Source organism: Pelodiscus sinensis, chromosome 1 (assembly GCF_052426305.1).
Source record: "Pelodiscus sinensis isolate ZL-2025 chromosome 1, ASM5242630v1, whole genome shotgun sequence".
Taxonomy (NCBI): Eukaryota; Metazoa; Chordata; order Testudines; family Trionychidae; genus Pelodiscus; species Pelodiscus sinensis.
Genome location: NC_143052.1, coordinates 136561695 through 136683590, shown reverse-complemented (window position 1 = coordinate 136683590; position 121896 = coordinate 136561695). Strand labels below are relative to the sequence as shown.

General features: G+C 49.1%; 1 protein-coding gene across 1 annotated transcript; it reads left to right on the top strand.

Annotated features, from left to right (window-relative positions):
* The first annotated feature begins 15378 nt into the window (after positions 1–15378).
* LOC102459099 (ovostatin-like) lies at positions 15379–83877 on the top strand. Its single transcript, XM_089771778.1, has 36 exons — positions 15379–15531; positions 18536–18719; positions 19943–20099; positions 23466–23518; positions 25529–25549; positions 32824–32992; positions 34266–34350; positions 38271–38385; positions 42474–42588; positions 42862–42971; positions 43579–43737; positions 45048–45272; positions 45843–45900; positions 48427–48572; positions 48956–49105; positions 51620–51790; positions 54288–54414; positions 57350–57434; positions 61488–61716; positions 62604–62730; positions 64583–64686; positions 66163–66214; positions 67133–67216; positions 68231–68407; positions 68745–68826; positions 69719–69875; positions 70340–70414; positions 73151–73316; positions 73816–74036; positions 75067–75282; positions 75421–75545; positions 75824–75914; positions 79395–79463; positions 80042–80144; positions 83255–83330; positions 83781–83877. The coding sequence occupies exons 1-36, from the start codon at positions 15461–15463 to the stop codon at positions 83830–83832; spliced, it is 4407 nt and encodes a 1468-aa protein (XP_089627904.1). The 5' UTR covers positions 15379–15460; the 3' UTR covers positions 83833–83877.
* The last annotated feature ends 38019 nt before the right edge of the window (positions 83878–121896 follow it).

Sequence of the window (121896 nt, the reverse complement as noted above, 5' to 3'; positions counted from 1 at the left end):
TTGAGGAACCCCTAGGGAAAATTTGTCGAGCAAAAAAAGCCACGGCATACACACACACACTCAGAAACCCCCAGTCTGGTATATGAAGCTGAAAAAGTAGACTTCAAATAAGTAAGGATAATAATAATGAACAAATACTAAATAAGGTTATGAGATCAACATTTAGTTTAATTGCACATATTTAAAAACAAAAGTCACATTTTGTACATCTTTAATGTGTACAAAAAATAAAGTTAAAAAACTAATATGAATTATATTGGCAGTTTTAAATGTGAAGAGTGGTTTTTCTCCTTTTCTTGGCAAATTTTTTTATATTTTGTTTAATACTAAAAAGTTGGATTTGCATATCTGGCGCTGCATTCAGTCAATTTCTGTATTTTGTTTTTGTTACAGCATAATTTGAGAACCCAGTTTCACACAGGTATATGCTGGTGAATGTTAACTGATGAATTGCATGTCTTGATAAAGCTGAATATTCTTGACATAAACCACCTCAAAATGTAATCAGAGAAACTTCTTTAAATTTTTGTACTAATTGGCCGTCTGAAATTATTTCTATTAGGTTTTCATAATCTTGCATAGAAAAACTGAATGGCTTTCCTGTTATACTTAATGGATTTCAAATCCAGTTATTTTTGTCATTTATGGTTGGAAAATACTTCATGATGTTTGTGTATAAATCTCAAAGATGGTCTGCAATGTCCTGGCCAGGAAGAAGAGTACAGGAAAAAGCTTGGGGCAGAGTTATCTGGCCAGGAGGGAGTCTTGGGGCAGGATGCCTGACCAGAAGGGAGGGTACAAGAGGGCACTTGGTGCAGGGTGTCAGAGAAAGCTGGGAATGCGGGCTCTTGGCAGGGGGAGGTGAGTGAGGGGAATATGGGCCTGGGGTCTGGGCACGAGGGGGGACGCTTACCTGGCTTGGAACCCTGCTACAGCAGGGAAAGCCTCCAGGCAGCATGCTCTTGTTCGTGGGGGAGGGGAGATGGAAGGAGCTCAGTCCCCCCCCCCCCCTCCGCCCATGCAGCAGGGAACCCAGTGCAGCTGCAGCACCAGGTCTTGCTTCCCACTGACAGGGCGGGAGGAAAGGGGGATAGTAGAAACCCCGACTTTCCCCACCAGATCAAACACTGCCACTTCCCCAGCAGGCTGAGGAAGGTCACAGGGGGGAGAGAGCAACAGCACATGGGGGGCAGCAGAGCCCAAGCACACCCCGGGGTTAGTGGGGGCAGCAGAGCCCGAGCCAGGTTCCGCGCAGGCAGCAGTTTTAAAACACCACGGTCCGAGAGCAGCTCCTTGGCTCCGGCCACCCCTCCAACTCCCAGCAGAGGTGGCTGCTGTAAAAGCAGCTGCCTGCACACGAGGAGGAGGAGGAGGAGGAGGCTGCAAGGCACCAGGAGAGGGCAGTCTTGCAGGGTAAGGAGGGGCCGCACCATGCGCAAGGGTGGGGCAGCCGCAGTGGGTGGTGGAGCGGCCAAAGCCGCATGCCCCCAGAAGCCTGTCCTCACCAGCAAAGCCCCAAATGGGAGCTGCCTATAGATTCTGCAGGGGGCAGGGGAGCAGAATTTTTTCGCAGAACCCCAGGGTTCTGTGGAACACCATTTGGGAAACACTGCTACATTGCATAGTTGTTGTATTTCTTGAATCATACTTTCTCCACCATACTTGATCATCTCTTCCATGATCTTATCATCTCCAGGGCTCTTGTTCTTTAGATGCTTCACTGCTCTTTCTACTTCTTCCTTCAAAATATTGGTCTCGCTCTCGATGCTTGGTAGTGATATCTCTTTCAGTTCTTCAGTCAGTCTCTCTGAGACTCTCAGGTCCAACTGTGCTTTGTACAGATCGGTACAATATCTCGTCCATTGCTTCACAACCTTCTCCTTGTTCATGAAGGGATATCGGTGCATGGGATGAGAATTAATAACTTGAGGTTCACAGATGACATAGTTATCATCGAGGAAGATGAAGAGAAGCTAGCAAGAACAGTGCAGATGCTAAATGAGGAAGGGAAGCGGTATGGACTGATTATGAATATCGATAAAACAAAGACAATGGTTTTCAGAGATAAGGAAATAGGAAGGAAGATAAGTGTAGATGGGATTGAACTACAAAACGTAGAGAGGTTCACGTATCTGGGGAGCAAAATGACATATGATCTAGACTGCAAGAAGGAAATGGTGACTAGAATAGCGAAAGCAAGTGTGAGTTTGAAGGCGATGGATAAGATCTGGAAAAGCAAAGCGATTAGCTTAGGAAAGAAGCTGAGCATCTTGAAAACGTGTATTCAGCAATATGTTGTATAGATGTAAGACATGGGTGATAATGAAAGATTCGAAGAGAAGGATATTGATGTTTGAGAGGAGTTGTTATAGAAAGATCCTGAGAATAGGATGGATGCAGAAGGTCACCAACAAGGAATTATATAGGAAGATACAATCAAAAGAGAACCTACTGCAGAAGGTTATACAACAGGGCTGTGTCTCCTCTGGGCCACTTATTCCGGAAAAACAGCCGCTTTTCCTGAATAAGCTGCGAGCTGTCTACACTGGCCGCTTGCTTTTCCAGAAAAGCAATGACGATCTACTGTAAAATTGTCAGTGTTTTTCCAGAAAAACTATGCTGCTCCCGTTCGGGCAAAAATCCTTTTCCAGAAAAACTGTTCCAGAAAAGGGCCAGTGTAGACAGCACAGTAGTCTTTTCCGCAAAAAAAGCCCAGATCGCGAAAGTGACGATCGGGGCTTTTTTCCGGAAAAGCGCGTCTACATTGGCCACGGACGCTTTTCTGGAAAAAGTGCTTTTCCGGAAAAGCATCCTGCCAATGTAGACACGCTTTTTCTGGAATTACTTATATCGGAAAACTGTTCCGTTTTAAGCATTTCCGGAAAAGGGTGCGAGTGTAGACATAGCCCAGAAGTTACAGCAATTCGGGCATATCTGCAGAATGAATGATAAGTGAAAAGTCAAGACTTTGGTATTTGGTATAATGGATGATCCAAATAGGAGAGGCAGACCCCACAGAGAATGGGTAGATGATACCGTAGATTGGTGCAGAGCTAGTCTATAGAAATTAAGCCACTCCGCACTGGACAGGGAAAGATGAAAGGAAATAGTGAGAGAGGTATCGGACACCAACAGGTGTTCAGCCCATGGTTGTTGGGCTCAACATGGAGGGAATCCTCAAAGAATCCATTTTGAAGCCTTTGGAAAAGGGGAAAGTGATCGGCAATAGTCAACATGGATTCACAAAGGACAAGTCATGCCTGACCAATGTGATTAGTGTCTATGATGAGGTAACTGGCTCTGTGGACATGGGGAAGTCAGTGGATGTGATGTATCTTGACTTTTGCAAAGCTTTTGATACGGTCTCCCACAATATTCTTGCCAGCAAGTTAAGGGAATATGGACTGGATAAATGGACTGTAAGATGGATGAAAGCTGGCTAGAATGTCTGGCCTAATGGATAGTGATCAACAGCTCGATATCAGGTTGGTGGTCAGTTTCTAGTGGAGTGTCCCAAGGATGGGTTCTAGGACCAGTTTTGTTCAACATCTTTATTAATGACCTGGATGAGGGAATGGATTGCATCCTCAGCAAGTTTGCAGATGACACTAAGGGTATGTCTACACTACAAAGTTAATTTGAACTAACAGCCATTAGTTCGAATTAACTTTAATAGGCGCTACACATACAAACCGCTAGTTCAAAGTTAATTCGCACTAGCGGAGCACTTAATTCGAACTAGGTAAACCTCATTCTACGAGGACCTTGCCTAGTTCAAATTAAGTAGTTCGAATTAAGGGCTCTGTAGCCACTTAATTCGAACTAGTGGGATGCTAGCCCTCCACAGCTTGACCTGGTGGCCACTCTGGGCACCACCAGGGAAACTCGTCTGCCCCCCTCCTGGCCCCGGAGCCCTTAAAGGGGCACGGTCTGGCTACGGTGTTTGTGCCAGGTGCAAGCCTGCCAGCACCCAGCCAGCAGACCCTGCACCTGGCACGGCACTAGCCAGCCACCCGCTGCCACCCAGCCCTCCGCCTCTTCCCGGGACCAGGCTGGCGGCTCCCAGGAGCCTGCCTGGGGCCGCAAGAGGCAGGCGCCCGCCTGGTCTAGTGCGGAGACCGTGGACCTCATCGAGGTTTGGGGGGAAGCCTCCAACGTCCACGACCTCCACACTAGGCACAGGAAAGTGTCCGTCTAGGGCAGGATAGCTGCCAGTCTGGCCATCCAGGAGCAGGTTTGCATGAAAATCAAGGTGGTCGAGTGAGACCCTGAGCCCTGAGCTTAGAACATAAAAACGTAAGAATGGCCGTATTGGGTCAGACCAAAGGTCCATCTAGCCCAGTAGCCTGTCTGCCGACAGCGGCCAACACTAGGTACTCTGGAGGGGATGGACCGAAGACAATGACCAAGCCATTTGTCTCATGCCATCCATCTCCAGCCTTCTACAAACAGAGGCCAGGGACACCATTTCTACCCCCTGGCTAATACCACTCCATGGATCCAACCTCCATGAATTTATCTAACTTCTCTTTAAACTCTGTTATAGTTCTAGCCTTCACAGCCTCCTGCGGCAAGGAGTTCCACAGGTTGACTATTTGCTTTGTGAAGAAGAACTTTCTGTGATTAGTTTGAAGCCTGCTACCCATTCATTTAATTTGGTGTCCTCTAGTCCTTCTATTATGGGAACTAATGAAGAACTTTTCTTTATGCATCCTCTCCACACCCCTCATGCTTTTATAGACCTCTATCATATCCCCCCTCAGTCTCCTCTTTTCTAAGCTGAAAAGTCCCAGTCTCTTTAGCCTCTCTTCATATGGGACCTGTTCCAAACCCCTGATCATTTTAGTTGCCCTCCCCTCTCCCACCCTCTCTCTTCCCCTCTCCCACCTCCTTTTTCAGTCTCCCCAGAGGTTAACCCCCCCTCCAGTTTTGTTCAATAAAGAGAGTTTCTATTTTTGAACACACGTGTCCTTTATTTTGTACATCAGGAAGGGGGGCTTGGGAGGGGTAAGTGGAAGGAGGTGAGGGAGGAATGGGGTACGAGCCCCCAATGGGGAGGACTGGGGTGGCTCTGCGGGCTCCTCGCGGTGGAAGCTCTCCTGCAGCCCCCCGTTTGACCTCCCCAGATGGCAGCCTGTGGCAAGTGCAGCCGGGCTGATGGCCAAGTGCTGTGATGTGCCGTGTGTGGGCACTCAGGGCACTCCAAGTCAGGACTGCTTTGCTGTCCCTCATCGACGTAGACAAGCAAGCGGGGAACCCTGAGAACTGTCTTTCTGGGGTGGAGGTCGGGTCCCTTTAAGCACAGCCCTCGGCTAGCCTGAGGCAGCAATTCCACATTAAGTCCTAACCTGATGCCCTGCCGGCACTGCTTCCAGCCAGCCTTAAGTTCGGATCAGGGTCCACTCAATGTGGACATGCTAGTGCAAATTAGGTTAGTTCGAATTAACTAATTCGAATTGTTAGTTCGAATTAGTGCTGTAGTGTAGACATACCCTAAGGGTGTGTCTAGACTACACGGTTTTGTAGACAAAAAAATACTTTTGTTGATAAAACTATACCTGTGTCTACACATAAAGTCAACAGAACTCAGCAGTTTGTCGATGGCTGTAAACCTTATTCTATGAGGAATAACGCCTTTTGTCGACAGAGTTCTGTTAACAGAAGGCGTTATTGCATCTACACTGTCCTTTGGCTTGCTTTGTTGCTTTGTTGACAGAACTGGATGTAGTCTAGACACTCTTTGTTGACAGAAGCTGTGTCGACAATATCTGTCGACAAAACTTCTGTCAACAAAAGCCTGGAGTCTAGACATACCCTAAGAGAGGGGGAGAGGTAGATATGCTGGAGGGCAGGGATAGGGTCCATAGAGACCTAGACAGATTAGAGGATTGGACCAAAATAAATCTGATGAGGTTCTACAAGGACAAGTGCAGAGTCCTTCACTTAGGATGGAAGAATCCCAAGCATTGTTACAGGCGGGTGACCGAATGGCTAAGTAGCAGTTCTGCAGAAAAGGACCTGGGGATTACAGTGGACGAGAAGCTGGAAGGTGAATGGCATATTAGGTTGCATTAGAAGGAATATTGCCAGCAGATCTAGAAAAGTGATTGTTCCCCTTTAATCAGCTCTGTTGAGGCCATATCTGGACTATTGTGTCCAGTTCTGGGACCCCCACTATAGAAAGCATGTGGATACATTGGAGAGGGTCCAGTGGAGGGCAACCAAAATGATTAGGGGGCTGGAGCACATGTTCTAAGGGGAGAGACTGAGGGATTTGGGCTTATCTGCAGAAGAGAAGAGTCACGTGGGATTTGATTGTAGCCTTCAACTTCCTGAAGGGAGGTTCCATTGAGGATGGAGAGAGGCTGTTCTCAGTAGTGACAGGTGGCAGAACAAGGAGCAATGGTCTCAAGTTGTGGTGGGAGAGGTCCAGGTTGGATATTAGGAAAAAACTATTTCACTAGGAGGGTAGTGAAACATTGGAATGGGTTAACTAGGGAAGTGGTGGAGTCTCCATCCCTAGAGGTGTTTAAGTCTCGGCTTGACAAAGCCCTGGCCGGGTTGATTTAGTTGGGATTGGTCCTGCCTAGAGCAGGGGGCTGGGCTCGATGACCTTCTGAGGTCTCTTCCAGCTGTATGGTTCTATGATTCTATGTAGTGGAATCTCCATCCCCAGAGGTTTTTAAGTCCTGGCTTGACAGAGCCCTGCCTGGGATGATTTAGTTGGGGTTGGTCCTGCCTTGGGCAGGGGACTGGACTCGATGACTCCTGAGGTCTCTTCCAGCCCTAGGATTCTATGAGTTTATACTTTAACACCAGGCATGCTAGACCCATGCTTCCCATACCTGTGCAGGTACAATGGCAATGCATTAGAGCAAGATTTCTTGCCTGGACAGTGTGACGGGGCAGCCCCTCCCCACCCCCCGAGCCACGCCGAACAGGCGATGCTCGCTATCCGGGGGGGGGGGGCGGCCCGAGGTTGCGCGGCTTGCACACAAGCCGTGCCGGGGCCTGAAACGCTGGCAGCCCGGCCGGCTCGCAGCCGCGGGGGGGCAAGAAGGAGGGGGCTAGTGTGGGAGGAGTTCCCCCGCCCTGACAAGCCCCGCCGGCAGCCAACCGGCGGCAGGAGCGGGTAGCTATGGTCCCGCCCTGAACCCGGACGCAGGAAGGCGCGTCCCCGGCGGGACGCTTAAAAGGAAAACATTGCCGCCATGACGGTGGGGGGGAAGCGGGCTAGGAGGAGGGGCCAGCAACCCTGGTAGGGAGGCAGAGTCGGGCGACACCCCCGGGGCGGGGGCACAGTCCAAACCCGGACCACAGGCCCGCAGCCCTACCGTGGTGGGGGTTGCGACAGGGTCGGCAGTCTGTCGGCCAGGCACCAGGTAAAACCCCCCCGAGCGGAGGATGCCGGGGGTGGGGAAAGGAAGCAGCCCAGGGCAGAGCCCTCCTGGGCTGGTGGGCTGATGAGTTACGGCAGGAGCCCCGTCAGCCGGACCGGAGCAAGAGAGTTCCGTGTCCTTAGGGCCCTGGGCTGGGGCCCGTGAGTGAGGGCGGGCCCGGGCCCCCCTTTCCCCCACCCCCTGGCTGGGGGACCATAACGGCGTCGAGAAAAAGGGTAAAGCGCCGAAAAGTCCGGCGGAGAACCGGAGGTACTGACCAGAGACCGGGGTACACCGGGGTACACATGGTGGAGAATGTGGTCACTGTGAAGTGGGATCCCCACCCCTGGTAAGGAGGGGTGAATGCTCCCAAAGGGGAGTAGACTTACGAATATTTTTCTCGGTAGAAGCCGAAAACAAGGGGGCGCCGAGAGTTTCGGCGCCTCCAGGAAAAGGACCGTGAGATTGATCCCGCTCAGGTGTTGGAGTGGATGAAGGAAGCACAAAGGGAGAGCCAGCAGAAGCAGAACGTGCTGATCCAGCAGTGGTCCACACAACACCAAGAACAACAAAGACAATTGATAAAGGAGCTGGCCGAGCAATTTAGGGAGCAAGTCTGGCTGTTGGTTCCCCTGAGGCTGGGCACGACCACCCAGGAGGACGACCTAGAGGAGGACGCCGTGGCTGTACCACGCCCGAGTATTCGGCTGACGAAAATGGGGGCCACCAATGATCCGGAGGCCTATTTGACAACGTTCGAGTGGGTGGCCACCGCCGCTAGATGGCCGGAGACCCACTGGGCCACCATTTTAGCTCCTTATCTTACGGGACAGGCCCAGCTAGCGTACCGGAGTTTGAGCGACAGAGACGCGCTACACTACTATAAGCTGAAGGAAGCTATTTTGGACCAGATGGGTATTACCCCCGAAACGTATCGACAAAAGTTTAGGGGTGAACATTACACCCCAGGGACCCGGCTCAGGGTCATAGCTCAGCGATTTAGAGAGGCCGCGTGGAGATGGCTGGACCCCGAACAATGCACCGGGCAGCAAGTGGCCGAGCTGGTGGTCCTCGAGCAATTCATCAATATACTGCCTAGTGGGGGCGCCCGCTGGGTACGATGACACCACCCTTCCACGTTGAGCGAAGCGGTTGAATTAATGAACGACTATGAAGCCGCTGAGGGGTGGGAAAGAGGCCACAGGATGGAAAGGCCACCGCCGCCCCGGAGAGCGGAACCGGGGAGAACTAAGGGGAGCCCCGAGAGGAGCGACAGATGGGGGGCCGGAAGAGGTATAGCACGACGACCATTGGCACCAGCGTGGTTTCTCCCGCCCAAGGAAGGACTCCGAGAAACGGGCGGCCCTTGCCCGAGGCCGGGGCGAACACCCCGAAACCCGCCGCGCCCAGGGGGCCATGCTTTCGGTGCGGGCAGGAAGGACACCTCATCAAAGACTGCCCCTTTATGGACTGCTCTTACGCCCAGGCGTTAGCGGGGGATGGGCCACCCGCCGAGGAAGGTAGGATAATGCGCGTGGTCATGATCGGGGACAAACTGGTGACCGCCCTCTTGGACTTGGGTTGTAGCCAGACTATAGTGCGGGCTGACCTGGTCCATCCAAGAGGTCCACGGGGCCCCCCCCCGTGCAGGTGCAGTGTGTGCACGGGGACATACACCAATATTCCACTGTGTGGGTTCAGATCTGCGATGGTAATCAAGGCAGCTGATGTTACGTGGTCTTAGCACCCCAGCTAGCCTATCCGGCCTTGCTGGGCCACAACTGGACCGGCTTCCGCAGGGCGGTGGGAGAATGGCAAGCTAGCGGGGCCCCGGCGGAGGTGGGCGACCAACTGGGGGCCTTCGGGGAACCACCAGGGGGCGAAGCCCCTACCAACCCTCGGGCTGACGGCCCAGACACAGAGACCATGAACTCCCTCGAGCTCAACGACGGTGACTTCCTCCAGGAACAACGGGAAGACCCCACGTTACGCCATGCTTGGGCCACGGTGCAAGAGGAGACCGAGGAGGAAGGGGCAACAGCGGAAGGACTGGTGGTCCCGTGCTTTGAGGTACACGCTGACCACTTATATAGGGTAGATGAAGGGGGGGGGAGCAGACACCCTGGCGACAACTTCTCGTACCCCGTCGGTACCGACACCACCTTTTGGAGGTGGCCCACGCCAACCCTTCTGTGGGTCACCTGGGACAGGAAAAAACAGTAAAGCGACTATTACAACGCTTTTACTGGCCTGGGGTATATCGCGAGGTATGAGACTTTTGCGAGTCATGCCCTGAATGCCAGAAGGCGGGACCCCGGAATGTGCCAAAGGACCCCCTGGTACCTTTCCCGATAATAGACGTGCCCTTTGAACGGATAGCTATGGATATCGTAGGGCCCCTAGACAAGTCAAGGACGGGCCATCAATACATATTGGTTGTCCTGGACTATGCCACGAGGTACCCGGAGGCCGTGCCCCTCCGAAACACGAACGCCTCCATCCTGGCGACGGAACTGATGAAGTTGTTCAGCCGCGTCGGACTGCCCAAGGAGATATTGACCGACCAAGGTACCAATTTTACATCTCGACTAATGGCGGAATTATGCCGCCTGTTCCAAATTAAAAGTATACGGACTTCAGTGTACCATCCCCAGACCGATGGTCTGGTTGAACATTTTAATCGGACACTGAAGGGCATGTTACGGAGATTTACAGAACAGGACCCTAGAGACTGGGACACTGTTACCCGCGTTATTGTTCACGGTACGGGAAACCCCCCAAGTATCCACAGGGTTCTCGCCCTTCGAATTATTGTATGGACGGCAACCGAGGGGTATTCTCGATGTAATCAAGGAAAGGTGGGAGGACCAAGAGACCCGGGTACGGGGGATGGTACAATATATCCTAAACTTGAGGCAAAAGTTGCGGACCCTGGCAGAGGTGGCTAGGAACAACTTAGGAAGTGCTCAGGAAACCCAGGCCCTATATTATAACCGGGGAGCCCGCCTCAGAGTTTTCGAGCCAGGGCAGCGGGTCCTGCTATTACTCCCGACCCCGGGTTCAAAACTGGTAGCTAGGTGGCAGGGGCCCTTTGAAGTGGTGAAGCGCATCGGGGAGGTCGATTACGAGGTCAAGTTAATGGGAAGGTCGGGCGGTACCAAGGTATACCATGTGAATTTATTAAAGGCCTGGAAATAACGGGAGGCATTGTTTATAAACCCCCTCCCCCCGGACCCTGAGCTGGGCCCAGGAGAGGAGGGCCAGGCCACCCCCGGTCTCTTGCAGATGGGAGCCGACCTCACCCCCAAACAACAGGCGGACCTGGAGAACTTGCTGAGCCACTTCCCAGATGTGATGACGGACAAGCCAGGTCACACCTCCCTGGCCCACCACCACATCGAAACCGAGGCACAAAAGAAGATACGAGACCCGGTTTGTCCCCTGCCCCGAAAGATGTGGGATCCGGTGAAGGACGAGTTGCAGAAGATGATCCAATTGGGTGTGGTGGAAGAGTCGTACAGCGAGTGGCGTAGTCCTATAGTTCTAGTGCCAAAACCTGACGGATCGATGAGGTTCTGCATAGATTTCCGCAAAGTGAACGCTCTGTCCCGATTTGACGCTTACCCCATGCCTCGGGTGGACGAGCTGCTGGACCGGCTGGGAGGCGCACACTATCTTTCCACCCTCGATTTGACCCGTGGCTACTGGCAGGTCCCCTTGTCACCAACGTCTCGGGAGAAAACGGCCTTCTCAACCCCCTTCGGGCTGTACCATTTTATTCGGATGCCCTTCGGACTTAATGGAGCGGCAGCCACCTTTCAGCGGCTTATGGACAGGGTGCTAAAAACCCATGACCAATACGCCGCGGCATACATCGACGACATAGTCGTATACAGTAAGTCCTGGACCGAGCACCTGCGCCACGTTAAGGCCATATTGCAGGAACTCCGCCAAGCCGGCCTAACGGCAAACCCTAGGAAGTGCCACTTTGGCGAGAAGGAAGTCTCCTATTTAGGCTATACCGTCGGCCGTGGCCAGTTACGACCCTTGGTGGAGAAGGTGGAGGCGCTATGCACGTATCAGCCCCCCCGGACCAAGAGGCAGGTTCGTCAGTTTTTGGGGCTGGCTGGCTATTACCGCCATTTTGTCCCCAATTTTGCGGCAATAGTGGCACCCCTGACAGATCTTACACAGGCCGCCCTTCCCCAAAAAGTACGATGGTCCCCAGAATGCGAAGAGGTCTTCCATAGGTTAAAAGATTGCCTAAACCGAGCCCCAGTGTTAGAACAGCCCAACTTCGACCATCCCTTCACCCTCTATACGGATGCCTCGGAAAGTGAATAGGGGCAGTGCTGTCACAAGGGGAGGGCGCAAACGAACACCCCATCGTATACATCAGCCGTAAGCTGTTCACGCGGGAGCGTAAGTACACAACGATCGAAAAAGAGGCCCTGGTGGTAAAATGGGCGATTGACCTATTGAGGTACTATCTTTTAGGTAACCGTTTCCGGGTGGTGACGGACCACGCACCCCTGCGGTGGCTACAAACTATGAAGGACATGAACGCCCGCGTGATGCGTTGGTACTTGACCTTGCAACCCTACGCGTTCGAGGTAGCCCACAGGGCCGGCAACCTACATCAAAACGCAGACTTCTTTTCAAGATGACATGAAGACGAGGAGGACACAGAACCAGGAGTGGTGACTAATTTGAAAAGGGGTGTGTGTGACGGGGCCGCCCCCCGAGCCACGCCGAACAGGCGATGCTCGCTATCGGGGGGAGGAGGGGGGCGGCCCGAGGTTGCGTGGCTGGCACGCAAGCCGCGCCGGGGCCTGAAACGCTGGCAGCCCGGCCGGCTCGCAGCCACGGGGGGGCAGGAAAAGAGGGGGCTAGTGTGGGAGGAGTTCCCCCGCCCTGACAAACCCCGCCGGCAGCCAACCGGCGGCAGGAGCGGGTAGCTATGGTCCCGCCCCGAACCCGGACGCAGGAAGGCGCGTCCCCGGCGGGACGCTTAAAAGGAAAACATTGCCGCCATGACGGGGGGGGGGGGAAGCGGGCTAGGAGGAGGGGCCAGCAGCCCTGGTAGGGAGGCAGAGTCGGGCGACACCCCCGGGGCGGGGGCACAGTCCAAACCCGGACCACAGGCCCGCAGCCCTACCGTGGTGGAGGTTGCGACAGGGTCGGCAGTCTGTCGGCCAGGCACCAGGTAAACCCCCCCCGAGCGGAGGACGCCGGGGGTGGGGAAAGGAAGCAGCCCAGGGCAGAGCCCTCCTGGGCTGGTGGGCTGATGAGTTACGGCAGGAGCCCCGTCAGCCGGACCGGAGCAAGAGAGTTCCGTGTCCTTAGGGCCCTGGGCTGGGGCCCATGAGTGAGGGCGGGCCCGGGCCCCCCTTTCCCCCACCCCCTGGCTGGGGGACCATAATGGCATCGAGAAAAAGGGTAAAGTGCCGAAAAGTGCAGTGGAGAACCGGAGGTACTGACCAGAGACAGACAGACATCAGAGGGGTACAGACAGACATCAGAGAGCAGAGTGGGCTTGCATCTTGCCACCTTTCAGACACAGTTCATTCTCTGTACAGAACCTTTCTTCAGTCATGGTCTGTACCATCTCCCCTAGAGGGCACATCAGCAGTACACACAGTCCCCGGGTTACGTACAAGATCGGGACTGTAGGTTTGTTCTTAAGTTGAATCTGTATGTAAGTCGAACTGGCGTCCAGATTCAGCCGCAACTGAAACTGACCAGCGGCTGACTACAGGAAGCCCGAGGCAGAGTTGCTCTGCCCTGGGCTTCCTGGAATCAGCCGCTGATCAGTTTCAACAGCGGCTGAATCTGGACACCTGGGACAGAACAGCTGGGGCGCTGCTGGGTAGGTCCCCGCAGCGCTGCACCTCAGCGCTGCTGGGACCAACCCGGCAGCACCGCAGCAGCTCTACCCCAGGTGTCCCCAAGTCAGCTGCTGCTGAAACTGATCAGCGGCTGATTCCAGGAAGCCCGGGGCAGAGCAACTCTGCCTCGGGCTTCCTGTAGTCAGCTGCTGGTCAGTTTCAGCAGCGGCTGAATCAGGACGCCTGGGGCAGAGCAGCTGGGGTGCTGCCGGGTTGGTCCAGTAGCGCTGAGGAGTGGCGCTGCGGGACCAACCCGGCAGCACCCAGCTGCTCTACCCCAGGCGTCCGCGAAAAAAGCCTGGTCTGCTGGGGGGGTGCACTAGCTGCGCCCCCCCCCGCCCCAGCAGACCAGGGAGACGCGGGCAGTGGGACCGCCGAGACGTGCCGCGGTCCTGCCCACATCCTCCACGGCTTTCCACGTCTCCCTGATGTGCTGGGTGGGGGCCCCCAGCACACCAGGGAGACACGGAGCAAAGCCTCGGAGGACGCGGGCAGCGGGACAGCCCAGACGTGCCGTGGTCCCACTGCCCACGTCCTCCGCAGCTTTGCTCCGTGTCTCCTTGGTTTGCTGGGGGGGCCCCCCCCCAGCAGACCAGGGAGACGCGGGCAGCAGGACCGCCGAGACGCGCCGCGGTCCCGCCCACATCCTCCACAGCTTTGCTCTGCGTCTCCCTGGTCTGCTGGGGGGGCAGCAGACCAGGGAGACGCGGAGCAAAGCCACGGAGGACGCGGGCAGTGGGACCACGTCGCGTCTGGGCTGTCCCGCCGCCTGCATCCTCCACGTCTTTGCTCCGTGTCCCGCTGGTCTGCTGGCCCCGCCCCCAGGAGACCAGGGAGACACGGAGCAGCTTTTCTCACCCCGAAGGACACGGGCGGCGGGACTGCAGCGCGTCTGGGTGGTCCTGCCTCCCGCATCCTTCGGGGCGAGTAAAGCCCCGTTCGTAACTGCGGATCCGACATAAGTCGGATCCGCGTAACTCGGGGACTGCCTGTACTCAGCAGCACGGCAATCTCCAAGAATGTTCCTACTTAGGAAACTGGTGCAGTGTGATCGGGGGAAAAAGTTTGTCCCTTTTTAGACAAACAATCCTATTCTTGCTCATCTGTGTGTCTTCCAGATATTGTGGTGATGGAAACATTGAGAAAATGTTCCAACAGATAAAAACAAGCTTCGTGAATGGATTGAAGCCAAGAACAGAAATTAAAAATGTGCATAGCTGTTCCCCACTATTCAACACTATGCCACAACCCGTTCCGGCTTCCAGTTTATTTCTGGGTGAAGCTGAATGTGTTGATTTCTTTTAATTTACAAAGCCCTCATTGCTTTGTATCTTGGCTACCTCAGAAACCGTATCTTTCCCCAAATGATACCCTGGCAGTTGCTGTGAGCTGAGGAGCTTGAGCAAAGAGCCTCCATTCTGCTTAGCTATAAATTAGAAGGGGCTGTCAGTAGGGCATGTTCCCTCCAGGGATCCTTTGCTGTAGATCTTATTCCCCCTTCTTCTGAGAGTGCCAAGATGTGCTGAATATTACAGCTGGTTGGCAAATGGAAATTCTGTTCTGTGGAATTCTAATATTTTGAAGTTTGTTTTTGTTCTGAATTGAAATGAAAAGATCAGAGTTAGTTATTTCTTGAAGAAGGGACATTCTGAAAATTTTCTGTTTGGAAATATTGAAATGCCTTTGTTTGAAAACATCAAGTCATATTGCTTCAAAATGCCAAAATATTCTAATATAAATTATACATAATATATGTAAAATCAACATTTTATTTTACTAGCAAATCTGTTCTGTGATTTTCTTTGGATTGTACCTGATGAGCACACAAGGACTTGAGCAATGATAAGTGTTAACAAGCTATAGCATCTTTTCAGCTGATGACAAGTTCTATCACAGAGAAAATCAGAGAGGCAAGCATAAGTGAACCATCAAGATCAGGAAGTGGCTTGGCTGGTAAAAATGAATTCACTGGCAACACTGGAACTTCCCTAAACTACAGTTATGAAGCAACACCTGAAAGGGTGTGAAGAAAATAAGCTAGAGGGAAATTAATCTATGTGAATTTTATTTCTTTGTCTTTTCATTGGAATATGAGTGAGGAGGAGGAGACAGTCATGAGCATTTAAAAGCCAGAACCTATGCACTCTCCCTGGGAGAGGCTCCACCTTAAACTTTCTCTCTTCATCTCTGTGGATGATGATGTGGTCAAAGGTTTTTCTGAGTTGTCTTGTCTTTCACTTGATTGCTGCAGAGTCTCATGGGCCGTAAGCAATCACATATTATTTGCTTTTATTATCTAATATCTCATTACTGTTCTATTATTTCTGTTGTTCTGGGGGCTTTGTGGTATGATTTGCCAGGACATTTGTCTCTGGAGATTTAGGTTCAAATGGCAGTTGAAGAGGTGGCTGAATGTGGGCGATGTTTCAGTGTGGAATGAATCTTGTTTTCACAAAACTAGTATGAAATCTGATTTGTTTAGCAGGAATCCCAGACTGTAATAACGGGGGCAGCAGCAGAGACCTAGGACTACATAAGCAAACTGTACTGGTGGGCGGGAGAGTGTGCACTGGCACAGCTGGGGCAGTGGTGGGACTAGGCTAGTAGGAGGCCATGTAGAGGCCTCTCAGAGCTGTGCTGGAGACTGGTGGTATAATTTTTGATTATTTAGCTTTATAACAGTGCTCAGGGTTTTATAGAAATTGAAGACTTGGGGTAAAATTTCAAAATCACCTCAGTGACTTAGGACCCAGGGGTCCTGGGTACTTAGGAGCACAGCACCCTATGAAAGTTCATGGGACTATGTCACTTAGGCATCTTTGAAAATGTTACTCCTGGTCTGTTCTCTGAGGATTGCACAGTCTACACCAGGCAAGCCCAGGTAAAGATGAAAACAAGGAAAGACGTGGGAGGGAAGGGCAGGGCCAGGATTACAAAAAAATGTGAAGTGATTCATTTTAGGTTGCATGTCCAGTTTCTCGGTTTTGTCTTTTATTTTAACAAAAGAACCAGGAGAGCAGAAAGAAGGCTAGCAGCCTAACCAGACACAGCAGGGCCTTGAAGGGCTGGAGCAGCATTTCCCAAACTATGGGCTGCAGCCCGATACTGGGCCACAGGAAAAAAGTACCGGGCCACAGCATGGTTGCCGGGGTGTTCCAGGCTCCCAGAGTGCCTGTGTGGCGCCGGGTCCCCCAAGCCCTTGGCCGGCCTGGGCGGAGTCTGCAGCTGGATCTTCTGGCTCCAGTCAGAGGCGTAGCTAAGGGGGAGGAGAGGAAGGAGGAGGGGAGAGCCGGCCATCAGAAGCAGCACTGGACAGGGGAATCGGGGTGGGCCAGGGATATTGGGGGAGGGGCAGCGGGCGGAAGCAGAGCTGGGCAGGGAGCTGGCCGGGGGAGATTGGGAGGAGGTGCAGGGTAGAAGTGGCCGCTGGAAGCAGGGCTGGACATGGGCAGCGGGACTGGCAAGGGAGAAGCGGGGGAGAACTGGCTGTCCGGGAGGGAAAGTGGGGCTGGCTGGAGGCACAGCGGGGGGAGCAAATCGGCCAGAGGGGATTGGGACTGGCCCGACTATATGCGGATCTCAGGGCGCTGCCCTGCCCCCCCTCCCGCAAAGCACAAGTGACCCCCCCCCCACACCCGCTTGAGTAGTTGCGAACTGTCTGGCTAGTAGACACACTCATGCAACCAGAGCACATTTACCAGCCAGGCAGTTCGAAACTACAAACTGATACATCTAGTAATAATACAACTTACCTACGGAGAAAATACCAGACATGTTATATGTCTAGTATTTTCTCAGTTTGTTTTTTATATGTTTTTTTTGGGGGGCTGCAAAAAACAGTATGAAAAAAAAGGGTTTCAACTAAAGTAAAAAGTTTGGGAAACCCTGGTCTAACCAGCTTTCTGTCTGTCTTACACTCCATTTATCCAATCCATATTCCTTACCTTGCTGGCAAGAATATTGTGGGTGACCATATCAAAAGCTTTGCTAAAGCTGGCACTGGGGGCTTTGGGAGGACCAGAAACAACTTACTTGAATATTCATAATTTGATTAACGAATATGCAAATATACAAATGAATGTTACCAGTCCTCCAAAAGGTCGTGTATGGATTTACTGGTCCCCGTGTCAAAAAGTTTGGGAACCCCTGGGCTAGAGTGAGGTCACAGGGAGAGGGAAGCTGTGCCAACCACTAGAGAACTGAGAGACTTTTTTTTTTTAAGGCACAGTGGCAGAAGGAGATAAAGGAAGCAACAAAGTGAGAGGGGTGGGGAAAGGACAGAGTGTGACAAAATGCAGTGCTGAGCTGGGTGCTCTTTCCTCCTGGAATAGCCAAGCATTGCATGCCAAAACTGAAGTGCATTTCCTGCATATTATGGCCAATACATTGAAACATGGCAGTTCCTTTCTCAATAGAAATATGTCCAGAGCTACCTCCACAGTTAGCACTAACTGGTACTTTTGCTGATAATCTTAGGGAATAAATTTATATTTTACTAAGCCACAGAAACAGCTCTCTATCATGGGAGGCACTGATGCTAAGGCACTAGATAAGGATATGGGTTCATTTCCTTGCTCTGCCAGAAACAGAGTGACTTTAAGGCCATTAGCTTCTCCGTGGTAACAGCTATTCCTTCCCTCACAGCGTGTGAAGATATAAACCCAGCAGAGTGCATTGCACCATAGGTTGAAATAGCAGCTTGAGCTATGCAAATTGCATGTCTTATTTCAGTGTTATTTCAAAATAGCTCATTTCGAAATGTGATGCTGTCTAAACAACTCTTATTTCAAATTAAATTGCTATTCTGAAACATCCCTTAATTTCTGTGGAATGAGATTTACAGGGACGTCAGAATAGCGAGCCCGTTATATTTTGAAATAAGACGGGGAATAGCTATTTCGGGATACCTCTTGTATCCTGAAATAGCGCTGCAGTGTAGATGTAGCCTTAGAGAACATAAGGTGCACATACACACTGGAGAGAGGGCCAGATAAGTATGCTTAATATCCCCCCAGCTAATCTTTGAACTTCAAGTTAGAAGCTGGATGGGGGGAGGGCAGGAACAATCTAATAGTGGAATAGCTTGAGGGAAAATATCTTGTGCTCACTTAGGGCCTGATCCAAACCTCATTACATGGGGAGTCTTCCCGCTGTTTTCAAAAGCTTTGGATCAGAATTCTCAATAACCACGAGTTTTCCTCCAAATGAATGTTGCTGTGGATTGTCTCCTTTCTGCTGACTGACCTGGCTGGCTTTGTTTGTCTGTAGTCAGTATGTCCTCATGGTGCCTTCAGTGCTGCAGAGCCTGTCTCCGCAGAGCCTGTGTGTGCAGCTCTACAACCTCAGTGAGCCAGTGTCCCTGAAAGTTGCCTTGCAGTATCAAGCCATCAGCACCACGCTGCTGGAGACACACGTGAAAGAGAAGAATTACTTCCAGTGCAGCGAATTCCAGGTAACATGTTCATATTTTAGTTCAATCAAAGAGAAACAAAGTTGGATGCATCCTTCCTATGGTCCAAACTGATCCCACTCTTGAAGCTGAAGGAGAGAAAGGCTCAAGCAGAATGAGGGTGGGGAATGAAAAGGAAGCTGGGGTTGTAAATTCCCCCTTGAGGAGACATATCCACGCTAGTCCTGAGTGGGCGAATACACTAAAAATGGCAGTGTAGCTGCAACAGCACAAGGGGCAGAAGGGTATAGCAGCCCAGAGCACAATCTGGTCTGAACTTTCAGGAACTACTTGGGTGTCCAGTCCCTTCTGCCATGACTGAAGCTAAACTGCAAGGGGACATGGAGCAAGAGGTGTAATTAGCAGCTCTGATAAACACTCACGCACACACACACACACATACACACATACACACATACACACACACATATACACAGCTTTGATGGAGTTAGCACACTAAAACTAGCAGTGAGGCAGCAGTGGTATGAGAAACGTTTGGACCGAGTACAATGCCAGTTGAGATTCCAGGTTTGGGGCAGCTAGTCCTGCCCACTGCTTGTACAGCTACAGTTACACTATTTTTATTACAGCAGCCCTAGTGTGTGTCTGTTTGCTGGAGCTGGAAATTACACCTCAACAGCAGTGTAGACATACTCTTAGGCTGTGTCTACACTGGCAAGTTATTCCGGAAAATCAGCCGCTTTTCCGGAAAAACTTGCCAGCTGTCTACACTGGCCGCTTGAATTTCCGGAAAAGCACTGACGATCTAATGTAAAATCATCAGTGCTTTTCTGGAAAAACTATGCTGCTCCTGTTCGGGCAAAAATCTTTTTCCGGAAAACTGTTCCGGAAAAGGGCCAGTGTAGACAGCACAGTAGTGTTTTCCGCAAAAAAGCTCCGATCGCGAAAATGAGGATCGGGACTTTTTTGTGGAAAAGCGCGTCTAGATTGGCCACGGACGCTTTTCCGGAAAAAGTGCTTTTCTGGAAAAGCGTCCTGCAAATCTAGACGTGCTTTTCTGAAAATGCTTTTAACGGAAAACTTTTCCGTTAAAAGCATTTCCGGAAAATCATGCCAGTGTAGACGTAGCCTTAGAGATTGTCTGACAGTAAAACAGTCTCTCATGATACCCTGTCCCCCCAAACTCACCATGACCCTTGCTTGGGAACCAATCACATGGACACACTAAAAGACTTTCTGTCTTTGCGGGGTTTGCTTCTTTCCAGGTTTCTCTCGCTACCTCTGACCCTTTGGCTTTCATCAATTTCTCTGCCGAAGGCAACACAGTCCATCTGTCAGAGAGAAGATTGGTGGCGATTCAGAACCTAGACAATGTGGTCCTCATCCAGACAGACAAACCTATCTACAAGCCGGCACAAACAGGTCAGTGGGGAGTATGAGTTACTTACTGACCTGGGAGTGTGGCTGACAGGTGGCAGGGGAGCTAGGGTGGAGTCTCTGTGCTAAGAAGAAGAACTAGAACAGGATATCCATAATCAGTTCCTGAGGGTCTCAGGGTATGTCTACACTACCCCGCTAGTTCGAACTAGCGGGGTAATGTATGCATACCGCACTTGCTAATGAAGCCCGGGATTTGAATTTCCCGGGCTTCATTAGCATAAGCGGGGAGCCGCCATTTTTAAATCCCCGCTGCTTCGAACCCCGTGTAGCGCGGCTACACGTGGCTCGAACTAGGTAGTTCGGACTAGGGTGCCTATTCCGAACTACCGGTACACCTCGTTTCACGAGGAGTAACGGTAGTTCGGAATAGGCACCCTAGTCCGAACTACCTAGTTCGAGCCCCGTGTAGCCGCGCTACACGGGGTTCGAAGCAGCGGGGATTTAAAAATGGCGACTCCCCGCTTATGCTAATGAAGCCCGGGAAATTCAAATCCCGAGCTTCATTAGCAAGTGCGGTATGCATACATTACCCCGCTAGTTCGAACTAGCGGGGTAGTGTAGACATACCCTCAGAGTGTAGCCCCATATAGGGACCATCAAAAGTGGAGAAAGTAACTCATGCATAGACTTTTAATGCATAAAAAGCTTTATATTTATATGTTCCCAATTAAATTAGTTTCCTCTGAGAGATGTGACGTTGTGGATCCACAGAAATCCATCTCTTAAGGAGTATCAAGCCCTTTTGTTGTTTATGCTTCTCTGAGCCTGAGATTCTGATCCAGTTATCATTTCTACACTAGTTAGCATAGTAATATCTAGGTGCTGTAATAAATATAGGACACAAAATAAATATAGAATAAGGACAGTGAGATGTGTCCAGAAGAGAGAATCAATTCTCTCTCTTACTCTGTGGTTTCCACCACTGATCTCCCAGTTGGGTTTTCTTCTACTCTTTTCCTTTGGGAAATGCTCTGGTGAAGAGGTATGTTTTGGAGCATGGCCTAAAGACAGCAAGCAGTGAGAGATGGGTTCCTCTATTTCTATTTTTTAGAGTATTCCAAAACTTTGCTGCTGTTAGAGAGAAAGGATTGTCTAGTAGTTAGAGTGTTAGTCCTGGATTTGGGAGATGCTGGTTCAACTCCTTGCTCTGCAACAGACCCCTTAGTTGACCTTGGGCAAATCACTCAGCCTGTCCGGGCCTCAGTTCCCATCTGTGTATGGATGACAGCACTATTCTATCTCCCAGGGGTGTTGTAAGGATCAATACATTAATGATTGTAAGATGCTCTAATACTATAGTGGCTGGGGCCATGTACTTTCCTAAGATAGATAGAAAACGGACCTGCTGGTCCTTGTAGGTTTCTTCCTGAGCAGTTTTCATTGTAATGAGATATTTTCAGATGCTTCATATTTTCTGACAATAACTTTGGGGCAGGAATCCGTGGTGTGTCTTAACACAAGCAGCATTTATTCTTAATGTTCCTAATAAAAATATTCTGCTATATTTGAAATGCTCTTGTCACTGGAGGATGGTGCCTCCTCCTGACTATTCTGGGGATTAGCTCTGCACAGATGACACCCCTTCCTGCAACTGCAAAACTCCTTCCCCTTTCTCTCCATCTGCAGCCTCTCTCTCACTCCCATTTCAGGAACAGCTGCTGTCTCCTTGGGACCTGGCCCTCCCTGTCCATAGTACCAAAATTTCTTTATCCGCAGGCTCAGGCAGTTTCCATATTTTCTATCCAGCCAGTGCCTCTTCCCTTGAGCCTGCCCTCTGCTATGGGTTCTACATCAGGGATCCTTTAATCAGCAGTTCAGGTCTGTTCCTTCCCCTCCGCCAGCTCCATTGGACCTCGCTGACTCTTTCCTTGAGCCTTTTGTTTTTGTCTGGCTTCTACCTCCTTTGGGTTTGCCATCCTCCCAACTCCTGCCTCTCAAGGGCTAACTTTAGGCTACCTCCCTCTGTAGCCTTCAGACACACCTTCCTTACCTCCTTTCTCACAGGGGATGAGTGCAGCTTGCTTCCCAGCAGGCCTCTTCTGCCATCAACTCCCAGGCTTCATAGAAGCCCTGTCTGTTTCCTCACCTGTGAGCTTCCTCTTAATTAGCTCCCTCCACACAGCCTGATTCTCTGTCCTTCACAGCCAAATTGGCTGATTGAGCCTGTGTGGACAGTGCACCCCATCACGCTAACGTGCAGTTAATATTTGCTTTTGTGTAAATGAAGGGGTCATCGTTGTTGCTACATCTGACAATAAAATACAGAACAAATAAAATAATGCATGATAAACAGTTTGTATAGTCCGCCAATTGGTTTAGGGTATGTCTAGACTGTAGAGTTTTTCCTGGATACCTCTGGTATCCCGGAAAAGCTCTGCCACGTCCAAAGAATGCATCCACTTTAAAAAAAAAATGTCAGAAAAGCAGTCGTGTTTTGTCAGCATCCCTGTAAACCTCGTTTTACAAGGAAGAAGGGATATTCTAAAAGAGGCTTTTTTTCCTGATATTTGACCCTGTGTAGATGGGCCAAATGTCAGAAAAGCCTACCACATACCACAAATTGCATTTCTTTTTCTGGTTTATCTTTGTAGTCTAGACATAGCCTTAGGATGGAAGAAAGTCTATTATTCTCTCTTCTTCCAAACTTTCAAATTTAGGATTATTTTATTTGTAGATTTATCTTTCCACTGCTTGAAGATTTAAGTTCAGGAAGCACAAGCAATATGTGGGGAAAATCACCCTGGTAAAATGGAGCAGGAGCTCAGAGATTAATATGATCATGTCTGTGTACTTCTTAGATATATTTGACCACAGCTGATTCATGTGGGAAATAGTTGATAGTAGTTTTTTACCAGTTAGGCTGTGTCTAGACTCCAAAGAAAAGTGGGGAAAAGATACGCAATTTGTGAACCACAATTTTTGTATCTTTTTCTGCTTTTCTTCTGAAAGAGGTTTTTCCAACATTTGGACCGTCTACACTGGGCCAAATGTCAGAAAAAAAGCCTCATTTGGAACATCCCTTCTTCCTCATAGAACGAGGTTTATAGGGATGCCAAAAACATGCGTCTGCTTTTCTGAATTTTTTTCGGAAAACCAGTCACGTTCCTTGGATGCGGCAGAGCTTTTCCAGTATCCCGGAAAAATTCTGCAGTCTAGATGTACCTTTAGAAAGATAGTCATATGCTTTTTTGCTTCCAGAATAACTCACCTTCTCGTTAACACTTCAAATTTACCTTCAGTGACGCATCCGAAGAAGCTTAGTTTCAAAACATCTATTAGAAAATGATATTCTGCTGCTAAAGTTATTCTGTTTATTTTTTCTCTTCTGACCATCACTTTTCTTTTCAGTGAAGGTCCGAGTTGTCTGTTTGGATAATGATTTCAAACCTGTTCAGGAGACGGTGAGTGTGATGGGGAATCAATATTTTTTAAGACCCTGTTCTAGATTCACTTAGCTCTTGTCTTCACTCCATGGAAGACTGTCACTGCTACCATCAATCTTCCAGAGTTGGATTTATCAATTCTAGTTAAGGCTAGAGGGTGCCCCTGCCAGCGGCTGGTACTCCTGCTCTTGCAAGGAGCAAGGGAAGCCAATAGGTTAATTGGCTCCCCCTCACCTCCAATTGTGGGGACGGCACCACGCTTGGCATAAGATAAGTCCACTCCAGCTACTTATTCTACATAGCTGGAGTTGCATATCGTAAGCCAAGCTTCTGAGTCTAGTGTAGATCTGGCCTTAATCAATCACTATCTGTCCTTTATATAGTGAAATTGTGCTCAGTAGATCTCCGGATGTCTCTAAAGTGAAGACGCTCCTTGGATTCACTTTAGGGATGTTAAATATCGGTTAATTGAATAGTCAATAACCTCATAAATGCTTATCAGTTAGTCGATTATTCTACAGTCCCTAGGGGCAAGGCTGGCAGCCAGTGCACTGTGGCCTCAGCCCCGAGAAGACCCCTGCCACTATCAGAGGCAGCAGCGCAGGGTTCCAGGTGGAAACTGGTCCACAAGGGAGCCAGTTTAAAAACCAGCTCTCTTTGTGGACTGCCTGATGCCCTGTGCTGCTGTCTGTGATAAAAAGGCACCAATGCAGGGTGGCAGCAACCCCAGTCTAGGGGGTGGTCCTAGCTCCCGGACCCAGCATGCGCCAGAACTGAGCTGGGCTACCTGTCCGCCTGGCTTGTAATACACTAAATGCAGAGCCACAACGGGGGGTAGGTCCCAGATCCATCGCAAGCCAAGACTGAGCTGGGCTGCTGGCCAGCCTGCTAAAAAATGTACTGGCAAGTGGTGGTGAGGGGGTGGAATGTGTGTAGTCTATAGCATTAACTGATAAGCTTTTCCTTATCGGTTAATCGATTACACTTTTACACCCCTAATTCACATCACTGGTCACTGCCCCACCTTTATATAGGTGAAAGGGGCTGGGATTTCCCTAGACCAGTGGTCTCCAATTGTTTTAAGCACGAGATCACTTTTTGAATTTAAGTGCAATCGAGGCTCTACCTCAAACCCAAATTCTCTTGCCCCTCCTGATTTGTGCCCTTTCTCTGAGGCCCCGCCCCTGCTCACTCCATCCTCCATCCCTCCCTTTCATCAGGCAGGGACAGAGGGCTGGGGCACAGGCTCTGGTCTTGAGTGAAGTGATTTGGAGTGTGGCTTCAGGGTAAGATTCTGTGAGGGAGTTGGGTCTAGCAAGGGCTCAGGCAGATGACTGGGTTGCAGGAAGGAGTTTATGACTGGGCCAGGGTTCAGGATGCAGTCTTTAGCTGGACACTGCTTCCCTCAGGTGGCTCCTGGTTGGTGGTGCAGGGGGGTAAGGTAGCTCACCTCTGCCCTGGCCCTGCACCACTCCCAAAAGCAGCCAGCAAATTATCTCCACCCCAAGCCCTGTTGTGCTCCTCTCCATTCTGTGGAGATAGAATACAGGGTGGGAGAGGGGGCACCCTGACATCAGCACCCCCCTTTCCCTCCCCTGCTCTGCACAGCAAGCAGGAGGCTCCTGAGGGTGGGTGGAGGCAGCTCCAAGGCAAAGGGCAGGAGGTTCACAACAGCAGGGGGAGGGGCAGCTGAAGTGCTGGTACTTGACAGCCTCTTGGCCAAACCAGTCAGGATCCCCTGGCAGAGGCTCCAAGATCTACTGGTAGATCCCGAAGGACTGTTTGGTGACCACTGCCCTAGGAACTGATCTGTCATCTCCCTAGTCTCCACATCAAGAGATTTTTTTGATTGTCATCTTCACAGACAATTGATATCAGGATTGTTCTTATCGTAAGACTTAAACCAAACCTTGTGTCCCCAGAAAAGGAGCAGCTACCATCTTGCCTTACCACCCAGTATAATTCAGTGTAATTCAGTAACTAATTTCCTTCAGCTCTGATCTGCTTTTTGCCCTTTCTCTTTTTCAGTATCCCCTGATCATCCTTCAGGTAAGATATGCATGATACTGTACCGTATGGCTTATTTCTAGACAGAGTTCTTTCAGGCTATGTCTGCGCTACAGGGTTTTATTGGAGAAAGGTACACAAATTGCATTCCACGATTTGCATACCTTTTTCTGATAGCTTGGTTGGAAGTGTTTTTTCTGAAATTTGACTGTCTACATTGGGCCAAATTTAGGAAAAATCTCCTCTTTCAGAAGAACCCTTCTTCCTCATGGGAGGAGGAAGAAAGGGCTTCCGAAAGATCATGTCAGCTCTTCCACCAAAAAAAAAAAAAAAAAAGAAAGAAAGAGACACACATTTCCTGGACATAGCGGAGTTTTTCTGGATACCTCTGGTAGCCCAGAAAAACCCCATAGTCTAGACATAGCCTCATTTTCCAGAATCAGAGGCTGTGTCTACACTGGCACCCTTTTCCGTAAAAGGGATGCTAATGAGACACTTCGGAATTGCAAATTCCACGGGGGATTTAAATATGAAAGTAGGAATAAGGGATCTTCCAGAAAAGGGCTTATTTTCCGCAAGATCCTGTCTAGACTGTCACTTTTCTCCGGCAAAACCCCGAGCCGGAAAAAAGCGGCAGCTATGTTCATGCAAATGCCGCGGGGGATATTTAAATCCCCCGTGGAATTTGCAATTCCGAAGTGTCTCATTAGCATCCCTTTTACAGAAAAGGGTGCCAGTGTAGACACAGCCAGAATGTTTACTTGACAAATTGTCACCCTAAGAATGTATTCTTCTCATGATCCCAGTGCAGTTGGAACAAGGGCAGAATATGTTTAGAATGAGTGACAGGCACTATGCATTGGAGTAAATTGTCAATAAAGGGTTCCAGGAAGGGAAGAAAAACCTTCATCGCTGCGTTAGTACTATCATGGCATGATGCTACCTGAATAAGCTAGGTTCCTCTCTGATTTTCTTATATACAAGAACATCTGTTTAGAATCAAAGACAGAAGAAAGGTTTTTCATTTATATGATGGTGCATGAGCTTCCTCGCTGTTTAGGGGAAGAGCTGTGGTTATAGGAGATGACTGAGACTCAGAAAATTTAGATTCTTTGCCCCCTCCTCCTGCCACAGACTATGTGTAATGTTGGACTGAACACCAGTGGCTCTGTTCTCCCATCTGTTCTCCCATCTTTTTGACTGACAGACCAGCAGACCAGGAAGACGGGAAGCAAAGCCTCTGAGGACGCCGGCAGCGGGACAGCCGCGGCGCGTCTGGGCTGTCCGCTGCCCGCGTGCTCCGCGGCTTTCCTCCACGTCTCCCCAGACCAGGGAGACGGGGAGCAAAGCCACAGAGCACGTGGGCAGCGGACAGCCCAGATGCGCCGGCTGTCCCGCTGCCGGTGTGTTCCGTGGCTTTGCTCCCCATCTCCCTGGTCTGCTGGAGACCAACAGACCAGGGAGACGGGAAGCAAAGCAGAGCAAAGCCGCGGAGCACGTGGGCAGCGGACAGCCCAGATGCGCCACAGCTGTCCCGCTGCCGGCGTGCTCCGCGGCTTTGCTCTGCTTTGCTACCTGTTTCCCTGGTCTGTTGGTCTCCAACAGCTGGAGCTTCTGGGCTGTCCCGCTGCCCCCGTGCTCCGCGGCTTTGCTCCGGACGCCTGTGGTACAGCAGCTGGGGCGCTACCGGTTGGTCCCGTAGCGCCGCTCTGGGCGCTACTGGACCAACCCGGCAGCACCCCAGCTGCTCTGCCCCAGGAGTCCTGATTCAGCCACTGCTGGTCAGTTTCAGCAGTGGCTGAATCAGGACGCCTGGGGCAGAGCAGCTTGGGCAATCCAGCAGCACCCAAGCTGCTCTGCCCCAGGCATCCCCAAGTCAGCCGCTGCTGAAACTGACCAGCGCTGACTACAGGAAGCCCGAGGCAGAGTTGCTCTGCCCCAGGCTTCCTGGAATCAGTCGCTGATCAGTTTCAGCAGCAGCTGACTTGGGGACACCTGGGGTTCTTAAGTTGAATCTGTATGTAAGAACTGGCGTCCAGATTCAGCCTGTTGAAACTGATCAGCAGCTGATTCCAGGAAGCCCGGGATAGAGCAACTCTGCCTCGGGCTTCCTGTAGTCAGCCGCTGGTCACTTTCAGCAGCGGCTGAATCTGGATGCCAGTTCCGACTTACATACAGATTCAACTTAAGAACAAACCTACAGTCCCTATCTTGCACGTAACCCGGGGACTGCCTGTATAAAACTAGAGCAAATGAAATTAACCATGAAATTAACATGGCACACATTAAATGGATTAAAAACTGGCCAACTGATAGGTCTCAAAATCTAATTGTAAATAAGGAACCAACATCTAGCAGGGATGATTCCAAAGACATGGACGGCAGCATTACATCATCATTCATAACACTTGCAAATGACCCAAAATTTGGGAGGGTGGTAAATAATGAAGAAGACAGATCACTGAATCAGAAAAATCTGGATCACTTGATAAACTGGGCACAAGCAAACAGTGTGTGTTTTAATACAGCTAACTGTAAATAGGGTCAAAGAATGTGGGCCCTATTTATAGGACGGGAAACTATTCTGGGAAGCAGTGACTCTGATGAAAATGTGGGGACTATGATGAATAATGAGTTTCCAGTGTGACATTGTAACTATGCATAAATAGGGAATCTTGAACAAGAGCAGAGAGATTATTTTGTCTCTGTATTTGTCACTGGTATGACTGCTGTTAGAATACTGTGTCCAGTTCTGGTACTCACAAATCAAAAAGAAGATCAGTAACTGAAAGAAGTGCAGAGAAGGGGCATCTGGCATGATTAGAGGATTAAAAATCCTGCCTTTTAGTGTTAGATTCAAGAAGCTCAACTATTTAACTTTTAACAAAGAGAAGGTTCAGAGATTAAAGTCTAAGTATCTACATAGGGCATGCCTACACATCAGGATAAAAGTCGAATTAAGCTACGTGACTTCAGCTATGTCAATTGCATAGTTGAAGTCAAAATAGCTTAATTCAACTTCGGTGCTGTTTACACAGCAGTAAGTTGAAGGAAGAGTATTCTTACTCTGACTTCTCTTACTTCTTATGAAATTAGGGTTACCATGAGTTGGGGTAAAAGGTCCTCCAGCTCGACATTATTTCAAAATAATAGCTTGCTGTATCGATGTGCATTTTGTTATTTAGAAATAATATCCCTTATTCTGAAATAATGCTGCTGCATAGACATACCCATAGGGAACAAAATACTTTATAATGAGCTTTTCAGTCTATCAGACAGAGGTATGACAGGATCCAGTGACTTGAAGCTGAAGCTGGATAAATCAGACTGTAAATAAGGTGTGTCTTTTAAGTGCATGAATAATTCAATGTTTGGTCAAATTAGCAAGAATCATGATAGGTTCTCCATCACTGGCAATTTTAAAATCAGGATGGTAATTTGTTCTAAAAAATCTGCTTTGGAAATAATTTTGGGGGCATTTCTATGGCCTGTGTTGCATAGGTCAAACTAGGGGGTCCCTTCCAGCCTTGGAATCTGGAAAGGTAAGAAATGCAAAGGAAGGCAGGGAGAAAAGTGGAAGGGCCTGGAAGAAGATAATAAAACATTCATAGAATCCTAGGGTGAGACCTCAGGAGTCATCAAGTCCAGCCCCCGATCCCATAGGCAGGACCAATCCCAACTAAATCATCCCAGCCAGAGCTTTGTCAAGCCAAGACTTAAAAACCTCTGGGGATGGAGATTCCACCACCTCCCTAGGGAACCCATCCCAGTGCTTCATCACCCTCCTAGGAAAATAGTTTTTCCTAATATCCAACCTAGACCTCTCCTACTGTAACTTGAGACCATCGCTCCTTGTTCTGCCATTTGTCATCATTGAGAACAGCTTCTGTCCATCCTCTTTGAAACTCCCCCTCTTTCCTGTAGTAAAAGGCTGCTATCAAATCCCTCCTCACTCTTCTCTTCTGCAAACTAAATAAGCTCAAATCCCTCAGCCTTTCCTCATAGGTCATGTGCTCCAGCCCCCTAATCATTTTGATTGCCCTCCGCTGGACCCTCTCCAGTGTGTACACATTCTGGGTATGTCTACACTACAAAGTTAGTTCGAACTAACTTTCATAGGCACTACACTAGCACTCCGTTAGTTCGAATTTAATTCGAACTAACGGAGCGCTTAGTTCGAACTAGGTATTCCTCATTCCACGAGGATTAAGCCTAGTTCGAATTTACTAGTTCGAATTAAGGGGTGTGTAGCCCCATAATTCGAACTAGTGGGAGGCTAGCCCTCCCCAGGTTTCCCAGGTGGCCACTCTGGCCAACACCAGGGAAACTCATCTGCCCCCCTCCCGGCCCTGGACCCCTTAAAGGGTCATGGGCTGGCTACGGTGCCCGTGCCAGGTGCAAGCCTGCCAGCATCCAGCCAGCAGACCCTGCACCTGGCACGGATCGAGCCACCCACCCGATGCCCCCCATCCCTCCCCCTCTTCCCAGGACCAGGCTGGCGGCTCCCGGGAGCTTGCCCAGGACTGCAAGAGGCAGGCACCCGCCTGGGCTAGTGCGGACATCGTGGACCTCATCCACGATCTCCGCACTAGGCACAGGAAAGTGGCCATCTAGGGCAGGAGAGCTGCCAGCCTGGCCACTCAGGAGCAGGTGTGCATGAAAATCAAGGGGGTCCACTGAGACCCCCGACCCTGAGCCCTGAGCTTACAATGGCCGTCCTGGGTCAGACAAAAGGTCCATCTAGTCCAGTAGCCTGTCTGCCGACAGCGGCCAACCCTAGGGACCCTGGAGGGGATGGACCGAAGACAGTGACCAAGCCATTTATCTCGTGTCATCCCTCTCCAGCCTTCCACAAACCTTGGGCAGGGACACCACTCCTACCCCCTGGCTAATACCACTCCATGGACCCAACCTCCATGACTTGGTCTCACTTCCCTTTAAACTCTGTTCTAGTTGTAGCCTTCACAGCCTCCTGCAGCAATGAGTTCCACAGGTTGACTCTTTGCTTTGTGAAGAACAACTTTCTGTTACTAGTTTGAAGCCTGCTACCCATTCCTTTCCTTTGGTGTCCTCTAGTCCTTCTTTATGGGAACTAATGAAGAACTTTTCTGTATGCACCGTCTCCACCCAACTCCTGCTTTTAGAGACCTCTATCCTGTCCCCCCTCAGTCTCCTCTTTCTTAAGCTGAGAAGTCCCAGTCTCTTTAGCCTCTCTTCATATGGGACCTGTTCCAAACCCCTCATCATTTTAGTTGCCCTCCCCTCTCCCAGCCTCTCTCTTCCCCTCTCCCACCTCCTTTTCCCAGTCTCCCCCAGTTTTGTTCAATAAAGACAGATTCCATTTTTGAACACATTTGTCCTTTATTTTGCACATCAAGAAAAGGGGCTAGGGAAGGGTAAGTGGAAGGAGGTGAGGGAGGCATGGGGTACGCGCCCCCGATGGGGAGGACTGGGGTGGCTCTGCGGGCTTTTGGGGTGGAACCTCTCCTGCAGCCCCCCGATTACTCCCTCTGCCCAGATGGCAGCCTGCGGCAAGTGCAGCTGGTCTGATGGCCGAGTGCTGTGATGTGCCCAGTGTGGGTAGTCTGGGCACTCCAAGCCAGGACTGCTTTGCAAGCAGGGCACCCCTGAGAACTGTCTGTCCGGGGTGGGGGTCGGGACCCTTTAAACGCAGCCCTCGGCTAGCCTGAGACAGCATCTCCATGCTCTAAGTCCTCCTCTGATGCCCTGCCGGCACTGCTTCCGGCCATCCTTAAGCCTGGTTCAGGGTCCACTTAATGTGGACATGCTAGTTCGAATTAGCAAAACGCTAATTCGAACTAGTTTTTTAGTCTAGATCCGTTAGTTCAAATTAGCTTAGTTCGAATTAACTAATTCGAACTAAGTTAGTTCGAATTAACGTTGTAGTGTAGATGTACCCTCTTTCTGTAGTGGGGGGCCCAGAGCTGGACACAGTACTCCAGATGTGGCCTCACCAGAGCCAAATAAAGGGGAATAATCATTTCTCTAGATCTGCTGGCAATGCTCCTCCTAATGCAACCTAATATGCCATTTGCCTTCTTGGCTACAAGGGCACACTGTTGACTCATATCCAGCTTTTCATCTACTGTAATCCCCAGCTCCTTTTCTGCCAAACTGCTAATTTGCTAATTGATACCCAGCCTGTAACAATGCTTGGGATTCTTCTGTCGCAAGTGCAGGATTCTATTCTTGTCCTTGTTGAACCTCATCAGATTTCTTGTGGCCCAATCCTCTAATCTACCTAGGTCACAGTGGACCCTATCCCTGCCCTCCAGCATATCTACCTCTCCCACTAGCCTAGTGTCATCTGTAAACTTGCTGAGGGTGCAATCCATCTCCTCAGCCAGGTCACTAATAAAGATGTTGAAAAAAAACTGGCCCTAGAACTGATCCTTGGGGCACTCAGCTTGAAGCTGACTTCCACCCAGACATTAAGCTGTTGATCACTACCTGTTGGGCCCAACAATCTAGCCAGCTTTTTGTCCATCTTATAGTCCATTTATCCAATCCATGCTTCCTTAACTTTCTGGCCAGAATATGGTGGGAGATCGCATCAAAAGCTTTGCTACTGTCAAGGTATATCACTTCCACTCCTTTCCCCAGATCCACAGATCACCATCATAGAAGGTAATCAGATTGGTCAGAGATGACTTGTCCTTGGTGAATCCATGTTTACTGTTCCCGTTCACTTTCCTCTCTTCTAAGTGCTTCAAAATGGATTCCTTGGGGATCCTCTCTCTAATTTTTCTGGGGACTGAAGTAAGGCTGACTGGTCTATAGTTCCTTGCAGGGGCAGATGATGATTTTGTGGGGCCCAGGGCAGCACAATTTCGCATGGCCCCCCTTTGACACGGCGCATGCGCAGTGGCGCCCTGTGCATGCGCGGGGCTTCTTGAAGTGCGGGGCCCGGGACGGCTGCCCCTCTCGCCCTGCCCTATATCTGCCCCTGGTTCCTTGGATTGTCTTTTTCCCCTTTTTAAAGATGGCCACTACATTTGCCTTTTTCCAGCCATCTGGGACCTCTCCTGATCTCCACAAGTTTTCAAAGATAATGGCCAATGGCTCTGCAGTGACATTTACCAACTCTCTCAATACCTTTGAATGCATAAAATCCGGTCCCACGGATCTGTGTATGTTTAGCTTTTCTAAACAGTTCTTAACCTGTTCTTTGTTCACCGAAGATGCCAACCTCCTTCTCATACTGTGTTGCCTAGTGCAGCAGTCTGGGAGCTGAGCTTGTCTGTGAAGAGAGAGGCAAAAAAAAACATTCATATTTCTCTCTCCACACTCACTAGGATCCCCAGAACAACCGGATTTTTCAGTGGCTGAATAAAAAATCTAAGCATGGCATTGTCAGTCTCTCATTCTCATTAATCCAAGAGCCAATGCTGGGGAGTTATCAAATCATCGCTGAGAGGAATTCAGGTGACAAAACGTATCATTGGTTCTCTGTGGAAGAATATGGTAAGCACCTGCAGTGGCTCTCATCTGCACCTTTTATATGGCCAAGATTCATAGCCAAGAGCCAGAGTCTGTGATGAGCTGTTTGTCAAAGACAGGCATGAGGCAGAGCAGACCTTAAGCACTGTAGGATACCTTTTTTCTTATTGAACTCACTGGTTAAGAAAGCTAAGGCAAGGAATGGAGGCAGGGAGGAGAGACTGAGGCAATGGAGGAGATGGATTAGTGGTGGCCAGCCTGCTAGATACTGAGGTATATGGCCTAGTGATCAGGGCAGAAGACCAGGAATTGGAAGTCTGGGGGTTTTCTTCTGGCTTTGTCACTAAGTTGCTGTGTAACTTTGGTCAAGTCATGTCACCTCTTTTTGCCTCAGTTTCTCCAGTTATACAGTAGGAAATAAAATTAAGTTTAACCTCATATGACTGTGTGAGGTAGGTGTTGCATGCAAGGCATATAATGCACTCTAGAAGTCTAAAGCTATTTCATTGGTTATATTAAGTTAGAATTATTATTTAATAGACTGATAGCTGGTGGCAATGAGTAAGCAGTGTGGAAGGATCCTGTATACAGATAGAACAATAAAAGCCATCAGTGCCCAGTGATCTCTCGGTGTCTGTAATTTTGCATGTGGAACAACTCCTTTGATTTCTTTTCTTACAAATTTGCCATCCCTCATCTTGTCACTAGTACTTTCCCTGGCAGGATGTCTGCTGTGAGCTTGTTGGGCAGAGCTTTGATAATCCCAAGCTTCCTATGGTAGAAGGGAGAGCTCCTTTTCTACCCCTACTGGGGTGTCCAGTTCTCTTGGGACACTATGCTCTTCAGTTTCCAAATGGAGCAGCATGGGCTAGTGGATTAGCACTACCCTGAAAACATCTTCTTTTTATTCCCAGGTCTGCCACTGTCTTGATAGGTGACTTTGGGCAGTCATTAAAAAAAAAATCGTGCTGTTCCTCAGTTTCCCCACCAGTCAAATGAAGTTAGTGAGTGACACTTATCATCTGTTAAATGCTTTGAGATCTACAGATAAATATGCTATATTAGTATTATAATAAAAGTGATAATACAGCTCCTTGTAAAGAAGAATTTCTCCTAGTATTAAATCTAAAAGCATCAACCCCATTTTGCCTGCCTGTATTCCTTCAAATAATTCCTCTACTTTGGTGCTAATGCCCCTCAAATACTGGTGTAGTTAGGTTTCCCTATTTCTTCTCCCCTTCCCCCACCCACAGCCCTAAGATGTCACTTAGCAATTACATTTACCTTTCATTTTCAGTGATGCCAAAGTTTGAAGTGAAGCTAAAAGTACCAAAGAGCGTCTCTTTCTTGGATCAAGAACTCAAAGTGAATGTTTGTGCTGTGTAAGTAGCTGGCAGGAAAGAGTGTAAATTGAGACATGTAGTATAGTCTGGGAATTCTATCCTGACTCTAGTCATGATTCATTGCAAGACACTTACCCTCATCTCACTTTCACTCACTGTAGCATGATATTAATAACTAGCCAATAGCCCATCATAAGACGGGATTTTCGGGTCTCTCCTCCACGTCTCTCTCTCTCTCCTCCTCCTCCTGCCTCCCCCCTCTGTCTATCTCAGCTCTCCTCCCTCTCTCTCCATTTCTCTCTTTCTTTTCTCCTCTCCCTCCTGCCTCTCACTTGGGGGAATGCGGAGCCCAAACAGCCATTTGGGTTCCTCGCTCCCCGTGCTGCATGGGGTGTTCAGAACCCAAATGGTCACTTGTGCCACATGCTACCGTGCAGCGGCCCGGCTGAGCGGCGCAGAAGTCAGCCGAGCGCCACTGTGGGAGGTGAAGGGGGGTGGGGCGGTGACGTCCATGGCCAGGAGGCGGGGCCTGGAGCCACTGTCACACCGCACGTCACCTCCCCGTCACCTCCTTCGCCTCCCGCCACGGCACTCGGCTGACTTCTGTGCCGCTCAGCCAGGCTGCTGTGGGGGAGCCAGTGGAGGAAGCAGCCGTTTGGGGTCCCCCGCAGCAGCCCGGCTGAGCGGCACAGAAGTCAGCCGAACACCATGGCGGGAGGCAAAGGATGTGATTCAGTCAACAGGGCCACCCAGAGTCAACAGCCAGCATTTCAGCGTTACAGAGTCACAGACATTGGGCTAGTATATATATGATATTCATCTGCATTGTGCAGCTAAGGTTGTGAGTGTTAACGTTTGCACAGTCTGAAGACACCCAGGCACTGGCTTTGATCATTACAGAGACCTATAGGAGGGGAGAGAAAGCAAAGAAAGCAGGAAGGAGAGGTATGTAAGTCAGTACATTAGCATGCCTCACATTAAGGTTCGCTGTCATGGATTCATAAGATCAGTGCTACCCCTCAATTTCTTTGAAGAGTCTTGGAAAAATCCCTTTGGTGTGCTCACTCTTCCTTTGGGAGAGGCCCTGCAGCCTCACCACATCTGAGACTCAGCCTCGGGGCTCCAGCACTCCTGCCTAATACCATGAGCGCTGCCCAGCGAGGCCGAGACAGTCATCTATCTGATTTGTACACATCAGTGTGCAATGCATCTCAGCAAGCACTGCAATGACACCAGGCAGCCTTTCCAAAACAGCATGGCTGTGTCTAGACTGGCCAGTTTTTCCGTAAAATCAGCCGCTTTTCTGGAAAAACTTGCCAGCTGTCTACACTGGCCACTTGAATTTCCGCAAAAGCACTGACTTCCTACTGTAATAAATCAGTGCTTCTTGTGGAAATGCTATGCTGCTCCCGTTCGAGCAAAAGTCCCTTTTGCGCAAAGCTTTTGTGCAAAAGGGCCAGTGTAGACAGCTCAGATTTGTTTTCCGCAAAAAAGCCCCGATTGCGAAAATGGCGATCGGGGCTCTTTTGCGGAAAAGCGTGTTTAGATTGCCATGAGTGCTTTTCCGCAAAAAGTGCTTTTGTGGAAAAGCGTTCGTGCCAATCTAGACGCTCTGTTCCGAAAATGCTTTTAATGGAAAACTTTTCAGTTAAAAGCATTTCCGGAAAATTATGCCAGTCTAGACGTGGCCCATAAGTTTTATGGATCAGCGTATCGGAAGTCCTTAGGTTGGTACAGAGGAATGAAGGGTAAGGTGGTGTGTACACTACAGACCTTATAGCAGCACAGTTGGACTGATGGAGCTACACTGGGGCTGCTATAGGAGATCTTGCTCTATGCCTATAGGAGAGCGCTCTTGCGCAGCATAAGCAAAGCACCCCCAACAAGCAGCAGTGGCTGCATAGGCAGAAGAGTATCTCCCACTGGTACAGCACTATCCACACGGGTGCTTATCTCAGGCTACATCTGCACTGCACAGCTATCTCAAAATAAGCTATTCTGGAATAGTTATTCTGAAACAGCTTATTTTGAAATAGCACAGCTACACTGCAGGGAAGGCTCAAAATTAATCTGAGGCAGGCTTCCCTAAGGTAGACATGCGATCTCGATGTAGAGCCCCAGGAGGCACTGGGGAGGAATAACTTAGAATGGCCCTGTTGAGGGGCTATTTTGAAATAGTGGAGGTGGGGTGCATCTACACAGCTCCTATTCTGAAATAGCTATTTTGGAATAGGTGTTATTCTTCATAGAATTAGGTTTGCAGAAAACAGAATGCAAGCCTCCCATTATTTTGAAATTATTTCTAAATAACATTATTGTTGTGTGGACATTCACATAGTTATTATGGAATAATGGGTATTATTACAAAATAACTTTGCTGTGTAGATGCATCCCCAGGCTTTGTCTACACTGCGGGGTTTTGGCACAAGAAGCTTTTTGCAGAAGAGTTCTTGCACAAAAATTGTTTGCGCAAAAACATGTCCAGACCTCAAAGCGCATCACAAAAGGAATGTGCTTTTGCGCAAGAGAGCGCTCACACTGCATGAACACTCTTGCGCAAGAAAGTTCTGATTGCCATACACAGAATGGTCATCAGAGCACCTGTGCTTTTTCAGATAGGCTCTTTTTGCACAAGAAACCTCTGCAGAGCCTCCATTCGTGCCTTTTTTACGCAAGAGCTTTAGCGCGAAAAGGAGTTATACCTCGTAAAAGGAGGTTTACCTACACCACAAAAAGCCCTCTGTTTTGCCATTTTATTGTAAATTTTCTAGCACAAAAATGCACTTGAAGTGTGGACACTCCACGGCTTTTTGTGCAAAAGCCTTGTAGTGTAGACATAGCCTCAGTGAAACATGTCAGTTATGGGTGTGTTTATTTTACCAACGAAAGTGCTAGTGTAGACATAGCCTAAGGCATAATCCCTCGGGCCAGAACTGCAATTAGCTGGCCAAGCTGCTGTGAAATCTATTTTTTATTCTGATTCTGGCTCTCTGTGTCTTAGTCAGACTTTGTCTATGCTAGCGATTGAGTAACAAAGCTTTTGTCATCCCCCCCACCACACACAATGACAAAGTACTAGTGTAAACAGTGTTTTATCCCACAAAGCAAACACTGGACATAGGGGCTACATCTACATTGGCCCCTTCTCCGGAAGAGGCATATTAATTTCCAACTTCAGAATAGGGAAATCCGCGGGGGATTTAAATATCCCCCACGGGATTTAAATAAACATGGCCGCCGCTTTTTTTCCGGCTTGGGAAAAAGCCGGAAAAAAGCGTCTAGACTGGCACGATCCTCTGGAATAAAGCCCTTTTCCGGAGGATCTCTTATTCCTCTTCCGGAGAAGGGGCAATGTAGATGTAGCCAGGGAATGGAAGGTTTTTGTCCCCATGAGTGTGGATAAACATGGCTTACACTGTCTGACTTTTAGTGACATGCCTGTATCCACACAGCCCTGTTGCTAAAAGCCATGTAGTGTAGACACACCTCATCAGTCGCAGGTGGGCGCAGCACAGCCTCTCCCCAAAATCAGCTCTTTATTCCCTGCTTTTCACCTCTCCGTCCTTTGCACTACCAGAACTGATAATGCATTAGCCCCCACAGGACAGCAATGACATGGACAGGAGGAAACTGGCAGACATGGGATTAATAAAAAGGTATTAGAGGAAATTCCCATGTAATCACATCATGCAATGACCAGGGAGAAGTGTCATGCAATCCTGTATAATAGTGCCTACTGGACACCTTCATGGGACACACGCTGTGTAAGGCAGTAATGGCATTTCCATGAGAGGCAGGGAATGGGGAGGGACAGATGTCTGAAGCTGAGTTCAGCAGAAGTAGCCTTATCTGGATTTTAGGTGGCTTCTAGTCCAAAATATGGTTCAGCCTATGCTGGTTTCCTGACAGCCCTGGCAACGGGGGCTGCGAACTGATTCATTTTTGCACTTCTCCTCTAGCTACACCTATGGCCAGCCTGTGCAAGGGAGAGTCCAGCTCACTGTGTGCAGAAAGCACTATTACGACCGGTGTAACGAAAGCCCCAAAGGAATCTGTGAAGCTGTTACTGGGGAGGTAGGACACATGCTGGCACAGCTGGCTCTTTTCTTCTAAATGGCATCGCCTAGGACTTTACATGGCGTTTGGAGGCTTTATTGGCTGCATTTCCTATTTCTTGGGGTGGGGCTAGAGACACTGCCAGAAACAGGCAATAGCTCATGGCCATGGTTGGAGGCCTTTGGATGGGAAGGATTTTTTAATACACTGTTGATTAATTTGGCCCTGTGACGGACCGGGCTGTGTCTGAGGGCGTCCACTCAGGGCGAATTGCTCAAATCCAGGGCTCCTTACAGCCCCCTGACTGGTGACCTTTCCAAACTGGCCACAAACCGGTCCCACAGAGCACTTCAGCAGCCTGCCTGAAGCCTCCCGAGCAAAACCCTTCCGACATCCCAGCAATATCCATGCCCCAGATGGCCCCGGGCCTCATACACAGGTGGGGGGTCCTAGCACCCAATCCCACCTACTCCGAACAAATTCTGTCTGGTTCCAAGAAACCAGCCACAGATCCCTGGTCAATTGACCCTCTGGACCTTACCCACAAATCACGCTGGGCCAATCCTTTAGAATCTAAAACTAAAGGTTTATTATCGCAAGAAAGAAAAGCATGAGAGTAAGGTTATTAAAGTACAGTTTGTTACATGCACCGAATCTCCCCGTCCTCGATGCAGGCTCTAGCAGAGATGTTACAGCTGCTGGTTTAAAAGTTCTTGTTGCACATCCTAGGGTCAGGATGGGTTCACAGGTCTTCCGGGCTCTTCGATCCCTGCAGTGCTGCCTCTGGGATGAAGTGCTGAGCTGAGAACCAAAATGGCATCGACCACATGGCCTCTTTATACTCCTTCCTGGCCTCTTCTTGTATGCAGCAGGTCACCTGGTCAGAGGCCAATCTCTATGTTCCCTGCTGGCTGCTCTCAGGTGACAGCCCCCATTCTTTGGGTGTGTCCTTGGCCCATTGAGAGCCATTGTTCCACAGGCTCGGCCCTGCCCAATGCTTAACCACATGCAGGGAAATCTTCAGTGTCCATACAAGTACATGCTAATAATTGCACACACAGACATTATACAAACACATGAACAGCGTACATAGGATTATCAGATAATAAGCTTCTATTCAATACCTCACATGGCCCCCTCCTATACCATTTTTGGGGCCAACACCCCCACCTATGGGTGCATCAGTGATCTGGCTGCTCCCCTCAAGATCCAGCAACGTGACAGAGGCCAACAGATGGCAAATGGGGAAACAGATTGGATACTGTGGTGCAAAGATTAAACAATCAGCAGACCCCTACGGGAAGTCTGATCAGCAAGGGATTCTTTCCTACAGGGAGAACCCCTCCTAGTCCCACTGTACCACTCAAAGATCCTAAATATGCATCTGGAGACACTGTGGTAATCAAACACCCCAGTTTGGGACTCGTGACCTCTCCAAACAGGCCACAAACCAGTCCCACAGAGCGCTTCAGCAACCTGCCTGAAGCCTCCCGAGCAAAACCCCTCCGACACCCCAGCAATATCCGTGCCCCAGATGGCCCCGGTCCCGTACACAGGTGGGGGGGTCCTAGCACCCAAACCCACCTACCCAGAACAAGTTCTGTCCGGTTCCAAGAACCAGCCACAGATGCCTGGTCAATTTACCCTCTGGATCTTACCCACAAATCACGCTGGGCCAATCCTTTAGCATCTAACAACTAAAGGTTTATTAACATAAGAAAGAAAAGCATGAGAGTAAGGTTATTAAAGTACAGTACGTTACATGCACCGAATCTCCCAGTTCTCGATGCAGGCTCTAGCAGAGATGTTGCAGCTGCTGGTTTAAAAGTTCTTATTGCACATCCTAAGATCAGGATGGGTTCACAGGTCTTCCGGGCTCTTCGACCCCTGCAATGCTGCCTCTGGGATGAAGTGCTGAGCTGAGAACAAAATGGCATCGACCACATGGCCTCTTTATACCTCCTTCCTGGCCTCTTCTGGTATGCAGCAGGTCACCTGGTCCTCAGCCTCTCTGTGTTCCCTGCTGGCTGCTCTCAGGTGACAGCCCCCATTCTTTGGGTGTGTCCTTGGCCCATTGAGAGCCATTGTTCACAGGGCCTTGGTAATTAGCATGTCCACAGGCTCGGCCCTGCCCAGTGCTTAACCACATGCAGGGAAATCTTCAGTGTCCATACAAGTACATGCTAATAATTGCACACACAGACATTATACAAACACATGAACAGCGTACATAGGATTATTAGATAATAAGCTTCTATTCAATACCTCACATGGCCCCCTTCTATACTCTTTTTGGGGCCAACACCCCTACCTATGGGTGCATCAGTGATCTGGCTGCTCCCCTCAAGATCCAGCAACGTGACAGGCCCATTATATATGGGAACCACAGAGAGGTGGGCTAGACTGCAAGTGGAGTGACTGTGCAGACAAATCCAATGACTGGTTTCATGTGCAGCCTCAGATGTTATAGGCTGTTTTATTGAGTGAGGACCAAGACACTGGGCTACAGCTACACTGCGGCACTGTTTTGAGATACTTCCGCTATCCTGAAATAGCGATTCTGCATTTTTGAAGCAAGCCCGTTATTTTGAAATATAATGAGCTCGCTATTCTGACATCTCTGTAAACCTCGTTCCATGAGCACCATACAGGGAATACAGCTTATTTCCTAATTTGATGCTATTTCAAAATTAACTGAAATTGCATAGCTTATTTTGAGCCAAGGCTGCAGGGTAGACATACCCTATGGCTACATCTAAACTGCCCCCTTTTGTGCAAGAAAATATGCAAATTAGGTGAAGTGGTGAATATCACTACACCTCATTACTGAGTCACCATTTTGTGCAAGGGGCTTTTGCGCAAAAAGGAGTCATCTACACAGTTCCTTTTTGTGCAAAAAACCACTCCTGTACAAGAGCCATTCTTCCTGGAAAAAACAGCAGAATGGCTCTTGCACAAAAGCCACTTGAGCTAAAATGGCATTAAGTATGCAAATGAGGCACAGCGATATTCAATGCTTCGCCTCATCTGCATATTTTCTTGATGAACAGTATGTGTTTTTCTTTAGCAAAGAGTATACATTTACAGCAACCTACCCTAGGAATGGGAGTGCAAGCAGCTGAATTGTGTTTTATCAGATTTAACACCAAAACTGTTAGCCTGTTAACTCAAAGAGAAATAATTCCACTTCAGGGAAGAGGGTAGGACAAAAGCAGTCACCTCTTCTCTTGGATCAGGTGTGGCCAACCTGAGCCTGAAGGAGCCACCATTTGGACATTGCCAAAGAGCTACAGTACTTCCCATCAGGTGCCTCCTCTCCATTCTCCAGCATCTATTGCCCATCAGCAACCCCACCCATCAGTGCCTCCTCTTCCTTCTTCGCACCGCCTGCCCACTGCAATCTGCTGTTTCATGGCACTCAGGAGGCTCTGCAGGGGCGGGAAGGAGTGAGGGTGCAATACACTTGGAGGAGGAGGCAGAGCCAGGATTTGAGCACTGGAAAGTTGGCACCTGAAGCTGCAGCCCTGGAGTTGGTGCCTGAGCAAGGAGCTGCATATTAACTTCAGAAGAGCTACAGGTTGGCCACCCCTGTCTTAGATCAACAGAGCCTTGTTGCTCTTGTTTATGTATGGAAGGCATTTAGCAAAGGCCACAAAAATTGGCCTTATGCCTTTTTGTTTTTTGTCTTATGAACGTTATATTTGTGAGGACGGCCAACAGAGTGAGATTTTTTGCCCTTTTTCCCAAAAGCATTTATTCTGCATCTTCTTTCTCTTTTTTTTTTTAACTTTAGAAATTCAGTTTTTCTGCCCTTGAAGATTCCATCAAGGAAGAGAGAACTACTAACATTGTGTCTTTACCTGAGCTCAGGGAATGGGGGAGGGAAGGAGGGTTTCCGGGCGGAAGGCAGTGGCACAGGAGTGATGGTGCTGAAGGGCTGGCTTGCTATGAAGCAACGGGGAAGCACTAAGGCAGGTGGAGGAGCGAGAGCAGAAGTGCTAAGGTCTGCAGAGCCTCACGGAGGAGGCCAAAGAGCAGCTGCCTGACCATTCAGAGACCTGGGCTCTTTCCTGTCATGCTGACTGGGTTGTCCCTTCACTTTTCAGCTGGGGACAGATGGCTGCATAACTAACATCATCAGCACCAAAACATTCAAGCTTTATCACGCCAGGATGTTTGGGTACCTTGAAGTGGAGGCGACTCTCACAGAGGCTGGAACAGGTAACGCTGCTGGGAAGGGAGACTGGAATATGGCTGGGGTAGCGGCAGGGGTTGCAGGCTGCCTTTGGGATGCCACTGGGAGAGCTGGTTCTATTGAATGGGAATCGCTGATGTCCCAGCATGAGACTCACTTCACCATCAAGTGAATGACGTTCTAAGAGTAGGTGTCCTGTCCAGGTGCTGGGTCTGCATCTGATCATTCAGGGCAGTTTCCTTGCAGCCATATCTCGCCCCAGCTCTGATTCCTGTCTCTTCTCCTTCTCCCTCCTTCAGGGGTGCAGATCACAGGCACGGACTACATTTCCATCTACCAGGCAAGGGAGTCACTGTGGTTTAAGAACGTGGACACCTACTACAAGAGGGGAATCCCTTTCTATGGAGAGGTAGGACAGCAAAGAGAGAATGTGCTAGGCAAAGTCTGGCATCACAGAAGTGACCCCTATTCCCCCTGGGAACCTGTCACTGGGAGGGGATCTGTGCAGACAAAATGACACGAGCCTTTTGGGGGCCAGAGAAGAAAGTATTTATACTGGGCAGGAAGGGTTCCAAGTCGCCTGAGCAGTGCAGGTTTCACAGATCAGCAGCCTGCAAAGGCCCTTCCTGGCCGGCCCAGGGAACAAGAGCCTGAGGTGAGGATTTGAATTTTGTTTCCCACTTGGTAGCATTTAACATTTTGGGGGCTGTGAACTGACCATCACTGGAGAGTCATGGGGCGGGGGGGCTTCCCTGAGAATAGTTTATACCTGATCCTGTATATAAACTCTTCCTTCTCCCCTCCACAGCAGGGCTATTCCTCCTTTGTCGCCCCGGGAAGCTCCACAGGGAATTTTCCCTTCCTGTGCTTCAGAGAAACAATACAAAATACCTTGGGCATGTATTTCAAATACACTTCACTGTTTGGTGACAACACCTGCTCTCTTCCCTGTAGCCTGCACCCAATAAATGGGGCCTTACCTGTCATGAACTCCCTGGGCATCTTTATTTGTTCAGATTCAGATGGAAAAAGAGGATGGCGTCCCTGCTGCCAATGAGACCATCAGGCTAACGCTCAACGAGACGTATGTGGCTAACTATATCACAAACGAGAATGGCACTGCTTGGTTTTCCATCGACACCTCCAAGCTCTTTGAGGCCAGTTTTACGTTGCGAGTAAGTAACTGAGAGAACTACAGGGAAAGGCTCCATTCCCCACAGGGTCATTCACTCATGGGAGGAGGGAGATCCAAGCTGGTATTCACATGGGAAATATTGTTCTGGTGAGTCCAGTGTGTGGGGAAGTGGCTAGTCTCTCCAGGGACACCTGCCTCCATGGGAAGAATACCAGAGGAGAAGGAAGGGAAAACTGTTTTTAGACGAACTCAGTGGGCTCGTTTTCATTTGGTTTCCCAATATGGATCCCTCAGCAACCGTGGACGTGTTCCTCTCAAAGGATGACACGAGGACAACATTCATCAGAGAAGATGATAATCAACTCACTTTCATATGGTGGTTTCAGCTGTCTGGCTCCCGCATTGTGTATCCATCTTCTAATTGTTTCCTTTCCCTGGGCACAGAGCTCTGCCGTCACTGGGATGAAATACCCCTCAGTGCCTGCTGCCCACCCACCCAGCTCCAATCTTTCCAGCTTGTTTTGCAGTTTGGTATTGGCCCTGCCTATGTGGTTGGTGCCTCCCTTGATTTTGTTGTTATCCCAATTTGATCCTGAGTCAAGTTGCAACAAAGAAACTAAAATGCAAAGTGGCCGTGCAGGAGACAGAGGTTATTGCTAGATTTCACTGTCACAAATACCTCTGGATACTGCAAGAGCAGCTGGCTAGCAGGTGGCGTGCATGCTGAGAGTGACACACTGCATCACTAAGACGTGGTGGGGCTCAAGCAACCCCAGTTCCTTCCTGCCTTCTCAGTGCAGAACCTGCCCCCTGCCTCTTCGTCTTGCTCTGTCCAACCTGGGTGCACTGATCTCCAAACGAACTGTGGTGTTACTGTGGCCCCTCTCCCTCCCTACGGGACTGCCCTAGACACACATCCCTAGGTACACACTCCTTTACTTTGCCCCAGCACGGGGAGAAGAGAGGTAGCAGCAAAGCCAGTCTATCTGGAACTGGTGCCATGATAGCTCTACAGAGTCCCCTAACAGCACATGCAGTGGTTGCCAGCCCTACAAGTGTAGCTAGTGACCTGCCTGCCCGTGCACACTGGAGAGACCTGCATAAGGTTAGCCTAGTTCGGCATGCGGCCTAGCTGGGCTGGACTTGCTGTGTGGGAATGTGCACACATGCTCATACTCCAAATACTGGTTGTGCTTTTAGACTGAGTAGCCCCTAAAGCCCATTCCCATTGCTTTACACAGTGTCTCTGAGCAACAGCTGCCAATGAACATTTCTGCCCCAGGTGCCTTTTGATGCTTTAATTCCTCTTCATAAAATCTTCTGTTTGCTTTTTCCTTTGTTCCGTGCCAGGCCACATATGCCATAGATGACTGTCGAGACCTTGGCCTGATGGATCCTTACACACCCGAGACCTCCCACTACGTCCGGCGCTTCTACTCCCGCACAAATAGCTTTGTGAAGCTTCAGCAGGTCCCAGAGGTGCTGAGCTGTGGCCAGGAGAGGAGGATCACGGTGCAGTACGTTTTGAATAAAGAGGGATACGGGGATGCCAGCCATGTGAACTTCTACTACCTGGTAAATGTTGGGTGCCTGCTCTGCTTCCTTATAAGCCTCTTTACCATTAGCCAAGGATGATTATAGATCAAGTCAGAAATCTGTAACCTGCCCCAGGCAGGGGGAAAAATCAGAATGGATCCATTGTCTTGTCAATGGGTTCCAGCAGGGCTCTGCCCATTTACTTCTGGAATGAATTAAACACTGATCTTATGTCAAGGCACTAAGAGAATGAGGGAGTGAAGAGCAGAAAATAACCACTAGAGGGACTCTTCCCCAGTCCCTAGTGCACAGGGCAGGGCTGAGGGGCACTGGCAGGGCTATGTGGGGAGCCCAGAGCTGGAATAGCAGAAAGAGAAGAGTTGCAGGGTAGGACTGGGGGCCTTGCTAGAGCTGTGTGTGAGGAATGGGGGGAAACTAGCATAGGATCTGCCTACAGTTATGTCTGACTCCTATGAGACTATCCATCCTTTGTTTTAGTGAGCCCCAAATTTCACGATACTGATCATTAATGAAAAGTAGATATGTACTAGCCCATTGAGACAGTTTGGACTTTACTGATCCAGCCTTTTGGTATCTCTTTGTGCCCAGGTAATGGCTAAAGGCAAAATTGTTCTCAACGGCCAACAGGAAGTCAGCATCAGCGGTGGTGAGTCTGAGATGTCAGGGTTGGAAAACAAAGATGTGAACACCAAAGAATATACATATTGAGTAAAATGGGCTAAAAATGGAGTACAGCAGTTGGTCGGAATCTGTTTCCATAAGATGTTAGGGTATGTCTACACTACCCCGCTAGTTCGAACTAGCGGGGTAGTGTAGACATACCCTTAGTTACTAGGCCTATCTCCCACATAAGTCACAAATCATGTGGTCCATCCTTTGGCATCAAAGCCAGATTAATCCCATTGTTCCTAAACTGAATGATTATCTGGGAGTGCCACAAAATGTCAATTTCTTTTTTCCTTCTCTTTGATTTCTCTTCAACGGGAATTTACAAAGTGTTCACTAGGACTCTTCACCATTCATAATCTGAAAGGTGTGAATGATCATCTAAGTCCCATGGTATGGTTTCTGATCCCGGATTGGAGATTGATCTGTCTCTTGTCAACATTAAGGCTGTGTTTACATTGGCACCCCTTTTCCGGAAAGGGGTGCCAATGTAGACGTAGCCTAAGTGTGTGCATGTTTTAAAAAATAAGAACGGCCATACTGGATCAGACCAAAGGTCCATCTAGCCCAGTATCCTGTCTGCCAGCAGTAGCCAATACCAGATGCCCCTGAGGGAGGGATCACAACAGGTAATCATCACATGACCCTCCCCTGTCTCCCATTTCCAGACAAACAGAGGCTAGGGACACCATTCCTACCCATCCTGACTAATAGCCATTGATGGACCTGACCTTCATGAATTTATGTGCCTTTTCTTTGAACCCTTTTGAAGTCCTAGCCTTCATCTCATCCTCTGGCAAGGAGTTTCACAAATTGACTGTGCTCCAAGTGAAGAAAAACTTCCTGTTGTTTGTTTTAAACCTGCTGCCTATTAATTTCATTTGGTGACCCCTAGTTCTTATATTGTGGGAATAAGTAAATAACTTCCTTAGTCACTTTTTCCACACCAGTCATGACTTCGTAGACTTCTTTCATATTTTCCCCTTCCCTCCAACCCCATCTTCTCTTTTCTAAGATGAAAAGTCCACGTCTTTTTAATGTCTTTTCATATGGGACCCATTGTAAACCCCTAATTATTTTTGTTGTCTTTTTTGAGCCTTTTCCAGTTCCAATATCTACTTTTTGAGATGAGGCGACCACATCTGTACGCAGTATTCAGGACGTGGGCATACCATGGTTTTATATAGAGGCAATAAGATATTTTCTGTCTTATTCTCTATCCCTTTTTCAATGATTCCTAACATTCTGTTTGCTTTTTTGATTGCCACCGCACACTGAGGCTATGTCTTGATTACAGGCTTCTTGCGCAAGAAGCTTTTTTCAGAAGAGATCTTCCAAAAATACTTCTTGTGAAAGAGAGCGTCCACACTGCAAAAGCGCATTGAAAAAGTGATGCACTTTTCCAGAAGATAGCATCCAGGCAGTCTGAACACTATCTCGCATGTAAGCAGTGATTGCTATGGAGAGAATGGCTACCAGGGCACATGTGCTTTTTCCTCTTCTCTTTTTCCCTCTTCTTCCGAAAAACTCCCTCTTCCCCATCCACACACGCCTTTTTGTGAAAGAGCTCTTCCACAAAAAGGCTTCTTCCTTGTAGAATGAGGATTACCAATTGTGCAAAAACCCTTCTGGTCTTTTGATTTCCTGTTGAAAAGACGTGCTTTCAGTGTAGACGTAACTTAAGCTTTGTCAGAAAAACAGCTATTTTTCCCACAAAACTCTGTAGTCTAGACATAGTCTGGGTGGATGTTTTCAGATAATTATCCACGATGACTCCAAGATCTGTCCCTTGAGTAGTTGTAGCCAAATTAGTCCCCATCATATTGTATGTATAGTTGGGATTATTTTTTCCTATGTGCTTTACATCACGTTTATCCACATTACATTTCATTTGCCATTTTGTTGCACAATCACTTAGTTTGGTGAGATCTTTTTGAAACTCCTCAGTCTGCTTTTTTTTCCCTGGTGTAACAGAAACACCTGTGTTGTGTGTTTCTCACCCCATTTCATCCTCCAGGTGCTGGAGTAATACATTAGTCCAGTGCAAATAAGACTATTTCCTTTTCATGACCATTGTAGCCAGCTACCATATCTCAGCTAAGGAACTTCTCCTAGAGGTAGAGTCTTGGTCTGCTGGGAGCTGAAGGTCCTGAGTTCAGTCTCTGTGGACAGTATTCTCATTCCTAGGGTGCACCAGACTTAGCACCCCCCCCCCACACACATTTTCCCACTCAGAAGTGAAGCTAAGAGAATTCCTATCTGACTGCAGCTCAGCTATCATCCTGCAAGGTGCCTGCTGCTCAGCATCTTCATGCTGGCAGCTGGTATTTCCCTTACAGAAGCTGTTTGAAGGCTGCTGAGAGCTGGGTCTCCCGACAGCCAGCCGTCTTGTTTTAAAGAGCTTTTAGCCTCCATGCAAAAAATGTCCGTTCATCCTCTAACACCCTGATTCCTGCTGTCTCTTCTCTTGGCTTTTCTTACTGCTGGCTCCATGTTCCTCCTGCAGCTCCCTATGACACGTTCTTCATCCCACTGACTGCCAGTGAGAAGCTGGCTCCCACTGCCCAGATACTGGTCTACACTGTGCACCCTGGGGGCGAGCTGGTGGCTGACAGCACCAGGCTCCAGATTGAGAAGTGCTTCAAGAATAAGGTGAGAGCTCCGCTGTCTCGTGAAGGCCCAGCCCAGTCACCACAGGCTTAGGGCCCGGAGAAGACAGGACTCCAGCCCTGCACTCGGGCTCCAGAAAGAAAAGAAAGTGCAAACGTATCTGGGAGACTGAACAAGTGAATGCTGAGGACTCACATGGGAAGCAGGGGAGGCTTGTGTGAGGGACATGGATAGATGTCAGGCACAGCAAGGGCTGCCCATAAAGTAGGGGGAGAGAGGAGCAGGGATGCTTTGCAGGGCCCTAGAAGAAGGACTCTGGGAGATTGTGTTTGATGGAGAGGCCTGCTCATCAGCTCTTCAGGAGCTTAACATTTACACGTTAATGTGATTTTCTGGAGGGGCTTCATTTCTCTGCTCAATTCCAGGTCCAGCTGCAGCTCTCTGAGACGCAAGGGCTCCCAGCCTCTAACGTCAGCCTACATCTTGCGGCTGCTGCCAACTCCTACTGTGCCTTGCGGGCCGTGGATCAGAGCGTGTTGCTTCTGAGACCCGAGCAAGAGCTGTCTGCTGACTCTGTAAGCCTTGCTGCAAACCTTCTCTTCTCTTTACCCACAGCTGTGCAGAATATTGTGCTTCCCCAGGGTGTGGGGTGGGGGGATTGTAGCTTAGCATGGCAGGGAAGTGCCAAGAAACAATTCTGAGATCAGCTTCATCACTGTGCTTCCAAAGAGCCTTTATTCAGCAACTGCACACTGGTATGATAGGATGTAGCTTGGGCCACGTACTTCCAGGAACAGAGAGAAATCTTCACTTGTACTGTAACTTATTACAACATTTTTATTACTGTTTTGCAACTTGTGACCGTCTCCTCTCAGTTCATAGGTAGTCTGTTGGCTGCAGGAGTGAACTTCTAACCCCGAGGTTCTATTCTTGCCATTGGACTGTGGGCTGACTTTCAGCAAGTCTCAGTGCCTCTGTCATGTCATCTGTGTAATGGGCACAATGACATTCATTTCCCTTTAAGTGCTTTGAAATCTAGGATACGTCTAGACTATGGGGGGGGGGGTGGATTTCGGGATACCACCAGTATTCAAAAAAAAAAAAAAAAAAAAACTCTGCCACATCCAAGGAACACATCTGCTCTTCCACTTTTTTTTTGCGGAAGAACAGACACGCTGTTTCGGAAGCCCTGTCTTCCTCATTCCATGAGAAAGAAGGGATCTTCCAAAAGAGGTTTTTTTTCTGACATTTGCCCAGTGTAAAAGGCCAAATGTCAGAAAAGCCTCTCCCAACAAAAGAATCTGAAAAAGGTACGCACAAAATGCAAAGCACATTTAGAATACCATTTTCCAGCAAAAACTTGAAGTTTAGACATAGCGCTACTGATGAAAAGCACAGTAGAAGAGGGAGGTGTTCCTCTTTTTATGTGGTAATACCTGAAATCTACTTCACTAGGGTCATTTCATGCAATTAACATTGGTATTGTCTAGGGAAGTAAGTAATTGTGTAAGAATGGCATCTTTTTTCTCAAGTGGGCTTGTTTGTTGAGCCTGATCCATAGCAATCACTTGAACCTTTCAGTTAATGTCAGGGGCCTTTGAATCGGGCTCCTTGTGTAGAAATGTTCAGGTTTATATCTAGTCACTTTAATAAGAAAAACATGTTTGCTGAGTTTTGCTCCCATGCACCCTGCAGTACCAGCACAGCTCACAATGAAGGTGATGGAGTCAATTCCTTCTTGAACATCACCAAGGGTGCATCTACACTGCACCCAGAGATTGAAATAAGCTACGCAAATTGCATAACTTATTTCGCGTCAATTTTGAAATAGTTTATTTCAAAATTTGGTACTGTCTACACAGCACTTTTAGGCTAAGTCTAAAATACACCCCTCTGTCAGCAGTGGGATGTAAATTAGACATTTCAAAAATGTAAATGAAGTGGGGAATTAACTATTCCGCACTTCATTTGCATAATCACGTCACAGCACTGTTTCAAACAGCGTCATTTTGAAACTGACACTTCTGTTTAAACACTTTTTTTTTTTACAACAGGGCATTTTTTCAAAAGATCCTGTACTCTGAAGTACAGGATCTTTCAAAAAATCACCCTGTTGTCGAAAAAAACGTGTCTAAACCACAGTTTCACTTTCAAAACAGCGCTTGTTCAAAACAGTGCCACGATGCACTTATGCAAATGAAGCGCAGGATATTTAATTTCTTGCTTCATTTGCACTTTCAAAACATCTAATTTACATCACTCTGCCAACAGAGGGGTGCAGTTTAGACAAAGCCTTATTTTGAAAACACCTGCTAGTCCATAAGATCCCCTGCTCCTCATGCAATGAGGTTTTCAGGAGCATCGGAATAGCAAGCCCATTATATTTCAAAATAATGGGTGCGCTCAAAAGAGGCAGAATAGCTATTTGGGGATACTAGAGGTATCCTGACATAGTGCTGCAGTGTAGATGTCACCCGACAGAATTGTTTGCTGAGTTCCAACCAGTCAGAGCAGTGCAAAACTACCACAAGCAATGGGCCTGCACAGATGTCACCAAAGGCCTGCACTGTCTGTATTACTGGAGAGGATGTTCAAGAAAGAGAGAATCCATCTTGATGTTCAGATCCCAGAGAATGTGTGGTGCTGGCAATCTGAGAAAAGAATCTGGAATTTGTTGGGAAACCATAAACAGAGCCCGGGCTACCATTTTTATAGAGTCACTTTTCAGAGACCCCTACCATAACAGAGGTGGTTTTCTCATCAAGTTGGAGCAAATTAGCACTGTGCACATGAAAGCAGAGAGTTGCATAAGCAGGGTGGTTTCTCCTTCACTGTGTTTCCTCTCTTACAGTTTTCCAAAGTCACTGTTAGTCCACCCTGTGTTCAGAGGCTGAGCATGTGAGTCTAACTCAATCTGAAGTGTCCCAGGATAGTTTTCTTACTGAGCTGAGGCACTTCTTCTATCTTTCTTAAAAGAAAAGTATCCAGTGTGGAGTTTGCTCATGCCCAGTAACTGCCAGTGGTGACACAGGAATTTACCCTTTTGAGACATTTTCTTGTGCTCACCAGATTTCATCCTCTCCCACCAGGTGTACAACCTGCTCCGTGTATATGACTATTATGGCTATTACTACAACGGGTACAACCTGGAAGATGGCTACATAGAGCCGTGCATCCCAGTCAAAGAAACCTTTTTCAATGGCTTATACTACGTGCCTGTGAGTGTTGCTTGTGACAGGGACGTCTATGAGGTTTTCAGGGTACGTATTCTGAATGTTCCCCTAATATTATTGCTATTGTATTGGCTCCAGAAAAGGCAAAGCTGGGGGGGTGAGGAAATGAAGGCGTAGAAGAACATGTCTCTGATCTTAAAGCCTTGCTCAGGCAATGTCTCTCCACTCTAGGGGGAAGGTGGATTCACTGGGAAAGTTTGTCATGTCTCAAGGGGTCCCCCAGTCTGCCCTTGTGGTGACTGTTGTTTAGATGGTTTCCTGAATTATGCTCAGTTATACTTATTGTGGTTGAGTCCACAGCAGGGTAGGGCATTTTCTAAAGAAGACACACTCACTGGCTATGTCTAGACTACACCTCTGTCGACAGAGAGATGTAGATTAGGCACATTGAAATTGCTCATGAAGTGGGGATTTAAATATCCTGCACTTCAATAGCATAAACATGGCCGCCACTTTTTCTCAAAACTGAGCTTTTTCAACCTCCCCCCCAAAAAACGGCAGTCTAGATGCAGATCTGTCAAAAAATAAACCCTTTTTCGAAAGATCCTGTAAACCCCTTTTTTTGAGGAAAACAGGATCTTTCAAAAAAGGGTTTATTTTTTGACAGATCCACATCTAGACTGCTGTTTTTTTTTTTTTTTTTTTAAAAAAGCTCCATTTCAAAAAAGCTGCAGCCATGTGTATGCTAATGAAGCATGGGATATTTAAATCCCCACTTCATTAGCGATTTCAACATGCCTAATCTATATCTCTCTGTTGACAGAGAGGGGTAGTCTAGACACAGCCTCTTTATGTCTAGACTACATGCCTCTGCCAACCAAAACATGTATATTAGACATACCGACATAGTCAATGAAGTGGGGATTTATGCACAAGGCATAAGCGATCAGTCAGCAAAGGCTTTCTTGCCTTGACTGCTGCTTCGTGCCAACAAACAGCTGAACGGGCACAATGTGGTGGCCATTTTTATTCTAATGAAAGGGGGATATTTAAATTCCCACTTCATTAACTATGTCAGTATGTCTAATATACATGCCTCAGTGGCAGAGGCATGTAGTCTAGACATACCCTAGGAAATGGAAAAGATTCAGATGAGACGGGCAACAAAAATGATCAATGGTATGGAACAGCTTCTGTCTGAGGAGAGAGTAAAAAGATTATGGCTTTTCAGTTTAGAAAAAGATATGACAGAAATCTATGAAATCATAAACTGTGTAGCAAAAGTGAATAGGGAAGTGTTACTTACACCCTTCACACAACACATAAATCAGGGGCTTTCTGATAAAATTCTAAATAGAAAGTTTAATACAAACAAGAAGAAGTGGGTTTTTTTCATACAGCACATAATTAACCTGTAGAACTCATTGTCAAAGGATGTTGTGATGACTAAAAATACAACTGCATTCCGAAAAGAAGTGGATCTGATGGAGGATAGGTCTATCAATGGCTATTAGTCAGGATGGTCAGGGACACAACTCAGTGCAGGGGAAAGCCCTAAATCTTCAACTGTCAGAAGCTAGCAGAAGATGGAGCAGATCAGCTATAATTGCCCTGTTCTAGTCACTCCCCTGAAGCTCTGGTAAAGGCCAGTATTGGAGACAGGATATTGGGCAATATGAACCCAATATGGCCATTCTTCTGTTCTTACAAAAAAGAAAAAAGAAAAGGGAAAAGTGTGCAGCACACAAGTGGAATGGGCAGGGAGATAGCTGTTGGTTCCAATTGTAGCTTCTATTTAGTGCACATAAATCACCCACAGATGCTCTAATGGTTAGTGGTTATTAGCAGGCTAATGCATTGTTGACTTGATGGTAACTGAGGGCCTTGAGGAATTGGATGACAAAAGTAATGACCTGGATTGAAATCCGAGCCCCACGGAATCAATGAGAGTTTTGCCACGGACTGCGGTGAGCCCAGGATTTCATTCTTGGTATTAGCTCAGCAGGGGTGTTCCATGTCCGGGGGGTGGCAGGGAGGCAGTTTCAGTGAAATTTGTCACAGATTCTATTAAGGTTTCTTGTATAGATGATTTTAAAAGATTGATAAATGATTAATTGATATTATTAAGCATGTGATGGACATGAGCAGTAAGTCATGTATGGTTATGAGAACAACAGAAGAAGGTTCTTTAAGTGCTTAAAATTCAAGGTTACAAGCAATTTATTTACTTGTTTAACTCTAACAATTTATAACAATCAATTAAAGTTTTATGAACACATTAATAATGCTTACTGATGTTGAATACGACAGAAGTGTGCAGTGATTTGGGAATGATTTGGGAATTAAAAGACTTAAGTTCGTCCAACTTTTTGCTCATCAATTACTATGCAGCAAGCTCTGTTTCTCAGACAGCCCTTAAATCTACATTTGCACCCCATGATAGTGCAGTGTCCCTCTTGCCGAGGAAACATGTGGCATGAATGGACTGAACTACTGCTAAGGAACAGTATGTAGGACAACTGAAGTTGTTTGGTTGTATATTCATACACAGCAATATAATTATTGTATTATTATTTATTCTAAGGATATGGGCTTAAAGGTGTTTACTAATTCTATAATACGGAAGCCAGTCCTCTGTCTGTATGATGACCGATGCTCAACATATTTCCGGCCCATGTATGGTGGTGCAGCTCCTCTTTATGAGGCAGCAGGTAATGTGTAAGGAATGAAAAGGGGGTGGCTTTGGAAATTGGAGACAGTTTTTTGCCTTCTAGTTCCAATCTGCCTGTACCTCAACCATGTCTTCTGTGTGTATGAACTGGCCAATCCATGGCCCAGCTTCTAAAGGAACATGTCTCCATGTCCGTGTGCCTCAGTGGGTGCCTCCTTGCTTTTTTTCTGAAATAAATGGCAAAAACACCTGCATGGAGTCTGATTCACTTTGTGTACAGGTGAAATTAGGGCAGCTTTGCAATGCTGTCTCTTTTCAGGAGACGATGAAGATTTCTAGGATTCCCTAGGGTAGATTCTAGTGTTCTTTGGTCCAGAGCCTATCCCAAGCTCATTACTGACTTAAAATCTGATCAAGGAAGTGTCAGAAAATAGAATAGGGCCTTTAATAATTTAGATGCCATACCCTATAGTATTTAGCATTCACATGGCATTTTACAGCTCTGAGGCTCAAAGCATTTTGCACAGTTTTATCATTATCCCTCTCTGTGTACCAGGAAGATGTGGAAATACCACAGATGACCTATGGACAAATTAAATCGTAGGGTTGGACAAGACCTCAGAAGGTCTTTGAGTCCAACTCCATGACTAAAGCAGGACCAATCTCAATTCAATCATCCCAGCCAGGGCTTTGTCAAGGTGGGACTTAACAACCTCTAGGGATGGAGATTCCATCACCTCCCTAGTTACCTATTCCAATATGTCACCACCCTCTTAGGGTATGTCTACACTAGCCCCCTAGATTGATCTAGGGAGGCTAATGAGGGCGACCGAAATTGCAAATGAAGTGCGGGATTTAAATATTCTGCGTTTCATTTGCATGTTCCCAGCCAGTCACCATTTTAGAAATTCACTAGCTCGAAGTAACTGCCCACGTCTACACGCAGCAGTGAAACGGGATTCCGAATTAAAGCCCTACATCGAATTAGCTGGTATTCCTCCTGCAATGAGGTTTACCAGCTAATTCGATTTCAGGCTTTAATTTGGAATCCCATTTCACTGCCGCATTTAGACACAGGCAGTTACTTCGGGCTAGTCAATTTCTAAAATGGCGACTGGCTGGGAACATGCAAATGAAGTGCGGGATATTTAAATCCTGTGCTTAATTTGCAATTTCAGTTGCCCTCATTAGCCTCCCTAGATCGATCTAGGGGGCTTGTGTAGACGTACCCTTAGGGAAATACTTTTTCCTAATATCTAACCTAGACCTCCGCCACTGCAAAGTGAGCCCTTTGCTCCTCACTCTGTCATCTGTCACCACTGAGAACAACCCCTCTCCATGCTCTTTGAAAATCCTCTTCAGGAAGTTGAAGGCTGCTATCAAATCCCCCCCTCACTCTTCTCTTCTACAGACTAAATGAGCCCAAATGCCTCAGCCTCTCATAGGTCATGTGCTCCAGTCCCCTAATCATTTTGGATGACTTCTGATGGACCCTCTCCAATGAGTCCACATCCTTTCTATAGTGGGGGGCCTAGAACTGGACACAATACTCCAGATGTGGCCTCGCCAGAGCCGAATAAAGGGTAATAATCACTTCTCTGGATCTGCTGGCAATGCTCCTCTTACCACAACCTAATATGCCATTAGCATTCTTGGCTACAAGGGCACATTATAGACTGTCATCCTTCTCATCCATTGTAATCCCCAGGTCCTTTTCTGCCAGATTGCTGCTTAGCCAGTCAGTCCCCAGCCTGTATCAGTGCTTGGGATTCTTCTGTCCAAAAGGCAGGACTCTCCACCTCTCCTTGTTAAACCTCATCAGATTCTTTTGGGCCAACCCTCCAATTTGTCTAGGTCAATCTGGCCCCTATCCCTGCTCTCCAGCATCCTGGTCATTAATAAAGATGTTGAACAAAACTGGCCCCAGAACCAACCCTTGGGTCACTCCTATTGTTACGGATCACCAACCAGGCATGGAGGCTATGATCACTACCATGGAGCCCGCTAAACTAGCCAGCTTTCTATCCACCGTACCGTCCATTATTAGATCAATTTTTTTTTATTTTGCTGGCAAGAATACTGTGGAACACTGTATCAAAAGCTTTTCTAAAGTCAAAGTGTGTTATGTCCACTGCCTTCTCCATGTCTACAGAGCCAGTTAACTCATCATAGAAGGCAACCAGATTGGCCAGGCACGATTTGCCTTTGGTGAATCCATGTTGCCCATTAAGTCCCTTATGACCCAAGAAACCCTACACCTTGGCAGAAGGTAAAAGCAGGTGACCCCTGTAGTCCCTTCTAAATTAGAGTTCTATGATCTGTCACTTGTTCAATACAACAAGTAGGTCAGTGTCAGAGCTGAGAACAGGACATAGAGATCCACTTCCAGTTCTGTGCTTTAACCAACTGAAACACAGTAGCCCTCCCATGAGGATGATAGTCAGAGGCAATTATGAGTCACTGTCTCATTTCTAAATACTGTACTGATCAGAGTCTTAGATAGGTCCCATTGGGTCTTGGTAGGGAATGCAGGGCCAGAAGTCATCTCTACATCCCTTGCCTCACGTTTTGCTACAGGGCCTGGTTTAGATCACAGGAAATATGTCTCTCCAATTACTCTAACTAGCCAGTGGACATGGCTAATTTTCCAACAGGAAAAAAATGGAAAATACTTTCCAAACCTTCCTGTTTTCCAACTAGAAACCAATGAAAAGATTTCAGAAATTGGGGGAAACCATTGCAACTTGGAAAGTAGAAAGTAGTTTCCCCCCTCCCATACTTGCTTATTTTTTTAGAATTTTCCTGCAAGAAAAAAAGTATTTCCTTAGTAAGAGAAATCCCATAGGGAAGAAACCCTGTATTGCCTCAACTCAGACATGCTCAGTGGATTCCAGGCACATCCCATTAGATATTGTTACCCATCCCACCTTATATGACACTTTTACCATAAATACAACTCCTTTCTTTGGCTCTAGGTGGCAGAATGACTAAAAATGGTGTGATAACATCAATTCGAAAATTCTTCCCGGAGACCTGGATTTGGGATGAAGTTTCCACTGAGTGAGTGTTCTTCTGTTCTCTCATTGTCTATTTGTAAAACCAACACAGGTTATTTGGGGTTTGATGTACCTTTGCTGGCCTGTCCAACCACGTTTGCCATCCAATGAAAGTGATCATGAATTATCATAATCATTATGAGATTCTTATGAAACAGGAGGTGTAGCGAGATTGGGAAAAGGAGTTGGAAAGATGCAGAAAGCTCTCTCATGAGGGGAAGGATCTCATGGAACGGTGTTTGACTTCAGATCCTGCTTAGACAGCAATGTACAGAACTTAGCTGATCATCTTGCAAGGGCTGGAGGTTCCCATTCCAGTTCTCTAATTCAAATGCAACGTCTGTGACCCTCAGTTCTGTCGTCACTCTAATGGCTGCACAGTCCACTGTGAGCTGTCTTGTAGCTCTTGTGTTTACATTCCAAGACATTGTAAAACTACTAATGGTGGTTTGTAACCTGTCTATACCAAATCACTAGAGGATAGCTAATGTGACACCAATATTTAAAAAGGGCTCTAGGGATGATCCAGGCAATTATAGGCCTGTAAGTCTAACATCAGTACCAGACAAATTAGCTGAAACTCTAGTGAAGAACAGAATGGTCAGACACAGAGATGAGCATAGTTTGTTGGGGGAAAAGCCAACATGGTTTCTGTGAAGGGAAATCACACCTCACTAAGGGTATGTCTACACTACCCTCCTAGTTCGAACTAGGAGGGTAATGTATGCATACCGCACTTGCTAATGAAGCCCGGGATTTGAATTTCCCGGGCTTCATTAGCATAAGCGGGGAGCCGCCATTTTTAAATCCCCGCTGCTTCGAACCCCGTGCAGCGCGGCTACACGGGGCTCGAACTAGGTAGTTCGGACTAGGGTGCCTATTCCGAACTACCGGTACACCTTGTTTCACGAGGAGTAACGGTAGTTCGGAACAGGAACCTAGTCCGAACTACCTGGTTCGAGCCCCGTGTAGCCGCGCTACACGGGGTTCGAAGCAGCGGGGATTTAAAAATGGTGGCTCCCCGCTTATGCTAATGAAGCCCGGGAAATTCAAATCCCGGGCTTCATTAGCAAGTGCGGTATGTATACATTACCCCGCTAGTTCGAACTAGCGGGGTAGTGTAGACATACCCTAATCTACTAGAGTTCTTTAAGAGGGTTAACAAGCAGACAATCCCAAGGGTCATTATCAGTGTAGCTGTTACCGTTCACCCTCAACAGAAAGAGTTGTGGATGGCTTTGTGTGGCCTTTACCACAGTTTGGATCTCAGGTTCCAGTGCCTATACTGTGGTAGAGGGCAGCAGAGTCTCACTTAATTCGAAATAGTTAATTTGAATTAAGCTAATTCGAAATAACACATCTATACACAAAAACTATTTTGAAATAGAATTTTGCTATTTCGAAATAGTTCGTCCACACTGAGTGGACCCTCAACCGAAGTTAAGGCTGGCTGGAACCAGTGCCGGCAGGGCACCAGGTTAGGACTTAATGTTTGGGGCTGCTGCCTGAGGCTAACTGAGTGCCGTGCTTAAAGGGACCTGACCCCCACCCCGGACAGACAGTTCTCAGGGTTCCCCGCTTGCTTGTCTACCTCGATGAGGGACAGCAAAGCAGTCTTGTCTTGGAGTGCCCTGAGTGCCCATACTCAGGACACCACAGCACTCGACCACATGGAGCCAGAGTTGCCATCAACCCAGTTGCACTTGCTACAGGCTGCCATCCAGGGGGGTATATTGGGGGGCTGTTAGGATCCAGGAGGCCCTGAGGGAGAGTGTCCAGCCCGAGAATCCCTTTCCTCAGAGCCTCCCTGGTCCTCCCCACTGGGGTCTTGTGCCCCATTCCTCCCTCATGTCCTTCCACTTACCCCTCCCTAGCCCCCCTTCCTGATGTCAAATAAAAGACACCACGTATGTTCAAAAATAGAAACTGGGTTTATTGAACCAAACTGAGGGGAGGGGGGAATGGACCTCTGGGGAGACTAGGAAAAGGAGGTGGGAGAGGGAAAGAGAGAGGGTGGAAGAGGAGAGGGGGAAACCTGGAAGGAGGGAACTGGAAGGGGGAAGCAAACGGAAGAAGGGGGAGGGGAAGCTCAGGGCTCAGGGTTGGGGTTCTCAACAACTTGACTTTCATGATAACCTGTTCCTGGGTTCGCATGTGGCCTTTGGTGGCCAGGCTGGCAGCTATCCTGCCATAGGTGGCCGCATTCCTCTGTCTAGTGCGGAGATCATGGACATTGGGGGCATCCCCCCAAACCTGAATAAGATCCATGATCTCCACCCTGGACCAGGAAGGCGCCTGCCTGCTCCAGCCCCTGTCAGGTTCCTGGGAGCTGGCAGACTGCTCCTGGGGAGCGGTGGAGGGCTGGCTGCCAATGGATTTCTGGCTCATGTTTTGGGGCTACTGGGTCAGGGGCCCCGGTGGCCACTGCTGGCTGGGCTGGCAGGCTTGGAGCTGGCACAGGCACTGTGGCAAGGGTCTACCCCTTTAATGGCTCTGGGGTTGGGGGAGAGGAGAGTAAGTTTTCCTGGTTGTGCCCAGATTGGCCACCAGGGCTCCCTGGGAGGGGCCGGAGGCCCTCTATTTCAAATTAAGTGTCTACACAGCACTTAATTCAAAATAGCTATTTCAAATTTGGTGTTACTCCTCACAGAATGAGGTTTACCAAATTCAAAATAAGAGCTCTGCTATTTCGAATTTATTTTGAAATAGTGGTATGGCTGTGTAGATGCTATTAAAGTTAATTCGAAATAACTGCTGTTATTTCGAATTAACTTTGTAGTGTAGCATACCCTAAGAGACTCTGCAAACCGCAGGAGGAGAGGTGCAACCTCCCCATCTAGCCAGAATATTGGAACACCGGCCACTTAGGACAAGTCAGCCCCCCTCATCAAGGTATCTGCTTCTTTCCTGCCTCAAGAGCTAAACCCATCTTTAAGAGAGTCTCTGAGGGTTTGTCTACACTACCACCCTAGTTCGAACTAGGGTGGTTAATGTAGTCATACGAACTTGCAAATGAAGCCCGGGATTTGAATTTCCCGGGCTTCATTTGCATGTTGCCGGGCGCCGCCATTTTTAAATGTCCGTTAGTGCGGACTCCGTGCCTGCGGCTACACGCGGCATGAACTAGATAGTTCGGATTAGGCTTCCTATTCTGAACTATCTGTACACCTCGTTCCACAAGGCGTACAGATAGTTCGGAATAGGAAGCCTAATCCGAACTGTCTAGTTCGTACCGTGTGTAGCCATGGGCACGGAGTCCGCACTAACGGACATTTAAAAATGGCGGCGCCCGGCAACATGCAAATGAAGCCCGGGAAATTCAAATCCCGGGCTTCATTTGCAAGTTCGTATGACTACATTAACCACCCTAGTTCGAACTAGGGTGGTAGTGTAGACATACCCTGAATGACTGCCCAGTACTCAAGGAAGGTTTTGTAATGTGACTACTTTCCAGGCCTCTATGAACTCTCATATATTACCCAGCTCCAAGCCCCTGGAATCTGATAGTTCACTGCTGGAACTTTATAGCTTCAAAGGCTGTTTGTTTAAAGGGCAAAAAGGGTTAGGAAATACTTTTTTTTATTTTCAGCACCAAGAAAAACTGTGGGTTGCTTTCAGCATTCTCCCATGGCTGCCAATAGAATCTGCAACAAAAAAGCAAGGAAAAGGGCCTAAAAACTATTGATCTTGAGTGTGCATATTTCTGTGGTTTAATGTCACCCATCCAGTGCCATGTCTGATTTGTGGGTATGGATATTTGGGGTTACAAAACTACAGCATTCTTTTGTGTTTCTTTTTTTTTTAAACCAATCCCCTACTTTTCTAATTTTTTTTTTTAAAAGAGCAACTTCAACATCCTTACAAGGGCTCTAACACTGTGGTCACAATTATGAATTTCAGCTGTACCTCCAAGCTAACCACATTTTCTGAGTAGGGAGTGGGGTATCCTGTGAAGTGGGAAAGGAGAACATGGTTTCAGAGTCTCTCCTATTGATTCTCTGTAAAATACCCGGTGAATGATCCAATTCTCTTCTCACTTTGTCTCTTGCACTTTTAGTTCCAATGGAAAGGCCAGTGTCTCATTCACCATCCCTGACACCATCACAGAATGGAAAGTCAGCGCCTTCTGCCTGGAAAAGGAGGCTGGGTTTGGCATAGCCCCCTCTACCTCCCTCACAGCCTTCCAGCCCTTCTTTGTCGATCTGACCATGCCCTACTCCATTGTCCGAGGGGAAAAGTTTAATTTAATAGCCAATGCCTTCAACTATTTGGACAAATGCATCGAGGTACAGTATGGCCTTACCCTGTCCTTCCTGAGCCACTCTCAGTCGTGTTTCCAGCAGGAGTTACCTCTTGCAGCTAGAGCAGAAAGCAGCAGTGCAGAGCGAAGCATTCCCAATCTCATTCCAACCGCTCAGCCTTCTTTGCACTGGCTTCCTACACAGTGATGGAGTAAAATGCAGGACAATGTAGCACTTTAAAGACTAACAAGATGGTTTATTAGATGATGAGCTTTCGTGGGCCAGACCCACTTCCTCAGATCAAATAGTGGAAGAAAGTAGTCACAACCATATATACCAAAGGATACAATGTGTGTGTGGGGGGGAGGAGGGGGGGGGGGGCTATGCTGGCTCTGTCTATTGACTGATGCTCTATCCTTCAGTGCAGACAGACCATAGCATAAATGAGAACTCATTCTGAGAGGTATCTACATCCTGCTACTGTCCTCCTTGCAGGAGTCTGTCCTTTGGCATTTGGTGTTCTCAAAGCACAAGACAGAATTTTCATGGCAGCATGGCCCATGCAGCCAGTTAGTGCACAGCATGCTAGTGTGCTGTAGATTCATACCATGGCTTGCCAGGTACTGCCTCACCATGTAGACAACCATCAGAGGTCATTGGCCAGGGTATTGGAATAAGTCATTCTGAAAAGTATAGTTTACTTTCTACTTGAATGGTGTCTGTAGACGTGCCTAAGGGCCGGAGACAGGGTTTATTATCACCTCTGAAGAATGCCCCATCCCTCCTACATGTGTTGTACCTCTCTGCCCCAGGATGGCTCAGTGGGTACAGGGCAGAATCAGTCTCTGGAGGAAACCAGCAGCCCCTCTTCTTATGCCTCATGCTGGCACTCAGAACAGCCAGTGAAATATTATTTTGTCTCCCTCTCTCAGGTCACTACCATCCTGAAAGAGTCCAAGGATTACAAGATAGAGCCTGTTTCCCCAGGAGGCAACACTGCAAGGGTGTGTGCCAACGAGAGGAAAACCTCGTCCTGGACTATTATCCCCCAAAAACTGGGTAAGTTTCTTTGCCTTTGTCATTCTCAAGGCCACTGCTGGTTTATCCAATCACCCAGGTCTGGATTACCCAATAGGCAGACTAAGCATGTGCTTAGGGCACAAGCAAACCAGGGGCATAAAAAAAGATATTTTATGGTATAGTATTGTTTTTATTTTGAATTACATATGGGGGGCACCATAAACTTTTCAGTGCTTAGGGCCTCTAAAGGTCTTAATCTGGCCCTGCAATCACCCACCCGCTGACCTATGGACAGGAACTTCTGGAAAGTTCTGCTAGCCATACAAGACTTCACTGAAGCAGCTCTGCTGATCTCCCCTGCCTCAGTATTGGCAGGCACGTGACAGTGAAGTAAGCCCCTGTATTCTACCGCTTTTTGTTCCCAACATTTCAGTCCTCCTATGCTCCAGGAAAGACCATTCAGCTCATCTGATTTTATGTGACACATCTTCAGGATTCTACGGCTATGTCTACACTGGCATGATTTTCCAGAAATGCTTTTAACGGAAAAGTTTTCCATTAAAAGCATTTTCGGAAAAGCACGACTAGATTGGCAGGATGCTTTTCTGCAAAAGCACTTTTTGCGGAAAAGCGTCCGTGGCCAATCTAGACGCGGTTTTCCGCAAAAAAGCCCCAATCGCCATTTTCGTGATCGGGGCTTTTTTGCGGAAAACAGTACTGTGCTGTTTAGACTGGCCCTTTTGTGCAAAAGACTTTCAGAAAAAGACTTTTGCCCGAACGGGAGCAGCATAGTATTTCCGCAAGAACACTGACGAACTCATGTAAGATCGTCAGTGTTCTTGCGGAAATTCAAGCGGCCAGTGTAGACAGCTGGCAAGTTTTTCCGCAAAATCATCTTACCAGTCTAGACACAGCCTACTTGTCCTGGATTTCTGTACATAACCCCACCTCTGCCCAAACCTGGGAACTTGCTCCTTGTTAACAAAGAATTTTACATGCTCTTTAAACACTCTTAGCTCACTGAAACCCACAGCAGAAATAGAAAATTTACATGAAAGCACCCAAATTCAGAAATCTTTCAATAACAACAAAGTGTGCCAGAAATATTGAACTAGATCCTGATATAAATTGGCTCCATTAGCTACAGTAAAGTCCAAGCTAAGAATCTGCCTCTAAGTTTTCAATATTTTCTTTCCAAATGTAGACTTTACGTTAAATGGCTTAGAGTTTTGTTATGTGTAGAATGTTGGAAGTGTAACATGATTTTTTAACTTACAAAGACTTCCCCCAAAGGGATCTTCATTGTGGTCCAAATTTTATACAAGGATCTTTTGTAAAATCCAAAAAATATAAACAAGAGATCATTTTACTTCAATCTTGCATTCAAAAAGCCTGGTGTGTAAAGAATTTTATCGACTCTATAGTGTAATTGTGAACTCTCTAAAGCCAAAATAATTTTTCTATCCAAAATTACTGCATGGTAAAGTGCAGGCTTGTAATAGATTTCTAGCTGCAAAGGTAACAATAGAAAAGCTTCTGTGTCTCCAGAGTAATAGGATTTTTGTTAAGTTACATTTTGTACTGATTACAAAGCTTTTGGCATCATTTTCCAATTTCCACATTGCTGGTACTTGCAAAGGGCTCGGTGAAGTTCTGCCAAGCTGCCCTGTAAGTGTCAGAGACAAGATTCACCAATAGTAGTTTATTCTATCTGTGATGAACTGCAACAGTAAAAGCAATGACCAGAATTCATATACACTATTGGCTGCTTTGGAAGGGAGGGAATTTCCCAGAATTCCTTCAGGCCAGCCAAGGAGGAGTGAATATAAAAGCCTAGGATTACATTGGCATTAAATTAATTTTCTTTCTTGAAATCGGGGGTTTCTTTCAGGCAATGTGAGCTTTACCGTTACTGCTGAAGCAAGGTCGATCGATGCATCTCAGGAGCAAAGACTGGAACGCGTGGACACGGTCATCAACCTGTTGTTAGTCGAGGTATAATAAAAGATGGTGTCTCTGGGGTATGCTTCTCTTTAAATTTTATTTGACTCTCTCTCACTAATCTCAGAGGGGGAGCCGTGTTAATCTGTAATTGAAAAAACTTAAAAAACAGTGAAGAATCCTGCAGCACCTTAGAGAACAAAAAAACACGTAGCTGGATCATGAGCTTTCGTGAGCACAACCCACTTCTTTAGATGAATGGAGTTAAGCGGGTTCAGGTTCCAAATAAATAGCAGAGAAAGAGAAGGGACACGGAGGGAAAGGAGAGGAGAAAAAATGGGAAAAGAACAGTCAGTTATAGTGTCTGTGCTTAACGAAACTCTCCCTCTCAAAGCATCTAGTGAAAGCATCAACTCCGGGTCTAACACAAGCTCTATTTTTCTCACCTGTCTAGTGCTAAGCTATGTGTAAAGGCAGTTTAAGAGAGTCCCTGAGACTGATGCAAATGCTGTCCTGGGAAGCCCATGGAATACATGTGATACTCAGAGGAAGTAACAATCCTGTGGCATCTAACATGGCTTCCCCTCTGATACTTGTCAGAGGACGTAGTGGGCCAGGCTGCAATCCACACAGGAGTTATGGCATCAAAGTTCAACCCACTCTCTCCAAACTAGTTGCCAAACACTGCACCAAAATGGCCTCTGCTGGAATTTCACTGTCCCACATATTTTGTGATAGGCTTCACTTGCTTGGATTTGGCTGTCGTTCAAGCCGTACATCCATGCACGTCTAAAGAAACCACCTTCTATAGTCACCAGAGCCAGAGCCAGAGCCAGGCATCTCCATCACTAAAACCACAAGCTTTTCTACCTGAGTATCTTCTTTGGCTGTCCCCTGTCCCTCAACAGAGGGTGATGAGATATGGTTGCAGGCACATAGCCAGGGTGGTGCAGAGTGGCCATCAGTCCAGCTGGAACTGAGAATAGAATTTGCATTACTAGATGGCATCTGGCATATTATTGCAGCCATGTCTGCAACCAGACACTCATGGGGCCAATTTGTCTTTTCTTAACACCTGTGGAAGCCTAGGGAATTCTGTGGGGAAGAGATGATCTCAGACTTTGGGGAAATTCTTTTCTATACATTTGATGCCTTTGGCCCATTTCTGTAAGAATGCTGCAGGGGTGAAGAGAAAGGGGCAGAACTTGTCATGTGAAGTGTCTGACAGTCGCTGTACCAGAGAAAGCTGGAGCTGTGCCTAGCTCTCCTCCTCAGCTGTGAATTTCTCCTGCCCACTTCCCCGCTGCTTTCCTGGAGGAGGGGAATAGCACACAAAGGGCCAACGCTGTTGGCTACCAAGAGAAGGAGGGAGTGATTCCCCACCGCCCCGGATTGGAAGGGCAGTCACCTTCCCTCGGATGTCCCTGGGCAATACTAGATGCTACAAAGATGTGCTTTCCAGAATTATTTTGTTCATTGTTGTCTGTTCCTCTTCTCTTCCTCCCTCTGCACTTCCCTGCTGTGGACCAGCCTGAAGGTATCAGAAAGGAAGAGACCCAGAGCTCCCTCATTTGTACCAAAAGTAAGAGCATCCCTCCAATTTCCTCTTGTTAAATTCAGCAAGAGATCGCTGTATGAGAGACGTCCAGATGAAGACTGTTTTAACCAAGGCCCTTCTCTGCCCTGCAAGGGACTGGACTTGAACACCTCTCAAGGTTCCTTCCAGTCCTACGATCCTATGAATAATCCTTGGTTCTTTGAAACTGAGGGAGCTGAAGCAATGTTTTTCACTTGCGGTTGGTTGTTGCTGTCCACATATCACTCCTGTTGGATCATTGAACCAGCGTGGTGTGTTTCGCATCCAGGCCCCCAGGCAGTAGCACAGCCCTTGCCAGGTAATGGCTAGTGGGATGGTGCAGAACCACCCTCTCATGATTAGATTAACACCACCCAACTGCATGCCATAGAATGTATCTGCGTGGAAATGAGGAGGGCGTCTGTAGCATCTGGAGACTGACCTAGCTAGTTTAGTTTCGCTACATTAAATAGCAATAGTACTGGAGCCCTGGCAGCCTTGGCTGGCCACTCAAGTACCTATGCAGGGTCTTTTACAGCCTGCGCTGCTGCCACTTTGCTACTATTGTTACTTTAGTTACCTGGTACAAAGTTACTTTGGGATGTCTGTGGCATTCACATCTCTCGACGCAGCGCAGACCTACCTAGACACCCTGTTTGTTATATTGAAAGAAGCCACGGTCATGTGGCTGTGGCATTGGACTGGCAGTCCGGATTCTCTGCTTTAACGCTAAGTCACCATATAAAATGTATTACCTCACTTTCCCATGCTTCCCCCATCTGGATTGAAAATAATAATGCTTGGATGATGTGATGCTTAAATTGTGTGATAATTGTTGGAAAATAGGTACTATAGAAGGGATAGTTAGTACTTGGGGGAAAAAAACAACTAAAATGATTTATTGTTGTTATATTTTATCAACAGGCAGTGCTGTTTCTGAAAGCATCTCTCCAAAGCTCCCAAAAAACCTGGTGCAGGGATCTGCCAGAGCTTTTTTTTCTGTTCTTGGTAGGTTTAATGTTCATACTAACAATAAAGGGCTTGATATTCCCCTGGCTTCTATCTTACCTTGTCACTGATTCCAGTGCTATGGGAGTGTAGAGTGATTGTACAATCCTGTCACTCGGAGCTGTTAGTGTTTCACACCCATTTTGCACAGCTGTAAATAACTAAGAACTTGTCCAAATTTTTCCAACAAAATGGTTTTTCTGTTGGAAGGATCCGAGTCAACTACACCAAACCATTCTGTTGGGATGTATCAGATTTTTGCTGAAAAAAATTCAAAAAAATGTCAGTTCAGCAAAAATCAGTCTTGTTAAAATGAGAACAATGCTTTGATGAGTTTGAAAAAATGTCATTTTATTTTTCTGAAACAAAACTTGAGAGTTGTGGGAAATGTTGAAATTTTAATATTTTTTCATTTTAATTTGGAATGAAAAGAAAATTGGTAATTCAGAATTTCCCATTGAAAAGGATATCTAGGACCTGAGCAACTCTCACAACAATACAAAGTACAAGGCAGTGGAAATACTGACTCATGAGAACTGTTGATCTGGAATGAATTAGCATAATTTTGAACTGGGGCTCCATCTTTTTCTAGCTCAATGTGAGTTGTAGTATGGCTGGCCCCTGTGACCAAACTGAAGCAGTGAAATATCCCTAGCCGTGACATATTCCTAGGCCAATTGCTGCACTCAGATGTGCCCATGCAACTCACTGGAAGTCAATCACTTTAAAATTGCAGCATAGACAGAATGTGGATCCTAGAATGGAACCTGTTTGTTAAAGGATAACGGCTATTTCTGAGCACGTAACATAGTACCGATGCTCAGACATTGTTTTCTATTGATTTCCATTTCCTTAGATCTTTCTTATTTGTCTCATTTGTCTGCAGTCTCATTTGTCTGAAACTTCTCTGTCTTCCTCTGCAAATGCATAATTTGGGGGAATAAAACTGTATCATGTAACATGTTAAATACTAGCTAAGAGTTCCACTCACTCCCTCTGTCTTCTGTTGCTCAGGGGATCTCCTGGGCATGGCCATGAGGAACCTGGAGAATCTCCTCCAGATGCCCTATGGCTGCGGGGAGCAGAACATGGCCCTGTTTGCCCCCAACATCTACATCCTGGACTATCTGAATAAGACGGGACAGCTGAGCAAGGAGACCGAACTCAAAGGCATTGGCTACTTAGTCAGCGGTGAGAAATACTAAGATTCCTTCATCTAATCCTGTGGCTGTGTGTGCTAAAATGCCATTCTAGTCCCAGTGTACATGCAATAGTTACTAGGGCTGGAAGAGATCTCTGGAGTCATTGAGTCCAGCCCCCTGCCCAAAGCTGGACCAACCCCAACTAAAACAATAGATTCAGATAGCCTCAGAGATGTGTGTGATGGTACATTGCAGGGCACAAACAATTAGCCAGTGACATCAGTCACCCAAACTGCCTTTATTATTCAATCCAAAACTCTTCAGCTTCAATGTATCAAAGCAATAAAAGGTCCACTGAGCGTATGTCTTCTGTGTTTTGGCTCCAGGGTACCAGAGGCAGCTGTCCTTCAAACACCAGGATGGGTCCTTCAGTTCCTTTGGGAACAGTGATGAGGAAGGAAGCATCTGGTAAGAACTGGAAAGCTGTGTAGGGTCCTAGAATAGGGAAAGAAGCTGTTTGTGGGCTGGAACAGGAATACTTTTACAGACGGATACTGCGGTCAGGGAGGGAAGTGCCAGCAGGAAGACTGACTGGCTCAGGGCTGTTTGGAGCCTTTCACCTCTATGGCACTGCTTACAGTCTCCTGAGGCTGGGGTGAAACAGATGGCCTGGGACTAGGGAATGGGCGATAGAGCCTTTCACCTCTACATCATCGTTCCACTCCCACCCTCTCCCCCCAGTTCAGGGGGGCTGTGTTGCTTGAGGGAATCGGGCAATGGCAAAGGTTGCTTTTCACCTCCAGATTTCGGTGCAGTCCGGGTGGGGTATGCAGGTGAGGGGAATGGCTAGCTCAGTACACCATTTCAGTGTGAAGCGTACCTCTTCTGGGTATGAACAGAGACCATCACTCGGTAGGGTAGGGTTTGTCAATCCCGTCTGCATGGCTGCCTGTCAATCCTGCACCTTTTGCAGCTGAGTGACTGGGGACCTCCTGCCTTTCTATATCTGGGGCTATATTAGCCTCTGACTGCCCAGCAGGGAACATACCAGTGTTCCTGTCCTTGTTCTAGGAATGGCTTTGTTAAGGGAGAGTTCTGGGGGTGGTGGAAAATGGGCCTTGAAACATGGGGCCTCTGTTCAATGTTCCCTCAGTCCCAGGTGATTGTCCTTTGTGCAGATGTCTCCATGTAGCATTGCTCACCAGAGGATGGTTATGGGGAAAATCATGGAGCGGAGGTTTATATGAGACCAGATTGGGCTCTGGATTCTCCTCCAGCATCCCCCATATGGAAAGTGGCAGCAGAAAAGAGAGATTCTCTGTCTCCTGATCCTCACTCCTGCTGTCTGCTTCCCTTGCAGGCTCACTGCTTTCGTATACAAGTCTTTTGTAGAAGCCAAACGCTACATCTATATTGATGATAATGTCCTATCTCAAGCCCTGAACTGGCTGGCGAGTACGCAGAATGCAGATGGCTGCTTCCTAAATGCAGGGAAGCATTTCAATAATGCCTTGCATGTGAGTGATCTCAGCTTTCTCCCAAGCTTCCAGTCCTACCACTGGGCTATAACTGTCCAACCACTGCCCCATGGCATTCTAATCCCCAAATGTTCAGACATGTCATTGGGATAAGTTACCTCCAGCACCATTCCCCAGACAGACTCTAAATCCTACTAGTACTGACAGACGATGCAATAGAAATGGATGGGTTCATGAGCCACAGAGTCTTAGTTTTAGTCCTCCATGCTGCATACATGCATTTATAACTAAGGCGTATGGGGACATCTTCTGCTTTATTATCCAAGTGTAAGCTCTCAGTAAACTTACTAAAATCCTTCTGCCTTTATATTGGGTCACCTGAAGGGAGAATTTGACCCTATGTCTTTGTATGAACATTCAATGCTTGTCCTAATCTTGCTGGTAGCTGAGTATTTCACTTGTCTACATTTTGCTTTATAATGATCTCTTTGTATTCTGCTCAGGGTGAAACAGAAGATGGACTTTCACTCACAGCCTATGTTACTGCAGCATTGCTCAAGGCCGGACACCTCAGCTCAGTAAGAATAAAGTGCTAACTTGCATTATTAGACTGGCCAGGCATACGTCACAAAGAGCATGGAAGTGCAAATCTGTGCCTCCTTTCTACTCTTCACTGATGCCTTAAACACTTGCTTTTGCACACTAAGCTTGTATCTGGCTATATCAAGGGGTCTGTATTGTATCCAATGATATATTGGAATGATTATGTGTCAATGGCTTTGCAAATGCACTGGGCACTTCATGCACGATATCAGCTAGTCATGTCTTGCATCCCCAGTCTAACGGCGGTTAGGGATCCACTTATCATTAGCCAGTCTTAGCTGTCAACAATATCCCAGTTGTGTTAGAAAGCAGAGTTCCTTAAAGGCAGACTCCAGCTCAGATTTGGTCAGTGAACAGAAGAATGGCAATACTGGGTCCAATTAATGGTCAGTATCCTGCCCTCTAACAATGTCCAGTGCCAGATGCTACAGAGGGAATGAACAGAACAGGGCAACTTTCAAGCAGTTCTTCCCATGTCATCCAGTTACTGCTTCTGTCAGTCAGGGGTTTCGGGACACTTGGAGCACAAAGTTTGATTCCTAACCATCTTGACTAATACTCACATATGGACCTATTCTCCATGAACTTATGTAATTCTTTGTTGGACATAGATATGCTTTTGACTTTCACAACATCCCCTAGCAAGGAGTTCCATAGGTTGATTGTGTGTTGTGTGAAGAAATACTTCCTTTTGTTTGTTTGAAACCGGATGCCTATTAATTTCCTTTTGTGATCCCTCATTCTTGTGTTATGTGACAGGGTAAATAACACTTTCCTATTCACTTTCTTTACACCATTGATGATTTTATGGACAACTATCATAGGTCCCCTTAGCTGTCTCTTTTCCAAGCTGAACAGTCTTTTCAATGTTTCCTCATATGGAAGCAGTTCGATACCTCTAATCATTTTTATTGCTCTTCTCTGTATTTTTTCCATTTCTGAAATATATATTTTGAGATGGGGCACCCAAAACAGCACATAGTATGTGAGATGTGGACATACCATGACTTTATATAGTGACATTATGATATTTTGATCTCATCGACTCTTTCCTAATGGAAGCTAACATTCTGTCAGTTTTTTCAACTGTCGCTGCACATTGAGTAGAAGTTTTAAGAGAATTCCCCATAATGACTCCAGGATTTTTCTTGAATGGTAACAGCTATTTTAGGCCCAATCATTTTATATGTATTGTTGAGATCGTATTTTCCAATATGCATCATTTTGCATTTATAAACCCTGAATTTCCTCTGCCATTTTGTTGCTCACACATCCAGTTTTGGAAGACCACTTTGTTGTTTTTCACTATCTGTTCTGGATTTAACTATCCTCAGTAATTCTATATCATGATTAAAGGTCTAGAAAACATGACCTATGAGGGAAGACCGAAAGAAACTGGGTTTGTTTAGTTTAGAAAAGAGAAGACTAAGAGGGGACATGATAGTGGTTTTCAAGTATCTAAAAGGGCGTTATAAGGAGGAGGGAGAAAAATTGTTCTCCTTGGGTTCTGAAGATAGGAAAAGAAGCAACGTGCTTAAATTGTAGTAAGGGAGATTTAGGATGCACATCAGGAAAAACTTCCTGCCTGTCAGGGTGGTTAAACACTGAAATAAATTGCTGGGGGTGGGGAGGGTTGTGGAATCTCCATCACTGGAGATATTTAAGAGCTGGTCAGCAGACACCTGTCAGGGATGATCCAGACAGTGCTTGGTCCTGCCATGAGGGCAGGGACTGGACTCGATATCTCAAGGTCCCTTCCAGTTCTAGTGTTCGAGGATTCTCTCTGCAAATTTTGCCCCTCACTTTTATCCCCCTTTCCATATAATGGATGGATATGTTGAATAGCACTGGTCCCAGTACAAGATCCCTGGGGGACACTGCTATTTAGTTCTCTGCATTCTGAAAATGATGCATTCACCTGACTTTTAACCAGTCATTGATCCATGAATGGAGCTTCCTATTGCTCTTTGAAGTGTTGTAAGACTAAATACCTTAAAGATTGAGAGGCACCCAGATAGTATGGTGGAGACAAGATCAGAGTCCAAGATAGACAGCAATAAAACATTCTCCAGGATTGAGCTGTGTCTTTAGTTACACCTGTGCAATCCCATTATCACCTTCTTAATATTCATTTGATGTATCTGTGATTGTGCAGTTGGAGGATAGTTAACAAGTCCTTGTTGTTGTATGAGCCAAAACCGAGTCCAGCTCATTCTCCCAGAGTTGGAATAATTCCACATATCTGACAGAAGTGAAAAATGATTTGTCATTAAAGTCATCAAGTAAATAACAGTAATAATAATAAATAATATCTAGCTCACATCTAGCACCTTTCGTCAGTTGATCCCCAACCATTTGACAAAGGAGGGCAGTATCATTATCTTTGTGCAGATGTAGAAGTGGAGGCCCAGAAAAGCAAAGTGACTAAATCACCAAGCTGGCAAGAAGCAGAGCTAGGAATGAAACTCTGGTCCACACAGGTCTAGTCCAGCAGATATGTTGAGTAAGAAGATGCCATTTCCTCATGGTTACTTTTCAGAAAAGACCTCCTCTTAAAGAGATCTTCTTGCACACTGCTACCTGTGAGAGGGACCATGCCATGCACAGCATGAGAGTCTAGTGATGAATGACTAACGAGAGGTTGACATCTTTAAGAAGTTGTTGCACTAAGCTGTATTCCAAACAATTCTCACACACATCTGTATTGATAGCACCCAGTGGTCCACAAAGGCCTGTCCTGCTTGGATGCTGCATCTGTCAAGAATGTGGATAACACTTATGACCAAGCGCTTCTGGCTTATACGTATGGCTTAGCGGGTAACAAGGAGAAATGGAGATTCTTTCTAGATAAGCTAGACAAATCAGCTAAAAAAGTTGGTGAGTGTCATTTGAGTTTCCCATTAAGAGTGGTTTGGGCAAATAGTCTGTAGTATGAAAAACATCAGCCTTGTCTGGCCTCTGTTATTTCTTATTCCACTGCAGCCTTGATTGGGCTTCTCTTCAAAGTAGAATATGAATTCTGTGAATATCTCTTTACCTTGTGGCCTATGCAGAAGGGGAAATTAAGATGGGATGTTCTTGCAGCTTTCCTTTCCTTTCCTTTCCTTTCCTTTCCTTTCCTTTCCTTTCCTTTCCTTTCCTTTCCTTTCCTTTCCTTTCCTTTCCACTCCATTTCTCTGGAAATCTTGAGTCTCTTGCAGCACAAAAGTGTAGCTACTGGGAAATGAAGTTGCCCTCCACAACTTCCCAGACCTCCTAGCCCTGTGTGAAAGAGGGATGGGAGCAAGGTACCAGCATTGGGTCCCCACAGGGCAGCATTGCACAATAACCACTAGGTTCTTGATCAGGCTTCTCACAATACCCTTTCTCTTCTCAGGTGGCTCCATATACTGGGAGCGGAAAGACAAGCCTCTGGCAGAAATATCCCCCTCCTTCAACTCCCGCGCTGCCTCTGCTGAGATTGAGATGACCTGCTATGTGCTGCTGGCGCTGCTCCAGGGACCCACCCTGACACAGAAGGAGCTATCGTATGCAGCTCAGATCGTGCAGTGGGTCGCTAAGCAGCAGAATCCATACGGAGGCTTCTCCTCCACACAGGTGACTATTGCTTCTGTTCAAAGGAATAGACCCTGAAACCAGTCAAAACCCTCAAGCTGAGTCCCCTGCCCCTCTACTGCTGGGAGGGAGCTTCCAGAGAGGACTCTGAGATTCTGAAGCTTCCTTCTCCTTTAGGTGCAAAATAGCCCAAATCAGGCGCCAAAGCCATGTATCTGACAGGAGGTTTGGAGCAGGTGTAGGGCAGGATCCAGGAAGTGAGGGAGTGGGATGCTATCATGCAGCCTGGGGACTAAGCGGTTAACTACACCCAGGGCCAGACGGAGGCATGGGCGAGCCGGGCAGCTGCCCAGGGCGCCAACCAATGAGGGGCGCCTGATGACAGCTGTAAGGGGTGCGCAGCGTCCCTTACAGCTGCCATCAGGCACCATGTGCCTGGCTCCCACAGCGCCGGCCTGCCCACATACCCTGGTATTGGCTAATGGTTGTGTCCTGGTTTGTATTTTAGAGATGAGCTTTCCCAAGTGATCTCTGCCCTGACTTTCTTATCATTAGTCGGGTGGTGGCAGCGGAGTTTTTTATTCCCAAAATCTAGGTGGTTAATATTTTGGGGGAAGTTTTATACCAAAGCCTGGCAGATAAGGTTTGCGGTACTTTTGCTGCCCCCACTTCTGCATTTATTGTACCCGAGTGGGGAAGGAGCCCCCTTTCTAGGAGCTGATTCACCAGCTGCCTAAATTCATGTTCCTTTGTTGTTCGTGCTGCTGGGTGGCTTGTGCTGCTGTAACTACTTGCCAGGGCACGGCGAGTTCTGCTACAGGCGTCCTGGTAACCTATTCACATGGAAGGAGGTGGTGATTTGCCTGAGTTCTCACAGCAAGTTCTCAAGCAACTATTTGTGGCAATCAGGAGTAGGGTGCAGGTGTCCTAATTCAGTTCAAGCCACAGACTCGCCTTCACTCCCCCTCTCAGAACGGGAGGTGCTGGGCTCTCTGTGGTGTAGGAGCGGTTCCCATCTCAAACACTGTATCTCAGCAAAGTAGCTTCTAATGAGGGGCCTGGTATTTTTCAGGACACTGTTGTTGCTCTACAAGCTCTGGCCCGCTACGCGTATCTCACTTTCTCAAAAGACGGTCGGAACACGGTCACGATCAGCTCCCCGGAACTTCCGAAGACGGTTTTCCAGGTGGACAACAAGAACCGCTTCCTGCTGCAGCAGGTGTCCCTGCCCAGCCTCCCTGGCACATACAGCGTGGAAGTGAAGGGCAGTGGCTGTGTCTTTCTGCAGGTAAACAAGACTCCCACCCCTGAACTTCTAGCCCTTTCAGTTCTTAACTCTCCCCTTGCTTCCTTTCAGCAGTGCTGCAGCATCACAGCAGGGGCTGCCCAGGCTACTTTGCTACATGACAGTTTATTTCTCCTCTAGACAACCCTGAGGTACAACATCCACCTTCCCCAAAAGGCCTCTGGGTTCTCTCTCTCCGTGCAGACAGTGAATGGTTCCTGTACAGGCAGCTTCCTGCCCAAGTTTGACCTTGTCGTCTTTGCCAGGTAAACTCATGCCACCGCCCTGGCTCTCTGGAGGCCACAAAGGGCAAAGTCTCAGGGGAGGGACTGAAAGAGGAGACCAGTTAACAGCCCATGGCGTGGCTGCAGGAAGGCATGCAGCGCCTTCTGGGGAATGACACTGACTCCTACCGCTAACTGCTCTACCTGCTGGTGGAACTGCAGGGGCAGGAAGGGCCCCACAGCGCAGTGAGATTTCTGCACGTGTCATTGTATTTTCTCCCCAGTCACGATCCAGACTGACCCAGTCTCTCCTGTTTCAGTTATGCCGGGAAGCGCACTGCCTCCAACATGGCCCTGATCGACGTCAAGATGCTCTCGGGCTTCGTCCCTGTCAGGTCGTCCTTGCAGGAGGTACGGGAATAGGGTGCTGTCAGTAATCCGCCCAAAGGGCAGCCAGGGTCAGAGGCCATTACGCCAGGGGCTGGAAAAGGAGAGGGGCTGAGTAGCGAACTGGTGTCCTAAGCCATGTGGAGAATTCTGCTAAACTATTTGTGCCCAGGGTCTAGCCACTGACGCCCTGTGCTCAAGTAGGGTAGTTAACCCTGGAGAGGGTAAGTGTGCTTGGCCTTGGGCACTGTGCCTCCTCATCCACATGGGGTATGTGGTCCCCAGGACTTGCCATGGGATGATGCCAATGTACGCAGTGCAGTTTAGCAAGCCTGGAAGAACCTATATCTCCCTACCCACCTCTGTTGTATATAGACTCACCCCCCAGGTTATAATTCAGAGATCACAGGATAAGGTACCACTGAGATGATCCAGTCTGACCATCTGCATAACACAGGCCAGAGAACATCACCTGGCAGTCCTGTAGCAAAGCCATAACTTGCAGCTGAGCTAAAGCCCATGTCTTAGAAAATCACTAAATCTCAAGTTAAAAACTCCACATGATGGAGGATGCAGTACATGTCTTGGGAAAGGGGTTCAATGGTTCATATCCCTTGCTGTTCAAAATGTGCACACTGTTGGTAGCCTGGATTTAGTTAGTTTCAACTCCCAGCCACGCACACTATGGAAATGTTTCTCAACCGTTTTGATACCAGGGAGTGGCTTGGTGCCTTTCTAAACTGTGTGAGGGAGAGCTCAGGGATATTACTTACCCTGGTCCTGGATAACACTGTGTTATGCTCATAAGGCTACATCTAGAGTGCAGGCTTCTTTCAGAAGAAGCTTTTCCAGAAGAGATCTTCCGAAAAAACTTCTTCCAAAAGAGAGCGTCCACCCCGCGAAAGCGCATTGAAAAAGCCATCTGCTTTTTCGAAAGATAGTGTCCACACTGGATGGAGGCTATCTCCCATGTAAGCTGTTATTGCTATGGGTGGAATGGCCACCAGAGCACCTGTGCTTTTTCCTCTTTTCTCTTCTTCTGGAAGAACTCCTCTTCCCCATTCACACTTACCTTTTTCTGAAAGAGCTCTTTTGGAAACAGGCTTCTTCCTTATAGAAAGAGGTTTACCAGTGTCAGAAAAACCCCCTCTGTTCTTTCGAATGTCTTTTGAAAGGATGTGATTGCAGTGTGCATATAAAAACTTTGTAGTGTAGACATGCTATATCATGGCTCCTTCCCCACTCTGGCACTGCCCAGAAGTGGAGGCCAGCAAAAGTACCCCAAAACCTTCTCTATCAGGCTTTGGTAAAAAAATTCCCCCCAAAATCTAGATTTTGGGAATAAAATCTCCGTTGCCACCACCCAAGTATTGATACGAAAATCACTTGGGAAATCTCACCCCTAAAGTACAAACCAGGACACGAACCATTAACCAATACCAGGTTAATAGAAGGGAAAGAGAAAGAACTTTTATTATCACCACAATATTCCTGTTGCAAGCATAATGACTAGATGGAAAAGTAACAAAATAATATACTCATGGAGAAACTCCACCATGGGCCTAGAACTTAGTTACAAAGGGAAGCCAAAACATTTTTTAAAAGTGCACAGACATCAGATCCCATTTCCCAAACTATAAAACAATGAAACCTAACGGATTTATCTAAACTTTACCTGACTTACAGAAAGTGTAGAATTGTTTCTTGGAGAGAGAGCCATGTCTGTCTCCCTCAGTAGCTGGAGCGGCACCGCCCAGAGACAAAGGAGGGAAAAAACAAAAATTCCTTTGTCCCAGTTTGAAATTCCTACCTACATTCCAATTGACCACTCTACCTGCCTTAGGTGTAGTTAATCCCTTGGGGTATGTCTACACTACCCTCCTAGTTCGAACTAGCGGGGTAATGTAGGCATACCGCACTTGCAAATGAAGCCCAGGATTTGAATTTCCCGGGCTTCATTTGCATAAGCGGGGAGCCGCCATTTTTAAAACCCCGCTGGTTCGAACCCTGTGCAGCGCGGCTACACGGGGCTCGAACTCAGTAGTTTGGACTAGGCTTCCTATTCCAAACTACCGGTACACCTCGTGGAATGAACTACCTAGTTTGAGCCCCGTGTAACCGTGCTGCACGGGGTTCGAACCAGCGGGGTTTTAAAAATGGCGGCTCCCCACTTATGCAAATGAAGCCTGGGAAATTCAAATCCCGGGCTTCATTTGCAAGTGCGGTATGCCTACATTACCCTCCTAGTTTGAACTAGGAGGGTAGTGTAGACATACCCTTAGTCCCCAGGCTGCTGGCCATCTCTTATGATCATGACATACCCTAAGAACCACACAGGATCTTTATATGTGGATAAGGTAATGCGCTGTGTTTATTGAGAATACAATGGGAAAGCAGTTAGCCTATGCTTAGATAGACAGAGAGATGGGCACACACACCCCTGCCAGTGATGGTATGGTTACCAGTCTGTTGCTTGCATTAGCCTGGCTAATCTATGGAAATATACCTGTCTCATAGAACTGGAGGGACCTTAAAAGGTCATTGCATCCAGTCCCCTGCCCTCATGGCAGGATCAAGTACCATCTCTGACAGATTTGCCCCAAATCCCTCAATTGCCCCCTCAAAGATTGAGCTCACAACCCTGAGTTTAGCAGGCCAATGCTCAAACCACTGAGCTATCCCCCCCTCCATACTGAGACCTAGGCTATCCCTCCCCTCCATACAGAGACCAAGTGATGGGCTCAGATCCTGAGATCAAACTCTCAAATCTGAGCTGGCAGTGGGTGTCCAACCTCAGGCCCTTCTCCCCCGAATGCCTTTCAACAGCAGCTATGATTGGCGTATACCACAGAAATATTGGTGAACGTCAAACCATGCAACTTAACGTCCAGAGAAGTGAAAGGAGAGGGTGGGATGTGGTGAAAAGCAGTTCTTTTCGGAGCCTGTTCAATCCTGGTCTGCTTTTCTCTGGGCATGAGTGGGCATTCAGATCACATTTATTATACTGGGGTTGGGTTTATCCTTTGGGTCTGGAGCTGTATGAAACCCAGAACTTGATTTTTGGCAATATTGTGTGGAATTTTTATATCCTTCACACTTTCTACCTGAGTTTAGTTGAAAGAAAGTTCTTATTTTTTTAGCCCTGAATCATTTTTGTCTATTCATTTTGCTTAAACAAGTACCTAGTGTTAGAGACATTGCACTTTTCATTAAAAATGGGAACATGGAAAATTTTAGCTTAATATGGGTCTAATTTTGAGTACATAATAAAATGCAAAAAAGGTTGAAGTTTGAAAAGTTCTGTGTTTCATTATGGTGATTTTTTCATACCCTTAGGATGTCTGCAATACATATATATTTTTTTAAAATTACCAATTGTGCCCACTAGATGTCACTGTGGCACTACAGACATGCTAGGATCCGTGCAGGTCCTTAGCTACAAATGATTGTAGATTTGGAGATGTCTCTTGTGTTGAAAGTTGATATTATTTGCCTTGTTTAAAGCTTCAGGAGACTCGCACAGTAATGCAGGTGGACACCAAGAACAACCATGTCTTCTTCTACTTACGGAACGTAAGTCTGGGGAAGAATGTGGCTTTTTTCTTTTTTTTTCTTTATAGTTTCTGTAAAATCTTAAGCTACATTCCTACAGAAATAAAACCACACATTATCAGCAAGCCTGTTTATTGTTTTCTACATGGATATTTCACGTGTTTGTTACCATTGCATATAACTAGTAGGATGGGCTATTCAAATTACCTAGCCACACTACATAAATCCAGTTAGAATAATGGCAGTTATGTTGCATATTTTTTGCTCTGAGATCTACAAATGCAGGAACACAACTGCAAACTTGTGCCATGGAAAGGGAGCTCTGGATTTATCACTAACCTTTATGGAAGAGCTGCTCATTTTCACAGCATTTTCCACAGAGATAAGCCTCTGTCCCTGCCCCCAAGAGCAGACAGTTTAAAACACAGCATTTTACACAGGGATTTGAAAAATAAGAAAGGGAGCATTTGACAGAAACTAAAAGCTGTTTATGGTGGAGAGAAGAGACAAAGGGACTTAGAAATCTCTGCTCGGAATGATGAGATAAAGTGGATATTAAATGAATCCAAGTCTGATGCCTGTTTCCATCCCATTTCCAGGTGACTGAGAAAGAGATCCGTTTCTCTTTCTCAGTTGAGCAAAGCTTTCCTGTTACTGATATCAAACCTGCTTCAGTGCACATCTATGACTACTACGAAACAGGTAGGAGGCCTGCCTGAGCCTGAGAAGAGACCTAGGCCAAGTCCATACTATGGGGGAAGGTCGCCTTAAAATTCACAATTCTGGGTATGAAAAAATGTATGTTACAATGAGCTTCAGCACTGTCCTCACAGTGGGAGGTTGGTGGGAGGAAAAACTCCCATTGACTTCTTGTACTCCTTGTGAGGAGTAGCAGTGTTCAAATGGGTGTCCTCAGCATTCGGTTTGGCGGGTCTTTACTAGACCTACTAAATCAAACACTGAAAGATCAACCACCCACAGCAAGATGTGTCCCTCAAGAACTAAGCTTTAGCACAATGCAAGCCTCTGATTAACTGCAAAATCTGACCCATCTCCTCAAGTGCTCAGATGCAGCCTTCTCTCCTTTTCAGCATTTGCCCCCTTTCCCATTTTCAGCACCAGTGTGTGGAAAGTGAGTGTGACACCCACCTGCCCCCAGGGAAAGGAAGCTGAGGTTACTCAATTAGAACCAGACTGCAAAGAATGGGGAAGTCACTCCCCAAAGCTGGTGGCTGTTCCAATCCTTAGATGTACCAAGCCAGCTGCTATAATGCCTCATCGGTTACCAGACACCAACAAGACAGTTCTCTTAAAGCCTCCAACCAGACTCACAAGTCAAATATGATGCAGATTACTGAAAATCTTATTCATCCCATAAGAAAGTTCTTTCTATCCCAAAGGATCAGACCCATTGACTCCCAGGTTGACAAATATTTCAGAGCTTACCCCAAGTCCATACATGCTTACAGCCAATTCCTATTAACTAAAGTACATTTTATGAAAAAAGAGCTTTGGTTGGGAGAGACCAGTATGCAGGCAGACGTCAGGACCGTTCTGAGATCAGATTCATTGTAGAAATGATGAGCCTTGTGGATGCAGATTTCTTACAGAATTAGTTCATTGGTCACAGTCCAAAGTCCATGTTCAGGCTGAGCCAGATGAGACTGGAGATCTGTCTGGTGGCTTAAAGCTTCCCCTGATAAAGCATCAAGCAGATCTGAGATAAAAAGAGTCCTTAGGTCTGGGGTGGGCAAGATATGTTTCATGGGCTGGATCTGGCCCACCAAGCCTCTGGATCTGGCCCGGGGACACCCTGGCAGGACCCTCAGGCGTGCAGCTGCCACTGTGTTAAGCACAGGGCTGCTCCACGTGGTTCTGTGCTCTGAAGGGGGGAGGAAGCTTCGTGTGATCTCCCCATCCCAAGCTCAGTCCTCCGCTCCTATTGGTCAGAAACAACCGGCCAATAGGAGCTGAGAGATTGGCCTGTGGGGTGGTGGCAGTGCAAGCCTCTCCCTGCTCCCCAGGCTGAGAGCCACATGGAGAGAGGAGCCTGCAGTTTTAAACTGTCTGGGGCTGCAGGAGGCAGGGAGTCCACCCTGCCTTAGGGGTGCTGCAGGGCTGCTGGCTGGAAGACATTTAGATGAGCGCCTCCCAGCCACAGCCTGCCTCTGGCATCACAGCCCCTCCCATATCCCAATTCCCTCCCCCAGGTCACCATCCAAACCTTCTCCCCCAGGTCACAACTCACTCCCAGACCCTGTTCTCCCTCCTGCACCCGAATTCCCTGCCCAGATCACAACCCCCTCCTTCAACCAAACTCCCTCTCAGGCCTCACACTATCTCACCCCAGGCCCTTACCCTGTGTGCCTTTCTGCACGTAACCTCCACCCTAGATCCTGCACCTCCTTCACAGAAAAGTGCAGCCCTTGGCCACTTTCCAAAATCTTGGAGTGGTGCCCCGCCAAAAATTATTGCCCACCCCTGCCTTAGGTGACCAGTAGGCAATCTTGGAGTCTTATTTCTTAGGCATCACTGGTAATTAACTACACAGATTAACATAAAACAACTGCCCGTGTTTCATCCTTTCCACGTGATTGGCTACAGGCTTCAAAGAGAGATGAATATGGTTTAGACAGGAACCGTTTGGTCCCATTGTTAACCTCTAACGGTATACATGTAAACACACAAAAACACAACCATTATCTGCCAATATGTCCCTAGGGGTTGAATTTGGCTGATTTAACCTGTAGAATGATTAACACTTTCTGGCCAGGGGTCACAGTGAAGCTTCAATTTTTACTGGTTTTCCCAGCATTCCCTGGCTCCTCCAATTCTTATGGGTTATTAGACAGCACGCTGGGCCTAGGAGGGGACACTGGGAGTTCTCTCTCCCCCTGCTTCTTCTTTCATTTGAACACAAGAAAGGAAGAACAACGGCACCCCCAGGACTATTGTTACAGTCACTAGAGAAGCGGCTCCCAAACTTTTTGGCATCATGCCCCCTTTTTGATTTTTGAAAAACCCTCATTGCCCCCTCCTAAAAAAATAGCAGCAAAACTTGATTGGGGACGGGGGGCTGGGTTGCCTCGTGCCCCCCCCCTGGAATTTCTTCACACCTCCCCGGGGGCATGCCCCCCAGTTTGGGAACCCATGCACTAGAGGGACGTTTGCCCTTGATCTCATTCAGTGTGTGACTTTTCCATCACAACAGAGATTTGACGGGATGGTAAAAATAAATCAGCATTTCTGTCTCATCTGGTCTGGCCTGGACCCACCCACAGTATCAGGGCCACCAGCTGAGTACTCATGGCTATGACAGAAAGACAAAGTGGGGGAGGCAATAGCTGTTATTCAACCAACTTCTGTGGTCTCCGTCATCATGCAGTGCCAAGGGCTACAGAGTTACTATTACACATTGAAGTCCCATGTTGGTTGCCCAGGGTTGGGATAACCACTGGGAACCACCTCTGTCCAGAGCAGGCGAGATGTCCAGAGGACGGGAGGGAAGATCCTACTCCCTGTAACTGAGCACTCTGCCATCTCACCGACATAACCAGCCTCAGAAATGGCTTCTGTGCTCACTGACACTTCTCCCTTTGGCACATTGTCGGTGGGCTCAGTAGAATGCAGCAGGTGCTGACCACGTGTTCCACATCCCCCATGGAAACAAGGCCCTAGACAGCTGGGGAGGCCACAAGAAGATCCATTAGATGCTGGTGGGTCTGGAATACGTATTGAGGACAGAGGTGCCTGAGCTGCAGATGGAGCAAATTGTCACTGGAATAGAACGTTTTCTTCCTTTACTTTCCCAGATGAGTACGCTCTTGCTGAGTACAACACACCCTGTGCCCAGGCTGCCGGTGACAACTTGCTAGGAGTCAGGAGAAGGTAACTGAGAGTAAGACATGCCTGAGGGGTGTGAATGGGGAAAGGAGAGTATCATAGAGATGGTTGCCCGGGGGAGGAAAAGGAAAAATAGAGCTAGCGGTGCTATAAATCCACACGCATTACTGGGGATCAGGAAATGGTGATCTCTGCCAACCTTTGCAAGGATCCACCTGGGGATTTTACCTTCACACCCTGAAAATCATTACCAGAAGTTGCTGATAAAGCTTAACAAAACTGGTACATGTGTGATTTGTCCCAGAGACCCTACTCCACCCAGGGGGGCAGGTCCACACTGTACACGGGTGTTACCTGTAGAAGACTAGATTTCGGGAAATCACATTTCTGGGAGAAGATTCCTCCAAAATAATACTTTGTAGGGTGAAAAATGATTTCTGCATGAAAAAGTCTGTAGATTTTAATCAGTCTCTTTTCCCTTCCCTGTGTCACTAGGAGAAGTGACAGCTGTGAAAGCGTGATGATGGATTCCTCCTGCTCTCAGTGACTGAGCTGGGCGAAGGCCATTTAATAAATGCCACACTTACAATCACAGGGTGTGTGGGCTGGTTAATTGCAATGAAGTGAAGCCGACGCCCTTTCTCCAGTGTTCCTGGCTGAGGGAGAGTTCTGGTCACACAGAAAATCGTCCTCCCACAGTCACCACAGCCCACGGGCTGGCAGCTGCTTCTCTGCTGGTTTCCCTTCAGCTCAGGGTGTCAATTTGTTAGGTGCTCAGGAGACTCACACTGACAGCACCTGTGGGGCTCCTCCCCCTTTTAGGCAGCCGGGGGGGGGTTACCAGGAGAGGAGTCACTCTGGGGAGGTGAGTTTTCAGCCTTCCAGCCACATTCCTTCTGCCCAGGGGAAGAGCAAGGGCCCCTCTTCCCTCCAGGTTTAAACCCCTTTCTCTGCAGCTTCCTCTCAGTAGGCAACTGGATTTGCTCAAAGACCTCTCCCAGAATGGCCATTTCTGTCACAGATTTCACAGCTTTGTCCCAGAGACATTGCTCCCCACCCCCTTACACACGCCCAGGAAATGTTCCTGAGCAGTGAGAACAAGGGATTGTTCAAAATCTTCAACCACTTTGTCCCTTAATCCATTGTCTTATCAGGCCTCATCCTATCAACCTAGTCATTACTGACAGCAGCCCCCCTTTTCGATTTGTTACAATGTTCCTTCACTGCCCTGGGGGGTCCCACAGGTCTAGTCAGACTGCTCACCTCAGAGACTCCCAGAGGCCCAGAATTTGGCTGTTTTCCCCAAGGACATTTAATGGGGTAGAGTCATTGCCACAGCACCTCCTGCTGGTTAGTCCAGAAATTAGCACTGATCATTGAATCTGCTGCTTTCTGGCCTGTGTCTCACCCATTGTCGCTCCATGTCATGCCCATCAATAATTCCGTGGTCATGGACAAGCGTTTATCTGCATTTTCTGGGATGCCTCATCCTGGACCTTGTCAACATGTGGGTGCTTATGGAGCAGGATCCTACCTCTGTCATCAGGCAACCTGTGACTCCTCACTTCCAGAGACGGAGGAACTCCACAACCTTCTGAACTGGCAGCCCATCTTGCTCCTCAGCACAGACTACAACCTGTAGCGAAGGCCATCTCACTGGCTAGGGTTCACACTAGCAGATTTAATAAGAACAAATACCAAGTACTCCACTTAGGAAGGAACAATCAGTCTCACACATACAGAATGGGAAGCAACTAGGGAAGGAGCACTGCAGAAAGGGATCTAGGGGTCATAGTGGACCACAAGCTGAATATGAGTCAACAGTGTGAAACTGTTGCAAAAAAAGAAAAAATGATTCTGGGATGCCTTATTAGGAGTGTTGTGAGCAAGACATGAGAAGTCACTCTTCCTCTCTACTCTGCACTGATAAGGCCTCAGTTGGGCTATGTCTACACTGGTGGGTTCTTGCGCGAGAACATCTTGTACAAGGGTTCTTGTGCAAGTACTCTTGTGCAAGAACACGTCCACAAGACCATGTGCTTTTGTGCAAGAACATCCATGGCAGTGTGGACGCTCTCTTGCACAAGAAACCCCTGCTGCACATCCACACTGCCTTCTTGCGCAAGAGCTCTTGTGCAAGAGGGCTTACACTTGTTAGAAAAGAGTATAGCTCTTGCGCGAGAAGCCCTCTCTTCCCACACTTTACTGTAAATCTTAAACAAGAGCAGGTAGGCCGTGTGGATGCTCTGCAGGTTCTGCGCAAGAACCTCCATTCTTGTGGAAGAAGCCACCAATGTAGACATAGCCTTGGAGTATTGTGTTCAGTTCTGGGTACCACATTTCAAGAAAGATGTAGAGAAATTGGAGAAGGCCCGGAGAAGAGCAACAAAAATGATTAAAGGTCTAGAAAACATGACCTATGAGGGAAGACTGAAAGACTTGGGCTTGCTTAGTTTAGAAAAGAGAAGACTGAGAGGGGACATAATAGCGGTTTTCAAGTATCTAAAAGGGTGTTATAAGGAGGAGAGAGAAAAATTGTTTTCCTTGGCTTCTGAGAATAGGACAAAAAGCAATGGGCTTAAACTGCAGCAAGAGAGGTTTAGGTTGGACATTAGGAAATGCTTCCTTAAAATCAGGGTGGTTAAACACTGGAATAAATTGCTTAATGCGGTTGTGGAATCTTCATTACTGAAGATATTTACGAGGAGGTTAGACAGACACCTGTCAGGGATGATCCAGACAGTGCTTGGTCCTGCTATGAGGGCAAAGGGACTGGACATGATGATCCCTCAAGGTCCCTTCCAGTTCTAGTGTTCTATGATTCTATGATGTGGTCTGCCCAAACCATATTTACACTGGCCTGGGTCACTCCATCTTTAATAATCTCTACCTTGGTCTGGGACCTCTTGGGGATCAGATCTCTCATTTGCCCATCTGTTCCTGGACCAGGAAAAGAGACTTGGGGGTATGTCTACACTAGCCCGCTAGTTCGAACTAGCGGGGGTAATGTAGTCATCCGCAATTGCAAATGAAGCCTGGGATTTGAATTTCCCGGGCTTCATTTAAAAATGGCGCCGGCCGGCTTCATGCAAATGAAGCCCGGGAAATTCAAATTCCGGGCTTCATTTGCAACTCCGTATGACTACATTACCCCCGCTAGTTCGAACTAGCGGGCTAGTGTAGACATTCCCTGGCTGGGTAGATTATGGGCACTCTGCGGCTATGTCTAGACTACACGCTTTTGTCAACAGAGGCTTTGTCGACAGATTCTGTCGGCAGACAGAACTCTGTTGACAACGGCGTTATTCTGCATAAAAGGAGGTTTACTGCTGTCGACAAAACTGCTGCATTCTGTCGACTTGCTGAAGGCCACTTTTGTCAACAAAACCCTGTAGTCTAGACATACCCTGTGTGTGTTCATCTTTAGGCCCCAGTTAGTGGGATTTCTCCAGAAGCTATACGCTTCCAGGGAGTGACTAATCACACTCCATTGTACCACGACCCAAACTATCAGCTTCAGGTGGGGGGTACATCGGGGTGTTGGCTGTCAGGCCGGCTGTATGTGTTGGTGACCAAGCCCTTCCTTGACTCCTCCATCAAGGAAGAGTGATGGGGTTTGTGCTCCAAGAACCAGAGCTGCAGCTGGTCCAGTCAGCATCTGCCAGTGACTTTCTCCTTGTGGACCAGAACCTGGCAGACTCAGTGTGGCTGGAAGCTTGCCAGGCCATCTACTTTGCAGCCTCTTCTGTGAGTCACCTGGATCAGGATGGATGGCAGGTGAGCTCCCTCCCGCCTGCACTTCAAGCCATCCAGCAAAGCATGGGATTACTGCGCTATCTGGGTGTCAACCTTTCTGCCACACCATCACCTCTGTCCAACACCCGTAGGGTTTGGAGGCCAGGATGTCTGGGACGTTGTGGAGAGGGACAGGATGCTCTGGTACCTCTCCCGGTGAGGGAGGGCCCTGGTGCTTAACCAGCTGGTCCTGTCCCTGCTCTGGAGCCATCTCAACACTCTGGTTCTGACCCCATTTTCCTGGCCAACCCTCAGAAGCTGGTTCTGGAGTTCTTCTGCAAAGATGATGTTGGGTCTCTGCAGGGGTTCTCTGTCTTTGCCTAGAGGAGGAAGGGCAGGGCCTGATGTGTTTGGGCACTCGGGTCCATGTTTTCCACCTTCAGACCCCGTAGAGGCTCCTATATGGTGCAGGAAGACTGGTGCAGAGCTCATTGGTGTTCACCTTCCAGTGCCACTTCTGAGAGCTCAGATATGATTGCCTGCTCCAGTATCTCCCTCTGAGAGATCTTCTGAGAGACCTCCCCAGGCTGCCAGGCTTCTACCAGGACCTACTCCAGACCTTGAAGCTGGTATCGGTGCCACAGACCTCCTCATGGAACCCCTGCTGCCCACATCCCAGTTCTGTGTGAGTGGTGTATCTGGGGAAGGTGGTGGGTGTAATGTACCATGACTTTAGCAAAGCATTTGATTCGGTCTCTCAGGGTATGTCTACACTACAAAGTTAATTCGAACTAACAGCCGTTAGTTCAAATTAACTTTGATAGGCGCTACACTAGTGATCCGCTAGTTCGAACTTAATTCGAACTAGCGGAGCGCTTAATTCTAACTAGGTAAACCTCATTCTACGAGGACTAACGCCTAGTTCGAATTAACTAGTTCGAATTAAGGGCTGTGTAGCCACTTAATTCGAACTAGTGGGAGGCTAGCCCTCCCCAGCTTGCCCTGGTGGCCACTCTGGGCCAAACCAGAGAAACTCTTCTGCCCCCCTCCCGGCCCGGGAGCCCTTAAAGGGCCACAGGCTGGCTACGGTGTTTGTGCCAGGTGCAAGCCTGCCAGCACCCAGGCAGCAGACCCTGCACCTGCCACAACATGAGCCAGCCACCCGATGCCCCCCAGCCCTCTCCCTCTTCCCGGGACCAGGCTGGCGGCTCCCAGGAGCCTGCCCGGGGCCGCAAGAGGCGGGCGCCCTCTTGGTCAAGTGCGGAGATCGTGGACCTCATCCAGGTTTGGGGGGAAGCCTCCAATGTCCACGATCTCCGCACTAGCCACAGGAACGCGGCCGTCTACAGCTGCATGGCTGCCAGGCTGGCTACCAGAGGACACCAGCGGAGCTGGGAGCAGGTCTGCTGTAAAATTAAGGACCTGCGGCAATCCTACTCCTGGGCCTGCCTGCCAGGGGCCGACCCGTAGGCATGCCCCCACTTTGAAGCCCTGGAGGAGCAGAGGGACCCGTCCTGGACACCGAGGAGGAGGAGCCGGAGGATGCCGAGAGCCAGGAGCCTGCCGGGAGCCTGCCCAGGACCCAGGACCCCCGAGGAACCCCACAGAGCACATTGCCTGTGTCGTCCAAGGCCAGGGAGGGCTCCACATGTGAGTACCATCATGCTCCCCTTATGTGTATGGGGGGTGGGGGGAGAGGGAGCCCAGGGACTGTGCACCTGGGCCTTGCCCACCATGGAGCAGCAGCTGGGTGTCATGCAGGGGCCCTGGCCCGTTCCCCACATGCCGATCTTGTCTTGCAGAGGGGGACTGGGTTTCACCCACCTTGTCCCCAGGGAGAGTTGACCGCTGCTCTTGTTTCACCACAGCCGCAGCACCTGAGACTGCAGGGCGCACCACCCCGCCTGCAACAGCCACCTGCGCCCAGGCCAGCAGGCGTGCCAGGAACCAGAAGGACTACCAGCGGTGGCACCTCCGGTTCCTGGAGCAGCTGCTGCGCAACCAGGAGCGCTGGGTCTGGGAGAACCTTCGGCTGCGCCAGCGGAGTTTGGAGGCGCTGGAGGAGCAGGGCCATGCCCTCAGAGGCCACCTCCAGACCCTGGTCAACCGGTTCCTGCCTCCTCCTGCTCCAGCTCCTGCAGCTGCCCCAGCTCTCGCTCCTCCTCCCACCCCTGCTGCCCCTCCCACTTCTTCCGCTCCCCCGTCCCCCCGCCCCACCCTCCACACTCATTCCCCCTGACGCCCCCGCACCCGCAGTGCTGCGAGATGGGAGAGCCAGCTGGACTCCCAACCCTGAGCTTTCCCTTCCCTTCCTCCCCTTCCACCCTCTTCCAGCTCCCTCCTCCCAGGTTTCCTCCTCCCCTCTCCCACCCTCACTCCTCCCTCCCCCCACCCCAGTTATGTAAAATAAAAAGATATTTTTTTTGCCAAAACAGGTGTCTTTATTTGACATTAGAAAGGGGGGCGAGGGAAGGGAAAGGGGAAGGGGGGGAGGGTAGAAGAAGGCCCCAGTGGGGCATGCAGGGAGAGTTCAGTCCTCCTCCTCCACCTGGAAGCTCTCCTGCAGGGCTTCCCGGATCCGGACAGCCCCCCGCTGGGCTTCCTGGATGGTGGCGGTGCGGGGCTGAGCGTAGTGGCCAGCCATCCGGTCAGCCTCAGCCATCCAGGCTGACAGGAAAGCCTTCCCCTTTCGCTCGCACAAATTGTGCAGCACACAACATGCTGCCACCATGGGAGGGATGTTGTGCTCAGCGAGGTTGAGACGGGTGAGGAGGCATCTAAATCGGGCTTTCAGTCGCCCGAAGGCCCCCTCTATCACGATGCGGGCCCTGGTCAGCCTCGCATTGAAGGCCTGGTGGGAGGGGTGGAGGTGCCCCGGGTAGGGCTTCATCAGCCAGGGCTGTAGGGGGTAGGCCGCATCCCCCACCAGGCATACAAGCATGTCCACATCCCCGACCCTGATGTGGTGGTCGGGGAAGAAGGTCCTGGCATTCAGCCTCTGGCACATGGAGGAGTTCCGGTACACCCTACCGTTGTGTGCCTTGCCCACATTAATGTCCATGAACTGTCCCTGGTGGTCACACACGGCCTGTAGGATCATGGAGAAGTACCCCTTTTGGTTCACATACTGAGAGGCCTGGTGTTCCGGGGCATGGATGGGGATGTGCGTCCCGTCGATGGCCCCCCCGCAGTTGGGGAAGCCGAGGGCGCCGAACCCCCGGATGACGGCGTCCGGGTCGGCAAGGCAGACCACCCTGCTGAGCAGCACCCGGTTGATGGCCTTGACCACCTGCGGAGAGACACAGCAAAGCACCAATCAGTGGGGTGCCCGGGTGGCTGGGAGTGTTCGTATCCTGGCAGTGCCCTGTGCTCCACTCCCGGAAGCAACCCCCGGGCGGCGTGTAGTACGGCCAGGAGAGACCGGCCCCTCCGGTGCGGGGCACTTCCACCTCCTTCCCTCCCTCCCCCCGTTTTCCCTGGGGCGGCCCATCCCCTCCTTGCAGCCCCCCTCGCCCCCAGCCCAGTGGTCGGTGAGTGCCGTACCTGCATGAGCACCGCTCCGACGGTGGATCTCCCCACGCCGAACTGGTTCCTGATGGATCAGTAGCTGTCCGGCGTGGAAAGATTCCAGAGGGCAATGGCCACCCGCTTCTGGAGGGGGATGGCGGGCCTCATACGAGTGTCTCTTCTGCACAGGGCAGGGGCGAGCCACTCGCAGAGCTCCAGGAATGTGTCCCTCCTCATCCTGAAGTTCTGGGTCCATTGTTGGTCTCCCCAGCACTCCAGGATGATACGGTCCCACCAGTCGGTGCTGGTGTCCAGACGCCAGATGCGGTGGGGCACGCCGGCGCCCGGGCGCTGCTGCAGCTGCTCCATGGCCCCTAGGGTGGCCAGGCAGAGAGGTAGGGGGCTGACGTGCACCAGGTGGTGCCAGGCAGCCTCCAGCCATTGCTGGCAGGCTTGCAGCAGCAAGTCCAGAAACTGCACCAGAAAGTGCACGGTAAGCTCTGGCTCCATGTTGCCACCTGCGGCGGTGTCCCTGAAGGGAAACACCGACACAGACGGGCGGAGAGAAAAACGCTTTGCTGTCCCTCGGCGAGGTTGGCAAGCAAGCGGAAAAGCTGAGAACCAGCTGTCCAGGGGGGTCTCTTTAAGCACGAGCCTCAGATAGCCTCAGACAGCAGCCACACAAAGCACCTACTGACCTGATGCCCTGCCAGAACCAGTTTCAGCCGCCCTTAAATGTGCCCCTGCGTCCAATCAGTGTGGACGCGCTAGTTCGAATTAGCAAACCGCTAATTCGAATTAGTTTTTAAGTCTAGATGCGTTAGTTCGAATTAGCTTAGTTCGAATTAACTAATTCGAACAAAGTTAGTTTGAATTAGCGCTGTAGTGTAGATATACCCCCACAGCATTCTTGCCAGCAAGCTAAAGAAGTATGGATTGAATAAATGAACTATAAGGTGGATAGAAAGCTGGCTAGAACTTCAGGTGCAATGAGTATTGATCAATGGCTCGATGTCTGGTTGGCAGTTGGTATCAAGCAGGGTGCCCCAGGGGTTGATTTTAAGGCAGGTTTTGTTTAATGACCTGGATGAGGGGATAGGTTGCACTCTCAGTAAGTTTGCGGATGACACTAAGCTAGGGGGAGAGGTAGATATGCTGGAGGGCAGGGACAGGGTCCAGAGTGACCTAGACAAATTGAAGGATTGGGCAAAAGAAATCTGATGAGGTTCAACAAGGACAAGTGCAGAGTCCTGCACTTAGGATGGAAGAATCCCAAGCACTGCTACATTGGTAGGACGTTACACAGGGAAATGGCTCTTGAAACCCTCCTTCCTGCCAGAAGGGAGAGACCTAGCTCCCCTGGTTAGAGGTTGAACTACACAGGGCCCTGGGCTGAGAGGTCTCCATACCCCCTCTCTGAGCAATCATCTAGCTACTAGTAACTTGGCCATCACATGCACATCATCAAAGAGGAAGAGTTTCTGTTACCCAGTAGGAGAGAGCCAGGATACGGGGGGATGGAGCTGATACCAAATACCCACCAAGGGACCCAGCATAGAGACCTGGGGGGAAACCAAACAAGGGTCTAAAGGATCTTTCACCCACTAGGGGGGAGCCTCCACCGGCCAGTAAGCACCCAGGATTGACTCCCCCTGTGTTCGGGATGTTCCACTGAGAACATGTAGTGCAAAGGTCAATTGATACAGGATCAGCTGTGACTATGTGTTACTCAAGGCCCCACACAGAGCAACTGCTTCCTGGAGAAGCGGCAGGGCCCGGACACTGCGCAGGAGAACTAGTCTCAGTACACGTCTGGCTTTGAAGATTGGAACTGGGGAGACAGCTGCTGAGGAGATGGGGATGCTGCAACCCAGGACAGCACAATTCTGGGTTCCCTCTGTGGGGGTCCAGCAGCAAATGGAACTGCAGGTATTTAATTGTGGGGCCAGGTGTCCTTTGTGGGGTTAGTCCGGTTAGGGGCAGAAATGGAAGGGAAACTGGGTTCCCGTTCAGAATGGAGGCCCGGGGGTTTGTTGGGTTTGCTGGAGAATGGTCAGTGGGCAGAACCCACGTACAGAAAATCAAAAGGTGGTTTCATTTCAGTTGGAAACGAACCCTTGGGAGGTGTCCTCTCAGGGGGCAGGTGACCGGGGTCCTGTTGCTCCGGTTAAGCATGAGACCCCAGAGGTACCGCCCCACGTCTAGAGCAAGTCCCACACCAGCTGCCTCTGGCCCACAGAGAGGAAGCTGAATGTCAGTTGCCTGAGACGGCGCCAGCTCCATTGGTGCAGTTCATGGAGCAGCTGTGAGGAACCAGCCACCTGCTGGCCACCAAGGGCACTTGATGACAAGCAGGAACCCCCTGGGCTGCTTGGGAGAAGCTGGAGAGACTGAGCAAGCCGGCAGCTCCCCTCCAAAGCGCAGCCGGTTCCCACTCAGCCTGTTCCTGGGGCACGTGGCTCGTGGGAAGGGCTCTCCAGGGACCCAGTGAGAGTCGCTGCAGGGGCAGTGGCCGTACCCCCTCGATGCCCACAGGCTGATTTCAACAGCGCTCTTAGGCGTTGTCACTCACACACCCCTGACAGGAAGTGACACTGGATGGGGGCAATGAGGGAAGGGGCAGAAGCCACTTTCTGCCTGGCTCTGGCAGTGCTGGAGCGAGTCCGTCGCGTGCTGATGTGTTGCCAGGTGCTGTGGTTTCTGCATGTCCGGCAGCTGAGGGGAACATCGGGGGCTTTATTTTCCCTGCCTGAACAAGGACAGTGAGTTCTATGGGCCCAGGGTGCCCAGGCACCAGGAACGGTCCTGCCCAGGGGCCCTGCTCCAGCAAAGCTTGGGGCTGGGTCTCTCCCTCAGGCCTGCCTGCCACCCCTGTGTATCCCCTGGGCAATTTAAAGGGGCCTCTGCTGCCACCATCCACAGTGCAGCAGGGCCAGAGTGGCTTCCTCACCGCTCGGTACGTGTGACTGTGGCCCCTGGCAGGCTGTGTGTGTCCTTGTGCTTTCCTGCCCCAAGTGCCCTGTGGCCAATGGGAAGCTGTGGGGATGTCTCTGTGGGCAGCAGTGCACGGAGATCCCCCACCTCCACCTAGGGGCTGCTGACAGAAGGGGTGCCCCAATAAGTGTCAAATCCCCACCCCCTCTTTCCCTCAAAATACCCACCCAGAATCTGCACCTCTCAGCCCCTCCTCCACCCTCACCCTCTGCCCCAGCCCAGAGCATGCACCCAACACATGGACCCTATCTCAGACCTCCTCCCACATGCACATTCCTTCCCCAATGCCTGACACCCCACCACTCCTGCACCCAAACTCCCTCCCAGAGCCTGCGCCCTGCACACAGACCCTTTCCCCACCCAAACTCCCTCCTTGAGCCTCAGGCAGGTGTGTGTGTGGAGGCTTACCTGGGTGGTCGACAAATACCTTTGATGTCGACACCCGTGCGTCCAGACTATCACGCTGAGCCGACAAACAGCTGATCAGCTGTTTGTCGGCTCAGCGCGGCAGCCATGAAAATTTAAACTAAGCGGCGATTATTTAAATCGCCGCTTCATTTTCCTATGTCTGGTAGCCTAATCTACATGCCTCTGGCGACAGAGGCATGTAGTCTAGACGTACCCTTAGGCACCTGTAAAGCATCCTCCGTTTCTCCTCCTGGACTCCTGAGGGAAGTCTGGAGCCTGGATTGGGGGCAGGGCCCTCCCTGGAGCCAAGGTTCTGCTGTTGCTGGTTTCTCACTATTACCGCAGCCCAAAGGCGCATTCACGCTCAGCACCGTGCTTCAGTCTCCATCTCTGTCCCTGCCAGTCCTCTGGGCACCACCCAACCTGCACGAGAGAAGCTTCCACCCAGAACAGACCTTCCAAAAGGCTTTAATGAGAAAGGGCAAAAGTTCCCAGTGGAGCCGTGTTAGGAAGAAAAAGGCAGCAAAGGCCCCGCGACGCTGAGCGATGGGAAGTTACAGAGGAAATCACAGACCCTGCTCAGTCGCTCTGCTCCTTGGATCTATACAAAATTGCTATAAAAAGCGGATTGAAGCAGTTCCAGGCAGGGTCTGTCTGACGCCCGTTGGCCCATGAACGTGCGGGGGAGGCAGAGTCTAATCCTACAGCAGCTATATCCTCAGAGGAGCTTTGCTCTGGGCTCAGCTGTTCCTATGTGGCTGTTCCAGAGACACCGTCTCCAACATCGTCATAGCCCGCGTCACCAGGAGCCGGGGCCGGGGCGTCGCTCTGCACCCCAGAGGCCCCTTCGCGTCTGGGCGAGCGCAGACTCCAGGCTGAAAGTAGCAAGGGGGGCCCGTTACAGCCAGTGTGTCCCTCCCCCCCCCCGCGCACTCACAGAACGGGTGGGCAACACAGCGCAGGCTGGGAGTGACCCCCCTTCTGCTGAGTGGGCCCCTGACAAGTGTGATGCGCTGTCTCTCTCTGACCCACACAGGGAGCACGTGGGGCAGAGTCTCTGCTGAGACCTGCCTGGGGCAGAGAAGTGGGGGGCTGGCAGTGAGCGGGGGACAGTTCCCACTGGGGGCTGCTGGATCCCCTGGCAGCTCATAGAGTCCCCAAGGGACCAACACCAGCCGAGACGTGCGGGCTGGAGCAGGATGGGCCCAGCCCAGGGGAGGTGCCTGCATGTTGCAGATCTCACCTGCCCACCCAGGGCCCTTCACACATGAGTCCCACCCAGACCAAAGCCAGGCACATTTCACCTGGCCCCATTTCCTCTGAGGGGCCAAGTGGGATCTCGGCCCTGGGCCCAGCTCTGAGCCTGTGGCCCCAGGGACATTTCCATCCTGAGGGGACTGATCTCGAACCTGAGGCCAAGCCCGTAACCAGCCCACAGCAGGGCCCTGCCCTTCCCGTTACCATGCAGGGCACCGACACTTTGTTTGGGGAAGGGCTCTCTGGCCCCAGCCTGCCTGGTCGTGTGTAGCTTTGCTGGTCTGGACTGGGGTCAGCGATGCCATTCATGTGGCAGAGTGAGGGACAGGATCCAGCGGGTGTAGGATCAGGGGCCTTGTCTGGGAAACCTTCTCACAGGGAGAAGAGACTCTCACAGAACTTGCTTTGGCCAGAGTTGCTTCCTTGTGGCAACAGCCCCATTCCAAGCGAGAGATGGTTCCACAGGCGTAGTCACTGGGAAACAGACATTTCCAGCATCGCCAACCCCAGGTTCCAAAATCAGCCCCCAGACCCCAGATGTGCAGAGTTTGTCTCAGTAACCAGGAGGTTTTTTTTAAAGAAATGCGAGGTCTTTTTTCTCTGTTGGCTTGTGGTTTCTGAATCTTTAAGTTAAACTCCAGGATCTGAGATTTTAGGGGAGGGAGTAGGAAATGTCATGAGACTTGTGCAAACATTGTGAGAATCAGCAACATTGCGCCTCCCTGCTCACCTGTCTGTGAACACCTGGATCTGTCACTGTCCCCAAGGGCCCCAATGACTTCTGGGGCATTTCGTCTAGAACCAGGGTCATTATCAGCATCAGAAGCTTCTCTGGCATCATCATAGCCATCCCCTGGGGCACCTCCAGGGAGAGCAGGGATCTCTGGAATAAAAAGGGGAATGAATGGGAATGAGAAGAGGCTTCCCACTGAATAGCAAAATGAGCTACGTGCAGGTGTGGACAATGAGGAGTTGTGTGTATTGTTGCCAGACTGCAGAAAACAAAAACAAAAACCAAACAACCAAACAAAGGAGGCTGCTGGAAGTGAAGCAAAGAGGAAACAGAAAAATGACAAGAACATAAGAACATGGCCCTTAAGCAAACAATGGGGAGAGATTTTAATTGTAAAATGCCTCTGGCTGGTTAATTCCTCCCTTCCCTGAGCTCAGGACGAAAGGGCAGACTAGAAAACAAAGGGCGAGGGGAGCAGCAGTAGCCAAGGGGGACGGTGGCTTCAGGAGGTAGATTCACTGCTCACCTTGACTGCCAAGAATCTGGGGGGTGTCGCTCGATGCTGGTTCCTCCATATTATCATAATCCCGCTGGGACCTCGCAGGGGAAGCTCCCTCTGTAACAGCAAACCCCACACTGAGCATTTGCTGAATACGCTCCTTTCCCAGCCGGCTTTAGTTCTCCATTAAGCATTGGTTGCCTTGGAGCTTGTCCTGTGTCTCATGGGCTCTGTAGGAGAAATCCCAGGGGAATCCCAGAGAAAAGGGAGCATCATGGACAACCTGTGAGATAGGGATTCTGCCAGCTTCATTTCCTCCCAAATAACCAGGGCGCAGCCCTGCACCGCTGCACCCAATACTCACCCTGGCATGCCCCTCGCTGGGAGCAGGGTCTGTGCGGGTACTGAGCTAACCACGGGCTCACTGGAAGATCCCGGCTGCTGCACCAGGACTGACAGTTGTGAACCCACCTGTCTTGTGTACAGAGGCTAGATTGTGACTTGGGCTCATACTCATGCCAGGGAGGTGTGAGGCAGCTAAGATCCAAGGGTTACTTTTAAACCAAGTGCTATTAGTGAGAAATCCTCAAGGCACCATTTCAGGCGCATAGTGGGGGCAGCAGCTGTGCGCTCCAGGACCTTTCCATCCCGTGCCCTGAATACCAAGGGAATGAAGAGAAAGGGCCTGCACTCCATGCATGTCTCTCAGACCTGGCTGGTGAAGGGAGCCCTGCTGAAGGGAGCTCACCAGGCAGGTGAGAGAGGCATGCACGGAATACAAGCACTTTCCCCTCACTCCCTTAGTGTCTGGAAATGGGATGAAGGGTAGCGGTGTCTCGGAGCGCACGGCTGCTGCTCCCCCATGTGCCCATAATGGAGCACAGATCAGGGCCTGGTTAGTGGCACAGACCAGCTATGAACCTCAGAGTCTTTCATGCCAGGTAAATATTTCCCTGCCCAGTTCCCTGCAGCTCCTCCCCTGGGGAGAGCACCATGAGCCACACAGAGAAGGGGGCAGGATTGATCACACGTTTACATCCAAAGCTGGGAGAGAAATAGGTGTAAATTCGATTCCCCTCACACAGGTGGGTCCTGTCTCTGATGTATCCCTTTCCCCTGTTACCTTGCTCCGTCCAGTCCAGATTTCAATGCCCAGGTGACAGGGTCTCTGTCCCTTCGGTGTTTGTTCCATTGGCTGTTTCACTGGCATTAACCAGCTCTTGATATTCAGCTTGACTGGTCCCTTCATAAACGCGCCCTCCCATCCCCAGTACCACCCTAATTCACTGCTCTCCAACCTGGTGCCTTCACCAACAGGCAAAGTTGCACTTGTGCCTGTACTGCCAGAGCCTGTGTGGGAAACAGCCGGCTCGTGTGTGCAGCACCTTGGCAATGGGAAGTGCTGTCTGCAGGGGGCCTGTACTCACTGCTGTCCGGAGGTGTGATTGCAGCACCAGTAAACACACCTCAGCTAGCTTGGGTCTGGGAAGGGCGTAGCTGCCCCAGCAAACACCGCAGCACACTCTGGCCTTGCCCACACAGACACACCCAGGACCCTGGTCGCCCACTCCAGGGGCCAGCCCATGTCACCACCCAGTGCTACACAGAGACACTGCCACTGTTACACCAGCCGGCTGCTACCTCGCTTAGTGAGTGCTAGCTCAGGTGTGTCTGCAGGTGCAATCACACCTCTGACTGCAGGGCAAACACACCCTGAGTGCCCAGCATCAGTAGGACTGTCTGATCTTTCCCAAGCCCTTGCCAGCATTTCTCCTTCCTCATTTCTTCCCACCCCCGAATCTCTCTGTTCAGGCTCTTCCCCTCCCATCGACTTTCTTGTATTTTCCTCAATGGAATCTCAGCCTGTTACTGTCTGAGGTTTACAGAAGCTGTAAAAAAAGGCTTTATTTTCAACAGTTCCGCGTCTAGACTAGTTTTTTTTGGGGGGGGGGGGGTTGCGGCCATGTTTATGCTAATGAGGTACAGGATATTTCAATCCCTGCTTCATTAGCAATTTTGACATGCTTGATTTGCATCCCTCTGTTGACAAAGGGATGCAGCCTAGACATAGCCTTATTGTCTGACAGGATCTGTAATCTCCTCAGTCCTTTTGTATCATTCCCCTGAGCCCTGCCCAGAGCCCTGCACTAGCTGCAGCCCCCGCTCTGCTCCCACGCACCATGAGGCTCGCAGAAAGCCCACGTCTGTCTGCGAGTATGTCTAGACTGGCGGGTTTTTCTGGGAATGTGTTTGTTCTTCTGCTTCTTTTTGTGCTCTTTCAGGGAGGAATAAGGGCTATGTTGGGACTGAAAGTTTTATTCTTTTTATATTTGTATTTTAGGTTTAATGATATAGCAATAATGTAGCAATGTAATAATATAGTTTAATGGTGTAATAATAATATAGTAATGTAAGGTAACATTAACATACATTTAATATTTTATTATGACATCATAATTGTTGTATTCTCAATAAATGCGGCGTACTGCCTTTTCCCCTATAAAAAATCTCGTGTGCTTCGTTTAAGCATAACAGCTAGACAGGGCCAAATGGTGGAAAAGCCTCTTTCAGAAAAGCTATTGGAAAAAGCTCCACAAACTGTCTGTCAACAGACTGTAGTCTAGACCTAGCCTGGGACTGTCCTCTGGAAGGAGCTTCGCTCTGCCCCATGCAGCACCAGCAGCACCAGGGGTCCCTGAGCCGGATCTGCCCCTCAAGTCACATGCCCACAATCTTCTGCCCAGCCCAGATCAGTGCCCCTCCCTGGGGAAGAGGCTGGCCCCACCCTCCTGTTGTGCTGCCTTTGTAGCTCAGGGTGCACCAGCCTGTTAAGTATTTCCCAGTCATGTCATTTTTCTGATTACTTGACCCAACGCAGAACTTGGTCACCTGGCTAGACATTGGTGACAGGGCCTGGCTGCTGCCCCTTTGGAAATCATGGGTATTATTGTTGTCTTGTTCTGCCTCTGCCAGCTGCAGGGTTTGCCCTGTTGGTTCTTCTCTCTGAAGTACACAGTGTGGGTCTGCAATGGCTCTGGAATTGATTTTTCCTGGCTCTCCTTTCAACATTCCAGTATCACCAAAACCTCTTCGTTTTTCCACTTTGTCACAATGGTCACTTTGGCTTCAGTGGAAAGTTGTTGGTCTTTGATCACATGCCCTCTGACTGCAAAATGTTTGTCCTTGTACGTTGTTTCTGGGGTGAACTGGCTCAATGAATTCCGAATGTCGTCAGGGTGAGTCAGAGCTGCCATGGTTCTTGTAAATCAACATCTGCTGCTAAACCAATTTTGAAGTCAAGAGCATTTTTCTGAATGCTCCGTTTCACACCCCAGGTAGGCTCTGTATCTTCACTCGTGATCAATCCTAGAAACAATGATTCTTGATTGTCTGTCATGTGAATCAAGTCATTACTTTGATGTGGCAAACAATAGGAAAATGTCCATGTTTCCTGCATTTATTATACCATGAACCTTTGGCTGGTCATTCCATGTCCCTTGGGATGTGAATTTGTCCCATCTTTTGCCTTTAGGTTGAAAGGTTTTTACTTATGGCTGGAATTTGACCCTCTTAGCCTGGAAGTTGTCTCTCTTGCCTCAGCAGTTATGGTAACAACTTGTAGTGGGGCTGAGAGTTTGCCCTTTTCTTGTGTTCCAGCTGGAGAGTGAAGTTGGGGGTTTCCCTTGCCCCATTCCATGCATACAATGGTGTCAACAAGTTCCTGGAAACAATGGCAGCCGGGTCTTCACACATTGCCCCAACCCCAAGCACTGGCTCTGCAACCCCCATTGGCCAGGAACTGAAGCCAGTGGCAGCTGTGGGAGTGATATCTGTGGATGGGGCAGTGTGCAGAGCTTCATGGCTGCACCTCTGCCTGGGATCCAGAGGGAGGATGGGTTTTAACTTCCAGGAGCCGCTTCAGGTAAACACTGCCCAGATCCTGCACTCTTAAACCTCCCACATTCTAAACCTCGACCCAGCTTCGATCCCCTTCCCACCCTCCAAACCCCTCAGCCCCAGCCCAACCCAACATCCTGCACTTCCAATAGGAGCTCTCATCCCCATTCTCCTGAACCACTTGTCTCAGCCAAGAGCCTCATCTTGGTCCCCAAACCCTTTGGTCCCATCCTAGAGCACTATCCCAGGCCCTTAACTCCTCAGTTCTGGCTTTCCACAGAACTCCAACCCCCAGTTGGAGCCCTCACCCTCTCCTGCAGTATAACCCCCGATTCTGTGAGCATTCATGGCTCATCATACAATTTCCATATTAAGATGTGGCCCTTGGGCCAAAGAACTTGCTGGCCCCCTATCCCAGTAATCGGATATTTTCATGTTTTGATCTTCCAAAAGAAATTTTCATCTAATGCAAAGCTCTTCTAAGCATCCAACATGTGTCCCTAGTCCTTGAATTCTCTGGTGAAAACGTGCTCTTTCATAAACCATGTTTCCCTGATGTGTAAAGTACACACCAAACACAGCAGAATCCTTTCACAGTTACCTTTGTGATTGTCTTCAGGAAAATCAAAGGATTTAAAGATATGCTCTAACCTCTTTCCCACTGTATCAATTAAAGAGCATTCCTCATAGACTCATAGACTTTAAGGTCAGAAGGGACCATTATGATCATCTAGTCTGACCCCCTGCACAGCGCAGGCCACAGAATCTCGCCCACCCCTCTTAGAATAATCCTCTCACCTATGTCTCAGATATTGAAGCCTTCAAATACTTTGAAGGCCCCAACATGCAGAGAGTCCTTCAGCTGTGATCTGTGCCCAATGCTACAGAGGAAGGCGAAAAACCTCCAGGGCCTCTGCCAATCTACCCTGGAGGAAAATTCCTTCCTGACCCCAAATATGGCGATCAGCTAAACCCTGAGCATGTGGGCAAGACTCACCAGCCAGACACCCAGAAAGTTCCCTATAATGAATGGTCAATTAGTTACCAAGATCATGTTATTTCATCCAACCATCCCCTTATTATAGAATCATAGAACTGGAAGAGACCTCAGAAGGTCGTCAAGTCCAGCCCTCCGCTCTAGGCAAGACCAATCCCGAATAGCTTCAGTTTCCTTAGGGAATTTTGTAGCAATCTGAGATCTTGCAAACTGCTGCTTTCTCATCTGTCAGTTGGGAAGGTTTGTCAAAGCTGAAGTTCTCTAGGCTAGGGCATTGAAAGAAGGGATGTTGATGAGATCCTGCAACCTTTGTTGCTTTCCTTTTCTGTGCGTATTTTAATAACTATTCCTTCTATCAGCAACTGCTGCTGTTTTGCTTCTGGCTTTGTTCTCCTCTAGCACTGCGAACTTCAAACACCAACTCATGTTCACCTTTTACAGGGTAGGCTGCAGGGCGGTTTTAGGAGGGGAGGTTTCTGTACCAGATTTAAATTGGCTCCAGAGCTTCCTTCCCAGACAGCTACACACCAGATGCATTCACAATGGGTATGTCTAGACTACATGCCTCTGCTGACAGAGGCATATGAATTAGACATAACAACAGTCAGTGAAGCGGGGATTTAAAGCTGTTGTCGACTGATCCTGTAAACCTAGTTTCATGAGGCATAAGGGGATTGGTTGACAGTGGCTTTCCTTTGTCGACCGATCCCCATCGTGACTGCCACTTTGAGCCGACAAACAGCTGAGCCGGCACAACATGGTGGCCATTTTTATTCTAACGAAGCGGGGGATATTTAAATCCCCGCTTCTTTGACTCTGTTGGTATGTCTAATTTACATACCTTTGTCAGAAGAGGCATGTAGTCTAGACATACCCAATGAGATTAGTTCCTATGATGAGGTAACTGGCTCTGTAGACATGGGAAAGTCAGTGGATGTGATATACCTTGACTTTAGCAAGGTTTTTGACACAGTCTCCCACAATATTCTTGCCAGCAAGTTAAGGGAATGTGGATTGCATAAATGGACGGTAAGATGGATAGAAAGCTGGCTAGAAGGTCAAGCCCAGCGGGTAGTGATCAACGGCTCTATGTCAGGATGGTGGTCGGTTTCTAGCGGAGTGCCCCAAGGTTCAGTTCTAGGACCGGTTTTGTTCAATATCTTTATTAATGACCTGAATGAGGAGATGGATTGCACCCTAAGCAAGTTTGCAGATGACAGTAAGCTAGGGGTAGAGCTAGATCCACTCAAGGGCAGAAATAGGGTCCAGAATGACTTAGACAAATTGGAGGATTGGGCTACAAGAAATCTGATGAGGTTCAAGAAGGACAAGTTCAGAGTCCTGCACTTGGGACGGAAGAATCCCAAGCATTGTTACAGGTTGGGGACCAACCAGCTAAGTAGTAGTTCTGCAGAAAAGGACCTGGGGATTACAGTGGATAAGAAGCTGGATATGAGTCAACAGGGTGCCCTTGTAGCCAAGAAGGCTAATGGCATATTAGGTTGCATTAAGAGGAGCATTGCCAACAGACCCAGAGATGTGATTATTCCCCTTTATTTGGCTCTTGTGAGGCCACATCTGGAGTATTGTGTCCAGTTCCGGGCCCCCCACTACAAAAAGGCTGTGGACGCATTGGACAGGGTCCAGCGGAGGGCAACCAAAATGATTAGGGGGCTGGAGCATATGACCTATGAGGAGAGGCTGAGGGAGTTGGGTCTGTTTAGTCTGCAGAAGCGAAGAGTGAGGGGGGATTTGATAGCAGCCTTCAACTTCCTGAAGGGAGGTTCCAAAGAGGCTAGAGAAAGGCTCTTCTCAGTAGTGACAGATGGCAGAACAAGGAGCAATGGTCTCAAGTTGTGGTGGGAGAGGTCCAGGTTGGATATTAGGAAAAACTATTTCACTAGGAGAGCGGTGAAGCACTGGAATGGGTTAACTAGGGAAGTAGTGGAGTCTCCATCCCTAGAGGTTTTTAAGTCTCGGCTTGACAAAGCCCTGGCCGGGTTGATTTGGTTGGGATTGGTCCTGCCTAGGGCAGGGGGCTGGACTTGATGACCTTCTGAGGTCTCTTCCAGCTCTATGGTTCTATGGAGATCCCCTAAGTTATGTCTACATAGCAGCGTTACTTTGGAATAAATTATGTTATTCTGAAATAGCATAGTCCATGTCTACACAGCAAGTAGTTATTTTGGCATAATGTTGAAATAATGCTGAGCTTGAGGACTCCTTACTCCAACTCCTGTAACCCTCATTGTACAAGGAGGAAGAGAAGTGGGAGGAAGAGTGCTCTAGCTTAGACTTCCTGCTGTGTAAACAGCGCCTAAAGTCAATATAAGTTATTTCGACTTCATCCGCACAATTGACGTAGCTAAAGTTGTGTTGTTTATTTTGGCTTTATCCTTGCTGTGTAGAGGTGCCTTTACTGGCCTGACAGCTATGGCTGAGAGGCACTAAAATAAATGGCTGCACAATTTATATGGAACTTAACTGCTCTGGCTAAACAACAGGACACAGTTTAGTATTTCATTACAGTCCGTGCCCCTTTCCCTCAGCTGCTTCTCCCCCTGCTATTCCAGCCCTATGGCCCCTCACGGCCCTGCCAAGTCCCCACCCTCCACTGCGATTGCCTCCTCTGCTGCTGCAGGGGCGTTTTACACAGTCACGCCCATCAGGACCCACCTGTGTGCTGGGCCCTGGCAGTTCGCACCTGCGCACCCAGGATGACTAAGACCAGGCAGAGCAGGGCCCGACCACGGGCACCGTGACTCTCCCACTGTCAGTCACAGGGCGGCGCAGGGGAGCTGGACAGAAAGGAAAAGGCCACAGGGAGGTATGGGTCAGTGAGAGTCAGAGGGGGGGGAACTCCCCAGTTGCTCAGTGCCCGTCCTAAGGCTGCAGGCAGAGTCACCGCACAGCTGGATTTCCCTGGCCGTGAATCTTTTTTGATCCTCTCACCAGAAGATTCTCCAAAGTGGAGGAAAAGTCCGAATTTCTAAGAGCAGACTCCAGGTGAGAGCCAGCTGCCTCCATGTCTGGGTTGGTCCCTCCCCTGCAGTCACAGCTCACTGCTTTCTTCCCTGCAGCTGCTGGGTCCTGGACACCTGAGCTCCCCATCCCAGCCCTGGGGAGGGGTGAGGCCCACAGGAAGGGACTGACAGGCCAGCGCTGTGCCCTGTGTCCTGCTGGGACAGGAAACAACACTGCCCCCCACCTCGAGAGTGAACGTGCAGGAACCCCTCCAGCTGCCCCCAAATCCTCCCTCCAGCTCCCTGCCAGTGACAACTCCACTCTCACACCCCACCAGCACCACCCAACTATACTGCCTCTCCCCCTCCAGCTCCCCACCCCTCGGCACTGCCCAACCATACCGCCCCCCTCCAGCTCCTAATCCCCCTCTGCTCTCCAGGGTCCCTAGTTCGGAACCTGACACATGGTGGCTCTAAGTTCAGGGCACCAGGCTGCTATTTCAGTCATGGGCCCTGACCTCTCAGCTGCAATCGTCTGACATGAGACCTCCAGCTCCGCGGGGCCTGCAGCTCCCACCCTGGTGTCCCCGGCCCTTCGATTTCACAGGCCTGGGCAGGAGCCCTGGGCCTCAGGCTTCAGCTTCACCTCCCCCCCTGCAGCCCTGGCCCCCGGGCGCTGCGACTCCTGCGGGAAGAGGTGGGGTGTTACCTGCTGTCACTGTCACACCTGTGTAGGGAAAGGGAGCAGAGTTGGAGTCTGGCGGCGGGGGAGGGGAATGTGCTTGTTGCCTGGGGGAGCAAGTCCCCGGGGTGTCCAGACATCACCTGTTCTCTTTCCCACAAACGCCCCCAGCAGCGCGGCGCCTGCACGCTGGGGAGTTAGGGCCCAGGTGCCCCTGTGCTGAGACACTGGTAACAAACCAGCACTTGCGCCCTGAGGCCTGTGATGGACCCTGCAGCTCCCTGGGCCGATACCTGAGCCAGCCCGACCCACAAAGGTTCTGCCCACGGCAGCCATGATGCTCCAGCACACAGGAGATGGGAGGGGTCAATCCGTGAGCAAGGGGGGCAGTTGGGTCCATCCTCCTCCCTGAACCTCACAGCGTGTCACAGAGACGTCGGCTGCCACTCACCTGAGCAACTCACGGCAGCATCTTCCTTATGGCCACAGTTGCTGTCACCCCAGGGCTTGGCAGGACAGTCCCAGAGGGATGACTCTGTCCCTCTGCAATTCAACATCTCCACCCAGATGGGACCAGTCCCCTCGCCGAATGCAGCCTCGCCCGGGGCAGACACGGCCGCTCCACAGCCCAGTTGTTTACACACCACATTAGCGTCCGCCAGGTCCCAGGAGTCATCACAGACTGTGCCCCAGGAGCCACGGTACCAAACCTCCACTCGGCCCGAGCAATTGCCCTCTCCTCCCACGAGGCGCAGCTTGTCCTGGTCTGGAAATGCAGAAACCTCCCATGTTACTGGCACAGCGGGGAACGCTCAGGGAGTAGGAGGGGACAGGGAGAGGCAGAGATACCTGTGCAGCTTGTCGAGTTCGGGCATTCAGCAAACAGGGGCTGAGGCGGTTTCTCCTTTTTTCCTGCAAAGAGCAAAGGATGCAGTGAATGGACTGAGGAGCATGAGTGATGTGGGAGTGAGCAGGGTGGGTCTGTACATGAAACCCCCCAAGTTCAGCAAGTTTATAAACTTAAATCTACACTCTAGTTTTTTCCTAGCTAATGGATTTGATACTCAGCCACCCCCCTGGCTTCTGAAATCTGTAAGCAGCTCCCAGCTGGTGTGACGGTTGGTGGATGTCTGAGTCTGTCCCAGTATTCCCACAGACGGTCACTCCTGAGCTCTGCCCCTTCCAAGGTTGGAAGGTGGAAGCCAATGGCCAGCTGGAATTCACCCAGGTTATTGTGGGGATGCAGGGACAAGAAAAGAGTGGGGTCAGCACTGGGCTGGTGTGGGACTGTCGATCTGAAACCCGCTATCGCCGCATTCCTTCACAGACACAGACACCCGCTTGGGGACTGCTCACTGCCTGGCTGGCAGGAAGCAGAGCCTGCAGCAGAGCCCATCTCCAGGCAAACTACCAAGGGTCTGCAGTAGGTGTCTGATCGACCAGCCTGCCTGATGGGTGGGAAGGGGAAAGTCCAGCAGCCACAGCAGCCATTCAACAAGTGCTCACAGCTACAATACTTGGTGCTCCTGCCTCCTTCCCAGCCCTGCTTTTTCCTTGGCCCCAGACTCAGCCCCTCTTGCCTCGCTCCAGGTAACTCTGTCCTTCCCTTTGGTTCCTATTGCTGATTTCTGACTGGCGCTGGCCTCTGAGCATACATCTAAACTGCACGGCTATTTGGGATACTAGAGGTATCCCGAAATAGCAACCCCACGTCTACACAAGCCACCTCTTATTTTGAAATAGCGGGCATGCTATTTCACCATCTCCTGTTCTAACTACTCACCACAACTGCCACATCCTGGTCACTGGCACTGGGCCCCTCTCTGACTGTTCACCCCACACGGGCAGCCGCACAGATTCCCACCTGGGACTCGCTCACAAAGATGTCTGGGGGCTCCCCTAGGTGACTGCTCTGTGCCACCCAGCGCCTTACACTGACTATCGCCCCTGTTGCTTTCCCATGAGCTGTATTCTCATTCCTGGGACGGTCGGTGACACGGCGCCTGTCACTGCTGAAACTAAACTCAAACCCACTTCACCAGGCGCTGTGAGTGTGGAAGTGTCTGTGCTGAAAAGTGAAGACGTGAAAAACTGCTCCCAGGCCTTTCCCTTGTGTCATACGTGCAGAGGGTGCGTGTCAGCGCGGAGCGTGTCAGAATTACCAGTGCAAGTGATGTGAGTCTCTTCCGCACGGTCATCACACGACTGCTGTTCCCACGGGCGGGAGGGGCACTGCCAAAGGGAGCTGTGCTGCTCACGGCATGTAACATGGTCCAGCCATGTGGGACCAGAACCTTCTCCATACACAGGGCCAGACTCAATATACCCTCTGTCACCACAGTTCAGCTGCTTGCAGACGACTGATGCAGTGACTGTAGACATCTGATTGGAGCAAATGCTGCCCCACGTCCCATTGTAGAAAACCTCCAGCCGCCCGGCACAGTCACTGCCACTCACCAGCCGCAGGTCTGTGAACTCTAGAAGAAACGCACAGACGTGCAATATAAATGGTCTGATTCTGAACATAACAGGGGTGAGAAGAGTGAAAACCCCATAACCATGACCAGCCCCAGGCATTGTTCTGCACAGGCCAGTGCCTACAAAAGTCGCTGCAAGAATCAGAGACTCATCCGGCCACCACGTGCCCATTAGAAAGGCAAAGGGCACATCTGGAAAGTGTCCCCTTCACGGCCGTTACACGCACAGATAGTCCAGCGATAGCTGTAACCGCCCCTCCCAGCACTGGGGACACAAATGCAACAAGAACTCGTGGGAAATGGCGACTTTCTAATCATGATCCCAGTAGGTAGGTAGGAGAGACACAGAGACGGCGAGAGAGTTTCTACCATTCCCAGCTGTCGCCTCACATCCCCTGGTAACCAGGCTCCCAAGAGCGCTCCCAGACCAGACCTGAGCAGAGAACTCCCGCATCCTGTTTGTGTCTGCAGTTGTGCTGGCCCCAGGGCGCGAAAGGACAGGCCCAGAGATCGGATTCGTTCCCAGAGCACTTCACATCGTCCAGCCAGATCTGCCCGGACCCTTGCCCGTAATGAGCAGAGACAGTTGCATTGAGGGCGTGTCCACATCCCAGCTGTTTGCAAACGACATCGGCGTCTGGCAGGTCCCAGGAATCGTCACAGACTGTCCCCCAGGTGCCATTGTAATAAATCTCCACTCTCCCGGCACAGCGACCCGGCCCATTCACCAGCCTGATCCGCCTGCTCCCTGTGGGACAGATCCCAGCGGTTAGTGCTTGTCGCCCTGCTACCCAGAGCACGTGTGTGAGATCAGGAAACGACTCACCCGAGCAAACGACACCGACGTCCTCGGCAATTCCTGCCTGGGCCGGCTCAGACTGGGAGTTGTCACAGCTGGTCAGACGAGTCTCGTTCCCTGAACACTGGACCCATTTCAGCCCCACGGGGCCCATCCCTCGCTCAGACGAAGGGGGGTTATAAGCTCTCTCAGCTGCTCCGCACTGGAGCTGCCTGCAGACCACGCTGGCATCGTTCATGTCCCACTGGTCATCCAGCACCCGGCTCCACACATCATGGAGGGAAATCTCCACTCTGCCATCGCACCAGCTCTCTCCACTCAGCAGCCGCAGCGCCCCAGAGAGACCTGGGCCTAGGAGAGATGGGAGAGATGCACTGAATAATAGTCTCCATTGTGCACTGCAAACAGTGTGCAGTGTGTGATGTATTATGGACTGTCTCTAAAGAGGAAGGTGTAACCCAGTAATAAGAGCATGTATCGGTGTTAAAGGGAACAGGCTCTGTCAGAAGGACCTTTTTCTTTTCAATCCGTAAGTGGAAGTTTCTGTAAGGGCAGCCATACTCTGGGCATGGTGGAGGGGCTTGCTGGCACACCCTGCACATGAGTGAGCGAGGACATTCCTGTTGATTTCTGCCTGAGAAACTCTCTGGCTGTGTGTGCTGTTGTAATGGCTGCTGAGGTTTGTAGTCACCTACCCAGGGTTAAATGCCTGGCAGCCAGTGAATGGTGTCTGCATAGGTGCACAGTGGGTGAGTGGTGCATGATTTAGGCAAATTTGCCTTAAGGAAGTTTGGCCAGTGGTGATCAACAGCGGCTTACAGTTGTTAAATACAGCCAGGCAGCAGATCAGGAAGGACTCACTGAGCTCAGAAGTGGGTGGAGCCAAGAGAGACTGATCTGGCCAAAGACAAGCAGCAGGTGTGGCTGGCACAGTACATACTAGTGACGGCAGCCTGACAGGTGCAGAGCACATGCACTGGATCCAAACAGCCCTTCTCCTACCCTGGGCAGAACAGGACAGCTCCGGCCGGCCATGGGGCTCTCCTGCGCCCTTGCACACCACCCAACTCCCTCTCCTGAGCTCCCCACCCCTTGCATTGGGCTCCCCCTCCAGTGTCCCAACCCCCCTGAAAATGAGTTATGGGATCTGAGCAGTGCTGGGAACATCTGCTCATAATAGAGACGCACCAGGTAGAGAGGTGGGTTGAATCAGTATTGCAAGTGCAGCCTTAACTCTGGTATTTCCTAAATCTAACTAAATGAAATGACACCGTATTTTATTATTTTACTAAAAGGTAAATATTAAAGGAGGTCAACAACACAAAATCTTTCCTGTGAAGAGAAGAATCATAGAACACTAGAATTGGAAGGGACCCTGAGAGGTTATCGAGTCCAGTCCCCGGACCTCATGGCAGGACCAAGCACTAGACCATCCCTGATAGATGTCTATCTACCCTGCTCTTAAATATCTCCAGAGATGGAGATTCCACAACCTCCCTAGGCAATTTATTCCAGTGTTTAACCACCCTGACAGGAAGATTTTCCTAATGTCCAAGCTAAACCTCCCTTGCTGCAATTTAAGCCATATTTCAATTTTTAAATAGATCTGACATATTGTCATGTGGAAATGGAATGATAATTTCTGTTTAGATTCTAACTGAAGTGTTAGAGTGTTCTTCTACTGTAAAAAAGTTAATAAAAAAGTTTAAAAGGTGTAAAAAGGCAGGAGGAAAATCCTCTGAGTTTTTTCAGCTGGAAAGATGTGAACAATGTTAAAAAAGCCAAGGGAGAGAAAGCGCTTTTTCATTTGTGCCTTGCTACCTAAAATAGCCTAGAAACTCAAGTGAGAGAAGGGGGATTTGATTTTCAGCAGTTTATAATTCAGTCAAACTTGGATGGAATTTCACTTCACAAAAGGAAGGGACCTCCCTGGTCCCAGCACTGACCCCTTCCCATACTACAAAGGCTGCTGCAATCAATGAAGGCAGAAGAGCTTCTCAGGAAGGTGCAAACTGCCGACAATATTTAATAATAGAAAGTATGAAAGAACCACCATATTGGGAGTCACTATTAGCCGCTCCCTCCCCACAATTACCATTGGAGAAGGACGGGGACAGTGAAACGGTGACATTTATGAAAACCAAAGAAGAAAGTGCTACTCTTGCTCCACTGCCCTTTGTAAGGACAGAGTTGCTGATGTTTTTACTGGAGAATCCAGAGCTTCCCTTCACTGGTATTTTTCTGATACCATTATTTACTTGTATTGTATCTGTAATTTATTAATGATGATTATTATTATTCATTTGGAATCAAGCTCCTCCTCCCCTCACTGTGCTCTGAGGTCCCCCTGCTCTGGGACAGTGTCACACACTGATGGCAGGTGTCACTAATCTAGCATTGCCCCTGCACTTACCTGAGCAAACCACACCGGCATCATTGTCGTGTGAGCACAGAGAGGCCCCCAGGGCAGTGACAGGGCAATGCCCCAAATGGGGCTCAGTCCCTTCACAGTGAAATGTGTCTGCCCAGACAGGGCCGGTTCCCTTCCCAAAGTGCCCTCCTCCTGGCACCGACACAGCGAATCCGCAGTCGAGCTGACGACAGAGAACGTTGGCGTCTGAGAGATCCCAGCGCGAGTCACAGAGGGTTCCCCAGGCACCACGCACCTGGATCTCCACCCTCCCGGAGCAGGCTGTGCTGCCATTCACCAGCCGGAACCCTGCGAGCCCAGGGGAGAAGGGAGAAGGGTTTAGAGAAATGAAGCCTTGGAGCTATTCTGTAGCAAATAGTTAACAAAAGGAGACTCGGGGCATTTGGTTCCTGTCTCATTATCTTGGCTTGTTTGGGGTTTTATCCAACCCAGCTCCCTACACAGGCAGATCCCTACCTCACCTCACCCTAATGCAGAATACACAGGAGCGTGATTTTAAAGATGTTGCACTGAGTCCTTACGTGAGCACGTGACACCAGCATCGTTTGCATGTGAGCACGTCTGATTCACTCGAGAGACCCTGGGGCAGGAAAACAGGAGAGACTCATTCCCCACACACTGTAATTCTTCAGTCCAGACCAGCCCTTGTCCTTCGCCAAAGTGAGCGCCTCCGAGGACCGATGCAGCTATTCCACACTGCAGTTCAGTACAGATGACATCGGCAACTTTGAGATCAAAGTGCGCATCACAGACTGTAGCCCACGTGTCTCCATGTATTATCTCCACACGTCCTGAGCAGGCAGTGTCCCCTCCAACCAGCCGGGGCTTCACATGTCCTGGAAAGTCAATGAAGGCTGAAAATTATAAGGGGCCTTTGGTAGTAGGGATGCTTGAGTGCCATAAAACAGTGTCTAAATGCTGATTTCCTGTTCTGTGGCCTAGCGACGGCAGCAATAGAAATAAAAGGGCAATGAATAAAACATGAGGAAAGGGGGCACTAGAGGAAATCAGTCAATATACGTAAGACGACAATATGAAGAAAACTGAGAATGGAAGCAAAGACCCCTAAGTGTAAAACTCATGGCTGGCGGGGCTATGAGCAATGAGTTTATGAGGAACAAACAAATAAACAAACCCTAACAATGGTGCAGGCCCATTAGAAATGGAGATGGTAAAACTGTTAATAATGAACCAGAAAAGCCAGAAGTGCTCAATAAACATTTTTAGTTTTGGATGGCAACAAGGTGTCTGTTCATATTTTGTAAAGAGGATGAACCACTCTCCAGTCTGTTGATACTGAAGAAGAATATTAATTGGCATCTACCATGGTTAAATATTTTTAGTTATATCCACAGGCCTGAATAGCTGATAAAACCACAGAATAATAGAAATGTTGGATTGGAAGGAACCTCAAGAGGTCACGTAGTCCATGTCCTCATACCAAGGCAGGCTTAAGTAATCCTAGGCCATCCCTAAAAGATTTTATTATTTCATTTGTTGTGCAAAGTCACCAGTGATGGCTGTTCCAGCGATGGCTATGTAAGCTATTCCATTACTTAATGGTGGCTATTGTTAGAAAGCTTTTCCTAATATCGAATCTGAATTTCCTCCCTTGCTGCAATCTAAGGGTATGTCTACACTACCACCCTAGTTTAAACTAGGGTGGGTAATGTAGGCAACCGAAGTTGCAAATGAAGCCTGGGATTTAAATATCCCGGGCTTCATTTGCATCTTGCCGGGCGCCGCCATTTTTAAATCCCCGGTAGTTCGGACTCCATGCCCACGGCTACACGCGGCACGGAGTAGGTAGTTCGAATTAGGCTTTCTAATTCGAACTACCGGTACTCCTCATTCCACAACACACGGAGTCCGAACTACCGGGGATTTAAAAATGGCGGCGCCTGGCAAGATGCAAATGAAGCCTGGGATATTTAAATCCCGGGCTTCATTTGCAACTTCGGTTGCCTACATTAACCACCCTAGTTCGAATTAAGGTGGTAGTGTAGACATACCCTAAGGGACAAAGAAAACAATTGACAAACAGGCTTTCACATATGTGCAGACTGTTCGCATCTCCCCTCCGTCTTGTCTAGACTGAAAATGTCCAGGTCTTTCCACATTTCATCATAGATCATGTTTTCTAAAGCTTTTACTCTAATGCTCTCCTCTGGACACTCTCCAGTTTGTCTTTATTGTTCTTAAACAGTGATGAGCAAAACTGGACACAGCACTTCAGCTGAGGCCTCAGCAGAGCTAATTAGCGCAGGACAATTACCTCCTGTGGCCTACCTATGACTTTCCTGTTAATTCAATTCAGAATGAAATGTCCTGTTTTCACAACAGCATCACAACTTAATCTGTGATGCACTATAATGTCCAGATCACTTTCTGCAGTACTGCTGTCTGGTCAGTTGTTCACATTTTGGGGTTTTTTATTTGATGTTTCCTTCCAAGACTAGGAATTGTTTTTACTGAATTTTAACTTCCTACTTTCAGGTCAGTTCTCCAGTTTATCAAGATCATTTTGAATGTTAACCTTCCCTTCCAAAGAGCCTGCAACCCCTCCCAGCTTCAAGCCATCTTCACATTGTGTGGGCCTAGTCTCTCCGCCATCATCCAAGTCATGTAAGAAAATATTGAGTAGTACAAGCCCCAGGACAGGGCTCTAATGTATTCATCCACAGGAACACAGCAATCCTAGAGAAAGGGGTTAAAGCAACTGACAGCCCATAGGCCCATGTCTTACCTAAAGTTCAGCAATTCTCTGAAAACCTGGGCTGACTCAGCTTATCCTAGGAACTCCTGCTTCTGGGAATTGTGTTTCAGATTCCTTCCTTGCAGCCCCTGCTCCACCTCCTCTTCATCAGAGCTCCCTTTTAACAATCCCCCAGCTCTCTGTGTAAAATGTCCTACCTGAGGGGCCTCTCCCAAGTTAGGGGGCTTGGCTCAAGTCATAACCAGGAGGGCTGACCAGCAGCTTGGTGGCTAAGGGGTTAACCTAGCCAGGTGTCTGGTCAACCAATAACAATGCAAGTAGGGATTTCAACTGGGACAAAGGAATGTTTATCTTTTCTCTCCTTTGCCAGTGTCAGAAAGGTTTCTTCCAAGAAATAGGGAGATGGGAAGGCCTGTCTCTCTCCAATAAAAGTAGGGCAAAGTTTAGTTAGCCCATCAGGTTTTATTGTGTTCTGGTTTGAGGATTCAGAACTGATGTGTGCTGTTACAAGTTTTTTTTCTCTCTTTTGTAACTAAGTTTTGAGCCCATGGGGGCGGGTCCCATGAGTATATCAATTGGTGGCTCTTGCCATCTAGCCACCGCAACTATGCTTACAATTGTAGTTTTGTTTTGATAATAAAAGTTTGTTTTCTTTTTCTTACTTACCAGTATTGGTTCATTTTTGTGTCCTTAAAGGTCTGTCGGTCTGACTAGGAGTCAGCTACCACAGACTGCAACTTGTTTTTTCTTTTCTTTTCAAGCTCTTTGGGAAAAAGAGCTTGATGTACCCCTGAGGTTTTAGGGAGGAACTTTCCCAAGTGATCTCTTCCCTGTTTTTTTTTGAATACTTCTGTGGTGACAGCGGATATTCCCCAAACTCCAGGTATTAGGATTTTGGAGGGAAGTTTTTTGTACCGAAGTCTTTAGAAACAAGGTTTTGGGGTGCTCTTGCGTGCCACCACTTCTGCATTTATCATGCCAGAGTGGGGAACAGCCTTGACAGCTCAGTTTGACCAGATTCAAAAGTTCAAAGGCCTTGACACCTGAATTGTCAGTGAGGTACCAGTTACTGGGTTCTCTGAGCCACTCTCTGCCTTCCTGGGACATGTGGGGAGCTCAGGTGGGGGCTGCCCTTTGAACCCTGGTGGGAAACATGAAAATAGAAGGAAGAGGAACTGAGGTACAGATAATATTAACAGAAATACAGGTGTGTCCAAAAGGGCTAACAAGACCCTTGGATATATGAACAGGTGAGTAGAGAAGAGACCTGACTGAAATGCAGAATTTCCAGTGTACAGGACATTTTGCTATTTTAAAGTTTCCTATGAACTGAAAATCGGGCTTAAATTAGTTTTGGAAACTCCAGACCATGGTGTATCCAGATTTGCCACCAGGAACTCTAGCAGATGCTGAGTAACACTGACATTCTTGTCAGTTTCACCTCTGCTAACATGCTAAGCAAGCATGATAATTTCTCAGTCCACTGCTGGGACTCTGGGGCAGCTTCATTGTGTGGTCTGTCTTGGATGTCCAGGCTTCCAGACTCCTTGTGCAGCTGGCAGCCTAAATAGGCAAATAGTCCTTTCTGGGACATTTGGCAAGTCAGGGCTGCCCCACAACCCATCCCAGGAATTCCAGAATCCCTAATGCAAATCATGGAACTGAGCCTAGATTAGCACTGATCCTCCCAGGACTTGCAGGTTCTTGTCCCCTAGCGGAGAGCCTGAAAGCACTGGCAGGCTTTCTCTGGAGGTACGGACCCTAGAAAGACTGAGGTCTGCAGTTCTGGAGGAATCTGCATGACGTGGCTGCCCCAGAGCCACAGAACCTAGAAGACTGGGGTACCCAGCCCTGGAATAATCTATGTGGCAGGATTAACAGGACCCACCCAGGAACCTGGCCAGGAACAATGGAGCTTTCCACCAGACCCTGTCAGTGGTTTCGAGAATGTTAATTGAATGTGAATCGCTTTCATGAGAAATGCTGAGTTCAGCAAACTGCCATTTTCCAATGAAATTCTGGTTTGTTAGATAAGTTCCAACCAGCTCTCGTGAAGAGGTGCATGTTCAGAGCAAACTGGTTGCCTTTCCGGAAGATATACGTTGGCCAAAGACAAGTTATTAAATTCAGTACAGGAGTAATTGAATTACATTCCCCTAAATTCTATTATTCTATTATAGTCAATAGAATTAAGTTCTATAGCCTTTGTTACCTAGGAGGTTAGGCTAGATGATCTAAAACTCTCTTCTGGTCCTAAAATCATTAAAGCTATGGCCTGGTGTACACTAGCACTTTAGGTCGAATTTAGCTGCATAAGATCAATTTTCTAAACACTACCACACTACCAAGGCCATTCTGCCAAGTTTAAGGGCTGCTGAAGTCGACTTGGGGCACTCCTGCTTTTACAAGAAGTGATGCACTCTCACATCCACATGTTCATAAGCTGTTCCAAGCCCCCCGCACTGCCCCCTCCCCCTGACTCAGCTGGCCGGGGCGTTCAGCCCTCCGACACTACCCCAGCAGATACCATGAAGCCACCACCACTACTCACCTTCTGTTTGATAGGTGCTGCTCTGCAAATGAGGAGAGCAGATCTAAAATGTATTGCGCAGCGCACAGGCACCCAGTTCAGAGGGAATTGACGATCGATCTATGGATACACTGTGATCTACTGGTTGGTGACCACGGGCCTACATAGTGCGGGGGGCCCAGAACAACTTGAGAACTTGTCTGGAGGTACAGCAGGAATTCTCCCTGCACATCTCCATGAAGCTCTCGGATAGGAACACTTTTATCCTCCTCACATGGTTTCTGGGGAGGCCTTCATAGAATCAAAGAGACCTCAGGAGTCATCGACTCCAGCCCCCTGCCCAAAGCAGAACCAACCCAACAAACCATCCCAGCCAAGGCTTTGTCAAGCCAGGACTCTGTCAAGCCAAGACTTCCTTATTCCTTTCTCCACGGTAGGACACCTTCCCACGCCAAGCCAGCAGTAAGTGGCCTGGCGTCATTGCAGCCCAGAGCATTGCACACAAGGCCCAGGTTTCTGGCCTCATCCAATCAGCATCAGCTGCCCCTCACTCTGTGGTTCAGAGAAGACTGATATCTCGCATGGCAACCTGGATGCAGGAGAAGGAGAAGCTGTTAGCTAGTAGCTGCTGCCTCTGCTGCTAGCGTGGCTTAGACTCTGGCACCTCCTCCCTCCCTCCCGCCTGCAGGTTCCTGTGGGAGGGGAAAGTAGCACTCTGGTGGGTAGTGGGGTGTGGTGGACAGAGAGGAGGGAAGCCGTGTGAGGCATCGCCATTCCTCACTGGCATGTCCGGACCCTGCACTCCCTCCTGCCTACAGGGTCGTGCCCTGGCAGGCCCCTCGCCACACCTGCCTCCAAATCATGTGAGCCCTGATGTTCCCTTGACAACGCCAACGTCTGCCTGCTGTACAGTGGCCACTTTAAAGCATTGCTTAGATATCACGTAGAATCGCTATGAATAGTAATTCCATGCTCCAATAATGAGAAACTAGTCAATTAGCCCGTCATAAGACGGGATTTTCAGGTCTTGTCTCCTGAGCTCTCTCTCTCTCTCTCTCTCTCTTCCTACTTCTCCCTCTCCTCCGCCTCCTGCCTCTCTCTCCATCTCTTTCTTTCTCTTCTCCTCCTCCTGCCTCTCACGCTCCCTTTCTCTTCTCCTCCTCCTCCTGCCTCTCTCCCCTCCATCTCTCCCTGGCCCCCTTCCTCTTCCCTCCCGCCGTGATGCTTGGCTGAGTGCTGCCTGCTCAGCCGAGCTGCTGCGAGGGAGGTGGGTTGGGCGGTGACATACACAGCCGGGGCCGGGGCTGGGTACATCACTGCCCTCCCTTCCCCTCTCACCCCAGGGGAGCCCAAACAGCCCCTTGCGCTGCTGGCTCCCCCGGCAACCCAGCTGAGGGGCACAGCGGGTGGAGAAGGGGGATGGTGACATACACAGCCCCGCCACCTGGCTGTGTACATCACTGCCCCGCCCCCTTCCCCTCCCTCCATGGCAGCTCGGCTGAGTGCTGCGCCGCGGGGGAGGAGGAGGCAGGGCAGTCACATACATGGCCAGGGGCGGGGTTGTCTATGTCACCGCCCTTCCCTCCCCTCTCCCATGGTGACCCGGCTGAGGGGCTCACCACTCAGCGCCACGGTGGGAGGAGGAAGGGGGGGCCGTGACGTACATGGCCCTGCCCCCTGGCCGTGTACATCACCGCCCCGCCCCCCATCTTGTCCCACTGGGCCCACCGGAGCAGCACTCAGCTGGGCCCCGGTGGGGGAGCAAGCGGCGGCGAGCGGCCCTTTGGGGTCCGGCTGCGGCCAATGGCTGCATCCCCCCCTTCGCCAGGTCTGCTTCCTGCCTCCCTCCTCCCATCCAGCCCCACGGCCCCCAATCCTCCCCAGCTGTACTTCCCACAACCTTTTCCTGCCAGCCAATCCTATGGCCCCTGAGACATCCCCCCCCACCAGCGCTGCTTCCCTCCCCCCTTCCTCCGGGCCCCCCCATCCTCCCCTCAGCCCCACAGCCCCCCCCACATTTGCTTCCAACCCCGCTTCCGGCCAGCCCTGCCCTCTTCCCCTCCCTTCTTTCCTCCCCTCCTACTCCGTGGCTCGCTGCGCTGCTCCCAGCTGAGCGGTGCTCTGGCCGGGCCCCAGCGGGGGAGCAAGCAGCGGCAAGTGGCCCTTTGGCGTTTGCGCTCCCCATACGTGGACCCCAAAGGGCTGCTTGCTGCCGCTTGCTCCTCTGCCGGGGCCCGGCTGGAGCACCGCTCAGCTGAGAGCGGCGCAGCGAGCCATGGCGCGCAACTCAGGGAGGGGAAGGGGACTGGGCTGGCTGGAAGGGGGGTGGAAAACAGAGCTGGGAGGAGAATCGGGGGCTGTGGGGCTGGAGGGGAGGATGAGGGGGGCTGGAGTAAGGGGGAAGGGAAGCAGCTCTGGAGGGGGAGGGGTGTCCAGGGGGCCCAAACAGTCAGGGAGCGAGGGGAAGGGGGGCGGGGTGTTGACGGACACGGCCAGGGTGCGTTGCCGTGTACGTCAGCGTTACAGATGCACAGACACTAGGCTACTATATATATGACTAGCCAATTAGCCCGTCATAAGACGGGATTTTCAGGTCTCTCCTCCACGTCGGTCTTCTCTCCTGAGCCTCCGGTCTCTCGTTCCATCTCTCTCTCTCTCTTTCTCCTCCTCCGACTTCCTCCCGCACCCCCCAGCTCTCCTCCGCCTTCTGCCTCTCTCTCTGTCTCTCTCTTTCACTTCTCCTCCCCCTCCTGCCTCTCACCCGGGGGACCGCAGAGCCCAAACGGTCGCTTGCGCCACGTGCTCCCACGCAGCGCAGAAGTCAGCCGAGCACCACAGTGGAGGTGAAGGGGGGGCGGGGCGATGATGTTCATGGCCAGGGGGCGGGGTCTGGAGCCACTGTCATGCTGCACGTCACCTCCCCGCCCCCCTTCGCCTCCCATCATGGCACTTGGCTGATATCTGCGCCGCTCAGCCAGGCTGCCGCGGGGGAGCAAGCGGCGCAAGCAGCCATTTGGGCCCTGCACTCCCCACGCAGCACGGGCCACCCAAAGGGAACAGCCAGCATTTCAGGCAACAGCACCGCCCAGAGGGAACAGCCAGCATTTCGGCGTTACAGACTCACAGACACTGGGCTACTATATATATGATTAGCAGTAGGGATATATTACCGACCATCTGACCAGGACAGTGATACTAACATTGAAATGCTGAGGGAGACTGGAGAGGCTACTGCAATAAAGAACTCTATAATAATGGGGGATTTTAATTATCCCCATACCGACTGGATACATGTCTTCTCAGAAAGGGAAGCAGAGATAAAATTTCTCAATGGCTTAAATGACTGCTTCTTGGAGCAGCTGGTGCAGGAACCCACAAGGGGAGAGGCAATTCTCGATTTAGTCGTGAGTGGAGTGCAGCATCAGGTCCAGGAGATAACCGTTACAGGACCACTTGGGAATAGTGACCATAATAAAATAACATTTAACATTCCTGAGGTGGGAAGAACACATCAGCAGTCCAGCACTCTGGCATTTATTTTCAAAAAGGGGAATTACACAAAAATGAGGAGGTTAGTTAAACAGAAATTAAAAGGCACAGTGACAAGAGCCAAATCCCTGCAAGCTGCATGGAAACTTTTTAAAGACACCATAATAGAGGTCCAACTTAAATGTATACCCCAAATTAAAAAACATAGCAAGAGACCTAAAACAGTGTCACCATGGCTTAACCACCATGTAAAAGAAGCAGAGAGGGACAAAAAGACATCTTTTAAGAAGTGGAAGACCAATCCTAGTGAGATAAATAGAAAGGAACATAAACACTGTCAAATCAAGTGTAAAAATGTAATAAGAAAAGCAAAAAAAGATTTTGAGGAACAGCTAGCCAAAAACTCAAAATGTTTTTTAAGTACATTAGAAGTAGGAAGCCTGCTAAAAAACCTGTGGGTCCCCTAGACGATCGAGATATAAAAGGAGCAATCAAGGACGATAAAGCCATTGCGGATAAACTATATGATTACTTTGCTTCAGTCTTCACGGCTGAGGACGTTGGGGAGATTCCCAAATCTGCACCTTCCTTTGTGGGTGATGAATCTGAGGGACTGTCCCAGATTGAAGTGTCATTAGAGAAGGTTTTGGAAGAAATAGAAAAACTTAGGCTACGTCTAGACTACAAGCCTCTGGTAACAGAAGCATGTAGATGAGGCTACCAGGCATAGGAAAATGAAGCAGCGATTTAAATAATCGCCGCTTCATTTAAATTTACATGGCTGCCGCGCTGAGCCGATCAGCTGTTTGTCGGCTCAGCGCGGTAGTCTGGACGCGCAGGTTTCGACATCAAAGGCATTCGTCGATCACCCAGGTAAACCTCATCCCAGGAGGCATACCTGGGTGGTGGACAAATGCCTTTGATGTCGACACCCACGCATCCAGACTACCGTGCTGAGCTGACAAACAGCTGATCGGCTCAGCGCGGCAGCCATGTAAATTTAAATGAAGCGGCGATTATTTAAATTGCCGCTTCATTTTCCTATGCCTGGTAGCCTCATCTACATGCCTCTGTCGCCAGAGGCATGTAGTCTAGACGTAGCCTTAATGTTAACAAATCTCTGGGATGGGATGGCATTCATCCAAGGGTTCTAAAAGAACTCAAATGGGAAATTGCTGAACTATTATCTGAGGTTAGTAACCTATCCTTTAAATTGGCTTCCGTACCTAATGACTGGAAGGTAGCCAACATGACACCAATATTTAAAAAGGGCTCTAGAGGCGATCTTGGCAATTACAAACCAGTAAGTCTAACTTCAGTACCGGGTAAATTAGTCAAAACAATAGTAAAGAATAAAATTGTGAGGCATGTAGGGGTACGTCTAAACTACATGCCTCTGTCGGCAGAGGCATGTAGATTTGTTTGTTCAGCAAAGGCAAATGAAGCCGCAATTTAAATGATCGCGTCTTCATTTACATTTACATGGCTGCCGCGCTGAGCCGACAAACAGCTGATCAGGGGAATAACGGGGCTGCCGACAAAGGGCTTTGATGTCGACAGGGGGAACGTCCAGACTAGCGTGCGAGCCGACAAACAGCTGATCAGCTGTTTGTCGGCTCAGCGTGGCAGCCATGTAAATGTAAATGAAGCCGCGATCATTTGAATCGTGGCTTCATTTGCCTTTGCTGATCTGTCTAATCTACATGCCTCTGCCGACAGAGGCATGTAGTCTAGACACAGCCTAGAAGAACATAATTTGTTGGAGAAAGGTCAACATGGTTTCTGTAAAGGGAAATCATGTCTTACTAATCTATTAGTGTTCTTTGAAGGGGTTAACAAACATGCGGACAAGGGGGATCCAGTAGATATAGTATACTTAGATTTTAGAAAGCCTTTGACAGGGTCCCTCACCAAAGGCTTTTGTATAATTGGATAAGAGGGAAGGTCCGTTCCTGGATTGAGAACTGGTTAAAAGACAGGAAACAAAGGGCAGGAATAAATGGTAAATTTTCAGAATGAAGAGGGGTAACTGGTGGTGTCCCCTAAGGGTTAGTCCTGGGACCAATCCTTTTCAACTTATTCATAAATGATCTGGAGAATGAGGTAAGCAGTGAGGTGGTAAAGTTTGTGGATGATACCAAACTGTTTAGGATAGTCAAGACAGAAGCAGACTCCAAAAAGATCTCACCAAATTGAGTGATTGGGCAACAAAATGGCAAATGAAAATTAATGTGTATAAGTGTAAAGTAATGCACATCAGGAAAAATAACCCCAACTATACGAACAGTATGATGGGGGCTAATTTGGCTATGACAAATCAGGAAAGAGATCTTGGCGTTATCGTGGACAGTTCTCTGGAAACTTCCACACAGTGTGCAGCGGCGGTCAAAAAGGAAAATATGATTCCAGGAATTATTAAGAAAGGGATAGAAAATAAGACACAGAATATCTTACTGCCCCTGTATAAAACTATGGTACGCCCACATATTGAGTACTG

Bases quoted from the DNA above. Each gene is read 5' to 3' on its own strand.
- LOC102459099 (XM_089771778.1), top strand. From the start codon at position 15,461: ATGATGATGTGGTCAAAGGTTTTTCTGAGTTGTCTTGTCTTTCACTTG. The intron at 68,408-68,744 runs GTGAGAAATACT...TTTTGGCTCCAG, and splicing joins CATTGGCTACTTAGTCAGCG to GGTACCAGAGGCAGCTGTCC. The intron at 75,546-75,823 runs GTAAACTCATGC...CTCCTGTTTCAG, and splicing joins GACCTTGTCGTCTTTGCCAG to TTATGCCGGGAAGCGCACTG.